The sequence below is a fragment of the Electrophorus electricus genome, unplaced genomic scaffold (genome assembly GCF_041902795.1).
Source record: "Electrophorus electricus isolate QZ-2024a unplaced genomic scaffold, ASM4190279v1 Scaffold34, whole genome shotgun sequence".
Lineage (NCBI taxonomy): Eukaryota > Metazoa > Chordata > Actinopteri > Gymnotiformes > Gymnotidae > Electrophorus > Electrophorus electricus.
The window spans coordinates 1,453,323-1,597,501 of NW_027658627.1; positions in this window are offsets into that span (position 1 = coordinate 1,453,323).

The following is a 144,179-nucleotide window of genomic DNA, read 5'->3' on the forward strand; positions in this document are numbered from 1 at the left end:
TGTCAGGAACATCATGATGGGCTGGCTGGACACGGGTCGAAAGGAAGCGCTGTTACTTGGAATGGCAGGCTGGGCTGTCTGCATCTGAGGGCTCTGGAAAAGCTGGGAGAGGAGAGGAGTGGAGAGTGAGGGTCACAGAGCAGCGTGGCGTATGCCGCAGCAGCCGGCTCAGACGCTCGGAGTGAAGACTTTAGTCAAGAGTTGAGTCGTGGACTCTACAGCAGTTGTACTGGGAATGTTGAGGAGATATATACATAAAAAAAAAAAGATTAAAATTTTCAAGGGATTTTGAATGTCCTATTATGCTAGGCATGCAAGATACAAAAAGAAAATCTTTCAAGAGTCTGTTTCACATGCATGGCACTAATACAAGGGTGAATGAACTAGCATGAAAAATTAAACAATTACAATGATGGATGCAGCTAATTAGCCATTATTGCAGGAGAGAGGATATATATGTAAAAGACAACTTATCTTGAATGTAAATTTGTACTGATAACCTGAGTCTATCAATGCCACTGCTGACAAAATATGACATGAGCTAGAATTCAGAATGTGACAAAACCCCCATCCCAGTTGGCTTTGATGCTCAGAATGGGAACATAGTGAGGGAATTCCTTCTACATGAGAAACAGTAAAATGAGCCTAAGAGGTGATTCTCACATACTGTCTCCCACCGAGCTGTTGCCATCTTAACATTTTCTGGACATAAAATCCTCCCTCCAGCAGTTATGCATGCAGGCAGAAATGAACCTTTGTATGGGCTCCTGGGTAATGGAGCAGCCATACCATGTCCAAAACAGATTATTAAAAAGCACTGGAGTCCAAAGGAAATAAAAAGAAACAGACTAAAAAAGACTAAACATAAAAGACTAAACATAGGTGCTGGCATCCTCCGAACTGGGGAGCAGAGTGGAGCGCAGGTGCACCACTGAGCTACTGGAATGTCTTTCAATGCATTTTTTGAAGACTGCAAAATTACCTGAATGGATCTCAATCCTCCCTTGAATATTGAAGCAGGAACGAGAGAGAAGCTAGTGGAAGAACGCACTAATGGGTGTAAAGGGTCAGAGAGACTGTAACACGCTCAGATACACTGGCACACACAATTTAAACAAATCTTTAAACAAATTTAAACCAAAACAAGTTTGTTTGTTTTTTTTAAATGACGGAATTGAACACTGTTGTTACAGTGGAATTGTGAGGTCAGAGGCAGAGCAAATGTGTTCCACTAACCTTCCTGGCCCTTTAAGTGCACTACTGCAGATAGACTGAAAACAAATTTCACCTAAATAAAATCACACTGTAACACTGAAAACATAAACACAGACAAGCACTGAATGAGTGGTAAAGGGCATTAAAGCCTAAGTATTACATGGAGATCACCGCTCACATTTTAAATTCTTTCCTTTGACAAAACAACTCACATCAGCAGCCAAGGCACTGCACTGGCTTTCTAAAAGGAGATGGCAGATGGCACTATCAATTAGCTTCACTCAAAAATAGGAGAAAACAAGGAATGCGGCATGTTATGCGCTCGTGCACATAGTTCGGTCACACGTCTCTGCTATGGTCTTCCAACGTACACTGCCCTTGATATGAGGCAATATGGCCACCTACTGTAAGCTCAACCTTGGGTCACGATATCATGCAGAGCCTTCATAATACCCTATGCTTCTGTGCATGTGCTAGTCGGATTCAAGCTCAAATATCGTCTCTCTCAGCTAGCACAGCCCGGCCTCATCTGTCTACAAAACTTCCAAGAGGTCTCCGGTACACTAGACAAATGTTGCTGTTTTGTATTCACAGAGAACATTTATCCAAGTATGTGTACAGGTCAAAAAGTTGGGATGCGGCTGGGAGACAGGAATCCATCTGCCTCTGAGATTGATGTGTGAGTTGGGGAGGGGAGTGCAGTGGCTAGAACACTAAACTTGGCGAGGTTTTACCACAGGCACACAGAGGAGCATGCAGCATACAGTGGGAGGTGCTGCGCTGCGGCGGCGGACATTAGCTGCTGGTGGGCAGGATGAGAGAGCAAACTGGGGGTGGAGGAGGGTGGGGGGAGCCAGGCAGAGACTGTGGGGGCAGGATGCGTGCAGACGCATGTCACATGCTGCAGGAATCTGGACCATGTTGCTGACAAGTTCATTGAATGTTTTGAAGCCAACTACAGCACATGCATGTCTGTGTTGTATCTGGGCTTGGTGGATTAGGGTCAAGGAAGACTTATTTTTAGCTGAAGATGTCTTTCAATAGCAACACACTTAACTGCAGATAACCATATTTACTGCTAAACTTTGGCTGACATCTCAAGTGAGGCGCACTTCATACAGAATGAATACAAGAGTTAATTTACTGTCTTGTGCAGTTCAATATAACAAGCTCATGGTTCATTGCAGGTGGAGCCACCGTCCTTGTTGATTGAAAACCTTAAGAAGCAGAAGCAACAGTCCTATTCCAAGCTAGAGAAAAAAGGCACAGGACTCTCACACAGCAGACTCTGAAATGGAGGATCTCTCACATTAAGGTATGGCTATGCAGCCTTGAATTTTTATCTCCAGACATTCTTGTGTGGTTCCTAGATTTTTCCCACTTTCCAGTCCTTTTCTCAAGTACACTTTAAATAGAAAATAAAGTAATTAATTGAAGGGAATAGCCGGTGCCATCTTTATTCTGAGCTCAATGTTGCATACAGACGAGGTATTGACCACAGAATGTCTAACAGTCTCAGGTGGGTTCAATATTTATACATTTTCATCAAGTTACAAAACCATTTTTTATTAAAATTGTATCTTTAGGTGGTATCCTGGCCTCAATCCTGGACTTGCCACAGAGGCCATATTTGGTCATTCTCACTTCCTGCTTACTTCTGAAGCCTAATTTGGTCTTTTACAATTCCTGCCATCATATTATTTACATTAATAATTTCATTTTATTACCTCACTTGAGTACACCTCTGGCTGGATATTGAACCACTTGGTTGTAATCCTAAATGAATCATGAATGATACAATCAAAGGATCACTGCTTGAAGCCAAGCAAAAAAGTTTGATTTTTCACATTCACAGACATGAAGAACCAGCAGGACGAATCAAGACTCATGTGAACTGTGTGGGAAAGTAGACTTTGCACATACTGTAGAACAAAACCGCTTTGATGAAGTTGTAAGCAAAGAGCTATTAAGAACATAAGCCTGTGTAAATCCTGATAAGCAATTGTAGTTCAGAAGTGTTTGAATATGTGTATTGTTTGTTTGTATTTTCACAGGCCAAAAACAAGTACTGATTAGCAAGATTTACTACCTCCCAGTACACCATTTCTTTTTACTGCCTGAGTAGATGTTGATGGAAGTCAAAAGGGCAACAGAAGCAACAGCCATCTGGTGGTTGCTTCCAGACTACCAGATCAGCTTGATATTCTCTATTGCCTCTCTCTGGCAGAATACCCACCAGGTCATTCCACATTTGCAGTTTTGGTGATGCTCTTTGCTTTGGCTTCAGTGTCATTTTGGTGGGCTTCTTTGGGTGGGATGATTCCCCCGCTGAGAGTGTGCGGGCTGTTGTGGAGAGAGGATGTGTCTCCAGAGTCACATCCAGACCCACATATGGCCACCGCAACCAGAAAAGCACAGGCGAGGAAGGCAAGGCTTCTGAGAGCTACCAGCCAAGCAGGTGTGGACAGAAAAGAGGTGCTCTGTAGCAAAGAGAAAGGAAGCTGATTGCTTGGTATGTAAAAGGACAGAAACCTGGAAGCTGGTGTGGATAGTATGAAACCCACCAAAAATGAAAACAACAGCTTCATTTGGAAAGAAAACAAAACAAAAAAAACCCAAAAAAACCCACAAAATGCAGCAAGAGAGAACAGGTCTTTGCTTATCTTAGATAAATCAATGTTTGAAATAATCAATGCTTTAAAAAGCATGGTAGCCAGGAACAAAAAAGTAACCAAAAGTATTCAAGTATCCATTTTTTTATATCAATTTTTATCTCTGACAAGGAAGATGTGGAGGGGAACCTGGGAGCCTGTTGGACAGGGTAATGAACTGGATTGCAGGCTCAAACACTGTATGCACTTATATGCACTTGAAGGACAGTGTTCACTACCAGTTCCGTGTACGCCTTTTTTTCTATCGTCACTTTGCATCAACTGGGAAGGAGCAACTGTCATTCACACCCAACAGGAATGCAGCTAGATGTGATCTTGAGAATTCTTGGCTATAGAATCGCCAAAAACTATCTTAAGCACTTTAGCACCATTCTAAGACAACCATTGACAATAATTACTCACCTTAATGAATTCTTTGTCTGCATCTTGGCTGCATCTGAGCTGGTGGTTGAAAAGCAGGGCCCGCAGCTGTCGGTTCTGGTGCTGGATGTCATACTGCTTAGCTGTCTGACAGGCCCGCACAACTCGTAGGTCTGTTCAAGGTGGCACTTGTACACCTCAATTTCCATCGTAATTGTCCTGTACAACCATTAAAAAATTTGACAGAAGTTAAAAAACAGCAGAACGGTTTGTTACAACTGGAAAAAAATAAATAAGAAAATATTGTTTGTTGTTGTACATGAAAGTCAGAGAGCCATGAGGATAAGCCCTCTTGTCCAAAGTTCTGATCAGCAGTTATGACCTCCTAACACTGCAATCAAAATGCACGGGCAAAAGATGCGTTACTGAAAAAACACTCTGCAGATCTGGAATTCATGTCACCACAGTCAAAGTTGAAGGCTTTGTTCGGTGAAAAGAAAACAAATGTATCAAAGTTGGCGTTATACTCAGTAAGAACTCAGTACAGTAAGAAACTGCAAAATACTCAGAAAACTCTGTGCATGAGTCAGTGGCTCAATAGTCCAACTAAAATCAGCCAGGACCACAGTTTAGTTGGGTTAAACATGAGTCAACTAAATCCTTAGTCAGAGAATGATATTCTGTCTTTGCTGCTTACATGATCAGCTTCTTTCAAATAGCCATGTAAACTTAGTCAACTTAGTTATTTAGGAATAATATCAAACTACATGTGGGCCATCAGATCCTGTTTGCCCTTGAAGACCCACTCACAATCTCTGCCCAAGTCAGAGACTATTTAGAGCTATGATCTTAATTCCAGCACTGGACATGCATTACCTTGCACAGTTTCACAGCTCTGGCACTGCAATCAACAATGCATACGTCTTAACTAAGAAGGCACCTACTTCCTCTCTGGGAGTGAAGGAAGCCAGCTGCTTGATCTTCAGTGTCTGGTTGAGTCTTGGATGCATCAAGCACAGGGACACCAGCTGATACCCCATGGTTGAGGTGCTCCATATATTGTGCAAGGATCGGTTCGTTATAATCACCATTCTGCATTTTTTAACAGCAGCAACAGCATAAAATGGTTCAGTTAAGGGTGCATCATTGGAAGACTTTCACTAAAATATGTCCTCACCATGTCTCAAATACAGCAATACCTCTTAGAAGCCATTGTACTGCACACAGAATGGACAGTCCCAGCAGTTTCTGTTCCCATATGGAACCTCAGTGTTTTGATTACAGAAAAAGCAATTCACAATGACATGAACTGGTTTCTTCCTATTGAATAGGGAGTTTATATATATAACTGAATTTGATCAAACTGTAGCAATGATTGTGAGCAAGGATCTTTCATTTTACAGCCTAAAAATGAAAGTGACAAATAAATGTATGTTACAAATAAACCAAACTTGAAACTTTATATGAATAGCTTCATGTTGAATATACACAGTTAATCAGTCATTAAAAACTACATTCTATTCATACAGAATGTTTATGAAAGTTAATTTAATCTAATTAACAATAAATGAACAGTCGAATATTGTAGTTCAAACAGACCAATAGCTGTAGTAATGGCTTAACTCATTTTGCTTATTTAGAGAGAACGATAAATTTGAAAACCCACAGGTTTGTGAATTTGGGTCTCTAAATCATACAAAAGTAGGTTTTCTATTGCTGAACAGTTAGCTAGCTAATAAACTACCAGCACCTAAACGATCAAAGTTGAAAGCTGAACAATGAAATGGTTCCACAAGGAATGGTTTATAGCCCCGAGTTTCACACTCGCTGACCTCAACTGTTAGCTAGCTAACTAGCTTATCGCTGTGATAAAGCGATACAATCTTTAGCAATGAGGACATGAATAAAGTATCCTTTACAATTTTCACAATATTGTGAAAATTTAATTTGCTGGCATTGGAGGTTATTAAATATTCACAATATCAATAATAATTCCTTGGCTCACAGAATCAGACATTACATTTTTGCTGTTATGGCAGCTGTTATAAAGATCATATTTATACAGAACCCTGTTCAGTTAGTGCTAGTATTGAGGAACCATTGCATAACTAATAGCGGTACAGAGACAGAAACATCATGTGTTCAGATGAATAACTGGATGTGTGTGAGACAGTCTGTGAGAGGTTTGCATTTGTGTGTGTTGCATGACTATGAGTGGAAAAACCATATAAAGGTAAAAACATTACCTCTGCAACAAGGATCTCTTCTATTTGAAGGAAAGGTTTAAGTTAGACACAGTCTCCACAGAGTAAGTTAAATCTGTCTGTGTTAAGACCAGTTGACATATCAGTGGTTTATCACTGATTATGCCTGCCACTGAGATACCACAAATTAAGGACTCCAGATTCCAAGACATAGAGTTGTGCAGTGTGAGCGATACATCAATTTGAAAACTTCAAAAGTCACGTAATGTGTGCATGGCATAAGCATATCAGCAGGTCCCAAAAACATTTGCTATCAGAAATGATTTCATCATAAAAAAAAAACTACAAATTCTAGACTTGAGAATGTGAGCATCAATCCCACTAACACTCACATAATAAAAGAGCACTCTACCACTTGAGCTAGTTCTCCTAGAGTGGGACTTGTTTGCAGATCGGACAAAAGCTGAAGACACAGTGGAATGGCAATTCTCTAGGAGATCATACCAAATCCTGTATCCACCCTAAATATTTCATCTAGCTGTGAAGTCAAAAAAGCTTATTCCTGAATTGACAGGAATAGTTCTTGCAGATTCTGATATGCTATGCAAACACTATAAAATGTGAGCTATGTTCGATCTGGCAGCCATTGGCTCTAACTGTCTCTTTTTAATGAGTTAAGCAATGCTTACAGAATAACTTTCTATGGCTTCAAATACTTCCAAGAATTAAACCTTGCAGAGCTCTGTAGCTAGACACATTGCCTCTGTGGGTTTGACATGTTCATTTGACAAACTAGCTAAAATAGCATCTTTTGGTTTGAATAAATTGCCCCTTAGACCCAGACAAAAAAATTGCTCAAAATCTTTCTGCTTATTCATGCAGCAATGACCCAGATTTCCAAAGAAAGAGGACGTATGGTTAAAGCTAGAAAAAAATGCCTACTCTGTGCTCAGGCAGAAAATCTGATATTTTAAATATGTCCCTAAAAGGTTTATATTCCTTGGCTCACAGAATCAGACATTACATTTTTGTTGTTATGGCAGATTTCATGGTGTAATAGACAGCACTATGTAACTCGCAGCAATAAAGCTCAGTGGACTTTGCAATTGATGATTTCGTCACTGTGTACAACTGCACTGAACTGCTCTTTAACAAAAGCTTCTGCACATTTGCTTTTGAAGTTTAATTCAAAAGTTGGCTGCAGAATAACCATTTGTCAGAGGGAACAATATGTGTCAACTTTCACCTATGCTCGGTCGAAAAGTGGCCGTAATCTTGTTGACACCAAGTCTACAATTTCATGGAAAGGTTCCCTTCACTGCTGCACCGAGAACTGCAAAAGGAACTGAGAAAGGCCGATTAGCTCAGTTGGTCAGAGTGGGGTGCTAATAATGCCAAGGTCATGGGTTTGATCTCCATATGTGCCCTGTGCCTCTTCCAGGAAGATTTTTTAAACCATTTTCAATAATGGCACCACTTTGAACCAGATACCTTTTTCTCTTCTGACAGCTGCACAGTGGCCTTGTGAAAAGAATACAGTATAGAAAGGCACCCACAAACATTACTGTACACATCAGAGGTCAGCACAGGAATGTCAGTTTGTAAGCCTGCCAAATCTGCCCCCACAGGCTCCCTGAGTTCTACTAATCGCTCCAACACCTTGTTTCAACCTCAGTTTCTTTTTTTTAAATTTTCCCATATGCTCTTGAACAAGGTCCCACATCTCCTTTAACAATAAAACAGTAAACATTACACATGTACCAATATAAAACAATATGTAAACAATGTGAAAATAATGTTACTAACTTTGGCAGTTGTGCTGCTTCTAAAATAGCCCACCAGCTTCCTTGACTTTGTACAAATGGCAGATAGCACTGGGGTTAGTTCAAGAGCCTTTTAAACAACTATATTCAGGGTGTGAGCAATGCAGAGTGCATGAGGCAGCTTCAGCTATTTGCCACAGGCAATCATATTAGATGTGCCATCAGTAACCATGTGACTTTATTTTATTCCCCATTCTTCCATAAAAGAGGATTTCACACAGGCCAAATTTTCAGCCGTATGCGCCTGCAGGAATTTCACAACACCAAGTAGTGTAGACTTCAGAAATGTGTTGTCATCTATAAAATGGCAGGTCACAGCCAAGAAGGCATCCACATTAAGAGATGTCCACATGTCTGCTGTCAAACTCATTGCAAGAACTTTCTGGACCTCAGCTTTGGCCTTCTCTTTCTCTTGTTGACATTTGGCCTCAACCATGGCCTTTACAGTCTAAAGGGAAGGAAGAAAATAATTATATATATTTTTAATACTACTCTCATAATGTATCCATGTCACCACACATACCTTCCTAGTTGGGAGAATATAAGTTGAATCCAATTTTGCTACCAAGTCCCTGAAGCTTTTATCCTCAACTAAGCTAAATGGCTATGTGTCTCTAACTATCATGGGGACCAAAGCCTCATCCAGCTCTTCCTTTCTGGTCACTGCTTTGTAAAGATTAGATTATACTTTGTCACCAAAAAATATAGTACTCACCAATGAAATTCACTTTATAATCCAATCCAAACTGCAAATAACATGTAAGGTGCAGAGAATAATGCAATATATATATATATATATTTATGTATATAGAGTATATACACATTTTATATACATGTGCATAATAACGTTAACACCTTGTGACAACTGATAAATAAGCCAAATGACATTGGCAAGGGTGACAGTAGGAAAAACTCACTGGAGGGGACTTGGAAGGTGTCAGACTCAAAAGGGAACTCATCCTCCTTCGGTTAACCCTGGATAAACCTGGGCAAAGATGAGTTGGGTAGAGGATGGCTGACAAATTGTAAGCATGAAAGATACACTACAGCATTCCTACACAAAGACATCATAGGAGATAGAAACAGAGCACAGTTCACCTGGATAGAACACCTGGGTAGAAATACAGTAACTCATTATTATAACAGTACAAAGAAATGAAATGTGGATCATCCAGGTGAGGTTCATCTGCTAATCTGCACATAAATATTGTTTGTGACAGTGCAGAATGTTGCAGGTAAATGGAGGGCAAGGTGCTGTCATTTTAAGCATTTTAAGGCAGGTCCAGGAAGGAGAAACCCCAGCAGGTAGGAAGAGTTAGTGGGGAGCACAGATAGCACAGCACTCCAGAATCATGTACTGGAGCATGGTGTGTCCACTGGGGGGAGGTGGGGTGGTTGGAAGAGCATAAAAGACTGTTGTTACTGCAAAGATTCATTTAGACCTTTCATTTGGACTGTTATTCTTTTTTTAGGGGGCGGGGGGGCATGTATTTAATGAAATAATAACGAAAAATTAATAGATGAATTCATACCAACTCAAATTTGCTGGTAAAGAAATAATTTGTAAGGTAAAAGTTATTTTAAGAGTGATGTTAGGGAATTTTTTAAAATGTTAATTATAATTTCATTAGAATAATTCTAACATTTACGGGATGATCTGAGGGTTAAAGAAAAAAGAGGTGGACCTTATGGGCAATAAAGCAAAAGTCATTATTGTAGTACAAGACCCTTTGTTCTAGCTAAGTGATCTGCTGCATCTCAGTTTGAGTCATGTAGAATTCTAAAGACAGAAAGTCTTTATTCTGGCATAAAATAAAACTGAAGGGGGAAACATACTTTGAGTTAGTACCAGTAGTTATTGATTGTACACAAAGTCCAGTATGCATCCAAATGTAATCAAGAGATATCTGTTGGTAGCTGAACATCTCCAACTCGTACAATGCAATGTTTCTTCTTTGTGTCAAATGAACTTAACAATTCAAACATCCATAACTGGCCGTGTTTCTTGCCAACATACTGGTGTTTGGACTTATGGGATTACATGTCTGTTGCCTTCAATAGCTTAGTTGGTAGAGTGGAGGACTGTAGAATTTAAAACTGTTATCCTTAGTCTGTCAGTTAAAATCTGACTCAAAGGAAGTTTGTTTTTTCACATACAAGCTTCTTTTTTAAGTGAGCAAATACAAAGAGCGTTCCCTGACCAGGAATCAAGCCTAAGTCGCAGTGGTGAAAGTGTTGAATCCTAGCCACTCACCCACCAGCAATAAAGCTCAGATGCTTCTGACAAACATTTTTCAAACTCTGTATTCCTAGTATACTGACGATGTTTGTATGCATACTAGACTTGGTATGCATGAGCATTAGGAGGTCATAAAGAGAGGTATTCATATTTCTTTTTAATCTACATAAAAATTAAGTTTGAAAGAGAATCCTAGCCACTAGCTCACCAGGGATAAAGGTGACAGTTTCCTCTGACATGAACATGACCTACATTCATTGGTAACATTTTGAATGAAACCAGGCAAAAGTATTTAGTCACTAGCTGAAATAGCTCAGCTGGGTGAGTGTTAGATTGAATATCAAAAGACTCCTAGTTCAGTCCTGGGTTTTGGTAGCTGTACAAGACCAAGCTCCTTATCAAATTGTCCTCTTTTTAAGAATATTTCATATACTTTTACATTCCTTTCTAAAAACGAATAAGACATTACTGTTTTTACGCTATTGTTAGAAGTCATAGTGTAATAGTGCTCTAGACTTTGAATTCAGTGATCCTACTTAAACTTTAGTGGAATTTGCACTTCCTTATGATATGTTTCCTCACTGCACAGAGAGCCATTTGAACACTGGCTTCTGTATAAACGCTTTTGAAATGTTTTTCTTTAGTTGTCTACTGGCCAAACCACTGGACAAGGGGAGGGTAGGTGTCAGCTTGCATGTATGCTTGTGTTGGTATCCTGGTTCACACACTCCCTGTGTTTTCATGGAATGGGGCCTACCTCAGCTTCCTTTGGCTCATGGATGGGCTTTGTCCTACCAAAAAAGGTGATGCAAATAAGTCATCTGCTTACTAAAGTTCTTGAAAATCACACTCTGCGAAGAGGCATTGCATAATGCAAAAAAACCTTCAGAAACAATACACTCTAATGACAGCAACCAACATACTTAATACAGGAGTGACCTCAGGGGTGACCTCATCCAAAGGCCACAACAGGAACAACAGGCTTAAGAAGGGACACATGAAATGACCTCAAAACACAAAGTGAGCAGGTCAGTTGAGTTGATATGTGACTTCATTAATGTGCTTGGTAATTTCATATGGACCGATATACTTGGGACCTAACCTGCGACATGACCCCGGCTTGCGGAAGTCCTGTGTAGAGAGCCACACTCTGTCACCAGGTTGGTATATCGGGTTCTCCCCTCTGTGCCTGTACGCAATTTCCTTATACATTCAGAGAGCTCATACAATACACTGATCTGTTTCCTCCCATACCCTTTCGCTCCGCTGCATCCACTCATCCACAGTGGGGAAACCAGCTGATATGGAAGTCCATGGGACATTTGAGGCTGATAACCTAAAATACAATAAAAAGGAGTCAAGCCAGTGGATGAACTAGTAAGTGAATTTTGGGCCATTTCTGCCAATAAGAGGAACTTGGACCGGTCTGATGGATTGTTCATATAAAAACAATATAGGAATTGGCCATTTGACTGTGGATGTAAAACTAATAGCTACCCCGATGTGTTCAATATAGGAAGCCCAAACTCGAGATGTGAATTGATGTCCCCAATATGATATTATGTCCTCTGGGATGGCAAATATACGGAACATCTGGTTAAACAAGGCTTCCACAGTTTGGCAGGCTGTAGGCATACTCGGAAACACAATGAACCACACACCCCTGGAGAATCCATCAACTACAGTGAGGACAGAGAGGTCAGTAACGCAATCTAAGGTGATGTGAGACCAAGGACTTTCTGGTACGGGAAGAAGCATGAGCTTTCCTGTGGGTAGGGTCTTAGGCATCTTGCTTTGACTGCAAATTGAACATGAAGAAACATACTTATAAATATCGCTTGTCATAGCCCTGAACCAGCGAAGAATGAGCCCACTTCAACAGATGGTCACAGCACAAGGTAGGTAATGTTTTCCCGACAGACATTCCATTGGGATGACTGTGTCTTGTATGGCTTGTTTATTCCATCATCTATTTTATATACACTTGTCTATTTAATCATCTATTGTAACTTGGACTTGTCGTATCGTTGTGAAAGTACAGCTCCTACCCCGATGTTAGCAGCATCAGCTTCCACGACAAATGGAATGGAAGGATCAGGATGTCGACGTATGCTAGTCGTGGTAAAAGCTTCTTTCAGTTTCCTGAATGCTTGATCAGCCTCCTGATTCCAAAGTAGCTTGGTCATTGCTCCTTTCAGGAGGGCTGTGAGAGGAGCTGCAATGCTGCTAAAATTCCATATGAAGCATCGGTAAAAGTTTGCAAATCCCAAGAATCTCTGGAGTTTTTTAACTATAATAGTAATGGGCCACTGGAAGATGGCTTTGATCTTCTTATCATCCGTAGTGATTTCACCATGGCTGATCACGTATCCTAGAAAAGTTATAGTTGGAAGGTGGAACTCACATTTCTTTCCCTTTACAAACTCAATAAACTTTTACTCTTTACTACTCAATGCATAAAGCTGTCTGTGTTTGATGTGCTCTCATTTTCCCACCACATCCATTTAGCAGTACTTCTGAATAACCGAAATGGCTTAAAACAGCTGAGGGGATGTTTGAAACTGAGTGATAAGATGTTCAGCAATTTATATATGATAATACAAGGCAGTAAATTAAATTGGGCTGAACTGGACAATAGTACCTGGCATGAAAAGTATGTCGTAGAGAGAGTAACAAAAAACTCAACCTCTCACCTCGCGCTCTGAGATGTCTCCGTCACTGTCTGTAGTGTCCTCTAGGATACTGCTGCCCTCACTAAAGTGTGTCACCCTGAGCGGGTCAAACATCTCTTGAACATAATGGAAAATCAGCTTCAAGTGCTGCACTGAGCAAGAGTGCACTGTAAATGGCCAGATATAAATGGCAATGTCAGTAGTAAATTTATATATGCAGTCATGGAACAGGTCCTATCTGTAGAGCACAGCTTTAAGGTGCATATTATGATGTGCTCTTACCAATCATCCTCCTGGCTGTGTCTTGCTCTTTTGGCCAAATGTTTCTCTTCCAAAGCAGACAGACCAGACTTGCTGCATATTACTCCGTGCACTATAAACAAACCACATGTATAATGCCTTGTAAACAATGGAACAAGGGAAATTTGAATTGTGACTACTCTGTTAAAGGGGCGGATAAGGCAACCCACCCAAACCCCCCCGAAAGCTGTTCTGTTATCTCTAATTGCTATGCAATAGTCCTGTGATTAACTCAAAGGCTGGAGAAGTTTCACCTTTCTCTACTTGAATCCTGAAGGCTGTTCGGTTCTGTCGCCCACAATCCATCCTGTGTAATTAAACATTCACATCATAACTCGACCCCGTGCAATAGGGCAAACTCACTCGGATGGGGGAAAGGATTACAGACTAACCTGTACTGCTGCCGCAACTCTGCGGCCATTCCAACAACATCCACATACATTCCAGCAACATCCTATTATAGGACAAAGTGGGCTTAAGTACACCCATTTAATAGCATCTTGGACCTTCTTTGGCCTCCAGAACTGCAGCAATTCTTTCTGGCATAGTTTCCACTATGTGCTGAAAATACTCTGCAGGAATTTTGGTCCAATCTTCATAGGATATTTTCTCTCAAATTACATGGAGGGACTGACATGTTCTAAACTGCCTGTTATACTCTTACAGCCGCTTTGAAATACAAAAAAAAACATATTTATCTTCCACTCCACTCAAGGATGGCCACACTTGGAATTTCCCTTGGCACATTTAAAACATTGTGTGAGCCAGATAGCTTCTGTTTTCAACCTTCCAATGCTCTGAGTATTAGTGTTCCATGCATATGAGATGCTTCAACACGTCCATGCGTGTTGTAAAGAAACACAGTGTAAGCAGTATTAATGAAAGTGCATCTCTACCTCAAACTCACCAGTGTAACAATTACAGTTTGTGAAATCTAATTTTAAATGGCGATCAGCCTTCTTAACAAATCTCCAATAACAAATAAGCAGAACTCACCTTGTTAAGTGTTTGTGTGTGTGTGTGTGTGTGTGTGTGTGTGTGTGTGTGTAGTTTTAAGCATAGCAAGGCCCTTCAGGGTTGCCAGGTGGAGCCTTCCTGAAGACCCTGATACTGAAACAGCATTAAAAGCTGCAATGGCACTGTAGTTGTATTTATCTGCACTAATACAGCTTTGAACTATTGCACTCTTACATACAGTAAGTTTCTGTGTACCGGTGTACATTTCTGTGTACCTTTAGTAAATAAAGGGATTCTATTCTAATATTACAAGTGTTAGAAGTGCTGAAACTCCAAACAGTGAAGAAACCAGTGGAGCTTAATGACTGGTCAGATGAAGAGAGTGAAGTGAGGAGTTTCCTTCAGTGTCTGCCATGTCCCAGCTGAGGTGAGTGTGAAGCTTTTATTAGTACTATAGGAGTTGTGTTTAACTTTGAAACTGATGGTGTCACAGCCATTTGTGGCCGAGAGTCTAGAAGAGCATAATTGGCTGTACTCTTAGGGAGAGAGGGAGTGGCATACGCTCTCTCCCCTGTCAATTACAGAGACACCGTGCAATCAAGGGCGTCTATAAGTTCACGCGTCAGAAGGGGGAGGAAAAGACTATTTTCTGAGTACTTAGAATAACATTCCGTATTTGTTGGAGAACATTTTCTAGAGTGTTTTCATGTAGAGAGAGAAATGAGTGGCTAAAATGTCAGAAGCTTTAAGGAGACAAATGGGGAATACTATAACAGCTCTTTCCATGTGTTAGTGACACCAGCGTTCCCTCTTTTCCCAGATGGTAAAAAAGAGCCCTGACTCTTGCAAACTTCATTTTTTTGTAGAACAAAGAGAAAGATAAATAACTCGCTTTATGGCCTTTTTCCACTCATGCATACCAAGTCCAGTATGCATCCAAACATTGTCAGAATAGTAGGAGTGCAGACTTTGAAAAATGGTCTTGTCATGTAAACTCAGCAGCTTTGTCCCTGGTTGTCTAGTGGTTAGGCTTCGGCGCTTTCACCGTCGCGGCCCGGGTTCGATTCCTGATCAGGGAAAAACCTCTTTTTATGCTCATATAAAACGACAGATTCTGCATTAAAACATAAAGTTTGTGTGAGTTGGAGTTGAGCCGACAGCCTAAGGATGACAGTTTTAACTTCTACTCTACCAACTGAGTTATTGAAAGCGACATGCAAGTAATCCCACATGTCCAAACACCAGTATGTTGGCAAGAAACACAGCCAGTTTTGGATGTTTCAATTGTTAAGTTCATTTGACACAAAGAAGAAAGATCGCATTGTATAAGTTGTTCAGCTACAAACAGATATATCTTTTGATGACATTTGGAATCATACTGGACTTTGTGTACATGAATGGAGAAAGGCCATAAATGGTTAGAATAACATTCAGTGCTTTTGGAGAAAAGTTTTGAGAGTTTTGTCATGTAGTGAGAGAAATGAGTGGCTGAAATATCAGGCATTAAAAGTGCAATTTGCACTCATGGAAAGAAAATTGCTTTCATGTGGACCGCATTGAGATATCGATCTGCCTGTGGAACATAACACCTCTTAAGAGGCTAGATTTGTGCTCTCAAGCTGCGATGGTGGTTTTCTCATGGCTTCTAAAAGAAGAGGCTGTGGTCAGGGTGGAGTGAGTCTTTGATAACCAAGATTGTTGTTGTTTTGGCCTTCGAATAGACAATGGCATTACCCAGTGTCAGGTCTTTCTCAGTAAACTGCAGAGAATGATATAGAGGGCAAGAAATGGTCAAGCAAAGTTTTATTGGGTGTGTGTCTGTAAAAAACACTACAGCTCTCTGATACATTTTTGGTTCAAGATTTAATCATCATGCAAATGATTGTGATTAATGCTTTGTCTGTTTAATTCAAATATTATACTATAAACCTAATATTTTAATAGGGTTGGCAACTTTCTAGATCCGATTACTACATGTGTGTGAAGTACAGGTGCTGTAGCTATACGGTATACAATTGTCCACAGTAGCCTAATTATAATATATACAACAAAAAATGCATCTAAAATAAACACCAGAAACCTGGACTAAGGGTGATGTACATAAGTGCATTAAATCTAGGTAGGACTGCTCAATAGGTAGGATAACAGCAGAACAATTGTCCCACCATATAAGCAAAATGAGAGCCTGCTAAGGCCGCCAAGAGGGTGCCAAAGACCATTTATTTCTATTTGTTTTTTACCGATGTTATGACAGTGGCAGCTCAGATTTCTGCATAGGGCCCCACACAGGCTTGGGCCAGCCCTGGTATCACGGTGTCGTGCACTGGAAAACCATCAAGCCTGTTGACTATGCTACCAGTGTTGTTGATGTAACTGTGCAAATAAACTGCAAACACAATTACTTTTAGAAGTATCATCCAGTTTGTTTTCACAATTGCCAAAATGTAATGAATCACAGCCAGTGTTCTAAAACAGAGCTGGAATGTATTCCTGGTTGATGCGCCCTGTTTCTGGTTACAAAAAAAAAAAAAAAAAATTGGTGGATGAATTTTCAATGAAAGTGCTTCACTCAGCAGCCATTAATGATTCTTATATCCAGTATGAATAAATTTAAATTCCTATCCTTGTATCAGGTGCAGCAATTATGTGTAACAATTGTGAAGCAAAAAAGCAAAAGCAAAATTGTAATATAACAATATAGGTAATATAGAACTTGATCTAATGATATTAATTAGGCGATGCAAATAGCACAACTACTTCGGTAGCACATAATTTCTGCCTGTTGAATAGGCAGTTTTCTGCTTTGCAGATACTTGAAATCTTTTACTAATCTTTCCCCAAATCCAGTAGGAGCTGCCTTTTACATTAACATGCCAGGATACACACTCACTGGATGTTTAATCTTTCTAGTGGTTAAGCTATATTCTTATAGTCAAGAAAGATATTTTTTAATTATTAATCAGTTAAAAGGATTTCTTACTGTAGGCCTATTATAAACAACATGGAGGAAATTAAAATAAAAATACTTGAGTTAGACAGTGGACACAGGTTGCTCATAAATCAAGTAAATGAAACTGGATGGACTGCTTAATTATGTAACAACACAACATTTATGGCGACGAAGATGTTTCACACATATACATTCTTACGTGCTGCTGACCTCGATATCCATATTTCACATTGATACTGTAACACTATAGATGAACCTAAACTTCACATTCTCGTCACGTTGATAAGCTTTTTGAAAGTTTGATCATGATCAAAGATCATGATCTTTGTTTTCTAAGTGTGTTTCCAAATTGCCTTTGACTGCTGTATGCCTAATTGCGGCATTTAGCACCTCATTTCGTCTCTAATTTTTGACATGTACTCTTGACATAAGTCTTGCATAAGTGGAAAGTCGATCAGCCCCCGTTTAAAAATGATAAGCTTTTACTGTCATGTTAATAACATCACGCACACGCATGCATAATGCTTCGACTGTCCTACACTTTAAATATCTTTTGTACATTATGGAGGGTGAGCATAGTTACCAGTTCCCTTCATGCAAAAGGGTTGTCTTAGGTTACTGTAAAGTCTAATGCACATTTGGAATTATTAAAAGTAGTTTATAATCAATACGAAATTTTACTGGGAGCCAAAGTAAAGTAGCTAAGATATGATTGATGTGATCAAATTTTCTAGCTCTATTAAAAACTATGGCTGCTGCATTTTGAACTCGCTAGGCACTTTAGGCACTTAATAGCACAGCTAGATAGTAAGGGATTACAGTAGTCCAATATTGAAGCAATAAATGCATGGACTACCTTTTCTGTATTATGTGTGGAGAGCATGCTCCTAATCTTTGAAATGTTTCTAAGGTGGAGAAAGGGGGTCCTAGAAACATTATTTATTTACGTGAGCTTCGAACGAGAGACTGGGATCCATAACTCCCAAGATCTTTAACTGTTAGAGAAGATGTGATTGGGAAACCATTGAGGTTCATTGAGTAATTAGAGAGTGGAGACCTAGCTGACTCTGGGCTTAATAGAAACACCTCTGAATGTCTCTGAATGTTAGAAATTAATTAAAAATACTAATGTCAATGTATTTACAACGCATGTATTTAGGACGTAATTTTTTCAATCACAACAAAATATGTTGTTGTATTTTTTGCATTATGCTTACTACAGAATTAACAGTCAACTGTTCAGTGACTTTGCATGCAGAGTTGTAACACTGCTTATTACTAGAACTGTGGCTAGAATCAAAATCAACGCTAGTGTCGTTCCTAAATCCCCAATCAGCTAGTCGTAAAGTTAACATTCAAATAGAAAATAAAGATGCAGACTTCAGAATTAATTAAAGAGAATAGCTGAGAGAATAGAATAAATTATCCGTTACTACCCCTGTCTTTTATCATCCCTCCATCCCTCCATCCCATGCCATCTTCCTCTATTATTTGCTTTTCTATTTTGTTCTGGTATCTCCTTATCTCTTTTTAAAAAAAACATTGGCCAAAAGACTAACGAAAACACTGACATACTTAAGACCTTTAATATTTTTTTAAAATATAACATTAAAAGGAGAATGTTACTTATTTCACCCTGACTGTCCACTTATATATCTGTTTTGAGTATGATTTTCCTTGTTCAAGTGAAAACAGTAACAAATGTAGCATGTCACAAATATATACATGACTATGTATGAAAAATGAAAGACATCAACATGAAACACTGGAGCTGATTTCAGTTAAGCACCTAATTATGGAAACTATAAAGACTAACATTGTCATAAAAATGTTGTGAAAGTTAATGCTTAGAAGATTACAAGTGGCTAAGACATACCTTGTTATAGGCTGTGCTTACTGATGTACACCAGGTGGACATAGTGTCAAAGCAGAGGGTCTGATGGAGCAGGTGGAACATCAACATTTAAAACAAAAATGAACTGCTTGTATTTAGTGAACTAAATAAAGCATAAGCGTCCTATGCATGGCATACAGATCCCTATAAGCTTTGATAAAATCCATCCTCATGTAAAAGATGTATTGTCCCAATCATAGTAAGTGAAAACTATGACATAAAAAACTTTCTTTACCTAATATAAGCAGGCAATTATCTTTTAATTTGACCTACCCCAGTAAATCACGGTACCTAAGTTGATGAATAACAGGAATAATCACAAACTTCTAATGAAGCAAAGTAATATATAATTACAATTATAAAGGACTAATTTGGTTTGTCTCCCCCAAAGCCATTAGAATGTTCTTTATATAACAGGTGAAAATGACCTACACCAATGTGATATACAAACCAATCCTGCTTTTATTACACAGAAGAGCTGAGCAATTATGGGGAGGCACCCTAAAAAGTTGAGGGTGGAATTACCTGTCAATAAACAAAGTACAGAATAGATAAGCAAAACTATTCTGTTGCATCATCTTTGAAATGACTCTGCAAGGAAAATGTTGATATGAATAAATGCTTGTATTCCTTTCTGATACAAGTCAAAAAATATCTTTAAAGTGGGTCAAACATGAGAACTATGTGCATTCCTTCACAAACATATACAAATCAATGAAAAAATCTCCCCTAATATGTTTATATACACAAGTGTCTGTGGGAGCCCCAAAGCTATATTATGCATTCAAATAACAAAATATATATCACAGTCCCTACAAAAAATGAAAGTAAAAAAGCAAACAAACAACAAAAAGGGGAAAATCATAAATAAAAATATCCCAAAAATAATATACTAATGTCATGTTTGTAAGCAGCCCTGCTTTCCTGCTTCCTAAAATGATGACATATTTTAGGTACTCAGGCCACTGGAAACAAAAATATACACAACAGTTCTTCCACACATTTAGAGGAACCTGATTTTTTTGTTAGATAAATATGTGTCGGTTATGACCGTTAAAAAGACCTGAACAAAAAAAATGTTTGGATTTTTATTCGCTGTCACCTTTCATCACGGGCAACATAAAAATTCACACTACTGCAATATCGCTAACATGTTACTGGCATGCGAATAAGACACCTGAGCACAGAGAGAAACCCAGTGTTATGAGTACAGTTGACATTGGAACTAGCTAGATAGCTCATATTAAGACACTTCTTTGGAGAACACGTGCTAAAGTGTTTTCCCCACAATCTATATGCATAATTTATTTGCCAACTGTGACCAGAGAGAGAACATACCTTACTCACAGCCTAGGACATGCATGGATTTTGATGAGGACTGCATATGCCTGGGATCAATTCAAACACGTCATGACGATGATATAAAACCTGATGAAACAAGCTTGACAAGCAGCAGTTCCGTATTTCCGTGAAAGTATCAAGCACAGATGAAGACGTTTCTATGGTTATCTCGGTTTTATAAATATTAGCCTATAGAGTTGGGCTTAGTACGTGAATAAAAGATGGAATTAAACATGCATAAATTACGGTGTCCTGGAAAACCCATCGTGCTGCAAATACACAAAGCATATTCATCAAAGTGGTAACACACTTTAGAAATGCGGTGCAAATTTAGAAAACGCATACAACTTCAGGAACAAATCCTGTCACAACACAACGGAAGTGCAGTTTCCGGAGGACACGGAAAGGGGTGGACTTCTATGAGATTAGCGTGAAGTCTATTGGAAGTAGTGACAACTGAGTAAAAAGGGTTGTTTTTTTTCCAGTTACCACGGTGTTATCAAGGGTAGGTATGTGATACAGAATGGAAGACTGACCTATTCATGCTCTGCATTCTTGCATATTTATTTATACATAAGGCAGCCTTAAAAAACATGGGATGGAAATCCCATTTAACAAAATATGCACTGTTTTACAGTCAGAGTGAAATAAGTAACATTCTCCTTTTAATATATATATTTTAAATGTTAAAATTCTTAACTATGTCAGTTAAGCTGCCAAAAATGCCCCTTTTGAAATTTGTATTTCTAATGTCACAAGAACACTTTATTGACCTATCTCTGCCTATTCAGCCTATAGAGGTTTAGCACACCCACTTAAATTGCCTTTCTCAGGCATTTCAGCTCTGAGTACCTTTTGAATGAAGCACAATACAGGGCAGCCAATCATAAAGGAGCTCATTTATCTTACATCCGTCTCAAAGGTGCAGTAGCAACAGGTGCCTGTTGAATTCCAAGCGATATCTATAGAGGTTGGAAATTGGTTGTGTAAAAAAAAAAAAAAAACAGGCTGAAAACGAGTCGTTTCCGCTCTGTGAATTGGGAGAAAGGGACAGTGTGTGGAAGCCCAACCCCAGTCATATAGGTTTGCTTCTAACAGTACCATTACCATCACCCACTCTGGTGCACTAGTTTGAGTGTATTAGAACTAGTAGCAATGCTGAAGCATTACATGTATCTATAACACATATTCTGACCATGATGAAGTGATAGGTTTGTTAAGGCAAACTGTGTATGCAATACATGTTGCTTAGGTCACTTGCTCCAATTGTACACAACTCTAAAGCTACACAACTGTACATTAGTTAAAGTCTACACAGTGTCAGTCATGTGAAGTACAACTGAAAGTTCCCCTGTTGTATTCTTCCAACAATCAAGTTCTGCGTAAGTGGGGGCAAAATAATATGACCTTCACATCAAAGAACATTTTAAACAAATGGACTGTATGTACATCTTTTTTCTAATGTTACAAATGGAGTCTAAAGTTATATCTCTTGCTCTATAGCACTTGGTCAAACCTTTCCTTTAGATTCCTTTTGTACACACTACAGACTGTGACCTCGAGATGCTTGAATGAATGTTGAACATTCACACTTGTGTATGAGTGCCGATTGTTAGCTAATGCATCATGATGAGCCTATCCTTTTTGAGTTACTTACTGAGATCATTCTCATAGCAAGTTCATTACACCTTGTGTACTCGATGTAGTGCGGTGAGCAGTTTCAATCTTAGTTACAATCTTAGTTATCAAAGACTCACTCCACCGACCAAAGCCTCTTCTCTTAGACAACATGACAAAACCATCGCAGCTTGAGAGCAAAAATCGAGCCTCGTAAGAGGTGTTATGCTCCATAGGCAGATTGACATCTTAATGCGATACACATGAATTTTCTTTGCATACATGTACATTGCACTTGTAATGTTTCTGATATTGCTTCTCTCCTGAATAGCTCAGTCAGTAGAGCATCAGACTTTTAATCTGTGGTCCCTGTTCAAGTGAAAATATTGTTCTTTGCCACTAAAGTGCGCTTGATAAGTTTCTTGAAATACCTCTAGATCAACCTCAGTCAAGGGACAGGACCCTGTTGCCTTGAGCCTTGCCGATTAAACTGACATTTCACATCCGTTTCCCCCAGCTGTGATGCTGTGCATTGGCTGTCATCCCAGGTTAGGCTAGCTAGTTCTGATGGCAAGCTTGAAATATCAAAATCCTTCCTACTTAAAAAAAAAAAAAATCACTTCTGAGCCTATCCTTTTTGAGTTAATTACTGAGATCATTCTCACAGCAAGTTCATTAGACCTTGTTCACTCATTGTAGTTCGGTGAGCAATTTCTATATTGGATGAGAGAAGGAGCAGACTTGTTCAAGTCACAGAATCCATTCAAACTTAAACAACAGGAGCTTGTCAGTGGAGGGTATACTTGCTCACACCTTTCTTTTCAATTCCTGTTGCATAAGGGAATAAGGGACAAGGGAAGTCATTTTGGAACAAACCTGTGAGGCAACTGTCTTTGAGGCAAAGTGTCTGTATCCAGGGAAGAACATGTGCATGTTCAAGTGCTTGCCCTGTACTTCATTCTCTGAAGTTTACTGAGAAAGACCTGACAGCAGTTGAACACGTTTGGTTGTTGTCTGCTACCTTGTCTCTGTCTCTCTCTGTGTTCGCATGATAGGCACCACTGCATGCCATGCACCAGGCCTCCTTTCTTGTGAGGCTGTCCCTCATGACATCTATGGAGTGCATAATTGAAGACTAAGTGAAAGGATTCCCTTAAGATCTGAATACCTTTGGTTGTTGTCGTACATCGTCTCTGTCTCTCTCTCTCTATGTGTTAAATGCAGACTGCTCAGGTCATGGTGTTGACAGCTTCTAGTATTTTCACTAGATCCAAAGCAGTGTCAAACCTGTTTTTACATTTAAATGTTTTCACTTGGTTTTACATTTTAATGTTAACAAAATAAGAAACAATACACATTATAAATGTTAGATAGCTACATATTTGTACTTCTTGTACAAACTAAGAAAATAATAGAACACTAATTTAGTTCTGTGACATATTGACACCTGAGCAAGACATGAATGAGGGATAAAAAGGCAGGATATTAGTCACACAAAGCACTGCCAAAAAGTTTTAAAAACACAGATGTGGGGAAGCTCATGAAGACAGGTTCAGCTTTAGTCCACAGTATGCTAAATGGGAAACACTGGAGGATGGTACATGAGGGGTTTAAATAGGGAGAGAGTTAATTAGAAGCAGGTGATCGTGATGGTTGATAAGTGTGTGATTGTGAACCGAGCAGTGGTCGTGGTAGGTGATTTGTGCGGATATGTGTGTACGTGTCTGTGTGTGCGTTCCTGGTTCGGTGCGGACCAGAACCTGACAACTTGTTTCCACTTGATATCAGAATTAGTTGAAGAGAATAGCTGGTCCTGTCCTTTATTGCAACTTAAATATAAACATGCTTTTGAGGGACCCTCTGGAGAATGTCTGAGGGGTACACAAGAGTTTAATTCTTATAAACTTTTTCAAGGGCAATTATGTAAACAACCCTCCTTTTTTTCCATATTGTTCTTTGAAGTTTCCACCATTATGCTCAAATTACACATGACATTATAAAAGCTAGTCACCTATGAACCTGCGGGCTTATATAGAAGGGAAAATAAACTATGGACTATTTGTGCTCTGCATTCTTGCGTATTTATTTATGCTAGGCTGTACATAATGCAGCCTTAAAAACATAGGATAAAAATCCCCATGTAACACAATTCAGGTTCTGTCTAAATACATGGCTAGCTAGCTAGTTATTTAACAATCCCATTTAGAACATATATCGTCGTGAATGTCCTGAACAAAACACGCTGTACCTAATCCCCATAAATGACATATCTCTCACTGAATAAAAACTTGTATGCTTCAACAGTATACAGTGGTAGAAATGGTGATCACCTTTAAAAGGATTTCTTACTGTAGGCCTATTATAAACAACATGGAGGAAATTAAAATAAAAATACTTGAGTCAGGTGTCTGTTGAATTCCGAGCGATATATATATAGAGGTTGGAAATTGGTTGTCTAAAAATGAATTGTGATTGTTAAGTCACATAGATGTAAGTGGACATGAAGGGAAAAAATAGTGTGGGTGCCAAGTATGGTGATTGTATTTTTAAAGCTGTAGGAAATGTTACATTCAGAATGTTTGTGAGACAAAAAAAAAAAAAAGATATAATTACTATCCATGGTATAATTGACTGTGTTGCAGACAACATAGGCAGGGATTAGACTGAAAAATGTCAGAGTATTTTTAATGTTCTTTATTGCTGTCATCAGAGGTTATGCAGCCATATCCTCCCGAGCAAGTACGGCTTCTAATCCTAACAGTTTGGCCGCCTGCAGACACAAATAAAGTGTTGAGCAATATTTAATTACATCTACTTGAAATGCATATTTAATTGCATTGTTAGTATTTATGGAAAACAAGTGTTAGGATTGCTCTGCTCCATTGCAGACTTTCTCACTCTAGCAACTGTGGATTCCATCTCCTCAATCAGTTGGCCCATATCATATTCACAGGAACCATATTCCATCTTTATAAAAGAATTCAGTTTCACCTCCAACTATGAAGAGAAACAGTGTTAAGCAATATTTAATTACATCTACTTGAAATGCATAGTTCATAGCATTGTGAGAATTTATGGAAAACAAGCGTTAGGATTGCTCTGCTCCACTGCAGACTTTCTCACTTTAGCAAACACGGCTTCCAGGTCCTCAATACACTTATCCCTCTCGCTGACATTCATATCTTTAGGTTCCACCTGTAGATATGAGTAGAAATATTGTTGAACAGTATTTAAATACATTTAATTGAAATATGACTTTAATTACATTTTGATACATTTGTAATTTATAATTTGTATTGGACTGGAAAGGAAACAAATACAATTTTTATCGCATAGCCATAATCACATAGCCTGCAGGCCTAATGATGTAAAAATGTGCCCCCAAACATCAAATGTTCAGCAGAAATAACAGGACCTGACACACTAAGGTACCGTAGACCCATTCAAATTGTGCTATTGGAATAATAAATTCCAATGCATTCAGTCATTTTAGCTAGTGTTGATTTTGATTCTCGCCACAATTATACTAATAATCAGTGTTACAACTCAGCATGCAAAGTCACCGAACAGTCGACTGTTAATTCTATAGTAAGGAGAATGTAAAACAAACAAACAAAAAACCCACCAACAGTATTTTTTTTTTTCCTGTAACTGACAAAGATTGCATATGCTAAATGTATGTGTCCTAAATATATTCTAAATACATTTACATTAGTGTTTTTAATTAATTTCTCGAACATTTGTTGAAATGCATTTGTAATTTATATTCAGAGACATTCAGTGTACTTAAGTACAAGCATTCAATTAGCATCACTGTTCACCATAGCTGTTTTTCCATTTTTTGTGGCTTTTGTCCATTGCCACAGTATGGCTTTAAATCATTTGTCTTGGTTCTACTTTACTTACTATGGCTGATTGAGTTCTCTGAGTAGTGAAGTCCTTCTTCATTAAACGCTTTGGTCTAGTATCTGTTTAAAAAGTAACAGAAAATGTCTTATTAGCGTTGTATAGATACTTAGAACACTGCTACGTAGATCTCTCTCTCTCAGACAGACACACACACACACACACACAGTTCATCCAAGAAGTCATCCTCTATTCTGGAAGGGTTCTGGGCTCGTGTTTTTTCGTTTTTCTTTTTCCCATATTTACCAAATATCCCGTGCTTTTCCTTTTCATATTTCTCAGAAGAAACATGTTCCTTGCGTCTTGGATTGCAATTGTAACTACCGCACTGACCCATAATAAATTTAGTGTACCCGTTATCTGTGATCTGTAGTCTAAAAATGGGTCACAGAAATTGTTCATTTGAAAAATCTGTTCTTTGACTACATCATATTCGCTTAATTGATGCGGCTGCATTATGACATCACACGCCACCCACTGAAATAAAAGCTGAGGATGTCATTGCAGAGGTAGGAGGAGCCAGAGTAGAATATTACAGAATATTACATTGCTTGAATAGTGGCTCTGTCTGCCCTGGGGGTATTATTGAAACCCAAAGGCTGAAAGGATGGGGAGAGAGAGAGAGAGAGAGCGAGCGAGCGAGCATGTGTGAACATATTCTTGTCACGGTACGCCCCCCCCCCCCAAACGTCTCCCCGTGTGTGTTTGCTTGTGTGTGTGTGTGTGTGTTCATCCGTGTGGCCATGCTCCCTTGTGTTTCACGGCTGCCCTTCATTGTGTTGTTATTGTTTGCGTATATAAGTCCTTTGTGTAAACGTTAACGTTGTCAGTGTTTGATCCCACGATAGCCTTAGTGCTACGTTGTCTTCCATGTCTCTAAATAAACATCGTTATATGCATCATTGCTCCTCTTTTGTATCCTGCCAAGCCTCCCTGTGTTACAATTATGATAAAATTGGATAAAATACTAGATCATAGATTGCAGTCTGAAGTACTTTTGACCTGCTGAGAGTTAGCCTGATTTGACTTAGCCTGTTCCTAACCTTTGTTTAGTATGTTGCATAAAAGCTCATGGAAATATTTCAGATGTAATATACATGTAACTGACCTAGTAGAGCAAAATTACAGAATTGTAAGGAGGAAGTGACGTTCTTGGGGCATATCATTAAAGGGGGAAATACACACAAGCTGTCTCAAAACCGACCACAAGCCATAATTTCGCTACCTAAACCATAGTGGCATACTCCCCTCTTACTGTTTTAGTCCCACACGCATTACATCGAATACTGCAGGACCAAAGAGTGTCACACTTATCAGCCCAGTGGTAGCTGAGATACCACACCACCCTCTTAGATATGCCTAATATAACTGTCAAAAGGTGTATAACACTGAACCCAGCTACACTCCTTCCTAGGGAGGAGGATGGAGATCCACAAGTATATATACCGCGGGTTGATCTCTTTGAAGAAGCCATAAGTAACCCAGACCTATGCCTCTATGTGGATGGGTCAGCATGCAGGGACGACACAGGGGTCAATAGGGAAGCATACGCGGTAGTAACAGATCATGAAATACTTAAAACAGAAGTATTACCATCCTCCTATTCAGCGCAGGCTGCTGAACTAGTAGCACTGACGGAAGCATGCAAACTAGCTGCAGACAAAACTGTTAATGATTTTGGAGCCATATGGAAACATAGGCAATTCCTGACAAGCTCGGGTAAATATATTAGACATCACCATCTTGCTAGAAGCCATTTCGCTGCCAAAGACAATTGCAGTTGTTAAGTGTGCAGCTCACAGGACTACAGAAGACCAAATCAGCAAGGGGAATACTTTTGCAGATAGAGTAGCAAAGGCAGCTGCAATTAAAACCGCTGTGCAAGCAATACAGGAAACCGCTGCTACCCCGCAGGCCACATAACGGGAAATTCAGTCAGGGGCTACCGCCACTGAAGGCACCAGGTGGAGACAACTAGAACCTCCTGTTAACAACCCACGCTGCTGTCAAAATAGAAGGACGAGGAACCTGGGTACATCACACACACCGTAAGAAGGCTCCGACACCAGCCCCAACTCCAAGCAGCAGCACCCAAACAGACTAGGTCAGAACTGTGTTGAGTAGGGTGTTAAAGGCAAGGCCTACCCTTTCGACACTCGGAACCGTCAAGAGACGGTAGAGAAAATCAGACACAGCTAACACAGTCAGAACATAGACTGAATATTAATATGGATGAAGAATCCCATGACTTATGAGAAGACTTGTTACCATTTCAGGGTCCCAACGCCACTGAAGCAGAATGATTAGCAGCTAAATGCCAACAAAATACAGCGTGTATGTCAGCCATTGTGCATGCCCAACATATCGAGCAAGAGTACCTGGTGTGCCAGCACACCAGTGTTCCAAGGACTGTAATCCCTCTGAAAAACGCAGACGTAGGAGAAGTGAATATGACAATCTCTATGTGCCAGGTTATTAACCAGACCTCAAACTGTCCCAGTCCCACTAACCCCGCACCACCGAAAATGATGCTGCATGTGGCAGCTAGTAAGGGTGAGATATTTGTATAGCAGATGAAGCAGCAGGTGCCGGAAGTCTGGTCCAGATGCATCGATTATGTGCAGGTGCACAGCAATGGCACTTGCAGTGACTCCAATAGCAGTTCCCTGTGGAATTGCTCCATGACAACCCTGCAGGGGTATTGGAATGTAATGTGGGTCGGTGGTTCGGTGGCCTATGGTGAATTGCCACAGAACTGGACTGGTTGTTGTTATCCAGCTGTAGTGCGCCCAAGGACGCAGGTGTATACACTTCCCCATGCCAAGCAGCACAGGGTGAGGAGAGACATAACCAGCACAGACTATTGTGGTAGAATTCTGAGGGACCCATGGACCACTCCGGGTGAAACCATTGGTTGGTCCCTTTTCCTGGGCGGTGGCACAGTAGCAGCCCTGCAAAAGATCAATGGCTTAGCTTATCAGTTACTGCAAGTAGTTAATGACACCTTAGCAGCAATAGGTGCCTTAAAGATAGAACAACAAGTGATAAGGGCAGCAGTGCTTCAACATAGAATGGTATTAAATCTCCTAACCATGAAGGAAGGAGGAGTGTGCAAAATGATTAACACTTCCTGCTGTTTTTACATTCCAGATCTCAGCGCTAATATTACTGATTATATGAATCTTATGTGATCTGCCTTCACTCCGCAGCCTACAGTTCCAGTAGCGGCTGTAGCGTTGCCCATTCTGCTACTCATTCTTCTTCTTTTTCTTCTTCTTCTGTGTTTACCTCCTTTTTTGTCATTGCGTGTCAGACGTCTTTCTAGTGTGTTCACCATGCCAGCGCTCAGCGGCCATGCCAATGACCAACCCCAGCTCTTTGAAGACATTCTGCTCCGCAAGATGGGCGGAGCTGGTGATCCACATGAAGACATCGTAGTGCTATTTGCTGAATAAATGTGTGATAATGTGTGATATAGGGGGGAAATGTTGTGGAAATGTACCTTACTTCATTTTGTGGAAATTTATTTTGCTTTATTTTACTTTGCTTTATGTTTCTATAGTCACAGCATAACAGTCTGCAGATAAGCATGTGAGTCAGGTACACCAGCTGCTCACATACCGTTCTAACCATAGCGATAGAAGAAGCCTTCAGCGCTCAGGCTAACCAAAACATGAATTAGCTGATACTCTGTAGGAGTCGTTTTTCTTTTTTTTCTCTTTCTTCTGTTCTCTGTATAAGGGGAGGGGGACCGTACTGCGCGTCAGTCCTCTTACTCTGTTATACAGGGGACAGAACTCAATAAAATTTTACTCTTTACTACTCAATGCATAAAGCTGTCTGTGTTTGATGTGCTCTCATTTTCCCACCACATCCATTTAGCAGTACTTCTGAATAACCGAAATGGCTTAAAACAGCTGAGGGGATGTTTGAAACTGAGTGATAAGATGTTCAGCAATTTATATATGATAATACAAGGCAGTAAATTAAATTTGGCTGAACTGGACAATAGTACCTGGCATGAAAAGTATGTCGTAGAGAGAGTAACAAAAAACTCAACCTCTCACCTCGCGCTCTGAGATGTCTCCGTCACTGTCTGTAGTGTCCTCTAGGATACTGCTGCCCTCACTAAAGTGTGTCACCCTGACCGGGTCAAACATCTCTTGAACATAATAACTACACAATGGAAAATCAGCTTCAAGTGCTGCACTGAGCAAGAGTGCACTGTAAATGGCCAGATATAAATGGCAATGTCAGTAGTAAATTTATATATGCAGTCATGGAACAGGACCTAGCTGTAGAGCACAGCTTTAAGGTGCATATTATGATGTGCTCTTAGCAATCATCCTCCTGGCTGTGTCTTGCTCTTTTGGCCAAATGTTTCTCTTCCAAAGCAGACAGACCAGACTTGCTGCATATTACTCCGTGCACTATAAATAAACCACATGTATAATGCCTTGTAAACAATGGAACAAGGGAAATTTGAATTGTGACTACTCTGTTAAAGGGGCGGATAAGGCAACCCACCCAAACCCCCCCGAAAGCTGTTCTGTTATCTCTAATTGCTATGCAATAGTCCTGTGATTAACTCAAAGGCTGGAGAAGTTTCACCTTTCTCTACTTGAATCCTGAAGGCTGTTCGGTTCTGTCGCCCACAATCCATCCTGTGTAATTAAACATTCACATCATAACTCGACCCCGTGCAATAGGGCAAACTCACTCGGATGGGGGAAAGGATCACAGACTACCTGTACTGCTGCCGCAACTCTACGGCCATTCCAACAACATCCACATACATTCCAGCAACATCCTATTATAAGACACAGTGGGCTTAAGTACACCCATTTAATAGCATGTTGGACCTTCTTTGGCCTCCAGAACTGCAGCAATTCTTTCTGGCATAGTTTCCACTATGTGCTGAAAATACTCTGCAGGAATCTTGGTCCAATCTTCATAGGATATTTTCTCTCAAATTACATGGAGGGACTGACATGTTCTAAACTGCCTGTTATACTCTTACAGCCGCTTTGAAATACAAAAAAAACATATTTATCTTCCACTCCACTCAAGGATGGCCACACTTGGAATTTCCCTTGGCACATTTAAAACATTGTGTGAGCCAGATAGCTTCTGTTTTCAACCTCTGAGTATTAGTGTTCCATGCTTATGAGATGCTTCAACACGTCCATGCGTGTTGTAAAGAAACAAAGTGTAAGCAGTATTAATGAAAGTGCATCTCTACCTCAAACTCACCAGTGTAACAATTACAGTTTGTGAAACCTAATTTTAAATGGCGATCAGCCTTCATAACAAATCTCCAATAACAAATAAGCAGAACTCACCTTGTTAAGTGTTTGTGTTTGTTTGTGTGTGTGTGTGTGTGTGTGTGTGTGTGTGTGTGTGTGTGTGTGTGTGTGTGTGCAGTTTTAAGCATAGCAAGGCACTTCAGGGTTGCCAGGTGGAGCCTTCCTGAAGACCCTGATACTGAAACAGCATTAAAAGCTGCAATGGCACTGTAGTTGTATTTATCTGCACTAATACAGCTTTGAACTATTGCACTCTTACATACAGTAAGTTTCTGTGTACCGGTGTACATTTCTGTGTACCTTTAGTAAATAAAGGGATTCTATTCTAATATTACAAGTGCTAGAAGTGCTGAAACTCCAAACAGTGAAGAAACCAGTGGAGCTTAATGACTGGTCAGATGAAGAGAGTGAAGTGAGGAGTTTCCTTCAGTGTCTGCCATGTCCCAGCTGAGGTGAGTGTGAAGCTTTTATTAGTACTATAGGAGTTTTGTTTAACTTTGAAACTGATGGTGTCACAGCCATTTGTGGCCGGGAGTCTAGAAGAGCATAATTGGCTGTACTCTTAGGGAGAGAGGGAGTGGCATACGCTCTCTCCCCTGTCAATTACAGAGACACCGTGCAATCAAGGGCGTCTATAAGTTCACGCGTCAGAAGGGGGAGGAAAAGACTATTTTCTGAGTACTTAGAATAACATTCCGTATTTTTTGGAGAAAGTTTTCTAGAGTGTTTTCATGTAGAGAGAGAAATGAGTGGCTAAAATGTCAGAAACATTAAGGAGACAAATGGGGAATACTATAACAGCTCTTTCCATGTGTTAGTGACACCAGCGTTCCCTCTTTTCCCAGATGGTAAAAAAGAGCCCTGACTCTTGCAAACTTCATTTTTTTGTAGAACAAAGAGAAAGATAAATAACTCGCTTTATGGCCTTTTTCCACTCATGCATACCAAGTCCACTATGCATCCAAACATTGTCAGAATAGTAGGAGTGCAGACTTTGAAAAATGATCTTGTCATGTAAACTCAGTAGCTTTGTCCCTGGTTGTCTAGTGGTTAGGATTCGACGTGTTCACCCCCGCGGCCCCGGTTCGATGCCTGGTCAGGGAAAAACCTCTTTTTATGCTCATATAAAATGACAGATTCTGCATTAAAACATAAAGTTTGTGTGAGTTGGAGTTGAGCCGACAGCCTAAGGATGACAGTTTTAACTTCTACTCTACCAACTGACTTATTGAAAGCGACATGCAAGTAATCCCACATGTCCAAACACCAGTATGTTGGCAAGAAACACAGCCAGTTTTGGATGTTTCAATTGTTAAGTTCATTTGACACAAAGAAGAAAGATCGCATTGTATAAGTTGTTCAGCTACAAACAGATATATCTTTTGATGACATTTGGAATCATACTGGACTTTGTGTACATGAATGGAGAAAGGCCATAAATGGTTAGAATATCATTCAGTGCTTTTGGAGAAAAGTTTCGAGAGTTTTGTCATGTAGTGAGAGAAATGAGTGGCTGAAATATCAGGCATTAAAAGTGCAATTTGCACTCATGGAAAGAAAATTGCTTTCATGTGGACCGCATTGAGATATCGATCTGCCTGTGGAACATAACACCTCTTAAGAGGCTTGATTTGTGCTCTCAAGCTGCAATGGTGGTTTTCTCATGGCTTCTAAAAGAAGAGGCTGTGGTCAGGGTGGAGTGAGTCTTTGATAACCAAGATTGTTGTTGTTTTGGCCTTCGAATAGACAATGGCATTACCCAGTGTCAGGTCTTTCTCAGTAAACTGCAGAGAATGATATAGAGGGCAAGAAATGGTCAAGCACAGTTTTATTGGGTGTGTGTCTGTAAAAAAAACTAGAGCTCTCTGATACATTTTTGGTTCAAGATTTAATCATCATGCAAATGATTGTGATTAACGCTTTGTCTGTTTAATTCAAATATTATACTATAAACCTAATATTTTAATAGGGTTGGCAACTTTCTAGATCCGATTACTACATGTGTGTGAAGTACAGGTGCTGTAGCTATATGGTATTAAATTGTCCACAGTAGCCTAATTATAATATATACAACCAAAAATGCATCTAAAATAAACACCAGAAACCTGGGCTAACGCTGATGTACATATATGCATTAAATCTAAATAGGACTGCTCTATAGGTAGGATAACAGCAGAACAATTGTCCTGCCATATAAGCAAAACAAGAGCCTGCTAAAGCCACCAAGAGGGTGCCAAAGACCATGTATTTATTTCTATTTGATTTTTTACCTGTGTTATGTCAGTGGCAGCTAAGATTTCTGCATAGGGCCCCACACAGGCTTGGGCCAGCCCTGGTAACACAGTGTCGTGCACTGGAAAACCATCAAGCCAGTTGACTATGCTACCAGTGTTGTTTATGTAACTGTGCAAATAAACTGCAAACACAATTACTTTTAGAAGTATCATCCAGTTTGTTTTCACAATTGCCAAAATGTAATGAATCACAGCCAGTGTTCTAAAACAGAGCTGGAATGTATTCCTGGCTGATGTGGTTACAAAAAATAAAAAAATAAATAAAAATTTTAATTGGTGGATGAATTTTCAATGAAAGTGCTTCACTCAGCAGCCATTAATGATTCTTCTGTCCAGTATGAATAAATTGGAATTCCTATCCTTGTATCGGGTGCAGCAATTATGTGTAACAATTGTGAAGCAAAAAAGCAATAGTGAAATTTTAATATAACAATATAGGTTCTATAGAACATGATCTGCATGCATATTAATTAGGCTATGCAAATAACACAACTACTTCGGTAGCACATCATTCATGCCTGTTGAATAGGCAGTTTTCTGCTTTGCAGATACTTGAAATCTTTTACTAATCTTTCCCCAAATCCAGTAGGAGCTGCCTTTTACATTAACATGCCAGGATACACACTCACTGGATGTTTAATCTGTCTAATGGGTAAGATATATTCTTATAGTCAAGAAAGATATTTTTTAATTATTAATCAGTTAAGGAAGTCAAGCTATTGCATTTTGCTGAGATGAAGGAATATTGCATAACCCTGTACTGGCCAAATAATTAGATTTGATGTGCTATTTTGTGGATTAATCCCATAACTGAATTATTCACATGGTTTTATAGCCATGGTTAATACTCGCTGTCAAAATGGTGAGGTTCATAACAACCTCTTTCCTTCATAAGGAAACTTCCTGTTTTTGAAACTGTTTCAGCATACTAGCTCTTACTGCTCTCTATCTGTTTAACAAATTTTTCGTTGTATTTAATTACTTTCTACCTGGAAACTGGTAAATTCCATGGAAAGCTACTTTATCATCACAAACTATATCTAAGGAACTACCACAAACATAAGTAATGTTAACATTTTGCTTTTCATCATGACTTATGTTCTGTTTCAGAGCACTGAATGCAGCATGTTTATTCTTCGTCATTAGTAGCAGTTTTATCTGTGAGAAGTGTAGATGAATTGTTAGTCTGACAGAGAAGACTCTAGCACTAGAAGTACGCATTCAGACAGCAAGGCGAATGGGTGACGTTACGGCAAAGTAGACGAGCTTCAACCAGCTCATCGGATCACTACACATCCCCAACATTAAGTAGCAAAACCCCAGAGACCTTCTGCCTGTACTGGCCAGACTTCAGATCAGAAGGTGAGAGAATACAGTCATGTGTTGTGTGGCTCAGATTGTTCACACAGTTAGTAACAGTCCAAACACTTTAATTATACTGTACAGTATGAGACCTGGAAATGTGTGTCTGTGTCTGTGTTTTTGTGTGTGTGTGTGTGTGTGTGTGTGTGTGTGTGTGTGTGCCTTCTCCCCAGGCTGAGCTCCAGCTTTGTACTGTCCATCATCAGAGAGATCTATCAGACTGGCTCTGCTCACTGTGTGTCCAGCTTGTTGAATTCAGCAGAGAACTGCATCAACCTGAACAGCAGAGAGCTGGACTCTGTCCACTGTGCTGCCCTGCGCTTCACCCTCCAGCACTGCACAGCAGTCTCTCTCAGCCTGCTTTTCACCTCCATACCAAAGGCGGAGCTGGAGAGCATTGAGCCACTGCTCTAACACGTCTCCCGTCTCAGGCTTGAACTTTTCTCACAATCAGAATTTTAACACAGAACTGCTCTGTTTAGGGAGTGTTATATAAACGTTTATGTACGTTTATGTGTTTTTCACGAGTTTCCTCAAAAGTCATTTTGTGCCAGCATCACTTAGATTTTACTGAGACTCCTGTCAGGTAATCAGCAATATCCATGAATATTTACTTCAGAATAAAATGACTTTCTGGAGGAAATTGTTAAATTTAGGTGAAATATTTATATTAACCTGAAATTAACTGCCCTGCCACTGTCTGTGTGTGTTTTGTTTTCTCCGTGTTGACAGGCTGCTGTTGCTGAGGCTGCTCCACGGCTACAGTGTCTCTGAACTACAGCAGGGGGCAGCAGCAACAGATCTGCTCTTCGCTCTGCAGCACAGACTGGATTTCTCCTGCTGCTCTGCTCTGGACCTCACAGCAGACACACAGAAACACACACTGACTCTGAGCACTGAGGACTGCAGAGTCGTCTCCATGGTCATCCAGAGAGCGAGCTCTCACACACACACACACACACACACACACACACACACACACACACACACACACACACACACACACACACACACACACACAGCTCACTCTACACGGCTGTGAGGGCAACTCTTCCCCATTTTACACACAGTCACCCTTCAGTAAGCCACTGACTCAACACCACACAAAGTAGGGAAACATTCTGGAAAAAGGAAAATAATTTTATCATTTGAAACAAAATGTGTGTAAATAGCATTAATGTTAGTAGTTATGTGAGTGTGTTAGTGTTTTGTGACTCTACATGTTGGTGAACGTTGATTGTGTTCAGCTGCAATAAAGCCATGCTGCTCCAGTTCCTGTCTCTTGTCTGTGTGGGGACTGATGTGGAGTGTGTGAGACGCGCTGTGGCTCTCTCCCGGGCTCTGGGTAAGATGGTGATCCTCAGTCAGACCCGGCTGGACCAGGCCTGTAGGTCACTGGCACTGTTTCTGGAACATTCTGAAGGGCTTTCAGAACTGGACCTTAGCCACTGTCAGCTCACTGACCACTGCCTGCAGCTGCTGTTCGCACACCAGCACAAAGCCCACATCCTGCAGTGAGTGGACAAGCGGGAGGAGGGATGTGTAGAGAGTCTTGATTGTTGAGTGCACAGTGAACACTAACATAGATATAACACATTTTACTCTTTTTCTCACAATTTAACACAAAATCCAGCAGGGTGACTGAATGTAGAAGCTGTGTGTGTTCATTGTAAAGCATTGTAAGTTCCTTGAAAGGCTTTATATAAATGTAACTTTGCTCATTCAGTCATATCCTGTGTTCCTTCAAGGACTTTATTTTTCAAAAGCAAACAGCAAAAAGCTTGATTTTCTTGGTGATTTTATTTGGAAATGACGACCTCTCTCACTGGCTGCCTGGATCACTGATCACTGCCTGTACTTGGCAGGATGGATCTCTGTGGTCTACAGAATATCCAGACTGCTTGTAGAAACACATGTTCTCATTAAAAAGAGAAATAAGGCATAACAGACTCTTTATGATTTACAGTTTCATGCCTGATAGATAACAAGTCATGTGTACAAGAACTGAAAGAAATGATATTTTGTTTAAAATGTCAAAATGCATAATTATCTGGCCATTAATGACTCAGGTCCACTGACACAAATATACTATTTATTGCTTTGCTTATTCATTCATTTGCTAATTCAATCATTCGTTTATTAATTCATTCGTTCATTACTTTAATTCATTGATCTATAAATCTACAGGTGTTTGTACTACTACACGGTGATTTAGTAGAGGGAGGTGTGTTTGGGAATCCTGAACAATGTGGTAATTATAATCCATCTAATTTCAACCTCAGTCACAATGACATCACTGATGTGTCAGCAAAGAGGATCTATGATACTTTCTCCACCAACAACAATATTCACACTGTGAGGTAACTGTGTGTGTGTGTGTTTAGGCATTTAAAATAAGGCTGTATTTATTTGAGTTTAAAATTTCAAATTTAAAAGCCTATTTTGATTTTATAGGCTCTTCAACAACAGAATTACAGGCATACAAATCTTCCTCTCAGACAAGTGCTTTGAAGTCTGGTGATGTTGATGTGTTGTTGGCACTGTAATGATGAGATTTCATTTTTCTAGATTATTGGGACTATCCAAATTATATTTTTGTTTTAAGTGAAAAAATGTAATGATTAAAAAACAAATTTTAGTTATCTTATACATTTTAAGATTACATATAAAAATCAAATACTCAAAATTTATTTATAAAGTACTTTTTAAAATTGTATTTTATTTTATTTTATTTACAACAGGTGCTATTACAAAGCAGCTTTTCAATTGTCCAAGTCCAAGCCCCCAGTAAGCAAGCCAAGGGTGACAGTGGCAAGGAAAAGCTCCCTAGAGCATGAGGAAGAAACGTCGAGAGGAACCAAGACTCAAAGGGGGTCCCATCCTCCTCTGGCTGTTTAAAGAGAGACATAAATTAAAAAATGAAATAAGCATTTAATGTTTAGTCCAACTTTCTGGAGGTTCTAGACTTGTGTGCATGTGTCTGAGACCCAAGTCGCAAGAGAACGTCCATTAAGGGCAACAGAGAGTAGCTGGTTGGGGAGGAGGTGGTGTGGGCTACAACAGGGGACATCAGGGGATGATGGGAGTAGCCAAGGCATCTGAGACAGGATGAGGCTCAGTAACATCACAACATCAGGGGTAGGTGTACCTCGGCAGAGTCCACTATCAGTCCAGTGTATTAGAGCAATGATGTTTGATTCCTACTCAAAGAACATGTGATATTTCCAACATTCACTTTAGGTATCAATGAAGTTGTGACATCAAGCAAAGGAGGACAGTGAGACATGAGTAGACAAGCACAAGTTGGACCTATTAGGGACAATGAAACAAAACCTGAAGACAAGAAAACAGAAATGAAAGCCTGAGTGAGCTGAACTGAACTGAATCAAACTCCTACCGCTATATGGACCTAGCTCTGTAATATAGTTGAAACTGTAAGTTGCTATAGATAAGCGTGTCTGCCAGATGTCTGCTCACATTAAGCAGTGCAGTTGTGCAGTGTGAACATGGCATCTGTCTTTTACAGCAAAATCAAATTATTTTATTATTCTTTAAATGTCTTTAAATGTCTTCATGGTCTAGCAACTCATGATGGCATTAGCACTTGAAAGCAAAAAAAACAAACAAAAAAAACCAGCAAAACAAAAACATCTCAAAACACACTTATTGCATTGAGTTCTGTTTAGATGACTTTTGATTTTATATTAACACATCTACTGTTATCTATTTACCTTTTCCTTTTATCATTATATATGTCATTTTATTTTTTATCCTTTGGGCAATTAGTCTCTTCTCAATGCGTTTTATTTTTTGTGTGCAGAGAGAAGGGGTAAGAAGATGCATATACAGAGGTCTGGACTAGCCGTGCTGTCAAAGGTTAGGGGAAATGAAATAAATAAATGTTCCAAAATGTTTTTTAAATAGTTTAGTATCCAACATTTTAAATTCTAACATTTATGGTTACCCCCAGCAGTGATCAGTGGTAGCTCAGTGGTTAAGATACTTGACATGTAGTCAGAAGCTTACCTGTTCCAGCCCTACTGCTGCCAAGTTGCCACTGTTGGTTCTCTGAGCAAGGCCATTAACCCTCAATTGCTCAAGTTATACTCACTCGTAAGTCACTTTGGATATAAGTATCAGGTAAATGTATGATTGTGTTTTTTATAATCTTGTACACATAAATGTCATATTCAACCAGAATATGTAAAACACACTGTCAAATCGTGTTTATAAAAATACGTTTTAGTTTTAATTAATTTCTGTAACTTCATGTCACTTATACTGATATGGTTGTTGGCTAAGACAACCATGGCCACAAGAGGGAGACAAAGAGCTTCCCTAGTAATCAATGAAAACAGGCATACCCTGTAACTGTATGCTATACTATTCTTTTATTTTATATTTTTCCTTGATGTCCACTTACAATGTTTGCATGGCTTTATGTTCCAAAAATAATCATAATCTATTTTACACAAATATTTTCCAACCTGTTTATCTTGTAGAATTAAATAGGACATGTATTACATTACGAATAAAGAATTCTGCGCTGCATACACTTAGACATCGGTAATATAACTTGCAGTTATATAACTTCTAGTGAAAATCCTTGAAGCAGTCAACACCATCATATGGGTGAGCTCCATTTAACCCTCTGAAGTTAAACAAAGAATTGCAGCTAAATGTGTGAACATTATCACGTGTCAGTTCATAACAAGTTAAGCTTCATAATAGGTCACGAAGTCAAGAAAATTCATACCTAAGCATTACTTTGTTTGATATGTTTATGGATGTATTTGAGTATAACCAGCTCATTTGCCTGTTTTTATGTATTGATCTGTATTGCTCCAAAAAACTACTCACGTCTTCCAATGTTCTTGATCCCCACTTGTAAGAAATAGTAAATGGACTAATCCTAGTTGTGGATAAGTATAAGACTAAACAGCTGTGAACTAATTCCACACGAGGGGAGTCATCACTGGAAAGGTGTTCTGGTGCGAGGCGTGCAGTGGTCCCTGTCCTGTGAACACAGAGAGACACAGAGGCGAGATACCAGTTAAAAATGTTTGAGAAAGTACATCCTCCACTGACAAGATTCTGTTGTTTAAATGTAAATGGAACAGGTCTGCTCCTTCTCTCAGCCAATATAGAAACAGCAAACTGCACTACAACAAGTACACAAGGTGTAATGAACTTGCTATGAGAATGATCTCAGTATGTAACTCAAAAAGGAAAGGAGCTTCTCCTTCCTGTTTTCTTTGTTCTCTTCTTGTTAGTGTTTGTATTTGCTCTTTCAAAACACTCCTGCACTCATTCCTCACACTAAAACATGAACCTGGTGTTGTTTACACAGTGACTTGGTGTGAGGCATCTGATCCATGATTTCCCCCTGGGGTCACAGGTCTCGTTTGTCGCCCTTTTTTTTCTCCTTAAGACAAAAACAAATTAAAATAAGAGCAGAAAAACTGAGCAGAAATAAACAACTATTAAAATTCTAGATGCACTGTGGAATGTTCAGAGAAAAACAAGACACTCCAGTCTCTATTGTATTTAATATGTGGTATTTAACTGTCAATATGGGGACATTACGACAAGGGAGTGGGCTCAGCTGACCTGTCTATGATTTAATTTTATTTTATTTTTTTAATCCTAGTCTTTGATTAAGTTAAGGCATTTTTCTTTCAAAGAAAAGAAAAGGAATGGAACATCTGAAACACAAACAGAAAAATAGGTATGCATTTATCTAATAAACTGATGACTACGATTAGGTGAGACAAGTTTTAGGATATAATAATAAGTGTATAATTTCCATCACACTTTTCACCTGAGTCTCCTGTGTTTCTGAATAAAAGAAAGTAATATAACACAAGCAGTTATACAATTTCCGAAAGCTATATTATTTAGAAATAAAGAAGAACTTGGTTATTATTTGTTTATTAGGACACATGAGGAAAGCATTTTAGTTGCATTCATTTAGCCAAAGACATCCATGACTGAAACAAGCTTCCTGTCACCACTGACCACCCTCCTAGCGTTCATGTCTCCACGGTTTCCCTGTCTAGTGTCTTTATTTTGATTTACTCCCTTGTTGTGGTTCCATTCCTTCGTTTCGTTTTCTGCACCCCTCATAATTTGCACTTGTGTCTGGTTTAATGCTCATGTGACCATGTTTTTAAGCCCTGTTTTAGTTTAGTCTTGTTGCTATTTATTGTAAGTCCAGCTGCTGTTTGTTAATCGAGGCTTCCGTGCATGTGAATATAAGCCTGAATGTTTATCCTCGCCCCAATGTTATAGCCTGCATCCCTGGTTTGTCTTCGTGCACTTTTCTTTACTTTAGTTTATCATGAATTCTCGGACTTTCCATGTTAATAATTTGACCCTGGACTTTGGATTTGCCCCTAATAAATCTCACTCTTTTCCACACAATGCGTCCGCCTCCTTACCGCTCATCGTTACACTTCCCCAACCTGCTATATTTACATTAAAACTCCGTCAACAGCAGTCTTTAGCGTTGAGGTTTTTTTTAATCTGCGTAAAATTACATAATTTCTGCTGTTTCAGAAGTGAAGGATTTGCGTGCTCTAAATTTTCATCATGCCAATGCACAGAGGTTTTGGTATGGAGATTTTATCCCGATCTATAGGAGCAGGTGTGATGGACTATAAAGTTGACGAGAAAGAAACCATCCGTTTCGCCGCCGTTCATGTCCATAGATGCTGCTATTACCAAAACTAGTACTGCGCTGATTCTTAGAGGACAGTTGATTTGACCGGATGTCGCAGCAGTACGGCCGACTACTCCTGATCATAACGTATTCATGACAACTCAGCCCTTTTTACGACTGAGGTGCTCACACGACAACGCGTGATCTTGCACCTTTTATGTGTTTTAAGAAAAACGCTCAGTGTTTTAAAGTGCAGCAGCGAATTTTCCTCTAACGCGTTACTAAGCTCTGTGAGCAGAGTAATTTCTCCCATTGTGTTGAAATGAACAGGTGTCTGTTAAACTCATTCATGAGCGTATTTTAACGCGCGTTCAATATCGTCCGAGCTGTAATCTTTTGAATTCTGTAACCATGCGGCGTCATACGTATAACATTCTAGTCGCGTGGTGTGATAGCAACTGCTAGTCAGAATAAACAAGACAAACAGTAGTAGAAACATTTAAAAAAAGATACGATTACAAAAGTGAGATGCATTTTTGGCAGAACAGCGTTCATCCTTTTGAAGTTAGTTGCAGCAATTCTCCCACTTTAGAGCCGACCTACATTGTAAGACATCCTCCTGTTGAGCTGGATATCAGTGTGTTAAGCAGGTTTCTGTTTTGTAGGAGGACGGTAAGCAGCTGGAAGATTCCACCGTGTCAGCGCATCGTAGAGTGAGTTATCAACACAGCTGGCGACTGTTACAACTAACACACCACTTTAAATTTTGATATGAGCCCTTTTTAGATAGAGATTGCCTTTTAGGGATTAGAATGAGGCTCTGCAACATCTCAGATTGAAAAAGAAAGAAAGAACGCAGAGAAGAACAGAATAACTATATATATATATATATATAATCTTTGTCGGCTGAAGATCTCTAGGGACCGAATACACATTGCTGGGTCATATGTCTCTGTATGTTCCAAATGGGAATCCATAAGGTGGAGGAGGAGTTGAGCAAAGAGACCCTGGGTGAATGTCGGAGAAAGACATTGGAGGACAACCGACGGAAGGCTGCACGTGTAGGGCGGTGTCTTGGAGGTCTAGACCTCGAGCTAGCAGTGCGAGAACTGCAGAGGGAGAATGTGGAGATCAAAGCTGAACTGAGAAGGCTGAGAGCACAGCTTGAGAAAGTAGGAAAAGAGAAACACTTAGTTACACTGCAGTGCACATCCAATGAAGCAATGTTCTGCTATACACAGCAGATGGTTTTAGATTGAAATAAGCAACTATAATTAAAGTCCAGGTAAATAGTGAGCATAAATGTGTTAGGGCATATCAACAAATGGATTGCCTATGGCACTACAATATCACTTACATTATATTTTTGATAGTATATCAAAGTGTGTGCACATGCATGTATTTAATAGTGATGCTAAATTAAATGCTTTTTCACAGTTGGAAAGCCCAAGGCCCAGTTTCCCCCTGGAGTCTCCCAAACCACGAGACAACAGGTTTCCCTCACTCTCCCTCAGACAGCCTACCAGATTTGCACCTGGTGAGCCCCACTGGTTCCAAGAAGCCCCATCATCCAGACCCTACAGGCCTTGCCGTCCACTACTGCCTCACTCAGATGTGAGGCCAGCACCAAATGCACAGGAGAAACAGTTCAAGGAGAAAAAGACACATGGGAAGAAGAAACTGAAACGTCATCAAAAAGACATAGAGCAGACATCGAAAGAAGCGAATGGAGCCTCGGAAGCAAGAACATGTGAGAAGAAGAGATTTCGAATTAGGATTGTATGGAAAGGATTTAAAGGAATTAAGTCTTTCTTTCAAAAATAGCTGTATGGTATAGAATTTCATGTCCTTTCCATATTAACATAACTTTACTCCTTTACTGCATGCAATAAGCCTGCCAAAATAATTTTCCAGGCATTTTTCATAGATATTTAATTGATTTATAATATGAATGTCTAACTTCTCATTTCAAAATGTGCTTATTAGTTCATGTCTGTTTTATAATGTAAATAAAGATATTTTCTTAAATAGGTGCAAAGTCTGGCATCATCTTAATAGGTACAGTTGCATCATTTAAGTCCATTTAAGTTCCAAGTAAGATCATGTCATGATTTATTGACAAAATATTAAAAATGTATAGTTTTGGAAGGATTAACAGCTCAACATTTATTCAGTAAGAGGTTCAGGAGTAGAAAAAATGTTAAGAAGCCCCCTAGTCCCCCAGTCCCAGAGTCACATGCGAGGTTTAACCATCAAATATTAAAACCCTGAGAAATGTTCAGTCTGAGATCTGAGTGAATAGTTTAAGGAAGATATTTGTCCAACCGTCCATGTTCTGTCACAAAAATGGGGTTGCGGTCTGGACCTCCTTGACACCAAGAATCGTACAACCGTTTCCCTTTGTAGATGATGAATCTGCCCAACAACATTCCCAGTGATGTGGACGGTTATCTGTTCCCTCCCAATTCCACCTGTAGTCTGCTACATAATCTTACAGGATTTGTCATGGAACAGTGACAAATCCTGTCTCATCTACATTGTAGATATTCTGGGGTTTTGTTGTGAAATCTGTGAGATAAGCATATCAAAGCAGTGGGTGAATATTCCAGTATCAGCTGAGGTCCTCACTGTAGCCACAGGAAACTGTTCTGATTTGTGAATGGTCTGCTCAGGATGATCTCACATAAAACAATAAAATCATTTTCTCCCATTGGGGAAAGGGCTCTCAATTCCACTAGCCAGATTATAATCCAGAACAAGATGTAAAACATCTGTTTCAGTAAAGCTCCAACCCCAGTCACACATGACCTGCCAGGATTGTAAGAACACATGGACACATTAGCCTAAGCCATTTTATGATCACATCGTAACTTCATATTTGTCATTCATTTATTCCATCAAACAGCATTTATTTTGCATATCATAATTTCTTACTTGCAGCCAGTACAGTGAAAACTGATGCAAGTTTGTACTTGAAGGAACTCCTCATTAAAACACTCTAAGGTCATCTTAAATGGAGTGTAGTGGGCTTAAATGGTTTCAAAGCGACTAATGGTGAAAATAGACAATGTGTTCATTTTTAAATAAAAGATATATTTACATGCATGGAGCCTAAATATTACGTGGACTAAGAATCATATTATTATTTTGCCCACATACAGAAATATTAATTTATTCTAATTCAAGGATTGCTTGTTGCCTATGGTTGGCATGCTTTTTGTAGTGCTGTATCATTTAAACCCACCTTTTAAAGAATCAAATTTTTGAAAATATTCAGATGTCCAGAAACTAGATGTCTGCTTATTTGTTAATATGTTAATGTAATTAGAAAACTGTGTACATACGTGGTAATGTTTAAATATAGGTGTATCTGCCAGTGAAGTTTATGCTTTGACCTTTAGATTAGCTGTAATGCTGAGACAGGCAGGGCAAGACACAAGCGTGTTGTCGAACTTTGTTTATTAGGAGGAGCAGAAACATTATCCAAGAGCAGGTTACCAGAATACATGATAAACAAAAAACAAAGTGAGGCTAACCAGGAAGAAGAAAACATAGAGGTAAAAGTAAGATAACACAGATATTAAGAACACGGGAACGGAGAACAATATGGAAAACGAACAGGCAGAGAAAGAATACATATGGTAGAACTCCAGTGTAGTGATGGGATGTTAGATACTGAGGCATCAAAGCTCACTATTGCAAAGCACATTGATTCAACACTGTATTGAAGATTGTATCAAAGTTACTATTAGCATATGACTAATGAGGTCTAAGCATCAAACGTCGTCTAAACACTGGATGAAGTGGCACTGTTTCACAGGTCTGGCACTGTCCTATAACTTGCAGGCTATAAGAGACTGTAAAATCTCCAGACATCTTTTTCCCACAAAATTTGAAATATGGAAAATATGGAAGCAAATCTTTCCATATGAGGATAAATAACATAAATTGATCAAGTACCATTTCTTAATACACAAAAATTAAAGCATTAAAATCTCATTTGACATAATATAAATGCAGTTACCAAAAAGTGGCTGAAAATAAGCAGGAAACTGGGCGTGTTATAAAAACTTATATACATTTACATACACTTATATATTCATTTATGTGTGTTTTGGAAAGTTTCCAAGATGTCATTTTGTGCCAGCATTGTTTAGGTTTTATTGAGACTCCTGTGTCAGGTAATCAACATATTACAGTCCATGGTAATTGGTAAATTCGGGTGAAATATTTATATTAATCTGAAATTAACTGCCCTGCCACTGTGTGTGTGTTGTGTGTGTGTGTGTGTGTGTGTGTGTGTGTGTGTGTGTGTGTGTGTGTGTGTGTGTGTGTGTGTGTGTTTTGTTTTCTCAGTGTTGACAGGCTGCTGCTGAGGCTGCTCCACTGCTACAGTGTCTCTGACCTCCAGCAGGGGGCAGCAGCAGCAGATCTGCTCTCTGCTCTGCAGCACACTGGACTTCTCCTGCAGCTCTGCTCTGGACCTGACAGCAAACACACAGACACACACTCTGACTCTGAGCACCGAGGACTGCACAGTCGTCTCCATGGTCATCCAGAGAGCTCATACATACATACCTACACACACACACACACACACACACACACACACACACACACACACACACACACACACACACAGCTCACTCTGCATGACTGTGAGATAGAGGAGGCTGGAGTGGAGTTACTCTTCCCCATTTTACACACAGTCACCCTGCAGTAAGCCACTGACAAACAATTTAACACAATATCCAGCATGTGACTGAATGTAGAAGCTGTGTGTGTTCATTGGAAAGCATTGTATGTTCTTTGAAAGGCTCTATATAAATGTAACTTTGCTCATTCAGTCATATCTTGTGTTCTGTCAAGGACATTTTTTTGAAAAAAAAACAGCAAAAAGCCTGACTTTCTTGGTGATTTTATTTCTCTTACTGGCTGCCTGGTTCACTGATCACTGCCTGTCCTTGGCAGGATGGATATTGTGTGTCTCTGAAAATGTATTAATATTATTAGTATGTGCCTAACGCTCCTCTCTATTCCAAAGCTGACCCGATTTCCATAATTCTCGTATTGCATAAGACCACTGACCACCCTCCTAGCGTTCATGTCTCCACGGTTTCCCTGTCTAGTGTCTTTATTTTGATTTACTCCCTTGTTGTGGTTCCATTCCTTCGTTTCGTTTTCTGCACCCCTCATAATTTGCACTTGTGTCTGGTTTAATGCTCATGTGACCATGTTTTTAAGCCCTGTTTTAGTTTAGTCTTGTTGCTATTTATTGTAAGTCCAGCTGCTGTTTGTTAATCGAGGCTTCCGTGCATGTGAATATAAGCCTGAATGTTTATCCTCGCCCCAATGTTATAGCCTGCATCCCTGGTTTGTCTTCGTGCACTTTTCTTTACTTTAGTTTATCATGAATTCTCGGACTTTCCATGTTAATAATTTGACCCTGGACTTTGGATTTGCCCCTAATAAATCTCACTCTTTTCCACACAATGCGTCCGCCTCCTTACCGCTCATCGTTACACTTCCCCAACCTGCTATATTTACATTAAAACTCCGTCAACAGCAGTCTTTAGCGTTGAGGTTTTTTTTAATCTGCGTAAAATTACATAATTTCTGCTGTTTCAGAAGTGAAGGATTTGCGTGCTCTAAATTTTCATCATGCCAATGCACAGAGGTTTTGGTATGGAGATTTTATCCCGATCTATAGGAGCAGGTGTAATGGACTATAAAGTTGACGAGAAAGAAACCATCCGTTTCGCCGCCGTTTATGTCCATAGATGCTGCTATTACCAAAACTAGTACTGCGCTGATTCTTAGAGGACAGTTGATTTGACCGGATGTCGCAGCAGTACGGCCGACTACTCCTGATCATAACGTATTCATGACAACTCAGCCCTTTTTACGACTGAGGTGCTCACACGACAACGCGTGATCTTGCACCTTTTATGTGTTTTAAGAAAAACGCTCAGTGTTTTAAAGTGCAGCAGCGAATTTTCCTCTAACGCGTTACTAAGCTCTGTGAGCAGAGTAATTTCTCCCATTGTGTTGAAATGAACAGGTGTCTGTTAAACTCATTCATGAGCGTATTTTAACGCGCGTTCAATATCGTCCGAGCTGTAATCTTTTGAATTCTGTAACCATGCGGCGTCATACGTATAACATTCTAGTCGCGTGGTGTGATAGCAACTGCTAGTCAGAATAAACAAGACAAACAGTAGTAGAAACATTTAAAAAAAGATACGATTACAAAAGTGAGATGCATTTTTGGCAGAACAGCGTTCATCCTTTTGAAGTTAGTTGCAGCAATTCTCCCACTTTAGAGCCGACCTACATTGTAAGACATCCTCCTGTTGAGCTGGATATCAGTGTGTTAAGCAGGTTTCTGTTTTGTAGGAGGACGGTAAGCAGCTGGAAGATTCCACCGTGTCAGCGCATCGTAGAGTGAGTTATCAACACAGCTGGCGACTGTTACAACTAACACACCACTTTAAATTTTGATATGAGCCCTTTTTAGATAGAGATTGCCTTTTAGGGATTAGAATGAGGCTCTGCAACATCTCAGATTGAAAAAGAAAGAAAGAACGCAGAGAAGAACAGAATAACTATATATATATATATATATAATCTTTGTCGGCTGAAGATCTCTAGGGACCGAATACACATTGCTGGGTCATATGTCTCTGTATGTTCCAAATGGGAATCCATAAGGTGGAGGAGGAGTACAAGGGTGAATGAACTAGCATGAAAAATTAAACAAATTACAATGATGGATGCAGCTAATTAGCCATTATTGCAGGAGAGAGGATATATATGTAAAAGACAACTAATCTTGAATGTAAATTTGTACCGATAACCTGAGTCTATCAAAGCCAATGCTGACAAAATATGACATGAGCTAGAATTCAGAATGTGACAAACCCCCATCCCAGTTGGCTTTGATGCTCAGAATGGGAACATAGTGAGGGAATTCCTTCTACATGAGAAACAGTAAAATGAGCCTAAGAGGTGATTCTCACATACTGTCTCCCACCGAGCTGTTGCCATCTTAACATTTTCTGGACATAAAATCCTCCCTCCAGCAGTTATGCAGGCAGGCAGAAATGAACCTTTGTATGGGCTCCTGGGTAATGGAGCAGCCATACCATGTCCAAAACAGATTATTAAAAAGCACTGGAGTCCAAAGGAAATAAAGAGAAACAGACTAAAAAAGACTAAACATAAAAGACTAAACATAGGTGCTGGCATCCTCCGAACTGGGGAGCAGAGTGGCGCGCAGGTGCACCACTGAGCTACTGGAATGTCTTTCAATGCATTTTTTGAAGACTGCAAAATTACCTGAATGGATCTCAATCCTCCCTTGAATATTGAAGCAGGAACGAGAGAGAAGCTAGTGGAAGAACGCACTAATGGGTGTGGAGGGTCAGAGAGACTTCAACACGCTCACATACACTGGCACACACAATTTAAACAAATCTTTAAACAAATTTAAACCAAACCAAGTTTTGTTTTTTTTTAAATGACGGAATTGAACACTGTTGTTACAGTGGAATTGTGAGGTCAGAGGCAGAGCAAATGTGTTCCACTAACCTTCCTGGCCCTTTAAGTGCACTACTGCAGATAGACTGAAAACAAATTTCACCTAAATAAAATCACACTGTAACACTGAAAACATAAACACAGACAAGCACTGAATGAGTGGTAAAGGGCATTAAAGCCTAAGTATTACATGGAGATCACCGCTCACATTTTCAATTCTTTCCTTTGACAAAACAACTCACATCAACAGCCAAGGCACTGCACTGGCTTTCTAAAAGGAGATGGCAGATGGCACTATCAATTAGCTTCACTCAAAAATGGGAGAAAACAAGGAATGCGGCATGTTATGCGCTCGTGCACATAGTTCGGTCACACGTCTCTGCTATGGTCTTCCAACGTACACTGCCCTTGATATGAGGCAATATGGCCACCTACTGTAAGCTCAACCTTGGGTCACGATATCATGCAGAGCCTTCATAATACCCTATGCTTCTGTGCATGTGCTAGTCAGGTTCAAGCTCAAATATCGTCTCTCTCAGCTAGCACAGCCCGGCCTCATCTGTCTACAAAACTTCCAAGAGGTCTCCGGTACACTAGACAAATGTTGCTGTTTTGTATTCACAGAGAACATTTATCCAAGTATGTGTACTGGTCAAAAAGTTGGGATGCGGCTGGGAGACAGGAATCCATCTGCCTCTGAGATTGATGTGTGAGTTGGGGCGCCAAAAAGTATCTTAAGCACTTCAGCACCATTCTAAGACAACCATTGACAATAATTACTCACCTTAATGAATGCTTTGTCCGCACCTTGGCTGCATCTGAGCTGGTGGTTGAAAAGCAGGGCCCGCAGCTGCTGGTTCTGGGGCTGGATGTCATACTGCTCAGCGGTCTGACAGGCACGCACAACTCGTAGGTCTGTTCAAGGTGGTGCTTGTACACCTCAATTTCCATCGTAATTGTCCTGTACAACCATTAAAAATTTGACAGAAGTTAAAAAACAGCAGAACGGTTTGTTACAACTGGAAAAAAATAAATAAGAAAAGATTGATTGTTGTTGTACATGAATGTCAGTGAGCCATGAGGATAAGCCCTCTTGTCCAAAGTTCTGATTAGCAGTTATCACCTCCTAACACTGCAATCAAAATGCACGGGCAAAAGATGCATTACTGAAAAAAACACTCTGCAGATCTGGAATTCATGTCACCACAGTCAAAGTTGAAGGCTTTGTTCAGTGAAAAGAAAACAAATGCATCAAAGTTGACGTTATACTCAGTAAGAACTCAGTACAGTAAGAAACTGCAAAATACTCAGAGAACTCTGTGCATGAGTCAGTGGCTCAATAGTCCAACTAAAATCAGCCAGGACCACAGTTTAGTTGGGCTAAACATGAGTCAACTAAATCCTTAGTCAGAGAATGATATTCTGTCTTTGCTGCTTACATGATCAGCTTCTTTCAAATAGCCATGTCAACTCAGTCAACTTAGTTATTTAGGAATAATATCAAAGTACATGTGGGCCATCAGATCCTGTTTGCCCTTGAAGACCCACTCACAATCTCTGCCCAAGTCAGAGACTATTTACAGCTATGATCTTAATTCCAGCACTGGACATGCATTACCTTGCATAGTTTCACAACTCTGGCACTGCAATCAACCCTGCATATGTCTTAACTAAGAAGGCAACAGTTCAAATGGAAAACCTACTTCCTTTCTGGGAGTGAAGGAAGCCAGCTGCTTGATCTTCAGTGTCTGGTTGAGTCTTGGATGCATCAAGCACAGGGACACCAGCTGATACCCCATGGTTGAGGTGCTCCATATATTGTGCAAGGATCGGTTCGTTATAATCACCATTCTGCATTTTTTTAACAGCAGCAACAGCATAAAATGGTTCAGTTAAGGGTGCATCATTGGAAGACTTTCACTAAAATATGTCCTCACCATGTCTCAAATACAGCAATACCTCTTAGAAGCCATTGTACTGCACACAGAATGGACAGTCCCAGCAGTTTCTGTTCCCATATGGAACCTCAGTGTTTTGATTACAGAACCAGCAATTCACAATGACATGAACTGGTTTCTTCCCATTGAATAGGGAGTGTGTGTGTGTAATATATATATATATATATATATATATATATATATATATATATATATATATATATATATATATATATATATATATAATTGTGAGCAAGGATCTTTCATTTTGCAGCCTAAAAATGAAAGTGACAAATAAATATATGTGACAAATAAACCAAACTTCAAACTTTATATGAATAGCTTCCTGTTAAATATACACAGTTAATCAGTCATTAAAAAAACACATTCTATTAATTAAGAATGTTTATGAAAGTTAATTTAATCTAACTAACAATAAATGAACAGTCGAATATTGTAGTTCAAACAGTCCGATAGCTGTAGTAATGGCTTACCTCATTTTGCTTATTTAGAGAGAACGATAAATTTGAAAACCCACAGGTTTGTGAATTTGGGTCTCTAAATCATACAAAAGTAGGTTTCCTATTTCTGAACAGTTAGCTAGCTAACAAACTACCAGCACCTAAACGATCAAAGTTGAAAGATGAACAATGAAATGGTTCCACAAGGAATGGTTTATAGCCCCGAGTTAGACACTCGCTGACCTCAACTATTAGCTAGCTAACTAGCTTATCGCTGATAAAGCGATACAATTTTTAACAATGAGGACATGAATAAAGTATCCTTTACAATTTTCACAATATTGTTAACGTAACTATAATATCTGAAAACGGACCACACAGGAAGGTGTAAAAATGAACAACTGCAAACACCCCGTTCCTTATCTTACCTCGTTAGGTAGCTAAAATAGCTAACCTAGGTTAGACCCTTTAACCATTTAAAGGTCTGAACTGTCAAACTGCGTTTCCGTTAGGCAGATAAATAGTTTGACGCCGGTTGGTGAAACTTATGCAGCCATATAAATGATTTGATCGCCGATACCTTTAGACATCATGGAATAAAAGAGGCTTATTTTAGCTGATGTGTGTGTGGAGTTGTTTGGGGGCAGCTATGAGCTGGAAGCTAAGCGTTGCTTCAGTGGCTTCTAGCATGGACTAGCTACGATCATAATTCTGCTACAAAATGTATAAATGAGGAAATATACAATTATTTACATTATTACAGCATTTACAGTATTAAAAGCGTGATTTAATGGGATGAATAGTTAACTAGCTAACGTTAGCTATCCTAGCTTGATGGCTATCTTTGCTCACTAACGGTTACTGCATCTTAGGGCCAACTTTATGCTGCACTTCGCCCCCTAGCGGGCCCGCGGGAGAATCCACACTGGCATACTCAAATAAATCACTTTATAACATCCAATATTCTTAAAGTACAGTACATTTTTCGAGATAACATTTCTTAGGAATAAAACAATTACCTGCTTACCGATTTTCAGATGTCTACATGCAGCCTAATTTGGTCTTTTACACTTCCTGCCATCATGTTATTACATAAATAATTTCATTTTGTTACCTCAGTGTCAGGAATTCTCACTGAGCCACAGTTCTGTGAAAACTAAAGCACAACAGTCTCTACACTCGCGTTGGGTGCTATGCTAGAGTTGACCTGTTGACCAGGGAACAGACATTGAAGAGCAGGATGGACAGTACAGCTGGTCTGCTAGGGTTAGCTTTTTTTTTTTCCCCAGTGGTAGCTCAGTGGTTAAGGTATCAGAAGGCTGCTGCTTCAAGCCCCCCCACTGCCAGCTTACCACTGCTGGGCCCCTGAGTAAGGCTCTTAACCCTCAATTGCTCAAGTTGTACTCAGTCATAATTGTAAGTTGCTTTGGATAAAAATGTGTCAGCTAAATGTAAATCCAGCATGAACTCATGCCCTCTATAGTTTGTTTTTATTCAGCAGTGACTCATGTCTCTAGGGTTTCTGTTTTTTCATTTGTTAACTGTTCTATGTCGTATGAATTATGTGAAGCGACCTTGAGTATGACAGAAACATTTTATTTATATATATTACATCTATTGTTATTATTATTATTGTTAGATACTGGAGCCTTTCTGTCTTCAGGCACCCAACACAAGGTCTCTGCCTATCAGCCATGACATGGCGGCTTGACCGCGAGCTGGTCGCCCGAGGTCTTCCACTCCTTCTTCTTGTCTCCTTTACCCCTCCCTTTCTCTTTCTTTCTCTCCCTGTCTCTCTTTAAGCACAGGAGTACCTCATGGCGGGTACGGGAACAGCTCGTGGGTCGTTCATGCCAAGAACATCTAATTTTTAATAACCTTGTCTCTTTCCTTTCTACATAGACCCTCAGAACATGCCTCACTTTTCCCTGTCATCCTGTAGATTTAGATAGTAGATATAGGACACATATATACTCTGTGCTTTCCTCAATAAAGTTGAACTCTCTTCATTCACTACCTTGGTGTCAGTGTCTCTTGACTTCCCCAGATCCGGCTACAGAGGACGGAGGGCAGAGGGTAACTTCGAGGAGATCGAAACTGAAGGACTTGTCACTTTGAACCAGTTCCTAACAAGAAGTACGAAATACATAAGGTCTACCTTAAACATTGATAAGTGCAATAAAGAATAAGTACTAGAGTAGTACTAGACCAGCAAGTAGTAAGTTGCAGTAGTTCAGCTTTAAGATCATAAGAAACCGCACAAGCACCCGAGTAGCTTCCTGCGAGAGAAGGGGCCGAATCCTTCGTATGTTACAAAGGGGAAATCTGAAACATGAGTTGAGAATGACAACTGGTTGTCCAAAGTTATGATCGTGATACCAGGGAGTTCTCAAAGGGAACTGTGAGGTCCTGATAAGGGCTGGGAGTACCCGGGATGTACAGAAGGTTGCATGTTAGCTTGGACAGCTAGCTGGCTCATTCGCTTTCTAGCCATCTTAAAACTGCCAAAGTCTCGAAGTAAACATCACTAGTGAGTTATTCTACACATCTGGCATTAGCAGAGTGTTACAATAATAACAGTTCACCGCAGCAGTAAAGCAATAAACACTTGTCTTATGTAGCCGACAAGCTCGCACAATACACCAAGCCCGTTGTCATAGCAACCAGCACTTAGCTTGCTCGAACTAGCCTAGCTAAGATAGCCTTAATGGGCTAACAGACTCATTTCTACGCCAGGCGCACATACTACAAATGCATATTAGCTACATAACTGTTCCAATAAATGCGTGTATTACCATGCTATTCATTAATTTTCCTGTATGTGCACAACTGTAGACCGGGGGTTCTTTAACGTAATCCTCTTCGCCATTAGCTTAGCTAGCTAATAAAGCAAAGCTAGTTAGCCAGCCTAGCTAACTAACTGATATGTTTCAATGTGGAGACGCAGTAAGAGTGTCTCTAATAATTTGAGTTTGTTTTCAGTCGGTACGTACACTCAAACGGTGTCATACAGTTATTGAATAAATCAGCAGAAGCTGTTATTAAAATAATTTTCTGCGTCCTTTCGAGGTCTTACCTTGACAGTGGTGAAGCTTAGCAGTGGTAACCTACATACGATTCGCATTAAATAAATTAAATACAAAAAAACATGTCCATGTCTTTGTGAAATTTATTCTATGAGAATAATTTAATATTACTTGCTTTGGAAAAAGCAAACACTTCATGCCAAACGTAGTGTGCACGGCACAGTAATCTGCTGTAGAAGACACATACATGTATTTTCACAATACACAGGCTGTTCATGTCTGTTCAGTACATATGGTTATATTACACCTTGGTTATGTGTAATATGGATATAAATGTTAAAATGTTCTATTACAGAACACGACACCTGTTGCGTTTTATATTGGTAAATCTCTGATATGACCACTGTAACAAAGTTGCGGTTATAAATACGTGAAACATTTTGATCGACTGAAATGTAGATGTATGTACATGCAATATATTTGTGATTATGTAAATTAAACAGCTATTCTTATTCTTATGGCTAGCTAAATAAATTGCAATTTCGTCGTCTTCAAGGCATGGCATGGTGTTTATTCATTCTTCGGCATACAAAATGACGCCTTTTCACGTTGTGGAACTACAAATATGGCGGCCTTTTTTCTTTAGCGTTTTAATGACGTAAAAGCAGAGTCTCACCGTAAAGTCGGGCAGGAGGATCTGGACTCATTTATTTCTTCGTATCTCCCGCCCTCTAGCGGTCAATAACGGGTAGTCTTGAATTGATTTCTATCGCGTAATACTTTGGATATAAATGTTTAAATTTCCTGTTGCAGGACAGACAAAGTATAGTCAACCAGTTCTAACCTTTTGATAAAAACTTGAACTTCAAAGTAGGTGAATCTATTTCCTTAAACCAATCAGATCACAGTTCATTTACATAACATCAATGCTTTGAGTGCTTTAGATATGAGAACATCACAGTGATCTTTCTGCTCACACATCAGTCTATAATTCTGTATTATGTGTTTCTATAGCTTCCAACTTTCATGAGTTCCTTGAATCTGTGGAGAAAAGTGCAGACCAATGTAGTTTCTTATTTGTGAACATTTATACATTCATTGTAATTTATTTATCATTTAAATGTTTTATTACTTTTAATTTATAGACATAAGGACACAGAAAACAGTTCATATACTGAATGAATTGTTACAAGGTAATATTTTCTAGACTGTGTTTACCATATGTTTTTATTTCTAAATGTTAATGCAGTGTGTTAATCTGTCATACCGAGGCAGAAGGGGTGAATCTGATATACCCCTCTTCCATTGTCAACTATTCAGAGTCCTCCAGTGGAGCTCATACAACTAAAGAAACACATACAGAGGTCACTGGAGGTTCTAAGTTACATCTAAAGTGGTCTAGTAGTGACGCTGCGAGGATAAGCAGGATGCGGGGACGAGGCACGATGAAACGCACTTTTATTTTTGCAAACATGCAAAACATACAACAAAGCTCAAATACTATGCACATCTCAAACACCAACACACGTACTATGACACACGAGACATATATACACCCAAGCCGATTACACATAACAGAGAACAGGTGAACGGCACGAGAGGGTGTGGCAACACAGACGAACACACACACACCAAGATGTTTGAGGAGGGGGCGGGGCCACAACATGACACTAAGCCTGTACACACTGTTCCAACACTACCCTGTAGGGCACCATCTCCATGGAAGTATATTTTTAAAAGCATGTTTGATAACCATATTTATACTGGAACAATTTAATCAAATGAGTTGTGTTTTTTGTTCCTCTCTAAGACGGTTCGGATGCCGATATTGAGATTTGAGTCTGAGCAAGTTGAGAAACCCACTGTGAGGGTTTCTGGGTGCTCTGGAGGAGCAACCAGAAGTCGTACACCTGCACCATGCCTGAGACCCCTCTGCCCCTGACACAATTGCCCAGGAATGTGGGCATGTACCTAGACTATGAGGATGGACAGCTGTCTTTCTATTACATACTAACATATCTAAATATTTATCGGAAACCTCCGGTAGAAGAAGCTGTATCCCCTTTTTGTGCTGCTGGACAGACACAATCATGACACTGTACTCATCAAAAGCTGCACCAGAGATGCACTGAGTCATATCCCGCTACACACCTCTCAGGCCAGCTTGTTTGCACAGCCAATCACATAAACAAGATATAATGTCAGTAATGTTTGCGGCAGGTGTTTCAAATGTGCCCAGACTCATATTCAAAAATATCCATGTTTCCACAGTTTGAAGGTGGCCATGACACTAACAGTCTGGTGGAAATTCCACAAGATATCAAACTCCACACTCACACGAACTATTCATTCTCCCATTTGGAACAATCCAGGCTTTACCATGAACAAAAATATTAAACTTTACATCTTGGATAGAAAAAGGCATTACAAACCTTAAACATATTTATCCTAAGACTTGTTTCATGTCACGCCCACAACTAGCCCCAAAATATGCTATAGAAAGCCCCCAGTTCCTACAATACCATCAGCTAAGATCACCTATGTGTTCAAAAATCAATTCCGATACCTACATCCATATCAGAATTTATAAACAAGCATTCTTAATACAAAAAACCTATTATCTAAGATATACAAAATAATAGTGAAATCAAATCTCACAGTTACTCTCCCATCGAGACAATAGGAGGAACATTTATTACTAGCCCCCGACGCTGCAGTTTGGATTAAAATGTGTAATAATAATTACCACATGACAGCAACACTAACCTACAATGCATTCAGTACAAAATAATACAGAGTACATTATACTACACATTGGATGTTTAAAATTGGTTTCACAAGCTCAGCAATCTGTACATACTTTACTCAAATCACAGGTGACGATTACATTTACGCCACGTGGCATAGCACACCTATCAAGCAATTTTGGCAAGTCGTCATCAAGTTCGAGTTCAAGTTCAAGTGGTTTTATTGTCATTTCAGGTATACCAATATGACAGGATACTATGTATAACATTATTATATTGATATAATAAAAATATTCTTGCAAAAAAACAACAAACAAAAAAACATACTCATGAACTGGAAAACAAAAAATAATATTAGTGTCACCCAATAGAAAAATCTATTGATAGAGTATATATATCAATAGAATAATTCTCAGAATTAATCAATAACAGAACCAATAATCTAGACTGGACACCTTTGATAAAATCCATACAGAGCCAATCCATAAACGATAAATATCACAGTCTAATACGTGTACATATACAATCCAACATACATGTACTCACACATAACCATATACATAGATACACACACACACACACACACACACACACACACACACACACACACACACACACACACACACACACATTAGTCCCGTAATGGTGCAGATGGCGAATACTTAAAAATATTATATATACATTTTGCGTTTGTCTGTTCATCTGTCTGTCTCATTTTTAATAATAAAGCTCTAAAGGTCCACTGATGGGGGGGTAATAAATTCATATATTTATTTCTCCAGATTTCTAACTCTGAGAGAAAAAAAACGTCCTTTTACAAATTGCACCTCGTTGTGGACCTCGGCTAGGTTTACATTCCAGGTGATTATTTTTAAGTTATAAATAAAAATAAATAAAAAATAAAGTGTAACAGTTCCCGATGAGGCGGTATGGTGGTAGCGGGCCAAAAAAATCAAAATCTTCAATATGTCGCATGTAATTTACTCTAAATAAAAATATTTAGATATGATTTACATATCTGATTTACATTTACAGTTATATTTTTAGGCCTACTAAATGTATACTTTAAATACATTTATTAATTAGCACAGATAATATATCTGTTCTTTATACTTGGATTTCTAACCTACATATTTAAAAATTTAACTGATGTATTTATTTCTGCAGATTTCTAACTCTGAGAGAAAAAGACGTCCTTTTACAAATTGCACCTCGTTGTGGAACTCTACTAGGTTTAATTCCAGGCGAGTATTTTTAAGAGGCTAGATTTGTGCTCACAAGCTGCGATGGTGGTTTTTTCATAGCTTCTAAAAGAAGAGGCTGTGGTCAGGGTGGAGTGAATCTTTGATAACCAAGATTGTTGTTGTTTTGGCCTTCGAATAGACAATGGCATTACCCAGTGTCAGGTCTTTCTCAGTAAACTGCAGAGAATGATATAGAGGGCAAGAAATGGTCACGCACAGTTTAATTGGGTGTGTGTTTGTGAAAAACACTAAAGCTCTCTGATACATTTTTGGTTCAAGATTTAATCATCATGCAAATGATTGTGATTAATGCTTTGTCTGTTTAATTCAAATATTATACTATAAACCTAATATTTTAATAGGGTTGGCAACTTTCTAGATCCGATTACTACATGTGTTCATGTAACTGTGCAAATAAACTGCAAACACAATTACTTTTAGAAGTATCATCCAGTTTGTTTTCACAATTGCCAAAATGTAATGAATCACAGCCAGTGTTCTAAAACAGAGCTGGAATGTATTCCTGGTTGATGTGCCCTGTTTCTGGTTATATATATAAAAAAAAATAAAAATAATAAAAATAATAATAAAAAACAAAAATTGGTGGATGAATTTTCAGTGAAAGTGCTTCACTCAGCAGCCATTAATGATTCTTATATCCAGTATGAATAAATTGAAATTCCTATCCTTGTATCAGGTGCAGCAATTATGTGTAACAATTGTGAAGCAAAAAAGCAAAAGCAAAATTGTAATATAACAATATAGGTAATACAGAACTTGATCTAATGATATTAATTAGGCTATGCAAATAACACAACTACTTCGGTAGCACATCATTTATGCCTGTAGAATAGGCAGTTTTCTGCTTTGCAGATACTTGAAATCTTTTACTAATCTTTCCCCAAATCCAGTAGGAGCTGCCTTTTACATTAACATGCCAGGATACACACTCACTGGATGTTTAATCTTTCTAGTGGTTAAGCTATATTCTTATAGTCAAGAAAGATATTTTTTTAATTATTAATCAGTTAAAAGGATTTCTTACTGTAGGCCTATTATAAACAACATGGAGGAAATTAAAATAAAAATACTTGAGTTAGACAGTGGACACAGGTTGCTAATAAATCAAGTAAATGAAACTGGATGGACTGCTTAATTATGTAACAACACAACATTTATGGCGACGAAGATGTTTCACACATATACATTCTTACGTGATGCTGACCTCGATATCCATATTTCACATTGATACTGTAACACTATAGATGAACCTAAACCTCACATTCTCGTCACGTTGATAAGCTTTTTGAAAGTTTGATCATGATCAAAGATCATGATCTTTGTTTTCTAAGTGTGTTTCCAAATTGCCTTTGACTGCTGTATGCCTAATTGCGGCATTTAGCACCTCATTTCGTCTCTAATTTTTGACATGTACTCTTGACATAAGTCTTGCATAAGTGGAAAGTCGATCAGCCCCCGTTTAAAAATGGTAAGCTTTTACTGTCACGTTAATAACATCACGCACACGCACACATAATGCTTCGACTGTCCTACACTTTAAATATCTTTTGCACATTATGGAGGGTGAGCATAGTTACCAGTTCCCTTCATGCAAAAGGGTTGTCTTAGGTTACTGTAAAGTCTAATGCACATTTGGAATTATTAAAAGTAGTTTATAATCAATACGAAATTTTACTGGGAGCCAAAGTAAAGTAGCTAAGATATGATTGATGTGATCAAATTTTCTAGCTCTATTAAGAACTATGGCTGCTGCATTTTGAACTCGCTAGGCACTTTAGGCACTTAATAGCACAGCTAGATAGTAAGGGATTACAGTAGTCCAATATTGAAGTAATAAATGCATGGACTACCTTTTCTGCATTGTGTGTGGAGAGCATGTTCCTAATCTTTGAAATGTTTCTAAGGTGGAGAAAGGGGGTCCTAGAAACATTATTTATTTACGTGAGCTTCGAACGAGAGACTGGGATCCATAACTCCAAGATCTTTAACTGTTAGAGAAGATGTGATTGGGAGACCATTGAGGTTCATTGAGTAATTAGAGAGTGGAGACCTAGCTGACTCTGGGCTTAATAGAAAAACCTCTGAATGTCTCTGAATGTTAGAAATTAATTAAAAATACTAATGTCAATGTATTTACAACGCATGTATTTAGGAAGTAATTTTTTCAATCACAACAAAATATGTTGTTGTATTTTTTGCATTATGCTTACTACAGAATTAACAGTCAACTGTTCAGTGACTGCATGTAGAGTTGTAACACTGCTTATTACTAGAACTGTGGCTAGAATCAAAATCAACGCTAGTGTCGTTCCTAAATCTCCAATCAGCTAGTCGTAAAGTTAACATTCAAATAGAAAATAAAGATGCAGACTTCAGAATTAGTTAAAGAGAATAGCTGAGAGAATAGAATAAATTATCCGTTACTACCCCTGTCTTTTATCATCCTTCCATCCCTCCATCCCATGCCATCTTCCTCTATTATTTGCTTGTCTATTTTGTTCTGGTATCTCCTTATCTCTTTTTAAAAAAGACATTGGCCAAAAGACTAACTAAAACACTGACATACTTAAGACCTTTAATATTTTTATAAAATATAACATTAAAAGGAGAATGTTACTTATTTCACCCTGACTGTCCACTTATATATGTTTTGAGTATGATTTTCCTTGTTCAAGTGAAAACAGTAACAAATGTAGCATGTCACAAATATATACATGACTATGTATGAAAAATGAAAGACATCAACATGAAACACTGGAGCTGATTTCAGTTAAGCACCTAGTTATGGAAACTATAAAGACTAACATTGTCATAAAAATGTTGTGAAAGTTAATGCTTAGAAGATTACAAGTGGCTAAGACATACCTTGTTATAGGCTGTGCTTACTGATGTACACCAGGTGGACATAGTGTCAAAGCAGAGGGTCTGATGGAGCAGGTGGAACATCAACATTTAAAACAAAAATGAACTGCTTGTATTTAGTGAACTAAATAAAGCATAAGCGTCCTATGCATGGCATACAGATCCATATAAGCTTTGATAAAATCCATCCTCATGTAAAAGATGTATTGTCCCAATCATAGTAAGTGAAAACTATGACATAAAAAACTTTCCTTACCTAATACAAGCAGGCAATTATCTTTTAATTTGACCTACCCCAGTAAACCACGGTACCTAAGTTGATGAATAACAGGAATAATCACAAACTTCTAATGAAGCAAAGTAATATATAATTACAATTATAAAGGACTAATTTGGTTCGTCTCCCCCAAAGGCATTAGAATGTTCTTTATATAACAGGTGAAAACGACCTACACCAATGTGATATACAAACCAATCCTGCTTTTATTACACAGAAGAGCTGAGCAATTATGGGGAGGCACCCTAAAAAGTTGAGGGTGGAATTACCTGTCAATAAACAAAGTAAAGAACAGATAAGCAAAACTATTCTGTTGCATCATCTTTGAAATGACTCTGCAAGGAAAATGTTGATATGAATAAATGCTTGTATTCCTTTCTGATACAAGTCAAAAAATATCTTTAAAGTGGCTCAAACATGAGAACTATGTGCATTCCTTCACAAACATATACAAATCAATGAAAAAATCTCCCCTAATATGTTTATATACACAAGTGTCTGTGGGAGCCCCAAAGCTATATTATGCATTCAAATAACAAAATATATATCACAGTCCCTACAAAAAATGAAAGTAAAAAAGCAAACAAACAACAAAAAGGGGAAAATCATAAATTAAAATATCCCAAAAATAATTTACTAATGTCATGTTTGTAAGCAGCCCTGCTTTCCTGCTTCCTAAAATGGTGACATATTTTAGGTACTCAGGCCACTGGAAACAAAAATATACACAGCAGTTCTTCCACACATTTAGAGGAACCTGATTTTTTTGTTAGATAAATATGTGTCGGTTATGACCGTTAAAAAGACCTGAACAAAAAAAATGTTTGGATTTTTATTCGCTGTCACCTTTCATCAAGGGCAACATAAAAATTCACACTACTGCAATATCGCTAACATGTTACTGGCATGCGAATAAGACACCTGAGCACAGAGAGAAACCCAGTGTTATGATTACAGTTGACATTGGAACTAGCTAGATAGCTCATATTAAGACACTTCTTTGGAGAACACGTGCTAAAGTGTTTTCCCCACAATCTATATGCACAATTTATTTGCTAACTGTGACCAGAGAGAGAACATAGCTAGCTACCTTACTCACAGCCTAGGACATGCATGGATTTTGATGAGGACTGCATATGCCTGGGATCAATTCAAACACGTCATGACGATGATATAAAACCTGATGAAACAAGCTTGACAAGCAGCAGTTCCGTTTTTCCGTGAAAGTATCAAGCACAGATGAAGACGCTTCTATGGTTATCTCGGTTTTAGAAATATTAGCCTATAGAGTTGGGCTTAGTACGTAAATAAAAGATGGAATTAAACATGCATAAATTACGGTGTCCTGGAAAACCCATCGTGCTGCAAATACACAAAGCATATTCATCAAAGTGGTAACACACTTTAGAAATGCGGTGCAAATTTAGAAAACGCATACAACTTCAGGAACAAATCCTGTCACAACACAACGGAAGTGCTGTTTCCGGAGGACACGGAAAGGGGTGGACTTCTATGAGATTAGCGTGAAGTCTATTGGAAGTACTGACAACTGAGTAAAAAGGGTTGTTGTTTTTTCCAGTTAACACGGTGTTATCAAGGGTAGGTATGTGATACAGAATGGAAGACTGACCTATTCATGCTCTGCATTCTTGCATATTTATTTATACATAAGGCAGCCTTAAAAACACAATATGCACTGTTTTACAGTCAGAGTGAAATAAGTAACATTCTCCTTTTAATATATATATTTTAAATGTTAAAATTCTTAACTATGTCAGTTAAGCTGCCAAAAATGCCCCTTTTGAAATTTGTATTTCTAATGTCACAAGAACACTTTATTAACCTATCTCTGCCTAGTCAGCCTATAGACGTTTAGCACACCCACTTAAATTGCCTTTCTCAGGCATTTCAGCTCTGAGTACCTTTTGAATGAAGCACAATACAGGGCAGCCAATCATAAAGGAGCTCATTTATCTTACATCCGTCTTAAAGGTGCAGTAGCAACAGGTGTCTGTTGAATTCCTAGCGATATCTATAGAGGTTGGAAATTGGTTGTGTAAAAAAAAAACAGGCTGAAAACGAGTCGTTTCCGCTCTGTGAATTGGGAGAAAGGGACAGTGTGTGGAAGCCCAACCCCAGTCATATAGGTTTGCTTCTAACAGTACCATTACCATCACCCACTCTGGTGCACTAGTTTGAGTGTATTAGAACTAGTAGCAATGCTGAAGCATTACATGTATCTATAACAAATATTCTGACCATGATGAAGTGATAGGTTTGTTAAGGCAAACTGTGTATGCAATACATGTTGCTTAGGTCACTTGCTCCAATTGTACACAACTCTAAAGCTACACAACTGTACATTAGTTAAAGTCTACACAGTGTCAGTCATGTGAAGTACAACTGAAAGTTCCCCTGTTGTATTCTTCCAACAATCAAGTTCTCCGTAAGTGGGGGCAAAATAATATGAGCTTCACATCAAAGAACATTTTAAACAAATGGACCGATGACTGTATGGCTTACCCAGTATAGCGAGAGTTCTATATACACTCCGATTAAAACTGACATTCTATACTTGACCTGGTATTTACCGCTTCATCTATATTCTAATGTTAAAGAGCATAAAGCTAAAACACCAATACAATGTCATTGTCTAGTCCATTATGAACTGCCAGTTATATGTATGCTAGACATGTTTATAACAAATGTGCTGACAGTTTAACATTAAAGGACCCCAGTAGAACTAGACTACCTATTTGGTTAGGGTTGAAATTAAATCCAGCAGGAGCTTAGATTGTAGGTACATTTTGCAACTCTGCTACTACAACAGCACTTTGTCAGTGTCTTAAGACTGTATATTTACAAGCAATGGCTAATAATAGAGTTACGAATATTGCAAATATTCAACGGCATGTTTAAGAACTGCACATCCTGATGAACAAAATGCAGAGCAAAAACACACAATTCAAAATACTCACCATTACTCACACAATACTCACCATTCAAAAACAGACACCTGTGCCAAAGTAGGGAAACACATAATAATATTGATTGTGTAAAATTTAAAGAGGAAGTCGCACTGTTAAAAGCCCCCTGAGTTATTGTGAGTTCCACAGCGGTGTGTTAGTCTATAAGCCTATAAACGGAAGGAAACAGTGAGGTGCACAGACTAAAGAGGCATCTTAATGATAGCGTGCTTTTTGAAATGAAGAAAAACTGAGACTTATGTCTGAAATTTTTTAGGCCACTGCCTAGCCACTAAACACTTGCAAACACCTGTACCCTGTTTTAGCTGAATTTAAAAGAGCAACTTCAAAAATATACATTCTTAAATTAGAAGAGTTCAGATATCTGTTCCTCTACCAGCAGTGGCCATCATTTTTGTTTTTAAACCCGCTCATTAGGGGTATAATACTACGAGTGCTGTACCTCAATAAGAATACTTCAGACTGTATCTTGAAACCATAATATTGAGATTACATTAGATAGTAGGCTGATGTTCTTACATGACTTTGCACTTCAGTTAAAAAAAATAAAAATACAAAGAGAATCTACATGCCAAGCCATATCCCTCAACGATGAATGAGGGAGAATGGACAGACAAAGTTACAATGTTCCATATGTATGAAAATTGTACATTATAAATTTGGAGATCGGTGCCCTGTAAATAATATCACTGGACAAAAAGATTAAGATTTAGCATTATCTAATTCAAATCTAGAGCTGAGGAACAGTGCTATATTACGCACAGTGATTCTTGTAGTTTGTCTGATGCTTCTTTATAGTGAAGTGCCTGGTGCTTCTATGTAGAACCTGAATAAAGGAAAACATAGACCAAGACTTTATTAAGACTACAACAATGAAACAGCACATTGGCCATCTCTTGGGTCCCTTGCAATTCTCACTAGGCTGGATGTCATGACATAAATGTAAAATCTAATAATACTAAGGAGAACTTAAAGGATTCATTTAAATTTAAATAAAAAACTTAAAAATTACATGCTAGTACACCTGCTTCATTATGACTAGTGGAGATGAGAAAAGGAAAAGCACAGTTCATGTTGTGGTTAGTAAACTTCCTGTGCCTAAAACAAAATAAATCCAAAGAAGCAGTGCAATCACTTACACAGATCTTCAGGAAAAAGAAGATTCCCCCCCCCCCCCCCCCTTTACATTTGTAAGGATATTTTAATGCACATATTGCAACAACCGACATTCAAGTTGCTGATTTTTTGATGATCTCATGTTTTTATGAAGGAAAACATAGGAAGATACAGTAATCAGCAACAGAAAAACATCTGCCTAAAAGTGAGTTTATATCTGTTCTTCTAACTTCATGACAGACTGCATTTAATATATTTAAATACAAATGAAAGCTACAAAGCACTGCAACCTTTAAGTCTGCTTTGCTGAGAACTTACCCATCTATGGTGTCTGCTTTATAAAAACTGACCAGAACCATTTCTTGGTCTCAACATGCAAATGCAGTGATTTCCCTGATGCATGAGTGTGGAGTACTTTCTCTGTACAAGCGTACTGCCCCTGCAAGGTCTGGTGAAGTCTTTCATACAGTAAAAGAATGTTGTAAAAGGATATTGATGAACCATGTAAATGTATTTATTTCTTTTATATTTATTTTTATTAGTGAAAGAAAGAAGATGCACTAACCAGTGGAGGCTGCTAAAAAAATGTACTGCGTATGACTGTTGTCATTTTCTGCAATCATTCCAATACAACCTAACACATACTACTAGGGGTCTGTGAAAGAGCCAATCATTATTTAATTTGCATTAAAAATCAACAGAATAATAAAAGACAATTATCTCTAGTTGCAGCTCTAATTTCTTCTGATAGAAGGGACAGTATGCATAATTAGAAAAATATTTGAATCTTTTGTTTACTGCAAAAGATGGCTTGCATTTTAAAAGTTAATGCAATGGCCTGTTATTATCTAGCTATACATTGGGTATCAAAAATTACACATTACAACTGCTTAGACTTCATAACTGAAAAGCGAGCTCAACGTAGCTCAGTTCGCCAGAACCACAACTAAAACACAGCTAGTTAGCTAGCTAGCTAACGTTCACAAGCTACTAGCTAAACAAGATATCGAGCTAACAATTAGCGAACGCTCGCCAGTTCAATTCACTAGAACCACTAATCTAAACCACCAGGTTAGCTAGAGAACTAAGTTAACGTTAGCTAAACGTTAACTAGCACTACCTATTAGTCACTATCTTAACTAATTCATTGGTACTATAAATCAAAAACTAACACAAAATACACAGTACACAACTTGACTAGCTAGCTACGCGGCCACCTCAGGAAGCTCCACAGTAAAGGGCAGTTCACCAAAGTTCTCTTGGGTGGATCAATGAAGCGCCATTAGGCTTCAGATTCAGGACGCTGATTGGCTACATTTATGTTGCTCTGCGCGTGTCTGGTGTCAGCAAGTGACCAATTGTAAGTAGCAAGTGAAAGTGCACAAAGTTTCACACAATGTTTAGCATGACTAACGACTAAACATTAAAAAATAAAATGAAATAAAAATATATATATATATATATATATATATATATATATATATATATATATATATATATATATAAAGCTGTATACGATCAATATTCAATTTTTATGTTAACTGTGTGTGTTAATATTAGGCTAGTAATATCCTGTGGTTTAGTCTACTATCTAGCAGGCTTTCGAATCCTCTTAAATGATCATTTAAGATGGGACGAGGCACGATGAAACAGTTTTATTTCTCTTACTAACACGCAACACATACGACAACCTCACAACTCAAACACCAACAACACGCACTACAACACAGGAGACATATATACACACAAGATGATTACACCTAACACAGAACAGGTGAACGACACGAGAGGCCGTGGCCACAGAGACGAACACACACGAAAACATTTGAGGAGGGGGCGGGGCCGTGACGTGCCAACAGGTTACTACTGGGATAACTCTAAAGGTAAAGTGAAATGATCTATCTGTATATTGATGCTTTAATCAGTCCAGTGGAAACTGGTTTTGTGTACATTTAAATAAGATAAACATTCAATTTGCCAGTGTTTTATTTCCAGGACATATTGTAGCTATGTATACGTTTGAAATTTTGACTCATTCTGCAGGGCCTTATGATTGGTTTAATGCTATTCTAGAATGTTTACCAGCATTCAGCAGAATATTGGTAACAGCAACCAACTGTAAACAAAACATCAGGCAATTTTCAACAAGATATCAATCGTGGTTTCAGAACTTTGCTACAAAAACATTCTTCTAAAACCATCTTCAGAAATGGTAATGTTTTTCTTAGGATACAGAACTTTTGATGTAGGTTAATGATTTAAAGTGTGACAGCATGAAAAAATTTTAAAATGTTCTTTGGTTCATGAGCCTAAGAAGTGATGTTTAATCTGTTGTCTCAGAACAATAGGAAACGTACCTCTACAGGTCCATATGGCCTCCGAAGGGACATAATACCTTCAGAGCGACTGAGGGATTACTTGGTGGGGGGAGTTTTAGCATCAACATGTAAAGGTACTGAGAATGTAGGCACAGAGTTCTCAGTACAGGTGCTTAGCTCCAGACTGGACCACACTTACAGCTGCACCTCCAAGTCCATGAAAACTCCTCAGATGAGGGTGGGCCCTAAGCCTGTCTCTGAGACGCTTGTGTCTGACTGCAACAGTGGGCAGCTAAGCAAGGACGAACCCCTGCTGATCCACGGTCACAGAGAGCAGGACTACCAGAAAATTTACAACTCTGTGGTGGAGCCTATGCTCAGAAGTTCCTCCGGTCAGGCCAAGCCCTACAGCCTGGAACTGGGCCGCAGGATCAAGCAGTGCCTGTGGGAGGCGCTCCACTGTCCGACTCTGCACGAGGAAGTGAAGCCTGATGGACAGTTCCACGTGACTGAAAGCTTCTCCACTCCAGTTTTCAACAGCTTCGTGCCACACTTTGAAGTGGACATAAGTGAAGAACCCATGCCTGAACAGCCTAAGAAGAAAAGGCGAAGATACTGACTTTATTATTATTATTGTGATTGTTATTGTCATCCTTGTTTGTATTTTTACTATTATTCTTATTATTCTTGTTCTATCAATATCTATATTATTGTTGTTGTGATTATTATTATTATTGTGATTATTATTATTGTGATTGTTGTTATTAACTTTTTATATTCTATATGTAGAGTTTCTGTATTGTTTAAAATTTGTTTAAGCTTTTCTTAATTTTAAATTTAGTCATTCAGTCTGTCCCTTGTTAAATAATTGTGTAATAGTTCATGACATGTCATTGTAATAATATTTTTTAATTATTTTGCATTATAATACATTTATTGTAAATAACAATAACTTTACATGTTTAAGGTGTGGCATTTTAAATAAATTGTTAGAACTGTACATCTTTTTTCTAATGTTACAATTCGAGTCTTAATTTACATCTCTTATCAGTGGAGGATGTACTTGCTCACACCTTTACTTTAGATTCCTTTTGTACACACTTCAGACTGTGACCTCGAGGTTCTTGAATGAATGTTGAACATTCACACTTGTGTATGAGTGCTGACTGTTAGCTAATGCATCATGATGAGCCTATCCTTTTTGAGTTACTTACTGAGATCATTCTCATAGCAAGTTCATTACAGCTTGTGTACTCGTTGTAGTGCGGTGAGCAGTTTCAATCTTAGTTACAATCTTAGTTATCAAAGACTCACTCCACCGACCAAAGCCTCTTCTCTTAGACAACATGACAAAACCATCGCAGATTGAGAGCAAAAATCGAGCCTCTTAAGAGGTGTTATGTTCCACAGGCAGATTGACATCTTAATGCGGTTCACATGAACTCAATTTTCTTTGCATACATGTATATTGCACTTGTAATGTTTCTGATATTTCAGCCTTTCATTTCTCTCTTTACATGACAACACTGTAGACATTTCTTCCAAAAGCACTGAATGTTATTCTGAGCAGTTATAGCTTTTCTCCATTCATGTACACAAAGTCCAGTATGTATCGAAATGTCATCAAAAGAGATATCTATTGGTAGCTGAACATCTCCAACTTGTACAATGTGATGTTTCTTCTTTGTGTCAAATGAACTTAAATATTGAAACATCCAAAAAATACTGGTGTTTGGACCAATGGAAGTACTTTCATGTTACCTCTGATAGCTCATTTGGTACAGCAGAGAACTGCAGAAGTTAAGACTGTAATCCTTGGTCTGCCCGTTCAAATGCGGCTCGAAGGAAGTTTGTGTTTTCACCTAAAATCTTCCATTTTACATGAGCGAAAGAAGAGGACTTTCCAGGACCTGGAATCGAATCAGCCGCAGCGGTCAGACCGCTGAATCCTAGCCACAAGACCACCAGGAACAAAGCTGCATGTTTCTCCTGACACAAACATTTTTCAAAGTCTGCAGTCCTACTATACTGATGACATTTGGATGCATACTGGACTGGGTATGCATGAGAGGAAATGGGCCATTAAGCGAGTTATTCATCTTTCTTTTTGTTTTACAAAAAAGATGAAGTTTGTAAGAGTCAGGAATTTTTTTACCCTATGGAATCACTCAAGAAAAGTGGGAATGCTAGTGTCACTAAAACATGGAAAGAGCCATTATTGGCATTTCTTGTACACACAGGGACAAATCTTCAGGCAGAAATAAAGGGGTTAGGTGCTGTTGGCATGATAACTTCAGAGTTTCAAGAGGGTGGGGATGGCATTCCATTATACACACACACACACACACACACACACACACACACACACTTATATATATATATATATATATATATATATATATATATATATATATATATATATATATATATATATATATATATATGGCTGGATCGCAAATGTAACACAACAGCCTGCTGCCAATGTGATATTTTAGAAATGTTTTAGCATCTCCCACTTGTCCTGATCAGGCAGACCACCAGACAAAGTGGGCCTTTGTAATAGGATGTTGCCATCAGAGCTAAAGAGTTTTAAGAGGAGAGGAAGAATTATATGCAAACTGACTGGATCTCACATGATACTTAGCATGCTTTAACACTACACTGCCAAAGGAGTTAGCTGACAGATGTGTCATCATTCCCCGTTCACTGAAGGAGTTCACTGTTGGAAAGCTCTTAACATGTCATGTCAGTTACGATGTCCTGGATTGGGGAGGATGACCAAACCAGACCATTTGGGCCTTTGTGTCGCTTGAGAAGACTGGCACACAGACACCATATCAAAGCTTGAGACTTATTTTTCGTGTCCTGAATCCTTCCTGAAGTAGCTAGGAAGCTTTGCTTCTATCCTGAATAGCTCAGTCAGTAGAGCATCAGACTTTTAATCAGAGGTCCCTGTTCAAGTGAAAATATTGTTTTTTGCCACTAAAGTGTGCTTGAGAAGTTTCTTGAAATACCTCTAGATCAACCTAAGTCAAGGGACAGGACCCTGTTGCCTTGAGCCTTGCCGATTAAACTGACATTTCACATCCGTTTCCCCCAGGTTAGGCTAGCTAGTTCTCCTGGCAAGGTTGAAATATCAAAATCCTTCCTACTTTAAAAAAAATCAACACTTCTGAGCCTATCATTTTTGAGTTAATTACTGAGATCATTCTCACAGCAAGTTCATTACACCTTGTTCACTTATTGTAGTTCGTTGAGCAATTTCTATATTGGATGAGAGAAGGAGCAGACTTGTTCAAGTCACAGAATCCATTTACACTTAAAAAACAGGAGCTTGTCAGTGGAGGGTGTACTTGCTCACACCTTTCTTTTCGATTCCTGTTGCATAAGGGAATAAGGGACAAGGTAAGTCATTTTGGAACAAACCTGTGAGGCAACTGTCTTTGAGGCAAAGTGTCTGTATCCAGGCAAGAACATGTGCATGTTCAAGTGCTTGCCCTGTACTTCATTCTCTGAAGTTTACTGAGAAAGACCTGACAGCAGTTGAACACCTTTGGTTGTTGTCTGCTACCTTGTCTCTGTCTCTCTCTGTGTTCGCATGATAGGCACCACTGCATGCCATGCACCAGGCCTCCTTTCTTGTGAGGCTGTCCCTCATGACATCTATGGAGTGCATAATTGAAGACTAAGTAAAAGGATTCCCTTAAGATCTGAATACCTTTGGTTGTTGTCGTACATCGTCTCTGGCTCTCTCTGTGTTAAATGCAGTCTGCTCAGGTCATGGTGTTGACAGCTTCTAGTATTTTCACTAGATCCAAAGCAGTGTCAAACCTGTTTTTACATTTAAATGTTTTCACTTGGTTTTACATTTTAATGTTAACAATATAAGAAACAATACACATTATAAACATTAGGTAGCTACATATTTGTACTTCTTGTATAAACTAAGAAAATAATAGAACACTAATTTAGTTGTGTGACATATTGACACCTGAGCAAGACATGAGTGAGGGATAAAAAGGCAGGATATTAGTCACACAAAGCACTGCCAAAAAGTTTTAAAAACACAGATGTGGGGAAGCTCATGAAGACAGGCTCAGCTTTAGTCCACAGTATGCTAAATGGGAAACACTGGAGGATGGTACGTGAGGGGTTTAAATAGGGAGAGAGTTAATTAGTAGCAGGTCATCGTGATGGTTGATAAGTGTGTGATTGTGAACTGAGCAGTGGTCGTGGTAGGTGATTTGTGCGGATATGTGTGTACGTGTCTGTGTGTGCGTTCCTGGTTGGGTGCGGACCAGAACCTGACAACTTGTTTCCACTTGATATCAGAATTAGTTGAAGAGAATAGCTGGTCCTGTCCTTTATTGCAACTTAAATATAAACATGCTTTTGAGGGACCCTCTGGAGAATGCCTGAGGGGTACACAAGAGTTTAATTCTTATAAACTTTTTCAAGGGCAATTATGTAAACAACCCTCCTTTTTTTTCCATATTGTTCTTTGAAGTTTCCACCATTATGCTCAAATTACACATGACATTATAAAAGCTAGTCACCTATGAACCTGCGGGCTTATATAGAAGGGAAAATAAACTATGGACTATTCGTGCTCTGCATTCTTGCGTATTTATTTATACTAGGTGGTACATAACGCAGCCTAAAAAACATGGGATAAAAATCCCCATTTAACACAATTCAGGTTCTGTCTAAATGCATGGCTAGCTAGCTAGTTATTTTATAATCCCATTTAGAACATATATCGTCGCGAATGTCCTGAACAAAATGCGCTGTACCTAATCCCCAAAAATGACATATCTGTCACTGAATAAAAACTTGTATGCTTCAACAGTATACAGTGGTAGAAATGGCGATCACCTTTAAAAGGATTTCTTACTGTAGGCCTATTATAAACAACATGGAGGAAATTAAAATAAAAATACTTGAGTCAGGTGTCTGTTGAATTTCGAGCAATATATATATATAGAAGTTGGAAATTGGTTGTGTAAAAATGAATTGTGATTGTTAAGTCACACAGATGTAAGTGGACATCGAGGGAAAAAATAGTGTGGGTGCCAAGTATGGTGATTGTATCTTAAAGGCTGTAGGAAATGTTACATTCAGAATGTTTCTGAGACAAAAAAAATAACATATAATTACTATCCATGGTATAATTGACTGTGTTGCAGACAACATAGGCAAGGATTAGACTGAAAAATGTCAGAGTATTTTTAATGCTGTTTATTGCTGTCGTCAGAGGTTATGCAGCCATATCCTCCCTAGCAAGTACGGCGTCTAATACCTGCAGACACAAATACCGTGTTGAGCAATATTTAATTACATCTACTTGAAATGCATATTTAATTGCATTGTTAGTATTTATGGAAAACAAGTGTTAGGATTGCTCTGCTGCATTGCAGACTTTCTCACTCTAACAACTGTGGATTCCATCTCCTCAATCAGTTGGCCCATATCATGTTCACAGGTATCATACTGCATCTTTATGAAATAATTCAATTTCACCTCCAACTATGAAGAGAAACAGTGTTAAGCAATATTTAATTACATCTACTTGAAATGCATAGTTCATAGCATTGTGAGAATTTATGGAAAACAAGCGTTAGGATTGCTCTGCTCCACTGCAGACTTTCTCACTTTAGCAAACACGGCTTCCAGGTCCTCAATGCATTTATCTCTCTCAATGACATTCATATCTTTAGGTTCCACCTGTAGATATGAGTAGAAATATTGTTGAACAGTATTTAAATACATTTAATTGAAATATGACTTTAATTACATTTTGATACATTTGGAATTTATAATTTGAATTGGACTGGAAAGGAAACAAATACAATTTTTATCGCATAGCCGTTATCACACAGCCTGCAGGCCTAATGATGTAAAAATGTGCCCCCAAACATCAAATGTTCAACAGAAATAACAGGACCTGACACACTAAGGTACCGTAGACCCATTCAAATTGTGCTATTGGAATAATAAATTCCAATGCATTCAGTCATTTTAGCTAGTGTTGATTTTGATTCTTGCCACAATTATACTAATAATCAGTGTTACAACTCAGCATGCAAAGTCACCGAACAGTCGACTGTTAATTCTATAGTAAGGAGAATGTAAAACAAACAAACAAAAAACCCACCAACAGTATTTTTTTTTCCTGTAACTGACAAAGATTGCATATGCTAAATGTATGTGTCCTAAATATATTCTAAATACATTTACATTAGTGTTTTTAATTAATTTCTCGAACATTTGTTGAAATGCATTTGTAATTTATATTCAGAGACATTTCAGTGTACTTAAGTACAAGCATTCAATTAGCATCACTGTTCACCATAGCTGTTTTTCCATTTTTTGTGGCTTTTGTCCATTGCCACAGTATGGCTTTAAATCATTCGTTTTGGTTCTACTTTACTTACTATGGCTGATTGAGTTCTCTGAGTAGTGAAGTCCTTCTTCATTAAACGCTTTGTTCTAGTATCTGTTTAAAAAGTAACAGAAAATGTCTTATTAGCGTTGTATAGATACTTAGAACACTTCGACGTAGATCTCTCTCTCTCAGACAAACACACACACACACACAGTTCATCCAAGAAGTCATCCTCTATTCTGGAAGGGATCTGGGCTCGTGTTTTTTCGTTTTTCTTTTTCCGATATTTACCAAATATCCCGTGCTTTTCCTTTTCATATTTCTCAGAAGGAACATGTTCCTTGCGTCTTGGATTGCAATTGTAACTACCGCACTGACCCATAATAAATTTAGTGTACCCGTTATCTGTGATCTGTAGTCTAAAAATGGGTCACAGAAATTGTTCATTTGAAAAATCTGTTCTTTGACTACATCATAATCGCTTAATTGATGCGGCTGCATTATGACATCACACGCCACCCACTGAAATAAAAGCTGAGGATGTCATTGCAAAGGTAGGAGGAGCCAGAGTAGAATATTACAGAATATTACATTGCTTGAATAGTGGCTCTGTCTGCCCTGGGGGTATTATTGAAACCCAAAGGCTGAAAGGATGGGGAGAGAGAGAGAGAGAGGGAGCGAGCGAGCATGTGTGAACATATTCTTGTCACGGTACGCCCCCCCCAAACGTCTCCCCGTGTGTGTTTGCTTGTGTGTGTGTGTGTGTGTTCATCCGTGTGGCCATGCTCCCTTGTGTTTCACGGCTGCCCTTCATTGTGTTGTTATTGTTTCCGTATATAAGTCCTTTGTGTCAACGTTAACGTTGTCAGTGTTTGATCCCACGATAGCCTTAGTGCTACGTTGTCTTCCATGTCTCTAAATAAACATCGTTGTACGCATCATTGCTCCTCTTTTGTATCCTGCCAAGCCTCCCTGCGTTACAATTATGATAAAATTTGATAAAATACTAGATCATAGTTTGCAGTCTGAAGTACTTTTGACCTGCTGAGAGTTAGCCTGATTTGACTTAGCCTGTTCCTAACCTTTGTTTAGTATGTTGCATAAAAGCTCATGGAAATATTTCAGATGTAACATACATGTAACTGACCTAGTAGAGCAAAATTACAGAATTGTAAGGAGGAAGTGACGTTCTTGGGGCATATCATTAAAGGGGGAAATACACACAAGCTGTCTCAAAACCGAGCACAAGCCATAATTTCGCTACCTAAACCATAGTGGCATACTCCCCTCTTACTGTTTTAGTCCCACACGCATTACACCGAATACTGCAGGACCAAAGAGTGTCACACTTATCAGCCCAGTGGTAGCTGAGATACCACACCACCCTCTTAGATATGCCTAATATAACTGTCAAAAGGTGTATAACACTGAACCCAGCTACACTCCTTCCTACGGAGGAGGATGGAGATCCACAAGACTGCACAGCAGTCTTAGCTGAAGTATATATACCGCGGGTTGATCTCTTTGAAGAAGCCATAAGTAACCCAGACCTATGCCTCTATGTGGATGGGTCAGCATGCAGGGACGACACAGGGGTCAATAGGGAAGCATACGCGGTAGTAACAGATCATGAAATACTTAAAACAGAAGTATTACCATCCTCCTATTCAGCGCAGGCTGCTGAACTAGTAGCACTGACGGAAGCATGCAAACTAGCTGCAGACAAAACTGTTAATGATTTTGGAGCCATATGGAAACATAGGCAATTCCTGACAAGCTCGGGTAAATATATTAGACATCACCATCTTGCTAGAAGCCATTTCGCTGCCAAAGACAATTGCAGTTGTTAAGTGTGCAGCTCACAGGACTACAGAAGACCAAATCAGCAAGGGGAATACTTTTGCAGATAGAGTAGCAAAGGCAGCTGCAACTAAAACCGCTGTGCAAGCAATACAGGAAACCGCTGCTACCCCGCAGGCCACATTACGGGAAATTCAGTCAGGGGCTACCGCCACTGAAGGCACCAGGTGGAGACAACTAGAACCTCCTGTTAACAACCCACGCTGCTGTCAAAATAGAAGGACGAGGAACCTGGGTACATCACACACACCGTAAGAAGGCTCCGACACCAGCCCCAACTCCAAGCAGCAGCACCCAAACAGACTAGGTCGGAACTGTGTTGAGTAGGGTGTTAAAGGCAAGGCCTACCCTTTCGACACTCGGAACCGTCAAGAGACGGTAGAGAAAATCAGACACAGCTAACACAGTCAGAACATAGACTGAATATTAATATGGATGAAGAATCCCATGACTTATGAGAAGACTTGTTACCATTTCAGGGTCCCAACGCCACTGAAGCAGAATGATTAGCAGCTAAATGCCAACAAAATACAGCGTGTATGTCAGCCATTGTGCATGCCCAACATATCGAACAAGAGTACCTGGTGTGCCAGCACACCAGTGTTCCAAGGACTGTGATCCCTCTGAAAAACGCAGACGTAGGAGAAGTGAATATGACAATCTCTATGTGCCAGGTTATTAACCAGACCTCAAACTGTCCCAGTCCCACTAACCCCGCACCACCGAAAATGATGCTGCATGTGGCAGCTAGTAAGGGTGAGATATTTGTATAGCAGATGAAGCAGCAGGTGCCGGAAGTCTGGTCCAGATGCATCGATTATGTGCAGGTGCACAGCAATGGCACTTGCAGTGACTCCAATAGCAGTTCCCTGTGGAATTGCTCCATGACAACCCTGCAGGGGTATTGGAATGTAATGTGGGTCGGTGGTTCGGTGGCCTATGGTGAATTGCCACAGAACTGGACTGGTTGTTGTTATCCAGCTGTAGTGCGCCCAAGGACGCAGGTGTATACACTTCCCCATGCCAAGCAGCACAGGGTGAGGAGAGACATAACCAGCACAGACTATTGTGGTAGAATTCTGAGGGACCCATGGACCACTCCGGGTGAAACCATTGGTTGGTCCCTTTTCCTGGGCGGTGGCACAGTAGCAACCCTGCAAAAGATCAATGGCTTAGCTTATCAGTTACTGCAAGTAGTTAATGACACCTTAGCAGCAATAGGTGCCTTAAAGATAGAACAACAAGTGATAAGGGCAGCAGTGCTTCAACATAGAATGGTATTAAATCTCCTAACCATGAAGGAAGGAGGAGTGTGCAAAATGATTAACACTTCCTGCTGTTTTTACATTCCAGATCTCAGTGCTAATATTACTGATTATATGAATCATATGTGATCTGCCTTCACTCCGCAGCCTACAGTTCCAGTAGCGGCTGTAGCGTTGCCCATTCTGCTACTCATTCTTCTTCTTTTTCTTCTTCTTCTGTGTTTACCTCCTTTTTTGTCATTGCGTGTCAGACGTCTTTCTAGTGTGTTCACCATGCCAGCGCTCAGCGGCCATGCCAATGACCAACCGCAGCTCAGTGAAGACATTCTGCTCCCCAAGATGGGCGGTGCTGGTGATCCACATGAAGACATCGTAGTGCTATTTGCTGAATAAATGTGTGATAATGTGTGATATAGAATAAAGGGGGCAAATGTTGTGGAAATTTACCTTACTTCATTTTGTGGAAATGTACTTTGCTTTATTTTACTTTGCTTTATGTTTCTATAGTCACAGCATAACAGTCTGCAGATAAGCATGTGAGTCAGGTACACCAGCTGCTCACATACCGTTCTAACCATAGTGATAGAAGAAGCCTTCAGCGCTCAGGCTGACCAAAACATGAATTAGCTGATACTCTGTAGGAGTCGTTTTTCTTTTTTTTCTCTTTCTTCTGTTCTCTGTATAAGGGGAGGGGGACCGTACTGCGCGTCAGTCCTCTTACTCTGTTATACAGGGGACAGAACTCAATAAAATTTTACTCTTTACTACTCAATGCATAAAGCTGTCTGTGTTTGATGTGCTCTCATTTTCCCACCACATCCATTTATCAGTACTTCTGAATAACCAAAATGGCTTAAAACAGCTGAGGGGATGTTTGAAACTGAGTAATAAGATGTTCAGCAATTTATATATGATAATACAAGGCAGTAAATTAAATTGGGCTGAACTGGACAATAGTACCTGGCATGAAAAGTATGTCGTAGAGAGAGTAACAAAAAACTCAACCTCTCACCTCGCGCTCTGAGATGTCTCCGTCACTGTCTGTAGTGTCCTCTAGGATACTGCTGCCCTCACTAAAGTGTGTCACCCTGACCGGGTCAAACATCTCTTGAACATAATAACTACACAATGGAAAATCAGCTTCAAGTGCTGCACTGAGCAAGAGTGCACTGTAAATGGCCAGATATAAATGGCAATGTCAGTAGTAAATTTATATATGCAGTCATGGAACAGGACCTAGCTGTAGAGCACAGCTTTAAGGTGCATATTATGATGTGCTCTTAGCAATCATCCTCCTGGCTGTGTCTTGCTCTTTTGGCCAAATGTTTCTCTTCCAAAGCAGACAGACCAGACTTGCTGCATATTACTCCGTGCACTATAAATAAACCACATGTATAATGCCTTGTAAACAATGGAACAAGGGAAATTTGAATTGTGACTACTCTGTTAAAGGGGCGGATAAGGCAACCCACCCAAACCCCCCCGAAAGCTGTTCTGTTATCCCTAATTGCTATGCAATAGTCCTGTGATTAACTCAAAGGCTGGAGAAGTTTCACCTTTCTCTACTTGAATCCTGAAGGCTGTTCGGTTCTGTCACCCACAATCCATCCTGTGTAATTAAACATTCACATCATAACTCGACCCCGTGCAATAGGGCAAACTCACTCGGATGGGGGAAAGGATCACAGACTACCTGTACTGCTGCCGCAACTGCGGCCATTCCAACAACATCCACATACATTCCAGCAACATCCTATTATAGGACACAGTGGGCTTAAGTACACCCATTTAATAGCATGTTGGACCTTCTTTGGCCTCCAGAACTGCAGCAATTCTTTCTGGCATAGTTTCCACTATTTGCTGAAAATACTCTGCAGGAATCTTGGTCCAATCTTCATAGGATATTTTCTCTCAAATTACATGGAGGGACTGACATGTTCTAAACTGCCTGTTATACTCTTACAGCCGCTTTGAAATACAAAGAAAAATACAAAGAAAATACAAAGAAAATACAAAGAAAAGCCCTGACTCTGGCAAACTTCATTTTTTTGTAGGACAAAGAGAAAGATAAATAACTCTCTTTATGGCCTTTTTCCACTCATGCATACTAAGTCCAGTATGCATCCAAACATTGTCAGAATAGTAGGAGTGCAGACTTTGAAAAATGGTCGTGTCAGGCAAGCTATGCAGCTTTGTCCTTGGTTGTCTAGTCGTTAGGATTTGGCGCTCTCACTGCCGCGGCCCGGGTTGGATTCCTGGTCAGGGAAAAACCTCTTCTTTGGCTCATATAAAATGACAGATTCTGCATTAAAACATAAAGTTTGTGGGAGTCGGAGTTGAACCGACAGCCTAAGGATGACAGTTTTAACTTCTACTCTACCAACCGAGCTATTGAAAGTGACGTGCAAGTAATCCCACATGTCCAAACACCAGTATGTTGGCAAGTAACACAGCCAGTTTTGGATGTTTCAATTGTTAAGTTCATTTGACACAAAGAAGAAAGATTGCATTGTATAAGTTGTTCAGCTACAAACAGATATATCTTTTGATGACATTTGGAATCATACTGGACTTTGTGTACATGATTGGAGAAAGGCCATAAATGGTTAGAATAACATTCAGTGCTTTTGGAGAAAAGTTTCGAGAGTTTTGTCATGTAGTGAGAGAAATGAGTGGCTGAAATATCAGGCATTAAAAGTTCATTTTGCACTCACGGAAAGAAAATTGCTTTCATGTGGACCGCATTGAGATATCGATCTGCCTGTGGAACATAACACCTCTAAAGAGGCTAGATTTGTGCTCTCAAGCTGCGATGGTGGTTTTCTCATGGCTTCTAAAAGAAGAGGCTGTGGTCAGGGTGGAGTGAGTCTTTGATAACCAAGATTGTTGTTGTTTTGGCCTTCGAATAGACAATGGCATTACCCAGTGTCAGGTCTTTCTCAGTAAACTGCAGAGAATGATATAGAGGGCAAGAAATGATCAAGCACAGTTTTATTGGGTGTGTATCTGTAAAAAACACTACAGCTCTCTGATACATTTTTGGTTCAAGATTTAATCATCATGCAAATGATTGTGATTAATGCTTTGTCTGTTTAATTCAAATATTATACTATAAACCTAATATTTTAATAGGGTTGGCAACTTTCTAGTTCCGATTACTACATGTGTGTGAAGTACAGGTGCTGTAGCTATACGGTATACAATTGTCCACAGTAGCCTAATTATAATATATACAACCAAAAATCCATCTAAAATAAACACCAGAAACCTGGACTAAGGGTAATGTACATAAGTACATTAAATCTAGGTAGGACTGCTCAATAGCTAGGATAACAGCAGAACAATTGTCCCGCCGTATAAGCAAAATGAGAGCCTGCTAAGGCCGCCAAGAGGGTGCCAAAGACCATGTATTTATTTCTATTTGTTTTTTACCTATGTTATGTCAGTGGCAGCTCAGATTTCTGCATAGGGCCCCAAACAGGCTTGGGCCAGCCCTGGTATCACAGTGTCGTGCACTGGAAAACCATCAAGCCTGTTGACTATGCTACCAGTGTTGTTGATGTAACTGTGCAAATAAACTGCAAACACAATTACTTTTAGAAGTATCATCCAGTTTGTTTTCACAATTGCCAAAATGTAATGAATCACAGCCAGTGTTCTAAAACAGAGCTGGAATGTATTCCTGGTTGATGTGCCCTGTTTCTAGTTCCAAAAAAAAAAAAAAAAAAAAAAAAAAATTGGTGGATGAATTTTCAATGAAAGTGCTTCACTCAGCAGCCATTAATGATTCTTATATCCAGTATGAATAAATTGAAATTCCTATCCTTGTATCAGGTGCAGCAATTATGTGTAACAATTGTGAAGCAAAAAAGCAATAGCAAAATTTTAATATAACTATATAGGTAATATAGAACATGATCTAATGATATTAATTAGGCTATGCAAATAACACAACTACTTCGGTAGCAGATCATTCATGCCTGTTGAATAGGCAGTTTTCTGCTTTGCAGATACTTGAAATCTTTTACTAATCTTTCCCCAAATCCAGTAGGAGCTGCCTTTTACATTAACATGCCAGGATACACGCTGACTGGATGTTTAATCTTTCTAATGGGTAAGCTATATTCTTATAGTCAAGAAAGATATTTTTTAATTATTAATCAGTTAAAAGGATTTCTTACTGTAGGCCTATTATAAACAACATGGAGGAAATTAAAATAAAAATACTTGAGTTAGACAGTGGACACAGGTTGCTCATAAATCAAGTAAATGAAACTGGATGGACTGCTTAATTATGTAACAACACAACATTTATGGCGACGAAGATGTTTCACACATATACATTCTTACGTGCTGCTGACCTCGATATCCATATTTCACATTGATACTGTAACACTATAGATGAACCTAAACTTCACATTCTCGTCACGTTGATAAGCTTTTTGAAAGTTTGATCATGATCAAAGATCATGATCTTTGTTTTCTAAGTGTGTTTCCAAATTGCCTTTGACTGCTGTATGCCTAATTGCGGCATTTAGCACCTCATTTCGTCTCTAATTTTTGACATGTACTCTTGACATAAGTCTTGCATAAGTGACGTTACGACAAAGAAGACGAGCTTCCACCAGCTCATGGGAGCACTACACATCCCCAACATTAAGTAACAAAATCCCAGAGACCTTCTGCCTGTACTGGCCAGACTTCAGATCAGAAGGTGAGAGAATACAGTCATGTGTTGTGTGGCTCAGATTGTTCACACAGTTAGTAACAGTCCAAACACTTTAATTATACTGTACAGCATGAGACCTGGAAATGTGTGTATGTGTGTCTTCTCCCCAGGCTGAGCTCCAGCTTTGTAATGTCCATCATCAGAGAGATCTATCAGACTGGCTCTGCTCACTGTGTGTCCAGCTTGTTGAGTTCAGCAGAGAACTGCATCAACCTGAACAGCAGAGAGCTGGACTCTGTCCACTGTGCTGCCCTGCGCTTCATCCTCCAGCACTGCACAGCAGTCTCTCTCAGCCTGCTTTTCACCTCCATACCAAAGGCGGAGTTGGAGAACATTGAGCCACTGCTCTAACATGTCTCCCGTCTCAGGCTTGAACTTTTCTCACAATCAGAATTTTAACACAGAACTGCTGTTTAGGGAGTGTTATATAAACGTTTATGTACGTTTATGTGTTTTTCACGAGTTTCCTCAAAAGTCATTTTGTGCCAGCATCATTTAGGTTTTATTGAGACTCCTGTCAGGTAATCAGCAATATCCATGGATATTTACCTAGAATAAAATGACTTTCTGGAGGAAATTGGTAAATTTAAGTGAAATATTTATATTAATCCAAAATTAACTGCCCAGTAAGCCAATGACTCAACACCACACAAACTAGGGAAACATTCTGGAAAAGGGAAAATAATTTTATCATTTGAAACAAAATGTGTGTAAATAGCATTAATGTTAGTAGTTATGTGAGTGTGTTAGTGTTTTGTGACTCTACATGTTGGTGAATGTTGAGAGTGTTCAGCTGCAATAAAGCCATGCTGCTCCAGTTCCTGTCTCTTCTCTGTGTGGGGACTGATATGGCCTGTAGGTCACTGGCGCTGTTTCTGGAACATTCTGAAGGGCTGTCAGAACTGGACCTTAGCCACTGTCAGCTCACTAACCACTGCCTGCAGATGCTGTTCGCACACCAGCACAAAGCCCACATCCTGGAGTGAGTGGACAAGCGGGAGGAGGAATGTGTAGAGAGTCTTGATTGTTGAGTGCACAGTGAACACTAACATAGATATAACACATTTTACTCTTTTTCTCACAATTTAACACAAAATCTGGCATGTGACTGAACATAGAAGCTGTGTGTGTTCATTGTAAAGCATTGTATGTTCCTTGAAAGGCTCTATATAAATGTAACTTTGCTCATTCAGTCATATCCTGTGTTCCTTCAAGGACTTATTTTTTTCAAAAGCAAACAGCAAAAAGCTTGATTTTCTTGGTGATTTTATTTGGAAATGACGACCTCTCTCACTGGCTGCCTGGTTCACTGATCACTTCCTGTACTTGGCAAGATGGACCTCTGTGGTCTACAAAATATCCAGACTGCTTGTAGAAACACATGTTCTCATTAAAAAGAGAAATAAGGCATAACAGACTCTTTATGATTTACAGTTTCATGCCTGATAGATAACAAGTCATGTGTACAGGAACTGAAAGAAATGATATTTTGTTTAAAATGTCAGAATGCATAATTATCTGGCCATTAATGACTCAGGTCCACTGACACAAATATACTATTTATTTCTTTGCTTATTCATTCATTTGCTAATTCAGTCATTCGTTTATTCATTCATTCGTTCATTAATTTAATTCATTGATATATAAATCTACAGGTGTTTGTACTACTACGCGGTGATTTAGTAGAGGGAGGTGTGTTTGGGAATCCTGAACAATGTGGTAATTATAATCCATCTAATTTCAGCCTCAGTCACAATGACATCACTGATGTGTCAGCAAAGAGGATCTACGATACTTTCTCCACCAACAACAATATTCACACTGTGAGGTAACTGTGTGTGTGTGTGTTTAGGCATGTAAAATAAGGCTGTATTTATTTGAGTTTAAAATTTCAAATTTAAAAGCCTATTTTGATTTTATAGGCTCTTCAACAACAGAATTACAGGCATACAAATCTTCCTCTCAGACAAGTGCTTTGAAGTCTGGTGATGTTGATGTGTTGTTGGCACTGTAATGAAGAGATTTGATTTTTCTAGATTATTGGGACTATCCAAATTATATTTTTGTTTTAAGTGAAAAAATGTAATGATTAAAAAACAAATTTTAGTTATCTTATACATTTTAAGATTACATATAAAAATCAAATACTCAAAATTTATTTATAAAGTACTTTTTAAAATTGTATTTTATTTTATTTTATTTTATTTACAACAGGTGCTATTACAAAGCAGCTTTTCAAATGTCCAAGTCCAAGCCCCCAGTAAGCAAGCCAAGGGTGACAGTGGCAAGGAAAAGCTCCCTAGAGCATGAGGAAGAAACGTCAAGAGGAACCAAGACTCAAAGGGGCCCCATCCTCCTCTGGCTGTTTAAAGAGAGACCTAAATTAAAAAATGAAATAAGCATTTAATGTTTAGACCAACTTTCTGGAGGTTCTAGTCTTGTCCCAATAGTGTGCATGTGTCTGAGACCCAAGTCGCAAGAGAACGTCCATTAAGGGCAACAGAGAGTAGTTGGTTGGGGTGGAGGTGGTGTGGGCTACAACAGGGGACATCAGGGGATGATGTGAGTAGCCAATCTTAGACAAGATGAGGCTGAGTAACATCACGACATCACGGGTAGGTGTACCTCAGCAGAGTCCACTATCAGTCCAGTGTATTAGTGCAATGATGTTTGATTCCTACTCGAAGAACATGTGATATTTCCAACATTCACTTTAGGTATCAATGAAGTTGTGACATCAAGCAAAGGAGGACAGTGAGACATGAGTAGACAAGCACAAGTTGGACTTATTAGGGACAATGAAACAAAACCTGAAGACAAGAAAACAGAAATGAAAGCCTGAGTGAGCTGAACTGAACTGAATCAAACTCCTACCGGTATATGGACCTAGCTCTATAATATAGTTGAAACTGTAAGTTGCTATAGATAAGCGTGTCTGCCGGATGTCTGCTCACATTAAGCAGTGCAGTTGTGCAGTGTGAACATGACATCTGTCTTTTACAGCAAAATCTAATTATTTTATTATTCTTTAAATGTCTTTAAATGTCTTCATGGTCTAGCAACTCATAATGGCATTAGCACTTGAAAGCAAAAAAAAAAAACAAAAAAAAAAACCCAACAGCAAAACAAAAACATCTCAAAACACACTTATTGCATTGAGTTCTGTTTAGATGACTTTTGATTTTATATTAACACATCTACTGTTATCTATTTACCTTTTCCTTTTATCATTATATATGTCATTTTATTTTTTATCCTTTGGGCAATTAGTCTCTTCTCAATGCGTTTTATTTTTTGTGTGCAGAGAGAAGGGGTAAGAAGATGCATATACAGAGGTCTGGACTAGCTGTGCTGTCAAAGGTTAGGGGAAATGAAATAAATAAATGTTCCAAAATGTTTTTTTAAATAGTTTAGTATCCAACATTTTAAATTCTAACATTTATGGTTACCCCCAGCAGTGATCAGTGGTGGCTCAGTGGTTAAGATACTTGACATGTAGTCAGAAGCTTACCAGTTCCAGCCCTACTGCTGCCAAGTTGCCACTGTTGGTTCTCTGAGCAAGGCCTTTAACCCTCAAGACAACAATTCGCTCAGACAACAATGGCCACAAGAGGGAGACAAAGAGCTTCTCTAGTAATCAATGAAAACAGGAATACCCTGTAACTGTATGCTATACTATTCTTTTATTTTATATTTTTCCTTGATGTCCACTTACAATGTTTGCATGGCTTTATGTTCCAAAAATAATCATAATCTATTTCACACAAATATTTTCCAACCTGTTTATCTTGTAGAATTAAATAGGACATGTATTACATTAGGAATAAAGAATTCTGCGCTGCATACACTTAGACATCGGTAATATAACTTGCAGTTATATAACTTCTAGTGAAAATCCTTGAAGCAGTCAACAGTGAGCTCCATTTAACCCTCTGAAGTTAAACAAAGAATTGCAGCTAAATGTGTGAACATTATCACATGTGTCAGTTCATAACAAGTTAAGCTTCATAATAGGTCACGAAGTCAAGAAAATTCATACCTAAGCATTACTTTGTTTGATATGTTTATGGATGTATTTGGGTATAACCAGGTCATTTGCCTGTTTTTATGTATTGATCTTTATTGCTCCAAAAAACTACTCACGTCTTCCAATGTTCTTGATCCCCACTTCTAAGAAATAGTAAATGGACTAATCGTAGTTGTGGATAAGTATAAGACTAAACAGCTGTGAACTAATTCCACACGAGGGGAGTCATCACTGGAAAGGTGTCCTGGTGCGAGGCGTGCAGTGGTCCCTGTCCTGCGAACACAGAGAGACACAGAGGTGAGATACCAGTTAAAAAGGTTTGAGAAAGTACATCCTCCACTGACAAGATTCTGTTGTTTAAATGTAAATGGAACAGGTCTGCTCCTTCTCTCAGCCAATATAGAAACAGCAAACTGCACTACAACAAGTACACAAGGTGTAATGAACTTGCTATGAGAATGATCTCAGTAAGTAACTCAGAAAGGAAAGGAGCTTCTCCTTCCTGTTTTCTTTGTTCTCTTCTTGTTAGTGTTTGTATTTGCTCTTTCAAAACACTCCTGCACTCATTCCTCACACTAAAACATGAACCTGGTGTTGTTTACACAGTGACTTGGTGTGAGGCATCTGATCCATGATTTCCCCCTGGGGTCACAGGTCTCGTTTGTCGCCCTTTTTTTTCTCCTTAAGACAAAAACAAATTAAAATAAGAGCAGAAAAACTGAGCAGAAATAAACAACTATTAAAATTCTAGATGCACTGTGGAATGTTCAGAGAAAAACAAGACACTCCAGTCTCTATTGTATTTAATATGTGGTATTTAACTGTCAATATGGGGACATTACGACAAGGGAGTGGGCTCAGCTGACCTGTCTATGATTTTATTATTATTTTTTTTTTAATCCTAGTCTTTGATTAAGTTAAGGCATTTTTCTTTCAAAGAAAAGAAAAGGAATGGAACATGTGAAACACAAACAGAAAAATAGGTATGCATTTATCTAATAAACTGATGACTACGATTAGGTGAGACAAGTTTTAGGATATAATAATAAGTGTATAATTTCCATCACACTTTTCACCTGAGTCTCCTGTGTTTCTGAATAAAAGAAAGTAATATAACACACGCAGTTATACAATTTCCGAAAGGCATATTATTTAGAAATAAAGAAGAACTTGGTTATTATTTGGTTATTAGGACACATGAGGAAAGAATTTCAGTTGCATTCATTTAGCCAAAGACATCCATGACTGAAACAAGCTTCCTGTCACCACTGACCACCCTCCTAGCGTTCATGTCTCCACGGTTTCCCTGTCTAGTGTCTTTATTTTGATTTACTCCCTTGTTGTGGTTCCATTCCTTCGTTTCGTTTTCTGCACCCCTCATAATTTGCACTTGTGTCTGGTTTAATGCTCATTTGACCATGTTTTTAAGCCCTGTTTTAGTTTAGTCTTGTTGCTATTTATTGTAAGTCCAGCTGCTGTTTGTTAATCGAGGCTTCCGTGCATGTGAATATAAGCCTGAATGTTTATCCTCGCCCCAATGTTATAGCCTGCATCCCTGGTTTGTCTTCGTGCACTTTTCTTTACTTTAGTTTATCATGAATTCTCGGACTCTCCATGTTAATAATTTGACCCTGGACTTTGGATTTGCCCCTAATAAATCTCACTCTTTTCCACACACTGCTCATCGTTACACTTCCCCAACCTACTATATTTACATTAAAACTCCGTCAACAGCAGTCTTTAGCGTTGAGGGTTTTTTTAATCTGTGTAAAATTACATAATTTCTGCTGTTTCAGAAGTGAAGGATTTGCGTGCTCTAAATTTTCATAATTCTCGTATTGCATAAGACATTTATTTCCATTATATGTTTTAGCATTCAGGTGGTCATTTTTCTTTTCAACAGTTATTGGCGTGATCCAATAGATCCAAAGTCAAACGAGTACGCACATCATGTGTTGAACCCATCCATAGTATTTTTCTGCTTATCTAATATGCCAATATTTTCTCGTAACCATCCCACCAAGTACGAAAAACACCCAAACCTAAATGCTTAGTAACTAAAGTAAAGCTTGTGTCAGTGTCTTAATTTATATTCTGCATTAGTTCATCAAATGGTTATTTATTGAGAGTGAGTCTGTATTTTGTATTTGAAAAAAAATAAAACTGTCAGCATTAAGCAGGTTTGTTGTCAGGTTTGAAGGCTGTGGTTGTGCTATTTTTCTGGCCTTTCTGGTCAACTAATTTCTGTACCCAGTCATTCCATCAAGGGAGGTGTGTTGCTATTGAAATGTCTAACTTCCTTCATCTAGGGAATTCATGACATACATTAGAATTACATTTATTATAGCTGCAGGTGGCAAGTAAAGGGTCCAATCATTTTATCACATCTGCACAACTTGGTTGCTGATGACATCCCATATAAAGTTCACCAGCCTTTGTGGTTGGTTTTGAGGTTTTGTTTCCAGGAATGTTGTATTTTGAAACCAATCTCTCAATTTTCTCTGCTGAATTGCTTTATATAAATATTATTTTTCTGATTCGACATGACTAAGAAATATAGTTCCCCCAGAAGGTCAGTTCACCCCAAATGTACTTGCATTCACAGTATGTTCATATACACCATTGAAGTTTGGTGATAATCTAACACTCTATGGCTAAGTTTTAGCCTATTAATAAAAATCCTGCTCTTGGGGATTGATAGTTAAATACACATATTTTTGATCATTATTTACAAGAAGATCTGCATTTTTTACATTTAAAAGGTATCTCTAGATCAAAAGGTCACTGACTTGTTTGAAAGGTGCATTTGCCCAACTAATTTAGGTATCAAAAATCAGGCAAAAAAAAGGTTTACGAAACGTATTGAACTTTTTTTATGAAATAGTCACAAAGTATTGCACTGTATAAACTGCATTTCTCATGCACAATTGGTACACAATGGGATTGACTCATTTTTCTTTTTTTAAATACCTTTTCATATGTCAGAGGGGCTCTGTTGGCAAAAATGTCCTTTAATTGCCATGCTAGCTCAAAGTCCATAAATCAATACTCATGTCAAGTTTCATAAGAATTACTCAAAGAAGTCTTCATTTTTTTTCAGCTGTTTTGAATGAATCAGTACACCTTGGAAGGATTGATAGGTATGTAAGTGCCATATACCATACAAATATCAACATGTTTCAGTCTCATCAACATTTTGATACCAAATTTGGGAAGATTGGAGAAAGGTCCTACGACTAGTGTGTTACAGTTCATCAGCAACATAAAAAGTAGTAGGATATTTAAATTTAAAGTAATTTCTACAAGAATCAACGTTATAGAAGTCCACTGAAGCCAGTTCTATGATTAGCCCATTACCTGAAAAACATTAGCCAATGTTTGAGTCATCCTTAGGAATCCTTCAGCTTGCTTACAGAAGCAGTATGCAAAATTTCATCTTGATCACAAGAGCAGTCATTGAGAAACAGTTATTTGCATATTATAATGCCCCATATTGACAAAACTGCTACATTTGGTAAGCTACCTCAAAGTCAATACTGGTATAAGTCTTTTAAATTTCATGAAATCTGAACATGTCGTTCAGGAGTGACAGCTAGTTAAAGTTAAAGTTAAAGCCTGACCTTTGTACTACTAATTTGTACTACTAATATTAGACTGGAATAGGACAGCTGTATTTTTTATGTCAGGTTTTTTGTTTAAATAATTATTGAGATTCAGACTCTTGCAAATATTTTGACACCAATTTCATTCAGATTGTGTGAAAATCCTAGGACTGGTTTGAAATTAGCAAAAAAATAAAAAAACAAACAAACAAAAAAGTGACATCTAATGGGCAGAGCCTATCTGAATTCAGGAGAAGCCAAGGAAGAATTAAATAAAAAATAAATAATATTATTTCTATATTCACCTCCGTCTTTTCTTTTGAACATCTGCAAATGTTAAATATAGTTTTGTCTGCAGTTCATAAAGGAAAAAGCAAAAATACATTAGAGTCAGAACTTTTGTTTCTTTGTCACACAGTTTTATTATTTTTTTGAATTCTTGTATTGTCTTTTAGCACACATTGGCAAATGTGTCCATCCTCCTGTCGATTGTCCTTGGACTTGTCCTCGGCCTCACACAGGCAGGTGAAAAAGGCTGTCACGGAATTGAGGGCCACACCTTTGCCTCTTGTTGTGCTTGGACAGCAGCTGCTGGTGCACCTTCCTCTGTTCCTCCTGCTCCTCAAGTTTGGCCTCCTTATGAATCTGCTCAATGGTCTTGGGCCCGTGGTCAGCTCGCCGCGACACCCAGTTATTCTAGAAAAGCAAAATCAGCAGATGCATACTTTTGCATCACCATGCGCTGGAATGGCAAACACAAACACACAAACACAGGCAGAGTCTCTAACCAGTCGCAGGTCGATGACGTCCTGGAGCAGGAACCGAATGCGTGAGGAACCCCTCCTCTCCTTCACTGTCTTTTTTATATATTTAAAGTAATGATCCATTTTTGGCTGAGAGAGAGAGAGAGAGAGAGAGAGAGAGAGAGAGAGAGAGTGTAAGAGAAACGTCGACAAATTTCAGATATTCTTCACCTTTCGATTCGATCAGGTGTGCTCTCAGCTGAACTCATGTCACAAGACGTTTATGACTCTTATGTAAACCCTGCTGCCTTGCACGTTGGTCAGTGCTGTAAAGCAGTTCACTGCCATTGTGGGTGTAGCTGTGCTGTCATCAGCTGCACTTGGCTTTGGGGAATCCAGGGTGCAGCAGCAGGAGGTGGCAAACGTGGAGGAGGCTGTGAGAGCAAAACCTTCTAACAGCTGACCAGTCCTGAATAAAAGCCTTTCATTTTGTCAGCTGCAGTAGGAGCAGAGCTAACAACCACACTAACAACTTCTCTAAACAATATGAACTTGGACACTTTTAAAATCATTGCCAAGGCCTAATAATACACTGATATCAGCACAGCATGCTAGTCGCACTATAGATGATGATCCTAATTAGTTGGCTACCCTGTAGTCAGAGTGCAGGCAACAGGCAAGCAACAGAAAACACTGACGGCAAAACTTTTATAAACAACATTTCAACATGCTTGTTTTTTGGTTAAAAGCGTGCATGGAAAAAAAAAAAACCACAATAAAAAAGACCAGGAAACTTGAACACAAATAACTGTCACACTAGTTGGTGACTGAACTGTCAACATCACAACTGCCATTCCTACTAGAGACAAAATTGACAGTCAATATACAATATCCAAAACTTCTTCATCCAGTTTCGATGTGTAAAGTACTTGTTGTGAAAAACGCAACACAGACCAAATCTGGACAAAATCCGCACAGCCGCTGCACTGCACACTAGCACTCATCTACACATGCGCCGTAAACCTTTACATGACATATTAAAGATAAACCGATGCAAGTGCTGAGCATCTGCTGAGAATATTAAATCAACCCAGACCAGGCCCGCGGCCTGCTTACCCTGGCCTTCTCCAAGTCCAGGTCTTTGCCGATGGCTGTGAGGAGGTGGCACAGACGCTCCAGGCTCTCCTCGCTGTGGTTCATGAACAGCTTGACCACACAGTCGTGCATGATGGCCTCTGACAGCATGTGCAGCTTGAACAGCTCCCCGATGAACTTGATGTTACCGATGGACCTCCTGTGGGCCTTGTCCTTCGCCTCCTCCAGATCCTCCTCCAGCCTCTCCCGCTCGCTGGCCTTGCGAGGAGTAACCAGAACAAAGACAAAAGCAAGAAACAGCGCGTTTGGACCCGATAACGACCAGGCCGCCTCCCAGCACTGCTGCCGATTTCAGTCCCCTTTCTCCTGATCTGTGGGTTGGTGAGTCGGGTAAACTAGACAGGAGTGCTGCTTACTGAAGTGGCCGCTTCCAGCTGGTGCCGCAGCTTCTCCAAAACATCATCGTTGACCTTGTCCTTCTCAAACTCCTTCTGACAGCGGTTCAGCAGCAGCTTTTGGAAACCCACAGTGCTGGTGGGCTTGTCTGCCATGGGCACTTTTAACTACACAGGAAAGACATGTAGGAGAAACACTTGGGTATAAGACAGTGTTGAGAGTTCTGTTACTAAATAGAAGCTGATTAAAGCTCCATGTCAGTTTAGAGTGGTTCAAACAGAGTTCACTTCTGTGTGGCATTTGCCTTTGTATGGAACTTCAGCAGCAATGTATGGGAACATGTTACTCACCATAGCCAGGCAGCTGCACATATTGCCATAGACCATAGAGAAGCTGGGCTCATCGATGGCTTTTTCAAAAACCAGATCAACCACGCCTTTGAGGCGCTCCTCCGTGTCGATGGTGAGGTCCATCACCTGCTTCATCAGCTGGTTAAACATCTGCGGTGTCAGTTTGTTCAGGATACTGCGCACCTTCTGGAAAAGCTCCTGGAGAGGAAAACAGACTACCGACTAAGCTTTCCATTACAAAGATCCCAATCTTTTGTTAAATTCAGCAGTTCTTCCACATAATGACTAACTCCTCACTTTCACCAAATATTTACTCTGCCATTTGGAACTTCGTCATGAACAAAAATCACTCAACTTTGCTATATAGACCGATAAAGGCATCATACATCAATCACACTTTCCGAGAAGTGTAGCACTGGCAGCAAACAGTTTATCAAATCTTATCAACTAAAACCCCTCATGTGCTCCAAATTCAAATTAAAAGAAAACCCATTAGAACCAGCTACAAGAATTTAAGATTTAATCAACATATAACTCCTACAAAAATATATATATATATATATATATACATAATAACCAAATCTGATCCAATAATAACCCTACCGACCAGACAATGCAATGAAGATCTGTCAATCTCTCCAAATGCTGAATTGCACACAAATTTGCAAGAATATTTTTAACACAACCATTGGGTGTTAACCTATAATATATACAAGATCATCCACAGAATACACTACAATATCTACAATACTCTCTCACCAAAATCAACACCACAATCAACACAAGGAACAACAAGCACACAATATCTGGTCCTCAGTATCATCACACCCCCTATTTACACTAGAAACCCATGTCCCCCTGCATAGCTACATTCGTGCACACTCCCCGCACACCCACCCAATTAAACAACGACTCTATAATTTAAATATCCAATTCTTGAAGAGCATATCGCAAATAAAATTAAGTAGCTTTCAAGCCAACCATAACAGGCTGTGACTCTGAAATCTGAAAACAGGGCATGGCGGAGTGAGGTGCTGACCTGAGTTTTCTGGGTCTCGGGGTTCTGGGTGTTCTCCCTTTTCATGCCAGGCTTCCAGGCATTCTCGGCCTTCTTCAGCTGCACCTCGTCGTTCATGGACACGTTGGTGATGATCTTGCGGGGAGGCAGCCGTCTCGGGCCTACACTGAGCAGCTGAAGCAACAAATGGGTGCTCTTTATTATGGGCGGTAACATTGTCACAAAGACCTCGGTCACAAAAGATGACCAGGCGCTCATTTATTTGTGACAGAAGAGAAGGGATGAGCGGAGAGACCCACCGGTGCACCCCTGCCTCCAGGAATTGCCCTGCTGAAGTCTGCAGAGGCTGGGTTGAAGCCTGGGTCTCTGGCGATAAGGCGAGGGCCCACCTGCTGCAGGGGCAGCTTGTTTTGTTTGATCTAGAAAAGAACAGAGTCAAGTCGAAGTCCATCAGCCCCTCTCCATGGAATGGTTTTAAAGCTCCCCTAAGGCCAATGTTTTAGCAGGCTTACCTTGTCCAGTACCACATCAGAGATGGGAGGAAGCCCCTCTGGCTTCTGCATGCAGGCAGGCATGAACTGGAAGGCCAACAGGAAGTCTCTATCATACTGCCTCTTCCCATCCTTCAGCTCTGGCTCTGCATGCAGAGAGGGGTACAGTGAGCACCTGGAGAGAGGAATCACCTCTCTGTCAGGACACTGGGCCTGCCCCACAGGAGTGTCCTCTTTTGGCTTCTTCCAGGTGTTGGATAAACTAATAGCTGTAAAACATAACAAATCGGTCTGGTGTCTTTTTAGTGTCCTAACATAGCATGTCATGCATGTGGTTATTTACCTTGACTCAAGCTTTGCCTAAGCTTGGACTGTAAGATGGACTCCACTTTATCCTCCAGCAAGACCTCTGGCTCCTTCCCAGTCTCTTTCAGCTCTGCCCCAGTGGAGGCTCCACAGGCCTGGACTGCCTCTATAACAGCCTGGCCTGGGAGAGTGAGGCCTGAAGGAGCAGCAGTGCTGGAAGGCAATGAGGGCATCAGCGTGCCTGAGGCAACCGCCTCTCCGGCTGCTGGACTTACAGCCTTCGCCGGACAGTGGGCCTCCAGGGCCAGGCTGACACTGACATTCCCCTGCTCTGCTACCTGGCTGTTCAGCTGCTGGGATTTGAGGTAGAAAATGCGAGGATAATGAGGGTGTGGACATAAAAACTAGCAAAAGACAGAAAAGATGGAGAGAGAGAGAGATAGAGAGAGAGAGAGAAAGAAAGAGAGAGAGAGAGAGAGATACTGCACACACATGCAGAAGAAGGGGAATGGCAATGAGGGTGGGGGGGGTGAGCACAGCACAGCACAGCACAGCACAGCACAGCATAATTAGAGAAGTGAGTAGAGAAAGAGACAAAGAGAGAGAGAGAGGAAATGAGAAAGCACAAGAGGGCAAAAGATCCAGCCGCAAAGGCACAAAATGTGTGTGTGTGTGTGTTGAGGTGGGGGGGGAAGACACAAAGACAGCAAGAGACAGCAGACAAGCATGGGGTGCTTAAATAAATGGGCAGGAGAAATAGAGAAAGAGAGGAAAGAGGAACACTGTTAACATTTAGGGAAAGAGGACACAAAGTAAGTGCAACAGCGCAGCAGTGAGTGTTCCCTTTACAGAGAGGCCTTTCCTCAGAGGAGCTGAGGTGCTCAGGGTTTGGCTGAATCCTTCTTACAGGGCCTTTATGTGGGCTGTCTGTGTAGAGGGAACACGAGGGAAGATCAGGAGGATTTGAGTGGCTGTGAGGGAGAACTAAGATGGAGGCAGACGAAAGAATAGGCACGGCAAGTCGGAACATCAAAACACATCTGAGAAGCCTTCTTAAATCAGAACAGCCACAATCACACAAGCTACTGGAACCAGTCAAATATGACGGAGGAGGGTCAACGGTGTGACCGAATCACTGAAGAAGGAAGAGAGAATGGCCAGAAATCAAACTACACCATCAGATTTTGTTGCTGATTGTATGATGCTTTTAATAGGACAAGACAATGAAAGCCAGCCAAACAACCAAACAATCAGCTCAGAGCTCATTATGAGGGAGGACTAGATGAGAGAGTACTTTGACCTGTGGAGTGGATCACGCGAAGCAGCGGCCTGCAGCCGATCAGGGGCTCAGGCTGCGGGACTGAATGGCTTACCTGTGGAGCAGTAGGGGTAGTGCAGGGACGTCCCACTGGTGGGCTTGTGTTCTGGCTAATGCCTACTCCAGACATGATCTCCTCTGTGATATCCTTGCCATCCTGGTTAGGGTCTCGGATACGGATCTTAGCGAACAGTAAGTTATTTGCATCTATTAAGTCAATCTACAATTAAATTAATTTCACCTCTGAGGCAGGGGGAATACTCACTGTTTTCTTTACCCTCTTAGTGGGTGGAGGCTGCTGAGCTGTATGCACTATTATGGATGGAGATTTGGTGTATATGGTCTGGCCAGGATAGTATGAAGGCCCTGCCACTAGTGGTGACCAAAAAAAAGCACTGGTTTCAGTTAGAGAGCAAACGAAAAACCAGTTTCAGCCAGCGGGAATACCCAGAAGAAAGGTCTCTTTATCGGTGAGAGCACGCATGTGGGTTTCCCAGGTGGGGGTAGAGAAAGGGAAGTCCAAACTCACCATATGCTAGTGGGCAGTCTGCAGGAAAGAGCCCAGGGTAGAATGTACTGGGTCCTGTGGGCTGGAGGGAGTACTGCTGGGGATGTCCCACGTAGGGAAGGCCACTGTGGTGATACTGAGAATGAAACAGAACAGCAGAAGTAAAGGGCCTAGCACCAGACATGGCCATTCATATAGGACACTCCTAAAAGAGATATTCAAAGCAGTAAACAAACAAAAAATACAAAAACATTTAGTTTTTACACTGAAAAAAAACTAAACTAGAACTTCTCATTTCTGCTTCCAAGATAAAACATATTTTTATCTACACATTTTAGGAGCAGTTTATTTATTGCTGGCCAACCTGTTTATAGACAGATTTTCAACCCATTTGCTACACTGTGTACATATTTGCACAGGCGCTTTTCTCTGCTCTGGGTACCTGAGGCACGTAGTACTGGAGTACGTAGTACTGGCCGGTCTGGGATGAGGTGAAGGGCATGGGTGTCAGGAACATCATGATGGGCTGGCTGGACACGGGTCGAAAGGAAGCGCTGTTACTTGGAATGGCAGGCTGGGCTGTCTGCATCTGAGGGATCTGGAAAAGCTGGGAGAGGAGAGGAGTGGAGAGTGAGGGTCACAGAGCAGCGTGGCGTATGCCGCAGCAGCCGACTCAGACGCTCGGAGTGAAGACTTTAGTCAAGAGTTGAGTCGTGGACTCTACAGCAGTTGTACTGGGAATGTTGAGGAGATATATACATAAAAAAAAAAAGTTTAAAATTTTCAAGGGATTTTGAATGTCCTATTATGCTAGGCATGCAAGATACAAAAAGAAAATCTTTCAAGAGTCTGTTTCACATGCATGGCACTAATACAAGGGTGAATGAACTAGCATGAAAAATTAAACAATTACAATGATGGATGCAGCTAATTAGCCATTATTGCAGGAGAGAGGATATATATGTAAAAGACAACTAATCTTGAATGTAAATTTGTACCGATAACCTGAGTCTATCAAAGCCAATGCTGACAAAATATGACATGAGCTAGAATTCAGAATGTGACAAACCCCCATCCCAGTTGGCTTTGATGCTCAGAATGGGAACATAGTGAGGGAATTCCTTCTACATGAGAAACAGTAAAATGAGCCTAAGAGGTGATTCTCACATACTGTCTCCCACCGAGCTGTTGCCATCTTAACATTTTCTGGACATAAAATCCTCCCTCCAGCAGTTATGCATGCAGGCAGAAATGAACCTTTGTATGGGCTCCTGGGTAATGGAGCAGCCATACCATGTCCAAAACAGATTATTAAAAAGCACTGGAGTCCAAAGGAAATAAAAAGAAACAGACTAAAAAAGACTAAACATAAAAGACTAAACATAGGTGCTGGCATCCTCCGAACTGGGGAGCAGAGTGGAGCGCAGGTGCACCACTGAGCTACTGGAATGTCTTTCAATGCTTTTTTTGAAGACTGCAAAATTACCTGAATGGATCTCAATCCTCCCTTGAATATTGAAGCAGGAACGAGAGAGAAGCTAGTGGAAGAACGCACTAATGGGTGTAAAGGGTCAGAGAGACTGTAACACGCTCAGATACACTGGCACACACAATTTAAACAAATCTTTAAACAAATTTAAACCAAAACAAGTTTGTTTGTTTTTTTTAAATGACGGAATTGAACACTGTTGTTACAGTGGAATTGTGAGGTCAGAGGCAGAGCAAATGTGTTCCACTAACCTTCCTGGCCCTTTAAGTGCACTACTGCAGATAGACTGAAAACAAATTTCACCTAAATAAAATCACACTGTAACACTGAAAACATAAACACAGACAAGCACTGAATGAGTGGTAAAGGGCATTAAAGCCTAAGTATTACATGGAGATCACTGCTCACATTTTCAATTCTTTCCTTTGACAAAACAACTCACATCAGCAGCCAAGGCACTGCACTGGCTTTCTAAAAGGAGATGGCAGATGGCACTATCAATTAGCTTCACTCAAAAATGGGAGAAAACAAGGAATGCGGCATGTTATGCGCTCGTGCACATAGTTCGGTCACACATCTCTGCTATGGTCTTCCAATGTACACTGCCCTTGATGTGAGGCAATATGGCCACCTACTGTAAGCTCAAACTTGGGTCACGATATCATGCAGAGCCTTCATAATACCCTATGCTTCTGTGCATGTGCTAGTCAGATTCAAGCTCAAATATCGTCTCTCTCAGCTAGCACAGCCCGGCCTCATCTGTCTACAAAACTTCCAAGAGGTCTCCGGTACACTAGACAAATGTTGCTGTTTTGTATTCACAGAGAACATTTATCCAAGTATGTGTACTGGTCAAAAGGTTGGGATGCGGCTGGGAGACAGGAATCCATCTGCCTCTGAGATTGATGTGTGAGTTGGGGAGGGGAGTGCAGTGGCTAGAACACTAAACTTGGCGAGGTTTTACCACAGGCACACAGAGGAGCATGCAGCATACAGTGGGAGGTGCTGCGCTGCGGCGGCGGACATTAGCTGCTGGTGGGCAGGATGAGAGAGCAAACTGGGGGTGGAGGAGGGTGGGGGGAGCCAGACAGAGACTGTGGGGGCAGGATGCGTGCAGACGCATGTCACATGCTGCAGGAATCTGGACCATGTTGCTGACAAGTTCATTGAATGTTTTGAAGCCAACTACAGCACATGCATGTCTGTGTTGTATCTGGGCTTGGTGGATTAGGGTCAAGAAAGACTTATTTTTAGCTGAAGATGTCTATCAATAGCAACACAACTGCAGATAACCATATTTACTGCTAAACTTTGGCTGACATCTCAAGTGAGGCGCACTTCATACAGAATGCCAGGAAAATAATCTCCTCCTAAACGTCAGTAAGACAAAGGAGCTGATCGTGGATTGCAGCAAGAAGCAGGAGCGGCACTACCAACCTGTGACGATCAGTGGAACCACGGTGGAGAGAGTAGATAGTTTCAGGTACCTTGGTGTTCACATCTCGCAGGACCTGTCCTGGTCCCGCCATACCAGCTCCCTGGCAAAGAAGGCTCGTCAGCGTCTTTACCACCTCAGACGCCTAAGGGACTTCAGACTGCCCTCCAAGGTACTGCGGAACTTCTACACCTGCACTATCGAGAGCATCCTCACGGGGAACATCACAGTCTGGTTTGGAAATAGCACCAAGCAGGACAGACAAGCTCTACAAAGGGTAGTGCGTTCAGCAGAGCGCATCACTCACTCGGAACTTCCTGACCTGCAGACCACCTACTACAAGCGGTGCCAAACCAAGGCCAGGAAAATTGTGAAGGACCCCACCCATCCCAACAATAGACTCTTCTCTCTGTTGAGGTCAGGGAGGCGCTTCCGCTCCCTGAAGGCCAAGACAGAGAGGCTGAAGAGGAGCTTCTTCCCACAGGCCATTCGGGCCCTGAATCAGGGAAACTGATAAACTGTGGGGACCACCACCACGTAACATGACTGTATATCTGTACATCTGTATATATAGATTTAGATTTATACTCAATTAACCTGTTACAACAACTGTAGATATGGTACTATACAATGGATCTGTACATTCTGTAGATTGTGTACATATATACTCAACCATATACATTGTACATTGTGTATATAATCATAATATACATATATTGTACATACATTGTTAATATATTTTTGTACATACATAGAATATATATTTATCTGTATATATATATATTTTTCTCTATGCACCCCTGGTTCTCTTCCTCAGTTTGGACAGAGCACTCTCCACCATTTCACTGCGTGTTGTACTGTGTATGTGACAAATAAACCAAACTTGAAACTTGAAACTTGAGAAAGAATACAAGAGTTAATTTAGTGTCTTGTGCAAGTCAATATAACAAGCTCATGGTTCATTGCAGGTGGAGCCACCGTCCTTGTTGATTGAAAACCTTAAGAAGCAGAAGCAACAGTCCTATTCCAAGCTAGAGAAAAAAGGCACAGGACTATCACACAGTAGACTCTGAAATGGAGGATCTCTCACATTAAGGTATGGCTATGCCGCCTTGACTTTTTACCTCCAGACATTCTTGTGTGGTTACTAGATTTTTCCCACATTCCATTAATTTTCTCAAGTAAATAAAGATATAGATGCAGTAATTAATTGAAGAGAATAGCTGGTGCCATCTTTATTCTGAGCTCAATGTTGCATACAGACGAGGTATTGTCCACAGAATGTCTAACAGTCTCAGGTGGGTTCAATCTTTATACATTTTCATCAAGTTACAAAACCATTTTTTTATTAAAATTGTATCTTTAGGTGGTATCCTGGCCTCAATGCGGGACTTGCCACAGAGGCCATATTTGGTCATTCTCACTTCCTGCTTACTTCAAAAGCCTAATTTGGTCTTTTACAATTCCTGCCATCATATTATTACATTAATAATTTCATTTTATTACCTCACTTGAGTACACCTCTAGCTGGATATTGAACCACTTGGTTGTAATCCTAAATGAATCATGAATGACGCAATCAAAGGATCACTGCTTGAAGCCAAGCAAAAAAGTTTGATTTTTCACATTCACAGACATGAAGAACCAGCAGGACGAACCAAGACTGATGTGAACTGTGTGGGAAAGTAGACTTTTCACATACTGTAGAACAAAACCGCTTTGATGAAGTTGTAAGCAAAGAGCTATTAAGAACATAAGCCTGTGTAAATCCTGATAAGCAACTGTAGTTCAGAAGTGTTTGAATATGTGTATTGTTTGTTTGTATTTTCACAGGCCAAAAACAAGTACTGATTAGCAAGATTTACTACCTCCCAGTACACCATTTCTTTTTACTGCCTGAGTAGATGTTGATGGAAGTCAAAAGGCCAACAGAAGCAACAGCCATCTGGTGGTTGCTTCCAGACTACCAGATCAGCTTGATATTCTCTATTGCCTCTCTCTGGCAGAAGACCCACCAGGTCATTCCACATTTGCATAGTTTTGGTGATGCTCTTTGCTTTGGCTTCAATGTCACTTTGGTGGGCTTCTTTGGGTGGGATGATTCCCCCGCTGAGAGTGTGCGGGCTGTTGTAGAGAGAGGATGTGACTCTGGAGACACATCCTCTCTCCAGACCCACATATGGCCACCGCAACCAGAAAAGCACAGGTGAGGAAGGCAAGGCTTCTGAGAGCTACCAGCCAAGCAGGTGTGGACAGAAAAGAGGTGCTCTGTAGCAAAGAGAAAGGAAGCTGATTGCTTGGTATTTAAAAGGAGAGAAACCTGGAAGCTGGTGTGGATAGTATGAAACCCACCAAAAAGGAAAACAACAGCTTCATTTGGAAAAAAAAACAAAAAACCCAACAAAATGCAGCAAGAGAGAACAGGTCTTTGCTTATCTTAGATAAATCAGTGTTTGATATAATCAATGCTTAAAAAAGCATGGTAGCCAGGAACAAAAAAGTAACCAAAAGTATTCAAGGTGAAATGTGCAGTGTATTGGCTCAGTCATTTCAACTGTTCCCCATTTTTTTTATATCAATTTTCATCTCTGATAAGGAAGATGTGGAGGGGAACCTGGGAGCCTGTTGGACAGGGTAATGAACTGGATTGCAGGCTCAAACACTGTATGCACTTGAAGGACAGTGTTCACTGCAGTTCTGTGTACGCCTTTTTTTCTATCGTGACTTTGTATCAACCGGGAAGGAGCAACTGTCATTCACATCCAACAGGAATGCAGCTAGTTGTGACCTTGAGAATTCTTGGCTATGGAATCGCCAAAAAGTATCTTAAGCACTTTAGCACTATTCTAAGACAACCATTGACAATAATTACTCACCTTAATGAATGCTTTGTCCGCATCTTGGCTGCATCTGAGCTGGTGGTTGAAAAGCAGGGCCCGCAGCTGTCGGTTCTGGTGCTGGATGTCATACTGCTCAGCGGTCTGACAGGCACGCACAACTCGTAGGTCTGTTCAAGGTGGTGCTTGTACACCTCAATTTCCATCGTAATTGTCCTATACAACCATTAAAAACTTGACAGAAGTTAAAAAACAGCAGAACGGTTTGTTACAACTGGAAAAAAATAAATAAGAAAAGATTGTTTGTTGTACATGAAAGTCAGTGAGCCATGAGGATAAGCCCTCTTGTCCAAAGTTCTGATCAGCAGTTATGACCTCCTAACACTGCAATCAAAATGCACGGGCAGAAGATGCGTTACTGAAAAAACACTCTGCAGATCTGGAATTCATGTCACCACAGTCAAAGTTGAAGGCTTTGTTCGGTGAAAAGAAAACAAATGCATCAAAGTTGGTGTTATACTCAGTAAGAACTCAGTAGACTAAGAAACTGCAAAATACTCAGAGAACTCTGTGCATGAGTCAGTGGCTCAATAGTCCAACTAAAATCAGCCAGGACCACAGTTTAGTTGGGCTAAACATGAGTCAACTAAATCCTTAGTCAGAGAATGATATTCTGTCTTTGCTGCTTACATGATCAGCTTCTTTCAAATAGCCATGTAAACTTAGTCAACTTAGTTATTTAGGAATAATATCAAACTACATGTGGGCCATCAGATCCTGTTTGCCCTTGAAGACCCACTCACAATCTCTGCCCAAGTCAGAGACTATTTAGAGCTATTATCTTAATTCCAGCACTGGACATGCAATACCTTGCACAGTTTCACAGCTCTGGCACTGCAATCAACAATGCATACGTCTTAACTAAGAAGGCAACAGTTCAAATGGAAAACCTACTTCCTCTCTGGGAGTGAAGGAAGCCAGCTGCTTGATCTTCAGTGTCTGGTTGAGTCTTGGATGCATCAAGCACAGGGACACCAGCTGATACCCCATGGTTGAGGTGCTCCATATATTGTGCAAGGATCGGTTCGTTATAATCACCATTCTGCATTTTTTAACAGCAGCAACAGCATAAAATGGTTCAGTTAAGGGTGCATCATTGGAAGACTTTCACTAAAATATGTCCTCACCATGTCTCAAATACAGCAATACCTCTTAGAAGCCATTGTACTGCACACAGAATGGACAGTCCCAGCAGTTTCTGTTCCCATATGGAACCTCAGTGTTTTGATTACAGAAAAAGCAATTCACAATGACATGAACTGGTTTCTTCCTATTGAATAGGGAGTTTATATATATAACTGAATTTGATCAAACTGTAGCAATGATTGTGAGCAAGGATCTTTCATTTTACAGCCTAAAAATGAAAGTGACAAATAAATGTATGTTACAAATAAACCAAACTTGAAACTTTATATGAATAGCTTCATGTTGAATATACACAGTTAATCAGTCATTAAAAACTACATTCTATTCATACAGAATGTTTATGAAAGTTAATTTAATCTAATTAACAATAAATGAACAGTCGAATATTGTAGTTCAAACAGTCCAATAGCTGTAGTAATGGCTTAACTCATTTTGCTTATTTAGAGAGAACGATAAATTTGAAAACCCACAGGTTTGTGAATTTGGGTCTCTAAATCATGCAAAAGTAGGTTTTCTATTGCTGAACAGTTAGCTAGCTAACAAACTACCAGCACCTAAACGATCAAAGTTGAAAGCTGAACAATGAAATGGTTCCACAAGGAATGGTTTATAGCCCCGAGTTTCACACTCGCTGACCTCAACTGTTAGCTAGCTAACTAGCTTATCGCTGTGATAAAGCGATACAATCTTTAGCAATGAGGACATGAATAAAGTATCCTTTACAATTTTCACAATATTGTGAAAATTTAATTTGCTGGCATTGGAGGTTATTAAATATTCACAATATCAATAATAATTCCTTGGCTCACAGAATCAGACATTACATTTTTGCTGTTATGGCAGCTGTTATAAAGATCATATTTATACAGAACCCTGTTCAGTTAGTGCTAGTATTGAGGAACCATTGCATAACTAATAGCGGTACAGAGACAGAAACATCATGTGTTCAGATGAATAACTGGATGTGTGTGAGACAGTCTGTGAGAGGTTTGCATTTGTGTGTGTTGCATGACTATGAGTGGAAAAACCATATAAAGGTAAAAACATTACCTCTGCAACAAGGATCTCTTCTATTTGAAGGAAAGGTTTAAGTTAGACACAGTCTCCACAGAGTAAGTTAAATCTGTCTGTGTTAAGACCAGTTGACATATCAGTGGTTTATCACTGATTATGCCTGCCACTGAGATACCACAAATTAAGGACTCCAGATTCCAAGACATAGAGTTGTGCAGTGTGAGCGATACATCAATTTGAAAACTTCAAAAGTCACGTAATGTGTGCATGGCATAAGCATATCAGCAGGTCCCAAAAACATTTGCTATCAGAAATGATTTCATCATAAAAAAAAAACTACAAATTCTAGACTTGAGAATGTGAGCATCAATCCCACTAACACTCACATACTAAAAGAGCACTCTACCACTTGAGCAAAGTTCTCCTAGAGTGGGACTTGTTTGCAGATCGGACAAAAGCTGAAGACACAGTGGAATGGCAATTCTCTAGGAGATCATACCAAATCCTGTATCCACCCTAAATATTTAATCTAGCTGTGAAGTCAAAAAAGCTTATTCCTGAATTGACAGGAATAGTTCTTGCAGATTCTGATATGCTATGCAAACACTATAAAATGTGAGCTATGTTCGATCTGGCAGCCATTGGCTCTAACTGTCTCTTTTTAATGAGTTAAGCAATGCTTACAGAATAACTTTCTATGGCTTCAAATACTTCCAAGAATTAAACCTTGCAGAGCTCTGTAGCTAGACACATTGCCTCTGTGGGTTTGACATGTTCATTTGACAAACTAGCTAAAATAGCATCTTTTGGTTTGAATAAATTGCCCCTTAGACCCAGACAAAAAAATTGCTCAAAATCTTTCTGCTTATTCATGCAGCAATGACCCAGATTTCCAAAGAAAGAGGACGTATGGTTAAAGCTAGAAACAAATGCCTACTCTGTGCTCAGGCAGAAAATCTGATATTTTAAATATGTCCCTAAAAGGTTTATATTCCTTGGCTCACAGAATCAGACATTACATTTTTGTTGTTATGGCAGATTTCATGGTGTAATAGACAGCACTATGTAACTCGCAGCAATAAAGCTCAGTGGACTTTGCAATTGATGATTTCGTCACTGTGTACAACTGCACTGAACTGCTCTTTAACAAAAGCTTCTGCACATTTGCTTTTGAAGTTTAATTCAAAAGTTGGCTGCAGAATAACCATTTGTCAGAGGGAACAATATGTGTCAACTTTCACCTATGCTCGGTCGAAAAGTGGCCGTAATCTTGTTGACACCAAGTCTACAATTTCATGGAAAGGTTCCCTTCACTGCTGCACCGAGAACTGCAAAAGGAATTGAGAAAGGCCGATTAGCTCAGTTGGTCAGAGTGGGGTGCTAATAATGCCATGGGTTTGATCTCCATATGTGCCCTGTGCCTCTTCCAGGAAGATTTTTTAAACCATTTTCAATAATGGCACCACTTTGAACCAGATACCTTTTTCTCTTCTGACAGCTGCACAGTGGCCTTGTGAAAAGAATACAGTATAGAAAGGCACCCACAAACATTACTGTACACATCAGAGGTCAGCACAGGAATGTCAGTTTGTAAGCCTGCCAAATCTGCCCCCACAGGCTCCCTGAGTTCTACTAATCGCTCCAACACCTTGTTTCAACCTCAGTTTCTTTTTTTTAAATTTTCCCATATGCTCTTGAACAAGGTCCCACATCTCCTTTAACAATAAAACAGTAAACATTACACATGTACCAATATAAAACAATATGTAAACAATGTGAAAATAATGTTACTAACTTTGGCAGTTGTGCTGCTTCTAAAATAGCCCACCAGCTTCCTTGACTTTGTACAAATGGCAGATAGCACTGGGGTTAGTTCAAGAGCCTTTTAAACAACTATATTCAGGGTGTGAGCAATGCAGAGTGCATGAGGCAGCTTCAGCTATTTGCCACAGGCAATCATATTAGATGTGCCATCAGTAACCATGTGACTTTATTTTATTCCCCATTCTTCCATAAAAGAGGATTTCACACAGGCCAAATTTTCAGCCGTATGCGCCTGCAGGAATTTCACAACACCAAGTAGTGTAGACTTCAGAAATGTGTTGTCATCTATAAAATGGCAGGTCACAGCCAAGAAGGCATCCACATTAAGAGATGTCCACATGTCTGCTGTCAAACTCATTGCAAGAACTTTCTGGACCTCAGCTTTGGCCTTCTCTTTCTCTTGTTGACATTTGGCCTCAACCATGGCCTTTACAGTCTAAAGGGAAGGAAGAAAATAATTATATATATTTTTAATACTACTCTCATAATGTATCCATGTCACCACACATACCTTCCTAGTTGGGAGAATATAAGTTGAATCCAATTTTGCTACCAAGTCCCTGAAGCTTTTATCCTCAACTAAGCTAAATGGCTGTGTGTCTCTAACTATCATGGGGACCAAAGCCTCATCCAGCTCTTCCTTTCTGGTCACTGCTTTGTAAAGATTAGATTATACTTTGTCACCAAAAAATATAGTACTCACCAATGAAATTCACTTTATAATCCAATCCAAACTGCAAATAACATCATATATATATATATATATATATATATATATATATATATATATATATATATATATATATATATACACATTTTATATACATGTGCATAATAACGTTAACACCTTGTGACAACTGATAAATAAGCCAAATGACATTGGCAAGGGTGACAGTAGGAAAAACTCACTGGAGGGGACTTGGAAGGTGTCAGACTCAAAAGGGAACTCATCCTCCTTCGGTTAACCCTGGATAAACCTGGGCAAAGATGAGTTGGGTAGAGGATGGCTGACAAATTGTAAGCATGAAAGATACACTACAGCATTCCTACACAAAGACATCATAGGAGATAGAAACAGAGCACAGTTCACCTGGATAGAACACCTGGGTAGAAATACAGTAACTCATTATTATAACAGTACAAAGAAATGAAATGTGGATCATCCAGGTGAGGTTCATCTGCTAATCTGCACATAAATATTGTTTGTGACAGTGCAGAATGTTGCAGGTAAATGGAGGGCAAGGTGCTGTCATTTTAAGCATTTTAAGGCAGGTCCAGGAAGGAGAAACCCCAGCAGGTAGGAAGAGTTAGTGGGGAGCACAGATAGCACAGCACTCCAGAATCATGTACTGGAGCATGGTGTGTCCACTGGGAGGAGGTGGGGTGGTTGGAAGAGCATAAAAGACTGTTGTTACTGCAAAGATTCATTTAGACCTTTCATTTGGACTGTTATTCTTTTTTTAGGGGGCGGGGGGGGGGGCATGTATTTAATGAAATAATAACGAAAAATTAATAGATGAATTCATACCAACTCAAATTTGCTGGTAAAGAAATCATTTGTAAGGTAAAAGTTATTTTAAGAGTGATGTTAAGGAATTTTTTTAAATGTTAATTATAATTTCATTAGAATAATTCTAACATCTACGGGATGATCTGAGGGTTAAAGAAAAAAGAGGTGGACCTTATGGGCAATAAAGCAAAAGTCGTTATTGTAGTACAAGACCCTTTGTTCTAGCTAAGTGATCTGCTGCATCTCAGTTTGAGTCATGTAGAATTCTAAAGACAGAAAGTCTTTATTCTGGCATAAAATAAAACTGAAGGGGGAAACATACTTTGAGTTAGTACCAGTAGTTATTGATTGTACACAAAGTCCAGTATGCATCCAAATGTAATCAAGAGATATCTGTTGGTAGCTGAACATCTCCAACTCGTACAATGCAATGTTTCTTCTTTGTGTCAAATGAACTTAACAATTCAAACATCCATAACTGGCCGTGTTTCTTGCCAACATACTGGTGTTTGGACTTATGGGATTACATGTCTGTTGCCTTCAATAGCTTAGTTGGTAGAGTGGAGGACTGTAGAATTTAAAACTGTTATCCTTAGTCTGTCAGTTAAAATCTGACTCAAAGGAAGTTTGTTTTTTCACATACAAGCTTCTTTTTTAAGTGAGCAAAAAGAGCGTCCCCTGACCAGGAATCAAGCACAAGTCGCAGTGGTGAAAGTGTTGAATCCTAGCCACTCACCCACCAGCAATAAAGCTCAGATGCTTCTGACAAACATTTTTCAAACTCTGTATTCCTAGTATACTGACGATGTTTGTATGCATACTGGACTTGGTATGCATGAGCATTAGGAGGTCATAAAGAGAGGTATTCATATTTCTTTTTATTCCACATAAAAATTAAGTTTGAAAGAGAATCCTAGCCACTAGCTCACCAGGGATAAAGGTGACAGTTTCCTCTGACATGAACATGACCTACATTCATTGGTAACATTTTGATCGAAACCAGGCAAAAGTATTTAGTCACTAGCTGAAATAGCTCAGCTGGGTGAGTGTTAGATTGAATATCAAAAGACTCCTAGTTCAGTCCTGGGTTTTGGTAGCTGTGCAAGACCAAGCTCCTCATCAAACTGTCCTCTTTTTAAGAATATTTCATAAACTTTTACATTCCTTTCCTAAAAACGAATGACATTACTGTTTTTACGCTATTGTTAGAAGTCATAGTGTAATAGTGCTCTAGACTTTGAATTCAGTGATCCTACTTAAACTTTAGTGGAATTTGCACTTCCTTATGATATGTTTCCTCACTGCACAGAGAGCCATTTGAACATTGGCTTCTGTATAAACGCTTTTGAAATGTTTTTCATTAGTTGTCTACTGGCCAAACCACTGGACAAGGGGAGGGTAGGTGTCAGCTTGCATGTATGCTTGTGTTGGTATCCTGGTTCACACACTCCCTGTGTTTTCATGGAATGGGGCCTACCTCAGCTTCCTTTGGCTCATGGATGGGCTTTGTCCTACCAAAAAAGGTGATGCAAATAAGTCATCTGCTTACTAAAGTTCTTGAAAATCACACTCTGCGAAGAGGCATTGCATAATGCAAAAAAACCTTCAGAAACAATACACTCTAATGACAGCAACCAACATACTTAATACAGGAGTGACCTCAGGGGTGATCTCATCCAAAGGCCACAACAGGAACAACAGGCTTAAGAAGGGACACATGAAATGACCTCAAAACACAAAAGTGAGCAGGTAAGTTGAGTTGATATGTGACTTCATTAATGTGCTTGGTCATTTCATATGGACCGATATACTTGGGACCTAACCTGCGACATGACCCCGGCTTGCGGTAGTCCTGTGTAGAGAGCCACACTCTGTCACCAGGTTGGTATATCGGGTTCTCCCCTCTGTGCCTGTCCGCAATTTCCTTATACGTTCAGAGAACTCATACAATACACTGATCTGTTTCCTCCCATACCCTTTCGCTCCGCTGCATCCACTCATCCACAGCGGGGAAACCAGCTGATATGGAAGTCCATGGGACATTTGAGGCTGATAACCTAAAATACAATAAAAAGGAGTCAAGCCAGTGGATGAACTAGTAAGTGAATTTTGGGCCATTTCTGCCAATAAGAGGAACTTGGACCGGTCTGATGGATTGTTCATATAAAAACAATGTAGGAATTGGCCATTTGACTGTGGATGTAAAACTAATAGCTACCCCGATGTGTTCAATATAGGAAGCCCAAACTCGAGATGTGAATTGATGTCCCCAATATGATATTATGTCCTCTGGGATGCCAAATATACGGAACACCTGGTTAAACAAGGCTTCCACAGTTTGGCAGGCTGTAGGCATACTCGGAAACACAATGAACCACACACCCCTGGAGAATCCATCAACTACAGTGAGGACAGAGAGGTCAGTAACGCAATCTAAGGTGATGTGAGACCAAGGACTTTCTGGTACGGGAAGAAGCATGAGCTTTCCTGTGGGTAGGGTCTTAGGCATCTTGCTTTGACTGCAAATTGAACATGAAGAAACATACTTATAAATATCGCTTGTCATAGCCCTGAACCAGCGAAGAATGAGCCCACTTCAACAGATGGTCACAGCACAAGGTAGGTAATGTTTTCCCGACAGACATTCCATTGGGATGACTGTGTCTTGTATGGCTTGTTTATTCCATCATCTATTTTATATACACTTGTCTATTTAATCATCTATTGTAACTTGGACTTGTCGTATCGTTGTGAAAGTACAGCTCCTACCCCGATGTTAGCAGCATCAGCTTCCACGACAAATGGAATGGAAGGATCAGGATGTCGACGTATGCTAGTCGTGGTAAAAGCTTCTTTCGGTTTCCTGAATGCTTGATCAGCCTCCTGATTCCAAAGTAGCTTGGTCATTGCTCCTTTCAGGAGGGCTGTGAGAGGAGCTGCAATGCTGCTAAAATTCCATATGAAGCATCGGTAAAAGTTTGCAAATCCCAAGAATCTCTGGAGTTTTTTAACTATAATAGTAATGGGCCACTGGAAGATGGCTTTGATCTTCTTATCATCCGTAGTGATTTCACCATGGCTGATCACGTATCCTAGAAAAGTTATAGTTGGAAGGTGGAACTCACATTTCTTTCCCTTTACAAACTCAATAAACTTTTACTCTTTACTACTCAATGCATAAAGCTGTCTGTGTTTGATGTGCTCTCATTTTCCCACCACATCCATTTAGCAGTACTTCTGAATAACCGAAATGGCTTAAAACAGCTGAGGGGATGTTTGAAACTGAGTGATAAGATGTTCAGCAATTTATATATGATAATACAAGGCAGTAAATTAAATTGGGCTGAACTGGACAATAGTACCTGGCATGAAAAGTATGTCGTAGAGAGAGTAACAAAAAACTCAACCTCTCACCTCGCGCTCTGAGATGTCTCCGTCACTGTCTGTAGTGTCCTCTAGGATACTGCTGCCCTCACTAAAGTGTGTCACCCTGACCGGGTCAAACATCTCTTGAACATAATAACTACACAATGGAAAATCAGCTTCAAGTGCTGCACTGAGCAAGAGTGCACTGTAAATGGCCAGATATAAATGGCAATGTCAGTAGTAAATTTATATATGCAGTCATGGAACAGGACCTAGCTGTAGAGCACAGCTTTAAGGTGCATATTATGATGTGCTCTTAGCAATCATCCTCCTGGCTGTGTCTTGCTCTTTTGGCCAAATGTTTCTCTTCCAAAGCAGACAGACCAGACTCGCTGCATATTACTCCGTGCACTATAAATAAACCACATGTATAATGCCTTGTAAACAATGGAAGAAGGGAAATTTGAATTGTGACTACTTTGTTAAAGGGGCGGATAAGGCACCCCACCCAAACCCCCCGAAAGCTGTTCTGTTATCCCTAATTGCTATGCAATAGTCCTGTGATTAACTCAAAGGCTGGAGAAGTTTCACCTTTCTCTACTTGAATCCTGAAGGCTGTTTGGTTCTGTAGCCCACAATCCATCCTGTGTAATTAAACATTCACATCATAACTCGACCCCGTGCAATAGGGCAAACTCACTCGGATGGGGGAAAGGATCACAGACTACCTGTACTGCTGCCGCAACTCTGCGGCCATTCCAACAACATCCACATACATTCCAGCAACATCCTATTATAGGACACAGTGGGCTTAAGTACACCCATTTAATAGCATGTTGGACCTTCTTTGGCCTCCAGAACTGCAGAAATTCTTTCTGGCATAGTTTCCACTATGTGCTGAAAATACTCTGCAGGAATCTTGGTCCAATCTTCATAGGATATTTTCTCTCAAATTACATGGAGGGACTGACATGTTCTAAACTGCCTGTTATACTCTTACAGCCGCTTTGAAATACAAAAAAAACATATTTATCTTCCACTCCACTCAAGGATGGCCACACTTGGAATTTCCCTTGGCACATTTAAAACATTGTGTGAGCCAGATAGCTTCTGATTTCAACCTTCCAATGCTCTGAGTATTAGTGTTCCATGCATATGAGTTGCTTCAACACGTCCATGCGTGTTGTAAAGAAACACAGTGTAAGCAGTAGTAATGAAAGTGCATCTCTACCTCAACAGTGCATCTCTACACTTTCGAAATGCGCTGCAAATTTAGAAAACGCATACAACTTCAGGAACAAAGTATCAAGCACAGATGAAGACGTTTCTATGGTTATCTCGGTTTTATAAATATTAGCCTATAGAGTTGGGCTTAGTACGTGAATAAAAGATGGAATTAAACATGCATAAATTACGGTGTCCTGGAAAACCCATCGTGCTGCAAATAAACAAAGCATATTCATCAAAGTGGTAACACACTTTAGAAATGCGGTGCAAATTTAGAAAACGCATACAACTTCAGGAACAAATCCTGTCACAACATAACGGAAGTGCTGTTTCCGGAGGACATGGAAAGGGGTGGACTTCTATGAGATTAGCGTGAAGTCTATTGGAAGTAGTGACAACTGAGTAAAAAGGGTTGTTTTTTTCCAGTTACCACGGTGTTATCAAGGGTAGGTATGTGATACAGAATTGAAGACTGACCTATTCATGCTCTGCATTCTTGCATATTTATTTATATATAAGGCAGCCTTAAAAACATGGGATGGAAATCCCATTTAACACAATATGCACTGTTTTACAGTCAGAGTGAAATGAGTAACATTCTCCTTTTAATATATATATTTTAAATGTTAAAATTCTTAACTATGTCAGTTAAGCTGCCAAAAATGCCCCTTTTGAAATTTGTATTTCTAATGTCACAAGAACACTTTATTGACCTATCTCTGCCTATTCAGCCTATAGAGGTTTAGCACACCCACTTAAATTGCCTTTCTCAGGCATTTCAGCTCTGAGTACCTTTTGAATGAAGCACAATACAGGGCAGCCAATCATAAAGGAGCTCATTTATCTTACATCCGTCTTAAAGGTGCAGTAGCAACTGTTGAATTCCAAGCGATATATATAGAGAGGTTGGAAATTGGTTGTGCAAAAAAAAAAAAAAAACCAGGCTGAAAACGAGTCGTTTCCGCTCTGTGAATTGGGAGAAAGGGACAGTGTGTGGAAGCCCAACCCCAGTCATATAGGTTTGCTTCTAACAGTACCATTACCATCACCCACTCTGGTGCACTAGTTTGAGTGTATTAGAACTAGTAGCAATGCTGAAGCATTACATGTATCTATAACAAATATTCTGACCATGATGAAGTGATAGGTTTGTTAAGGCAAACTGTGTATGCAATACATGTTGCTTAGGTCACTTGCTCTAATTGTACACAACTCTAAAGCTACACAACTGTACATTAGTTAAAGTCTACACAGTGTCAGTCATGTGAAGTACAACTGAAAGTTCCCCTGTTGTATTCTTCCAACAATCAAGTTCTGCGTAAGTTGGGGCAAAATAATATGAGCTTCACATCAAAGAACATTTTAAACAAATGGACTGTATGTACATCTTTTTTCTAATGTTACAATTGAAGTCTAAAGTTATATCTCTTATCAGTGGAGGATGCACTTGCTCAAGCCTTTCCTTTAGATTCCTTTTGTACACACTACAGACTGTGACCTCGAGATGCTTGAATGAATGTTGAACATTCACACTTGTGTATGAGTGCCGACTGTTAGCTAATGCATCATGATGAGCCTATCCTTTTTGAGTTACTTATTGAGATCATTCTCATAGCGAGTTCATTACACCTTGTGTACTCGATGTAGTGCGGTGAGCAGTTTCAATCTTAGTTACAATCTTAGTTATCAAAGACTCACTCCACCGACCAAAGCCTCTTCTCTTAGACAACATGACAAAACCATTGCAGCTTGAGAGCAAAAATCGAGCCTTGTAAGAGGTGTTATGTTCCATAGGCAGATTGACATCTTAATGCGATACACATGAACTCAATTTTCTTTGCATACATGTACATTGCACTTGTAATGTTTCTGATATTGCTTCTATCCTGAATAGCTCAGTCAGTAGAGCATCAGACTTTTAATCTGAGGTCCCTGTTCAAGTGAAAATATTGTTCTTTGCCACTAAAGTGCGCTTGAGAAGTTTCTTGAAATACCTCTAGATCAACCTAAGTCAAGGGACAGGACCCTGTTGCCTTGAGCCTTGTCGGTAGCCGACAAGCTCGCAAAATACACCAAGCCCGTTGTCATAGCAACCAGCACTTAGCTTGCTCGGACTAGCCTAGCTAAGATAGCCTTAATGGGCTAACAAAGACTCATTTCTACGCCAGGCGCACATACTACAAATGCATATTAGCTACATAACTGTTCCAATAAATGCGTGTATTACCATGCTATTCATTAATTTTCCTGTATGTGCACAACTGTAGACCGGGGGTTCTTTAACGTAATCCTCTTCGCAATTAGCTTAGCTAGCTAATAAAGCTAAGCTAGTTAGCCAGCCTAGCTAACTAACTGATATGTTTCAATGTGGAGACGCAGTAAGAGTGTCTCTAATAATTTGAGTTTGTTTTCAGTCGGTACGTACGCTCAAACGGTGTCATACAGTTATTGAATAAATCAGCAGAAGCTGTTATTAAAATAAATTTCTGCGTCTTTTCGAGGTCTTATCTTGACAGTGGTGAAGCTTAGCAGTGGTAACCTACATACGATTCGCATTAAATAAATTAAATACAAAAAAAACACAAACATCTTTCTACGGTCAACTGAGAAGTCCATGTCTTTGTGAAATTTATTCTATGAGAATAATTTAATACTACTTGCTTTGGAAAAAGCAAACACTTCATGCCAAACTTAAGGTGTGCACGGCACAGTAATTGCTGTAGAAGACACATACATGTATTTTCACAATACACAGGCTGTTCATGTCTGTTCAGTACATGTGGTTATATTACACCTTGGTTATGTGTAATATGGATATAAATGTTAAAATGTTCTATTACAGAACACGACACCTGTTGCGTTTTATATTGGTAAATCTCTGATATGACCACTGTAACATAAAGTTGCGGTTATAAATACGTGAAACATTTTTGATCGACTGAAATGTAGCTGTATGTACATGCAATATATTTGTGATTATGTAAATTAAACAGCTATTCTTATTCTTATGGCTAGCTAAATAAATTGCAATTTCGTCGTCTTCAAGGCATGGCATGGTGTTTATTCATTCTTCGGCATACAAAATGACGCCTTTTCACGTTGTGGAACTACAAATATGGCGGCCTTTTTTCTTTAGCGTTTTAATGACGTAAAAGCAGAGTCTCACCGTAAAGTCGGGCAGGAGGAGCTGGACTCATTTATTTCTTCGTATCTTTCCCCATCTAGCGGTCAATAACGGGTAGTCTTGAATTGATTTCTATCGCGTAATACTTTGGATATAAATGTTTAAATTTCCTGTTGCAGGACAGACAAAGTATAGTCAACCAGTTCTAACCTTTTGATAAAAACTTGAACTTCAAAGTAGGTGAATCTATTTCCTTAAACCAATCAGATCACAGTTCATTTACATAACATCAATGCTTTGAGTGCTTTAGATATGAGAACATCACAGTGATCTTTCTGCTCAAACATCAGTCAGTCTCTAATTCTGTATTATGTGTTTTTATAGCTTCCAACTTTCATGAGTTCCTTGAATCTGTGGAGAAAAGTGCAGACCAATGTAGTTTCTTATTTGTGAACATTTATACATTCATTGTAATTTATTTATCATTTAAATGTTTTATTACTTTTAATTTATAGACATAAGGACACAGAAAACAGTTCATATACTGAATGAATTGTTACAAGGTAATATTTTCTAGATTGTGTTTACCATATGTTTTTATTTCTAAACGTTAATGCAGTGTGTTAATCTGTCACACCGAGGCAGAAGGGGTGAATCTGATATACCCCTCTTCCATTGTCAACTATTCAGAGTCCTCCAGTGGAGCTCATACAACTAAAGAAACACATACAGAGGTCACTGGAGGTTCTAAGTTACATCTAAAGTGGTCTAGTTGTGACGTTGCGAGGATAAGCAGGATGCGGGGACGAGGCACGATGAAACGCACTTTTATTTTTGCAAACATGCAAAACATACAACAAAGCTCAAATACTATGCACATCTCAAACACCAACACACGTACTATGACACACGAGACATATATACACCCAAGCCGATTACACATAACAGAGAACAGGTGAACGACACGAGAGGGTGTGGCAACACAGACGAACACACACACACCAAGATGTTTGAGGAGGGGGCGGGGCCACAACATGACACTAAGCCTGTACAACCTGTACACACTGTTCCAACACTACCCTGTAGGGCACCATCTCCATGGAAGTATATTTTTAAAAGCATGTTTGATAACCATATTTATACTGGAACAATTTAATCAAATGAGTTGTGTTTTTTGTTCCTCTCTAAGACGGTTCGGATGCCGATATTGAGATTTGAGTCTGAGCAAGTTGAGAAACCCACTGTGAGGGTTTCTGGGTGCTCTGGAGGAGCACCCAGAAGTCGTACACCTGCACCAAGCCTGAGACCCCTCTGCCCCTGACACAATTGCCCAGGAATGCGGGCATGTACCTAGACTATGAGGATGGACAGCTGTCTTTCTATTACATACTAACATATCTACATATTTATCGGAAACCTCCGGGAGAAGAAGCTGTATCTCCTCTTTGCGCTGCTGGACAGACACACTTATGACACTGTACTCATCAAAAGCAGCACCAGAGATGCACTGAGTCATATCCCGCTACACACCTCTCAGGCCAGCTTGTTTGCACATTTTGTCATAAAACTTAAGCTGTCATTTGTTGCTGTTATATATAAAATTACCAAATTAAAAAATAAATAAATCAAAAAGTACTTGTGGCTAGAGAAGCACAGCCAATCACATAAACAAGATATAATGTCAGTAATGTTTGCGGCAGGTGTTTCAAATGTGCCCAGACTCATATTCAAAAATATCCATGTTTCAACAGTTTGAAGGTGGCCATGACACTAACAGTTTGGTGGAAATTCCACAAGATATCAAACTCCACACTCACACGAACTATTCATTCTCCCATTTGGAACAATCCAGGCTTTACCATGAACAAAAATATTAAACTTTACATCTTGGACAGAAAAAGGCATTACAAACCTTAAACATATTTATCCTAAGACTTGTTTCATGTCACGCCCACAACTAGCCCCAAAATATGCTATAGAAAGCCCCCAGTTCCTACAATACCATCAGCTAAGATCACCTATGTGTTCAAAAATCAATTCCGATACCTACATCCATATCAGAATTTATAAACAAACATTCTTAATACAAAAAACCTATTATCTAAGATATACAAAATAATAGTGAAATCAAATCTCACAGTTACTCTCCCATTGAGACAATAGGAGGAACATTTATTACTAGCCCATGACGCTGCAGTTTGGATTAAAATGTGTAACAATAATTACCACATGACAGCAACACTGACCTACAATGCATTCAGTACAAAATAATACAGAGTACATTATACTACACATTGGATGTTTAAAATTGGTTTCACAAGCTCAGCAATCTGTACATACTTTACTCAAATCACAGTTGACGATTACATTCACGCCACGTGGCAGAGCACACCTATCAAGCAATTTTGGCAAGTCGTCATCAAGTTCGAGTTCAAGTTCAAGTGGTTTTATTGTCATTTCAGCTATATATACAAGTACACAACAAAAACGAGACAACGTTCCTCCAGGGCCATGGTGCAACATAAAAACAACAGTGCAACAGACAACATGCTACACAAGTGCAAACAGTCCAATATAGTGCATCACCAACATATCCCATGCTTTAAATAACCATATCCATCCAACACCCTCTTTATGTCTCCTAGGAGACATATCATCAACCAATATGACAGGATACTATGTATAACATTATTATATTGATATAATAAAAATATTCTTGCAAAAAAACAACAAACAAAAAACATATTCATGAACTGGAAAACAAAAAATAATATTAGTGTCACCCAATAGAAAAATCTATTGATAGAGTATATATATCAATAGAATAATTCTCAGAATTAATCAATAACAGAACCAATAATCTAGAGTGGACACCTTTGATAAAATCCATACAGAGCCAATCCATAAACGATAAATATCACACTCTAATACGTGTACATATACAATCCAACATACATGTACTCACACATAACCATATACATAGATACATACATACATACATACATACACACACACACACACACACACACACACACACACACACACTCACATCATTCCTGTAATGGTGCAGATGGCGAATACTTAAAAATATTATATATACATTTTGCGTTTGTCTGTTCATCTGTCTGTCTTATTTTTAATAATAAAGCTCTAAAGGTCCACTGATGGGGGGTAATAAATTCATATATTTATTTCTCCAGATTTCTATCTCTGAGAGAAAAAAAACGTCCTTTTACAAATTGCACCTCGTTGTGGACCTCGGCTAAGTTTACATTCCAGGTGATTATTTTTAAGTTATAAATAAAAATAAATAAAAAATAAAGTGTAACAGTTCCCGATGAGGCGGTGTGGTGATAGCAGGCCAAAAAAATCAAAATCTTCAATATGTCGCATGTAATTTACTCTAAATAAAAATATTTAGATATGATTTACATACGAGTTCTATTTTTAGGCCTACTAAATGTATACTTTAAATACATTCATTAATTAGCACAGATAATATATCTGCTCTTTATACTTGGATTTCTAACCTACATATTTAAAAATTTAACTGATGTATTTATTTCTGCAGATTTCTAACTCTGAGAGAAAAAGACGTCCTTTTACAAATTGCACCTCGTTGTGGAACTCTACTAGGTTTAATTCCAGGCGAGTATTTTTAAGAGGCTAGATTTGTACTCACAAGCTGCGATGGTGGTTTTTTCATAGCTTCTAAAAGAAGAGGCTGTGGTCAGGGTGGAGTGAATCTTTGATAACCAAGATTGTTGTTGTTTTGGCCTTCAAATAGACAATGGCATTACCCAGTGTCAGGTCTTTCTCAGTAAACTGCAGAGAATGATATAGAGAGCAAGAAATGGTCAAGCACAGTTTAATTGGGTGTGTGTCTGTGAAAAAGACTACAGCTCTCTGATACATTTTTGGTTCAAGATTTAATCATCATGCAAATGATTGTGATTAATGCTTTGTCTGTTTGATTCAAATATTATACTATAAACCTAATATTTTAATAGGGTTGGCAACTTTCTAGATCCGATTACTACATGTGTGTGAAGTACAGGTGCTGTAGCTATACGGTATACAATTGTCCACAGTAGCCTAATTATAATATATACAACTAAAAATGCATCTAAAATAAACACCAGAAACCTGGACTAAGGGTGATGTACATAAGTGCATTAAATCTAGGTAGGACTGCTCAATAGGTAGGATAACAGCAGAACAATTGTCCCACCATATAAGCAAAATGAGAGCCTGCTAAGGCCGCCAAGAGGGTGCCAAAGACCATGTATTTATTTCTATTTGTTTTTTACCGATGTTATGTCAGTGGCAGCTCAGATTTCTGCATAGGGCCCCACACAGGCTTGGGCCAGCCCTGGTATCACGGTGTCGTGCACTGGAAAACCATCAAGCCTGTTGACTATGCTACCAGTGTTGTTCATGTAACTGTGCAAATAAACTGCAAACACAATTACTTTTAGAAGTATCATCCAGTTTGTTTTCACAATTGCCAAAATGTAATGAATCACAGCCAGTGTTCTAAAACAGAGCTGGAATGTATTCCTGGCTGATGTGCCCTGTTTCCGGTTACAAAAAAAAAAAAAAAAAAAAAAAAATTGGTGGATGAATTTTCAATGAAAGTGCTTCACTCAGCAGCCATTAATGATTCTTATATCCAGTATGAATAAATTGAAATTCCTATCCTTGTATCAGGTGCAGCAACTATGTGTAACATTTGTGAAGCAAAAAAGCAATAGGAACATTTTAATATAACAATATAGGTAATATAGAACATGATCTAATGATATTAATTAGGCTATGCAAATAACACAACTACTTCGGTAGCAGATCATTCATGCCTGTTGAATAGGCAGTTTTCTGCTTTGCAGATACTTGAAATCTTTTACTAATCTTTCCCCAAATCCAGTAGGAGCTGCCTTTTACATTAACATGCCAGGATACACGCTGACTGGATGTTTAATCTTTCTAATGGGTAAGCTATATTCTTATAGTCAAGAAAGATATTTTTTAATTATTAATCAGTTAAGGAAGTCAAGCTATTGCATTTTGCTGAGATGAAGGAATATTGCATAACCCTGTACTGGCCAAATAATTAGATTTGATGTTCTATTTTGTGGATTAATCCCATAACTGAATTATTCACATGGTTTTATAGCCATGGTTAATACTTGCTGTCAAAATGCTGAGGTTCATAAGAACCTCTTTCCTTCATAAGGAAGCTTCCTGTTTTTGAAACAGGTAGTTTCAGCATACTAGCTCTTACTGCTCTCTATCTGTTTAACAAATGTTTTGTTGGATTTAACTACTTTCTACCTGGAAACTGGCAACTTCCATGGAAAACTATTTTATCATCACAAACTATATCTAAGGAACTACCACAAACATGAGTAATGTTAACATTTTGCTTTTTCATCATGACTTATGTTCTGCTTCAGAGCACTGAATGCAGCATGTTTATTCTTCATCATTAGTGGCAGTTTTATCTGTGAGAAGTGTAGATGAATTGCTAGTCTGACAGACAGTACACATCCAGACAGCAAGGCGAAAGGGTGACGTTACGACAAAGTAGACGAGCTTCCACCAGCTCATGAGACCACTACACATCCCCAACATTAAGTAACAAAATCCCAGAGACCTTCTGCCTGTACTGGCCAGACTTCAGATCAGAAGGTGAGAGAATACAGTCATGTGTTGTGTGGCTCAGATTGTTCACACAGTTAGTAACAGTCCAAACACTTTAATTATACTGTACAGCATGAGACCTGGAAATGTGTGTCTGTGTTTTTGTGTGTGTGTGTGTCTTCTCCCCAGGCTGAGCTCCAGCTTTGTACTGTCCATCATCAGAGAGATCTATCAGACTGGCTCTGCTCACTGTGTGTCCAGCTTGTTGAATTCAGTAGAGAACTGCATCAACCTGAACAGCAGAGAGCTGGACTCTGTCCACTGTGCTGCCCTGCGCTTCACCCTCCAGCACTGCACAGCAGTCTCTCTCAGCCTGCTTTTCACCTCCATACCAAAGGCGGAGCTGGAGAGCATTGAGCCACTGCTCTAACACGTCTCCCGTCTCAGGCTTGAACTTTTCTCACAATCAGAATTTTAACACAGAACTGGTCTGTTTAGGGAGTGTTATATAAACGTTTATGTGCGTTTATGTGTTTTTCACGAGTTTCCTCAAAAGTCATTTTGTGCCAGCATCATTTAGGTTTTATTGAGACTCCTGTCAGGTAATCAGCAATATCCATGGATATTTACTTCAGAATAAAATGACTTTCTGGAGGAAATTGTTAAATTTAGGTGAAATATTTATATTAACCTGAAATTAACTGCCCTGCCACTGTCTGTGTGTGTTTTGTTTTCTCCGTGTTGACAGGCTGCTGTTGCTGAGGCTGCTCCACTGCTACAGTGTCTCTGAACTACAGCAGGGGGCAGCAGCAACAGATCTGCTCTTTGCTCTGCAGCACAGACTGGATTTCTCCTGCTGCTCTGCTCTGGACCTCACAGCAGACACACAGAAACACACACTGACTCTGAGCACTGAGGACTGCAGAGTCGTCTCCATGGTCATCCAGAGAGCTCTCTCTCTCTCTCTCACACACACACACACACACACACACACACAGCTCACTCTACACGGCTGTGAGGGCAACTCTTCCCCATTTTACACACAGTCACCCTTCAGTAAGCCACTGACTCAACACCACACAAACTAGGGAAACATTCTGGAAAAGGGAAAATAATTTTATCATTTGAAACAAAATGTGTGTAAATAGCATTAATGTTAGTAGTTATGTGAGTGTGTTAGTGTTTTGTGACTCTACATGTTGGAGAATGTTGAGTGTGTTCAGCAGCAATAAAGCCATGCTGCTCCAGTTCCTGTCTCTTCTCTGTGTGGGGACTGATGTGGAGTGTGTGAGACGCGCTGTGGCTCTCTCCCGGGCTCTGGGTAAGATGGTGATCCTCCGTCAGACCCGGCTGGACCAGCAGGCCTGTAGGTCACTGGCACTGTTTCTGGAACATTCTGAAGGGCTGTCAGAACTGGACCTTAGCCATTGTCAGCTCACTAACCACTGCCTGCAGATGCTGTTCGCACACCAGCACAAAGCCCACATCCTGGAGTGAGTGGACAAGCGGGAGGAGGGATGTGTAGAGAGTCTTGATTGTTGAGTGCACAGCGAACACTAACATAGATATAACACATTTTACTCTTTTTCTCACAATTTAACACAAAATCCGGCATGTGACTGAACATAGAAGCTGTGTGTGTTCATTGTAAAGCATTGTAAAGCATTCCTTGAAAGGCTCTATATAAATGTAACTTTGCTCATTCAGTCATATCCTTTGTTCCTTCAAGGACTTATTTTTTTCAAAAGCAAACAGCAAAAAGCTTGATTTTCTTGGTGATTTTATTTGGAAATGACGACCTCTCTCACTGGCTGCCTGGTTCACTGATCACTTCCTGTACTTGGCAAGATGGACCTCTGTGGTCTACAAAATATCCAGACTGCTTGTAGAAACACATGTTCTCATTAAAAAGAGAAATAAGGCATAACAGACTCTTTATGATTTACAGTTTCATGCCTGATAGATAACAAGTCATGTGTACAAGAACTGAAAGAAATGATATTTTGTTTAAAATGTCAGAATGCATAATTATCTGGCCATTAATGACTCAGGTCCACTGACACAAATATACTATTTATTTCTTTGCTTATTCATTCATTTGCTAATTCAGTCATTCGTTTCTTCATTCATTCGTTCATTAATTTAATTCATTGATATATAAATCTACAGGTGTTTGTACTACTAGGCGGTGATTTATGACATCACTGATGTGTCAGCAAAGAGGATCTATGATACTTTCTCCACCAACAACAATATTCACACTGTGAGGTAACTGTGTGTGTGTGTTTAGGCATGTAAAATAAGGCTGTATTTATTTTAGTTTAAAATTTCAAATTTAAACGCCTATTTTGATTTTATAGGCTCTTCAACAACAGATTTACAGGCATACAAATCTTCCTCTCAGACAAGTGCTTTGAAGTCTGGTGATGTTGATGTGTTGTTGGCACTGTAATGATGAGATTTGATTTTTCTAGATTATTGGGACTATCCAAATTATATTTTTGTTTTAAGTGAAAAAATGTAATGATTAAAAAACAAATTTTAGTTATCTTATACATTTTAAGATTACATATAAAAATCAAATACCCAAAATTGATTTATAAAGTACTTTTTAAAATTGTATTTTATTTTATTTTATTTACAACAGGTGCTATTACAAAGCAGCTTTTCAAATGTCCAAGTCCAAGCCCCCAGTAAGCAAGCCAAGGGTGACAGTGGCAAGGAAAAGCTCCCTAGAGCATGAGGAAGAAACATCGAGAGGAACCAAGACTCAAAGGGGGTCCCATCCTCCTCTGGCTGTTTAAAGAGAGACATAAATAAAAAAATGAAATAAGCATTTAATGTTTAGTCCAACTTTCTGGAGGTTCTAGACTTGTGTCTAGTCGCAAGAGAACGTCCATTAAGGGCAACAGAGAGTAGCTGGTTGGAGTGGAGGTGGTGTGGGCTACAACAGGGGACATCAGGGGATGATGGGAGTAGCCAAGGCATCTGAGACAGGATGAGGCTCAGTAACATCACAACATCAGGGGTAGGTGTACCTCGGCAGAGTCCACTATCAGTCCAGTGTATTAGAGCAATGATGTTTGATTCCTACTCAAAGAACATGTGATATTTCCAACATTCACTTTAGGTATCAATGAAGTTGTGACATCAAGCAAAGGAGGACAGTGAGACATGAGTAGACAAGCACAAGTTGGACCTATTAGGGACAATGAAACAAAACCTGAAGACAAGAAAACAGAAATGAAAGCCTGAGTGAGCTGAACTGAACTGAATCAAACTCCTACCGCTATATGGACCTAGCTCTGTAATATAGTTGAAACTGTAAGTTGCTATAGATAAGCGTGTCTGCCAGATGTCTGCTCACATTAAGCAGTGCAGTTGTGCAGTGTGAACATGACATCTGTCTTTTACAGCAAAATCTAATTATTTTATTATTCTTTAAATGTCTTTAAATGTCTTCATGGTCTAGCAACTCATAATGGCATTAGCACTTGAAGGCAAAAAAAAACAAAAAAAACAAAACAAAAACAACAGCAAAACAAAAACATCTCAAAACACACTTATTGCATTGAGTTCTGTTTAGATGACTTTTGATTTTATATTAACACATCTACTGTTATCTAGTTACCTTTTCCTTTTATCATTATATATGTCATTTTATTTTTTATCCTTTGGGCAATTAGTCTCTTCTCAATGTGTTTTATTTTTTGTGTGCAGAGAGAAGGGGTAAGAAGATGGATATACAGAGGTCTGTACTAGCCGTGCTGTCAAAGGTTAGGGGAAATTAAATAAATAAATGTCCCAAAATGTTTTTTTTAAATAGTTTAGTATCCAACATTTTAAATTCTAACATTTATGGTGACCCCCAGCAGTGATCAGTGGTAGCTCAGTGGTTAAGATACTTGACATGTAGTCAGAAGCTTACCGGTTCCAGCCCTACTGCTGCCAAGTTGTCACTGTTGGTTATCTGAGCAAGGCCCTTAACCCTCAATTGCTCAAGTTATACTCACTCGTAAGTCACTTTGGATATAAGTATCAGGTAAAGGTATGGTTATGTTTTTTATAATCTTGTCGACACAAATGTCATATTCAACCAGAATATGTAAAACACACTGTCAAATCGTGTTTATAAAAATACGTTTCAGTTTTAATTAATTTCTATAACTTCATGTCACTTATGTTGATATGGTTGTTGGCTCAGACAACAATGGCCACAAGAGGGAGACAAAGAGCTTCCCTAGTAATCAATGAAAACAGGCATACCCTGTAACTGTATGCTATACTATTCTTTTATTTTATATTTTTCCTTGATGTCCACTTACAATGTCTGCATGGCTTTATGTCTAATCTATTTTACACAAATATTTTCCAACCTGTTTATCTTGTAGAATGAAATAGGACATGTATTACATTACGAATAAAGAATTCTGCGCTGCATACACTTAGACATCGGTAATATAACTTGCAGTTATATAACTTCTAGTGAAAATCCTTGAAGCAGTCAACACCATCATCTGAGTGAGCTCCATTTAACCCTCTGAAGTTAAACAAAGAATTGCAGCTAAATGTGTGAACATTATCACATGTGTCAGTTCATAACAAGTTAAGCTTCATAATAAGTCACGAAGTCAAGAAAACTCATACCTAAGCATTACTTTGTTTGATAAGTTTATGGATGTATTTGAGTATAACCAGGTCATTTGCCTGTTTTTATGTATTGATCTGTATTGCTCCAAAAAACTACTCACGTCTTCCAATGTTCTTGATCCCCACTTCTAAGAAATAGTAAATGGACTAATCCTAGTTGTGGATAAGTATAAGACTAAACAGCTGTGAACTAATTCCACACGAGGGGAGTCATCACTGGAAAGGTGTTCTGGTGCGAGGCGTGCAGTGGTCCCTGTCCTGCGAACACAGAGAGACACAGAGGCAAGATACCAGTTAAAAAGGTTTGAGAAAGTACATCCTCCACTGACAAGATTCTGTTGTTTAAATGTAAATGGAACAGGTCTGCTCCTTCTCTCAGCCAATATAGAAACAGCAAACTTCACTACAACAAGTACACAAGGTGTAATGAACTTGCTATGAGAATGAACTCAGTAAGTAACTCAAAAAGGATAGGAGCTTCTCCTTCCTGTTTTCTTTGTTCTCTTCTTGTTAGTGTTTGTATTTGCTCTTTCAAAACACTCCTGCACTCATTCCTCACACTAAAACATGAACCTGGTGTTGTTTACACAGTGACTTGGTGTGAAGCATCTGATCCACGATTTCCCCCTGGGGTCACAGGTCTCGTTTGACGCCTTTTTTTTCTCCTTAAGACAAAAACAAATTCAAATAAGAGCAGAAAAACAGCAGAAATAAACAACTATTAAAATTCTAGACGCACTGTGGAATGTTCAGAGAAAAACAAGACACTCCAGTGTCTATTGTATTTAATATGTGGTATTTAACTGTCAATATGGGGACATTACGACAAGGGAGTGGGCTCAGCTGACCTGTCTATGATTTTATTTTATTTTATTTTTTTAATCCTAGTCTTTGATTAAGTTAAGGAATTTTTCTTTCAAAGAAGAGAAAAGGGATGGAACATGTGAAACACAAACAGAAAAATAGGTATGCATTTATCTAATAAACTGATGACTACGATTAGGTGAGACAAGTTTTAGGATATAATAATAAGTGTATAATTTCCATCACACTTTTCACCTGAGTCTCCTGTGTTTCTGAATAAAAGAAAGTAATATAACACAAGCAGTTATACAATTTCCGAAAGGCATATTATTTAGAAATAAAGAAGAACTTGGTTATTATTTGGTTATTAGGACAGATGAGGAAAGCATTTTAGTTGCATTCATTTTGCCAAAGACATCCATGACTGAAACAAGCTTCCTGTCACCACTGACCACCCTCCTAGCGTTCATGTCTCCACGGTTTCCCTGTCTAGTGTCTTTATTTTGATTTACTCCCTTGTTGTGGTTCCATTCCTTCGTTTCGTTTTCTGCACCCCTCATAATTTGCACTTGTGTCTGGTTTAATGCTCATGTGACCATGTTTTTAAACCCTGTTTTAGTTTAGTCTTGTTGCTATTTATTGTAAGTCCAGCTGCTGTTTGTTAATCGAGGCTTCCGTGCATGTGAATATAAGCCTGAATGTTTATCCTCGCCCCAATGTTATAGCCTGCATCCCTGGTTTGTCTTCGTGCACTTTTCTTTACTTTAGTTTATCGTGAATTCTCGGACTCTCCATGTTAATAATTTGACCCTGGACTTTGGATTTGCCCCTAATAAATCTCACTCTTTTCCACACAATGCGTCCGCCTCCTTACCGCTCATCGTTACACTTCCCCAACCTGCTATATTTACATTAAAACTCCGTCAACAGCAATCTTTAACGTTGAGGGGTTTTTTAATCTGTGTAAAATTACATAATTTCTGCTGTTTCAGAAGTGAAGGATTTGCGTGCTCTAAATTTTCATCATGCCAATGCACAGAGGTTTTGGTATGGAGATTTTATCCCGATCTATAGGAGCAAGTGTGATGGACTATAACGTTGACGAGAAAGAAACCATCCGTTTCCCCGCCGTTTATGTCCATAGATGCTGCTATTACCAAAACTAGTACTGCGCTGATTCTTAGAGGACGGTTGATTTGACCGGATGTCGCAGCAGTACGGCCGACTACTCCTGATCATAACGTATTCATGACAACTCAGCCCTTTTTACGACTGAGGTGCTCACACGACAACGCGTGATCTTGCACCTTTTATGTGTTTTAAGAAAAACGCTCAGTGTTTTAAAGTGCAGCAGCGAATTTTCCTCTAACGCGTTACTAAGCTCTGTGAGCAGAGTAATTTCTCCCATTGTGTTGAAATGAACAGGTGTCTGTTAAACTCATTCATGAGCGTATTTTAACGCGCGTTCAATATCGTCCGAGCTGTAATCTTTTGAATTCTGTAACCATGCGGCGTCATACGTATAACATTCTAGTCGCGTGGTGTGATAGCAACTGCTAGTCAGAATAAACAAGACAAACAGTAGTAGAAACATTTAAAAAAAGATACGATTACAAAAGTGAGATGCATTTTTGGCAGAACAGCGTTCATCCTTTTGAAGTTAGTTGCAGCAATTCTCCCACTTTAGAGCCGACCTACATTGTAAGACATCCTCCTGTTGAGCTGGATATCAGTGTGTTAAGCAGGTTTCTGTTTTGTAGGAGGACGGTAAGCAGCTGGAAGATTCCACCGTGTCAGCGCATCGTAGAGTGAGTTATCAACACAGCTGGCGACTGTTACAACTAACACACCACTTTCAATTTTGATATGAGCCCTTTTTAGATAGAGATTGCCTTTTAGGGATTAGAATGAGGCTGAAGATCTCTAGGGACCGAATACACATTGCTGGGTCATATGTCTCTGTATGTTCCAAATGGGAATCCATAAGGTGGAGGAGGAGTTGAGCAAAGAGACCCTGGGTGAATGTCGGAGAAAGACATGGGAGGACAACCGACGGAAGGCTGCACGTGTGGGGCGGTGTCTTGGAGGTCTAGACCTCGAGCTAGCAGTGCGAGAACTGCAGAGGGAGAATGTGGAGATCAAAGCTGAACTGAGAAGGCTGAGAGCACAGCTTGAGAAAGTAGGAAAAGAGAAACACTTAGTTACACTGCAGTGCACATCCAATGAAGCAATGTTCTGCTATACACAGCAGATGGTTTTAGACTGAAATAAGGAACTATAATTAAAGTCCAGGTAAATAGTGAGCATAAATGTATTAGGGCATATCAACAAATGGATTGCCTATGGCACTACAATATCACTTACATTATATTTTTGATAGTATATCAAAGTGTGTGCACATGCATGTATTTAATAGTGATGCTAAATTAAATGCTTTTTCACAGTTGGAAAGCCCAAGGCCCAGTTTCCCCCTGGAGTCTCCCAAACCACGAGACAACAGGTTTCCCTCACTCTCCCTCAGACAGCCTACCAGATTTGCACCTGGTGAGCCCCACTGGTTCCAAGAAGCCCCATCATCCAGACCCTACAGGCCTTGCCGTCCACTACTGCCTCACTCAGATGTGAGGCCAGCACCAAATGCACAGGAGAAACAGTTCAAGGAGAAAAAGACACATGGGAAGAAGAAACTGAAACGTCATCAAAAAGACATAGAGCAGACATCGAAAGAAGCGAATGGAGCCTCGGAAGCAAGAACATGTGAGAAGAAGAGATTTCGAATTAGGATTGTATGGAAAGGATTTAAAGGAATTAAGTCTTTCTTTCAAAAATAGCTGTATGGTATAGAATTTCATGTCCTTTCCATATTAACATAACTTTACTCCTTTACTGCATGCAATAAGCCTGCCAAAATAATTTTCCAGGCATTTTTCATAGATATTTAATTGATTTATAATATGAATGTCTAACTTCTCATTTCAAAATGTGCTTATTAGTTCATGTCTGTTTTATAATGTAAATAAAGATATTTTCTTAAATAGGTGCAAAGTCTGGCATCATCTTAATAGGTACAGTTGCATCATTTAAGTCCATTTAAGTTCCAAGTAAGATCATGTCATGATTTATTGACAAAATATTAAAAATGTATAGTTTTGAAAGGATTAACAGCTCAACATTTATTCAGTAAGAGGTTCAGGAGTAGAAAAAATGTTAAGAAGCCCCCTAGTCCCCCAGTCCCAGAGTCACATGCAAGGTTTAACCATCAAATATTAAAACCCTGAGAAATGATCAGTCTGAGATCTGAGTGAATAGTTTAAGGAAGAGATTTGTCCAACCGTCCATGTTCTGTCACAAAAATGGGGTTGCGGTCTGGACCTCCTTGACACCAAGAATTGTACAACCGTTTCCCTTTGTAGATGATGAATCTGCCCAACAACATTCCCAGTGATGTGGACGGTTATCTGTTCCCTCCCACTTCCACCTGTAGTCTGCTACATAATCTTACAGGATTTGTCATGGACCAGTGACAAATCCTGTCTCATCTACATTGTAGATATTCTGGGGTTTTGTTGTGAAATCTGTGAGATAAGCATATCAAAGCAGTGGGTGAATATTCCAGTATCAGCTGAGGTCCTCACTGTAGCCACAGGAAACTGTTCTGATTTGTGAATGGTCTGCTCAGGATGATCTCACATAAAACAATAAAATCATTTTCTCCCATTGGGGAAAGGGCTCTCAATTCCACTAGCCAGATTATAATCCAGAACAAGATGTAAAACATCTGTTTCAGTAAAGCTCCAACCCCAGTCACACATGACCTGCCAGGATTGTAAGAACACATGGACACATTAGCCTAAGCCATTTTATGATCACATCGTAACTTCATATTTGTCATTCATTTATTCCATCAAACAGCATTTATTTTGCATATCATAATTTCTTACTTGCAGCCAGTACAGTGAAAACTGATGCAAGTTTGTACTTGAAGGAACTCCTCATTAAAACACTCTAAGGTCATCTTAAATGGAGTGTAGTGGGCTTAAATGGTTTCAAAGCGACTAATGGTGAAAATAGACAATGTGTTCATTTTTAAATAAAAGATATATTTACATGCATGGAGCCTAAATATTACGTGGACTAAGAATCATATTATTATTTTGCCCAAATACAGAAATATTAATTTATTCTAATTCAAGGATTGCTTGTTGCCTATGGTTGGCATGCTTTTTGTAGTGCTGTATCATTTAAACCCACCTTTTAAAGAATCAAATTTTTGAAAATATTCAGATGTCCAGAAACTAGATGTCTGCTTATTTGTTAATATGTTAATGTAATTAGAAAACTGTGTACATACGTGGTAATGTTTAAATATAGGTGTATCTGCCAGTGAAGTTTATGCTTTGACCTTTAGATTAACTGTAATGCTGAGACAGGCAGGGCAAGACACAAGCGTGTTGTCGAACTTTGTTTATTAGGAGGAGCAGAAACATTATCCAAGAGCAGGTTACCAGAATACATGATAAACAAAAAACAAAGTGAGGCTAACCAGGAAGAAGAAAACATAGAGGTAAAAGTAAGATAACACAGATATTAAGAACACGGGAACGGAGAACAATATGGAAAACGAACAGGCAGAGAAAGAATACATATGGTAGAACTCCAGTGTAGTGATGGGATGTTAGATACTGAGGCATCAAAGCTCACTATTGCAAAGCACATTGATTCAACACTGTATTGAAGATTGTATCAAAGTTACTATTAGCATATGACTAATGAGGTCTAAGCATCAAACGTCATCTAAACACTGGATGAAGTGGCACTGTTTCACAGGTCTGGCACTGTCCTATAACTTGCAGGCTATAAGAGACTGTAAAATCTCCAGACATCTTTTTCCCACAAAATTTGAAATATGGAAAATATGGAAGCAAATCTTTCCATATGAGGATAAATAACATAAATTGATCAAGTACCATTTCTTAATACACAAAAATTAAAGCATTAAAATCTCATTTGACATAATATAAATGCAGTTACCAAAAAGTGGCTGAAAATAAGCAGGAAACTGGGCGTGTTATAAAAACTTATATACATTTACATACACTTATATATTCATTTATGTGTGTTTTGGAAAGTTTCCAAGATGTCATTTTGTGCCAGCATTGTTTAGGTTTTATTGAGACTCCTGTGTCAGGTAATCAACATATTACAGTCCATGGTAATTGGTAAATTCGAGTGAAATATTTATATTAATCTGAAATTAACTGCCCTGCCACTGTGTGTGTGTTTGTGTGTGTGTGTGTGTATGTGTGTGTGTCTGTGTGTGTGTGTGTGTGTGTGTGTGTGTGTGTGTGTTTTGTTTTCTCAGTGTTGACAGGCTGCTGCTGAGGCTGCTCCACTGCTACAGTGTCTCTGACCTCCAGCAGGGGGCAGCAGCAGCAGATCTGCTCTCTGCTCTGCAGCACAGACTGGACTTCTCCTGCAGCTCTGCTCTGGACCTGACAGCAAACACACAGACACACACTCTGACTCTGAGCACCGAGGACTGCACAGTCGTCTCCATGGTCATCCAGAGAGCTCACACATACATACCTACATACACACACACACACACACACACACACACACACAGCTCACTCTGCATGACTGTGAGATAGAGGAGGCTGGAGTGGAGTTACTCTTCCCCATTTTACATACAGTCACCCTGCAGTAAGCCACTGACAAACAATTTAACACAATATCCAGCATGTGACTGAATGTAGAAGCTGTGTGTGTTCATTGGAAAGCATTGTATGTTCTTTGAAAGGCTCTATATAAATGTAACTTTGCTCATTCAGTCATATCTTGTGTTCTGTCAAGGACATTTTTTTGAAAAAAAAACAGCAAAAAGCCTGACTTTCTTGGTGATTTTATTTCTCTTACTGGCTGCCTGGTTCACTGATCACTGCCTGTCCTTGGCAGGATGGATATTGTGTGTCTCTGAAAATGTATTAATATTATTAGTATGTGCCTAACGCGCCTCTCTATTCCAAAGCTGACCCGATTTCCATAATTCTCGTATTGCATAAGACATTTATTTCCATTATATGTTTTAGCAATCAGGTGGTCATTTTTCTTTTCAACAGTTATTGGCGGGATCCAATAGATCCAAAGTCAAACGAGTACGCACATCATGTGTTGAACCCATCCATAGTATTTTTCTGCTTATCTAATATGCCAATATTTGCTCGTAACCATCCCACCAAATCCTAAGAACACCCAAACCTAAATGCTTAGTAACTACAGTAAAGCTTGTGTCACTGTCTTAATTTATATTCTGCATTAGTTCATCAAATGGTTATTTAATGAGAGTGAGTCTGTATTTTGTATTTGAAAAAAAATAAAACTGTCAGCATTAAGCAGGTTTGTTGTCTGGTTTGAAGGCTGTGGTTGTGCTATTTTTTTTGGCCTTTCTGGTCAACTAGTTTCTGTACCCAGTCATTCCATCAAGGGAGGTGTGTTGCTATTGAAATGTCTAATTTCCTTCATCTAGGGAATTCATGACATACATTAGAATTACATTTATTATAGCTGCAGTTGGCAATTAAGGGGTCCAATCATTTTATCACATCTGCACAACTTGGTTGCTGATGACATCCCATATTAAGTTCACCAGCCTTTGTGGTTGGTTTTGAGGTTTTGTTTCCAGGAATGTTGTATTTTGAAACCAATCTCTCAATTTTCTCTGCTGAATTGCTTTATATAAATATTATTTTTTCTGATTCGACATGACTAAGAAATATAGTTCCCCCAGAAGGTCAGTTCACCCCAAATGTACTTGCATTCACAGTATGTTCATATACACCATTGAAGTTTGGTGATAATCTAACACTCTATGGCTAAGTTTTAGCCTATTAATAAAAATCCTGCTCTTGGGGATTGATAATTAAAGACACATATTTTTGATAATTATTTACAAGAAGATCTGCATTTTTTACATTGAAAGGGTATCTCTAGATCAAAAGGTCACTGATTTGTTTGAAAGGTGCATTTGCCCAACTAATTTAGGTATCAAAAATCAGGCTAAAAAAAGGTTTACGAAACGTATTGAACTTTTTTATGGAATAGTCACAAAGTATTGCACTGTATAAACTGCATTTCTCATGCACAATTGGTACACAATGGGATTGACTCATTTTTTTTTTTTTTTAATACCTTTTCATAAGTCAGAGGGGCTCTGTTGGCAAAAATGTCCTATAATTGCCATGCTAGCTTAAAGTCCATAAATCAATACTCATGTCAAGTTTCATAAGAATTACTCAAAGAAGTCTTAATTTTTTTTTCAGCTGTTTTGAATGAATCAGTACACCTTGGAAGGATTGATAGGTATGTAGGGGCCATACTCCATACAAATATCAACATGTTTCAGTCTCATCAATATTTTGATACCAAATTTGTGAAGATTGGAGAAAGGTCCTACGACTAGTGTGTTACAGTTCATCAGCAACATAAAAAGCAGTAGGATATTTAAATTCAAAGTAATTTCTATAAGAATCAACGTTGTAGCAGTCCTCTGAAGCCAGTTCTTACTAAATTACATTACATCCTTTGAAGCCCACTGAAAAATGATTAGCCAATTACCTGAAAAACATTAGCCAATGTTTGACTCAGCCTTAGCAATCCTCCAGCTTGCTTACAGAAGCAGTATGCAAAATTTCATCTTGATCAGAAGAGCAGTCGTTGAGAAACAGTTATTTGCAATATTATAATGCCCCATATTGACAAAACTGCTACATTTGGTAAGCTACCTCAAAGTCAATACTGGTATAAGTCTTTTAAATTTCATGAAATCTGAACATGTCCTTCAGGAGTGACAGCTAGTTAAAGTTAAAGTTAAAGCCTGACCTTTGTACTACTAATTTGTACTACTAATATTAGACTGGAATAGGACAACTGTATTTTTTATGTCAGGTTTTTGTTTAAATAATTATTGAGATTCAGACTCTTGCAAATATTTTGACACCAATTTCACTCAGATTGTGTGAAAATCCTAGGACAGGTTTGAAATTAGCAAAAAGAAATTAAAAAAAAAACAAACAAAAAAGTGAAATCTAATGGGCAGAGCCTATCTGAATTCACGAGAAGCCAAGGAAGAATAAAATAAAAAATAAATAATATTATTTCTATATTCACCTCTGTCTTTTCTTTTGAACATCTGCAAATGTTAAATATAGTTTTGTCTGCAGTTCATAAAGGAAAAAGCAAAAATACATTAGAGTCAGAACTTGTTTCTTTGTCACACAGTTTTATTATTTTTTTTGAATTATTGCATTGTCTTTTAGCACACGTTGGCAAATGTGTCCATCCTCTTGTCGATTGTCCTTGGACTTGTCCTCGGCCTCACACAGCCAGGTGAAAAAAGCTGTCACGGAATTGAGGGCCACACCTTTGCCTCTTGTTGTGCTTGGACAGCAGCTGCTGGTGCACCTTCCTCTGCTCCTCCTGCTCCTCAAGTTTGGCCTCCTTATGAATCTGCTCGATGGTCTTGGGCCCGTGGTCAGCTCGCCGCGACACCCAGTTATTCTAGAAAAGCAAAATCAGCAGATGCATACTTTTGCATCACCATGCGCTGGAATGGCAAACACAAACACACAAACACAGGCAGAGTCTCTAACCAGTCGCAGGTCAATGACGTCCTGGAGCAGGAACCGAATGCGTGAAGAACCCCTCCTCTCCTTCACTGTCTTTTCTATATATTTAAAGTAATGATCCATTTTTGGCTGAGAGAGAGAGAGAGAGAGAGAGTGTAAGAGAAACGTCGACAAATTTCAGATATTCTTCACCTTTCGATTCGATCAGGTGTGCTCTCAGCTGAACTCATGTCGCAAGACGTTTATGACTCTTATGTAAACCCTGCTGCCTTGCACGTTGGTCAGTGCTGTAAAGCAGTTCACTGCCACTGTGGGTGTAGCTGTGCTGTCATCAGCTGCGCTTGGCTTTGGGGAATCCAGGGTGCAGCAGCAGGAGGCGGCAAACGTGGAGGAGGCTGTGAGAGCAAAACCTTCTAACAGCTGACCAGTCCTCAATAAAAGCCTTTCATTTTGTCAGCTGTAGTAGGAGCAGAGCTAACAACCACACTAACAACTTCACTAAACAACATGAACTTGGACACTTTCAAAATCATTGCCAAGGCCTAATAATACACTGATATCAGCACAGCATGCTAGTCGCACTATAGATGATGATCCTAATTAGTTGGCTACCCTGTAGTCAGAGTGCAGGCAACAGGCAGGCAACAGAAAACACTGACGGCAAAACTTTTATAAACAACATTTCAACATGCTTGTTTTTTGGTTAAAAGCGTGCATGGAAAAAAAAACAAAACAATAAAAAAGAACAGGAAACTTGAACACAAATAACTGTCACACTAGTTGGTGACTGAACTGTCAACATCACAACTGCCATTCCTACTAGAGACAAAATTGACAGTCAATATACAATATCCAAAACTTCTTCATCCAGTTTCGATGTGTAAAGTACTTGTTGTGAAAAACGCAACACAGACCAAATCTGGACAAAATCCGCACAGCCGCTGCACTGCACACTAGCACTCATCTACACATGCGCCGTAAACCTTTACATGACATATTAAAGATAAACCGATGCAAGTGCTGAGCATCTGCTGAGAATATTAAATCAACCCAGACCAGGCCCGCGGCCTGCTTACCCTGGCCTTCTCCAAGTCCAGGTCTTTGCCGATGGCTGTGAGGAGGTGGCACAGACGCTCCAGGCTCTCCTCGCTGTGGTTCATGAACAGCTTGACCACACAGTCGTGCATGATGGCCTCTGACAGCATGTGCAGCTTGAACAGCTCCCCGATGAACTTGATGTTGCCGATGGACCTCCTGTGGGCCTTGTCCTTCGCCTCCTCCAGATCCTCCTCCAGCCTCTCCCGCTCGCTGGCCTTGCGAGGAGTAACCAGAACAAAGACAAAAGCAAGAAACAGCGCATTTGGACCGGATAACGACCAGGCCGCCTCCCAGCACTGCTGCCGATTTCAGTCCCCTTTCTCCTGATCTGTGGGTTGGTGAGTCGGGTAAACTAGACAGGAGTGCTGCTTACTGAAGTGGCCGCTTCCAGCTGGTGCCGCAGCTTCTCCAAAACATCATCGTTGACCTTGTCCTTCTCAAACTCCTTCTGACAGCGGTTCAGCAGCAGCTTTTGGAAACCCACAGTGCTGGTGGGCTTGTCTGCCATGGGCACTTTTAACTACACAGGAAAGACATGTAGGAGAAACACTTGGGTATAAGACAGTGTTGAGAGTTCTGTTACTAAATAGAAGCTGATTAAAGCTCCATGTCAGTTTAGAGTGGTTCAAACAGAGTTCACTTCTGTGTGGCATTTGCCTTTGTATGGAACTTCAGCAGCAATGTATGGGAACATGTTACTCACCATAGCCAGGCAGCTGCACATATTGCCATAGACCATAGAGAAGCTGGGCTCATCGATGGCTTTTTCAAAAACCAGGTCAACCACGCCTTTGAGGCGCTCCTCTGTGTCGATGGTGAGGTCCATCACCTGCTTCATCAGCTGGTTAAACATCTGCGGTGTCAGTTTGTTCAGGATACTGCGCACCTTCTGGAAAAGCTCCTGGAGAGGAAAACAGACTACCGACTAAGCTTTCCATTACAAAGATCCCAATCTTTTGTTAAATTCAGCAGTTCTTCCACATAATGACTAACTCCTCACTTTCACCAAATATTTACTCTGCCATTTGGAACTTCGTCATGAACAAAAATCACTCAACTTTGCTATATAGACCGATAAAGGCATCATACATCAATCACACTTTCCGAGAAGTGAAGCACTGGCAGCAAACAGTTTATCAAATCTTATCAACTAAAACCCCTCATGTGCTCCAAATTCAAATTAAAAGAAAACCCATTAGAACCAGCTACAAGAATTTAAGATTTAATCAACATATAACTCCTACAAAAAAAACAAAACAAAACATAATAACCAAATCTGATCCAATAATAACCCTACCGACCAGACAATGCAATGAAGATCTGTCAATCTCTCCAAATGCTGAATTGCACACAAATTTGCAAGAATATTTTTAACACAACCATTGGGTGTTAACCTATAATATATACAAGATCATCCACAGAATACACTACAATATCTACAATACTCTCTCACCAAAATCAACACCACAATCAACACAAGGAACAACAAGCACACAAGATCTGGTCCTCAGTATCATCACACCCCCTGTTTACACTAGAAACCAATGTCCCCCTGCATAGCTACATTCGTGCACACTCCCCGCACACCCACCCAATTAAACAACGACTCTATAATTTAAACATCCAATTCTTGAAGAGCATATCGCAAAAAAAATTAAGTAGCTTTCAAGCCCACCATAACAGGCTGTGACTCTGAAATCTGAAAACAGGGCACAGCGGAGTGAGGTGCTGACCTGAGTTTTCTGGGTCTGGGGGTTCTGGGTGTTCTCCCTTTTCATGCCAGGCTTCCAGGCATTCTCGGCCTTCTTCAGCTGCACTTCGTCGTTCACGGACACGTTGGTAATGATCTTGCGGGGAGGCGGCCGTCTCGGGCCTACACTGAGCAGCTGAAGCAACGAATGGGTGCTCTTTATTATGGGCGGTAACAATGTCACAAAGACCTCGGTCACATAAGATGACCAGGCGCTCATTCATTTGTGATAGAAGAGAAGGGATGAGCGGAGAGACCCACCGGTGCACCCCTGCCTCCAGGAATTGCCCTGCTGAAGTCTGCAGAGGCTGGGTTGAAGTCTGGGTCTCTGGCGATAATGCGAGGGCCCACCTGCTGCAGGGGCAGCTTGTTTTGTTTGATCTAGAAAACAACAGAGTCAAGTCGAAGTCCATCAGCCCCTCTCCATGGAATGGTTTTAAAGGTCCCCTAAGGCCAATGTTTTAGCAGGCTTACCTTGTCCAGTACCACATCAGAGATGGGAGGAAGCCCCTCTGGCTTCTGCATGCAGGCAGGCATGAACTGGAAGGCCAACAGGAAGTCTCTATCATACTGCCTCTTCCCATCCTTCAGCTCTGGTTCTGCATGCAGAGAGGGGTACAGTGAGCACCTGGAGAGAGGAATCACCTCTCTGTCAGGACACTGGGCCTGCCCCACAGGAGTGTCCTCTTTTGGCTTCTTCCAGGTGTTGGATAAACTAATTGCTGTAAAACATAACAAATCAGTCTGGTGTCTTTTTAGTGTCCTAACATAGCATGTCATGCATGTGGTTATTTACCTTGACTCAAGCTTTGCCTAAGCTTGGACTGTAAGATGGGCTCCACTTTATCCTCCAGCAAGACCTCTGGCTCCTTCCCAGTCTCTTTCAGCTCTGCCCCAGTGGAGGCTCCACAGGCCTGGACTGCCTCTATAACAGCCTGGCCTGGGAGAGTGAGGCCTGAAGGAGCAGCAGTGCTGGAAGGCAATGAGGGCGTCAGCGTGCCTGAGGCAACCGCCTCTCCGGCTGCTGGACTTGCAGCCTTCGCCGGACAGTGGGCCTCCAGGGCCAGGCCGACATTGACATTCCCCTGCTCTGCTACCTGGCTGTTCAGCTGCTGGGATTTGAGGTAGAAAATGCGAGGATAATGAGGGTGTGGACATAAAAACTAGCAAAAGACGGAAAAGATGGAGAGAGAGAGGGAGAGAGAAAGAGAGAGAGAGATACTGCACACACATGCAGAAGAAGGGGAATGGCAATGAGGGTGGGGGGGTGAGCACAGCACAGCACAGCACAGCATAATTAGAGAAGTGAGAAGAGAAAGAGGCAAAGAGAGAGAGAGATGAAATGAGAAAGCACAAGAGGGCAAAAGATCCAGCCGCAAAGGCACAAAATGTGTGTGTGTGTGGAGGTGGGGGGGGGGGGGGGGTGAAGACACAAAGACAGCAAGAGACAGCAGACAAGCATGGGGTGCTTAAATAAATGGGCAGGAGAAATAGAGAAAGAGAGGAAAGAGGAACACTGTTAACATTTAGGGAAAGAGGACACAAAGTAAGTGCAACGGCGCAGTAGTGAGTGTTCCCTTTACAGAGAAGCCTTTCCTCAGAGGAGCTGAGGTGCTCAGGGTTTGGCTGAATCCTTCTTACAGGGCCTTTACGTGGGCTGTCTGTGTAGAGGGAACACGAGGGAAGATCAGGAGGATTCGAGTGGCTGTGAGGGAGAACTAAGATGGAGGCAGACGAAAGAATAGGCACGGCAAGTCGGAACATCAAAACACATCTGAGAAGCCTTCTTAAATCAGAACAGCCACAATCACACAAGCTACTGGAACCAGTCAAATATGACGGAGGAGGGTCAACGGTGTGACCGAATCACTGAAGAAGGAAGAGAGAATGGCCGGAAATCAAACTACACCATCAGATTTTGTTGCTGATTGTATGATGCTTTTAATAGGACAAGAGAATGAAAGCCAGCCAAACAACCAAACAATCAGCTCAGAGCTTATTATGAGGGAGGACTAGATGAGAGAGTACTTTAACCTGTGGAGTGGATCACGCGAAGCAGCGGCCTGCAGCCGATCAGGGGCTCGGGCTGCGGGACTGAATGGCTTACCTGTGGAGCAGTAGGGGTAGTGCAGGGACGTCCCACTGGTGGGCTTGTGTTCTGGCTAATGCCTACTCCTGACATGATCTCCTCTGTGATATCCTTGCCATCCTGGTTAGGGTCTCGGATACGGATCTTAGCGAACAGCAAGTTATTTGCATCTATTAAGTCAATCCACAATTAAATTAATTTCACCTCTGAGGCAGGGGGAATACTCACTGTTTTCTTTACCCTCTTAGTGGGTGGAGGCTGCTGAGCTGTATGCAATATTATGGATGGAGATTTGGTGTATATGGTCTGGCCAGGATAGTATGAAGGCCCTGCCATTAGTGGTGACCAAAAAAAAGCACTGGTTTCAGTTAGAGAGCAAACGAAAAAGCAGTTTCAGCCAGCGGGAATACCCAGAAGAAAGGTCTCTTTATCGGTGAGAGCACGCGTGTGGGTTTCCCAGGTGGGGGTAGAGAAAGGGAAGTCCAAACTCACCATATGCTAGTGGGCAGTCTGCAGGAAAGAGCCCAGGGTAGAATGTACTGGGTCCTGTGGGCTGGACGGAGTACTGCTGGGGATGTCCCACGTAGGGAAGGCCACTGTGGTGATACTGAGAATGAAACAGAACAGCAGAAGTAAAGGGCCTAGCACCAGACATGGCCATTCATATAGGACACTCCTAAAAGAGATATTTGAAGCAGTAAACAAACAAAAAATACAAAAACATTTAGTTTTTACACTGAAAAAAACTAAACTAGAATTTCTCATTTCTGCTTCCAAGATAAAACATATTTCTATCTACACATTTTAGGAGCAGTTTATTTATTGCTGGCCAACCTGTTTATAGACAGATTTTCAACCCATTTGCTACACTGTGTACATATTTGCACAGGCGCTTTTCTCTGCTCTGGGTACCTGAGGCACGTAGTACTGGAGTACGTAGTACTGGCCGGTCTGGGATGAGGTGAAGGGCATGGGTGTCAGGAACATCATGATGGGCTGGCCGGACACGGGTCGAAAGGAAGCGCTGTTAATTGGAATGGCAGGCTGGGCTGTCTGCATCTGAGGGATCTGGAAAAGCTGGGAGAGGAGAGGAGTGGAGAGTGAGGGTCACAGAGCAGCGTGGCGTATGCCGCAGCAGCCGGCTCAGACGCTCGGAGTGAAGACTTTAGTCAAGAGTTGAGTCGTGGACTCTACAGCAGTTGTACTGGGAATGTTGAGGAGATATATACATAAAAAAAAAAAAAAGTTTAAAATTTTCAAGGGATTTTGAATGTCCTATTATGCTAGGCATGCAAGATACAAAAAGAAAACCTTTCAAGAGTCTGTTTCACATGCATGGCACTAATACAAGGGTGAATGAACTAGCATGAAAAATTAAACAATTACAATGATGGATGCAGCTAATTAGCCATGATTGCAGGAGAGGGGATATATATGTAAAAAACAACTAATCTTGAATGTAAATTTGTACCGATAACCTGAGTCTATCAAAGCCAATGCTGACAAAATATGACATGAGCTAGAATTCAGAATGTGACAAAACCCCCATCCCAGTTGGCTTTGATGCTCAAAATGGGAACATAGTGAGGGAATTCCTTCTACATGAGAAACAGTAAAATGAGCCTAAGACGTGATTCTCACATACTGTCTCCCACCGAGCTGTTGCCATCTTAACATATCTGGACATAAAATCCTCCCTCCAGCAGTTATGCAGGCAGGCAGAAATGAACCTTTGTATGGGCTCCTGGGTAATGGAGCAGCCATACCGTGTCCAAAACAGATTATTAAAAAGCACTGGAGTCCAAAGGAAATAAAGAGAAACAGACTAAAAAAGACTAAACATAAAAGACTAAACATAGGTGCTGGCATCCTCCGAACTGGGGAGCAGAGTGGCGCGCAGGTGCACCACTGAGCTACTGGAATGTCTTTCAATGCATTTTTTGAAGACTGCAAAATTACCTGAATGGATCTCAATCCTCCCTTGAATATTGAAGCAGGAACGAGAGAGAAGCTAGTGGAAGAACGCACTAATGGGTGTGGAGGGTCAGAGAGACTTCAACACGCTCACATACACTGGCACACACAATTTAAACAAATCTTTAAACAAATTTAAACCAAACCAAGTTTTGTTTTTTTTTAAATGATGGAATTGAACACTGTTGTTACAGTGGAATTGTGAGGTCAGAGGCAGAGCAAATGTGTTCCACTAACCTTCCTGGCCCTTTAAGTGCACTACTGCAGATAGACTGAAAACAAATTTCACCTAAATAAAATCACACTGTAACACTGAAAACATAAACACAGACAAGCACTGAATGAGTGGTAAAGGGCATTAAAGCCTAAGTATTACATGGAGATCACCGCTCACATTTTCAATTCTTTCCTTTGACAAAACAACTCACATCAACAGCCAAGGCACTGCACTGGCTTTCTAAAAGGAGATGGCAGATGGCACTATCAATTAGCTTCACTCAAAAATGGGAGAAAACAAGGAATGCGGCATGTTATGCGCTCGTGCACATAGTTCGGTCACACGTCTCTGCTATGGTCTTCCAACGTACACTGCCCTTGATATGAGGCAATATGGCCACCTACTGTAAGCTCAACCTTGGGTCACGATATCATGCAGAGCCTTCATAATACCCTATGCTTCTGTGCATGTGCTAGTCAGATTCAAGCTCAAATATCGTCTCTCTCAGCTAGCACAGCCCGGCCTCGTCTGTCTACAAAACTTCCAAGAGGTCTCCGGTACACTAGACAAATGTTGCTGTTTTGTATTCACAGAGAACATTTATCCAAGTATGTGTACTGGTCAAAAAGTTGGGATGCGGCTGGGAGACAGGAATCCATCTGCCTCTGAGATTGATGTGTGAGTTGGGGAAGGGAGTGCAGTGGCTAGAACACTAAACTTGGCGAGGTTTTACCACAGGCACACAGAGGAGCATGCAGCATACAGTGGGAGGTGCTGCGCTGCGGCGGTGGACATGAGAGAGCAAACTGGGGGTGGAGGAGGGTGGGGGGAGCCAGGCAGAGACTGTGGGGGCAGGATGCGTGCAGACGCATGTCACATGCTGCAGGAATCTGGACCATGTTGCTGACAAGTTCACTGAATGTTTTGAAGCCAACTACAGCACATGCATGTCTGTGTTGTATCTGGGCTTGGTGTAGTAGGGTCAAGGAAGACTTATTTTTAGCTGAAGACGTCTATCTATAAGTGCAACACACTTAACTGCAGATAACCATATTTACTGCTAAACTTTGGCTGACATCTCAAGTGAGGCGCACTTCATACAGAATGAATACAAGAGTTAATTTACTGTCTTGTGCAATTCAATATAACAAGCTCATGGTTCATTGCAGGTGGAGCCACCGTCCTTGTTGATTGAAAACCTTAAGAAGCAGAAGCAACAGTCCTATTCCAAGCTAGAGAAAAAAGGCACAGGACTCTCACACAGCAGACTCTGAAATGGAAGATCTCTCACATTAAGGTATGGCTATGCAGCCTTGAATTTTTATCTCCAGACATTCTTGTGTGGTTCCTAGATTTTTCCCACATTCCAATCCTTTTCTCAAGTACACTTTAAATAGAAAATAAAGTAATTAATTGAAGGGAATAGCCGGTGCCATCTTTATTCTGAGCTCAATGTTGCATACAGACGAGGTATTGTCCACAGAATGTCTAACAGTCTCAGGTGGGTTCAATCTTTATACATTTTCATCAAGTTACAAAACCATTTTTTATTAAAATTGTATCTTTAGGTGGTATCCTGGCCTCAATCCCGGACTTGCCACAGAGGCCATATTTGGTCATTCTCACTTCCTGCTTACTTCTGAAGCCTAATTTGGTCTTTTACAATTCCTGCCATCATATTATTACATTAATAATTTCATTTTATTACCTCACTTGAGTACACCTCTGGCTGGATTTTGAACCACTTGGTTGTAATCCTAAATGAATCATGAATGATGCAATCAAAGGATCACTGCTTGAAGCCAAGCAAAAAAGTTTGATTTTTCACATTCACAGACATGAAGAACCAGCAGGACGAACCAAGACTGATGTGAACTGTGTGGGAAAGTAGACTTTGCAC